The sequence below is a fragment of the Canis aureus genome, chromosome X, assembly GCF_053574225.1.
Source record: "Canis aureus isolate CA01 chromosome X, VMU_Caureus_v.1.0, whole genome shotgun sequence".
In the NCBI taxonomy this organism is placed as follows: domain Eukaryota; kingdom Metazoa; phylum Chordata; class Mammalia; order Carnivora; family Canidae; genus Canis; species Canis aureus.
Window position 1 is genome coordinate 62,770,337 of NC_135649.1, and position 144,179 is coordinate 62,914,515.

The 144,179-nt window shown below is 37.5% G+C and overlaps 1 protein-coding gene and 1 pseudogene across 2 annotated transcripts; one reads left to right on the top strand and one right to left on the bottom strand.

Annotated features, from left to right (window-relative positions):
- Nucleotides 1-36,054: 36,054 nt before the first annotated feature.
- Nucleotides 36,055-99,447, bottom strand: GPR174 (G protein-coupled receptor 174). 2 transcript variants are annotated; one of them, XM_077888207.1, is made up of 4 exons: nt 98,986-99,447; nt 74,375-74,466; nt 47,912-47,977; nt 36,055-41,203 (listed from the first exon to the last, which is right to left on the bottom strand). In XM_077888207.1, exon 4 carries the CDS (start codon nt 40,635-40,637, stop codon nt 39,660-39,662), a length of 978 nt encoding a protein of 325 aa, XP_077744333.1. In that variant the 5' UTR covers nt 40,638-41,203; nt 47,912-47,977; nt 74,375-74,466; nt 98,986-99,447; the 3' UTR covers nt 36,055-39,659. The 2 variants fall into 2 exon arrangements, with proteins under 2 accessions (XP_077744333.1, XP_077744332.1); XM_077888206.1 differs by lacking the exon at nt 47,912-47,977.
- Nucleotides 99,448-142,841: 43,394 nt separating this feature from the next.
- Nucleotides 142,842-143,411, top strand: LOC144308481 (gametocyte-specific factor 1 pseudogene; annotated as a pseudogene).
- The last annotated feature ends 768 nt before the right edge of the window (nt 143,412-144,179 follow it).

A 144,179-nucleotide genomic window follows, 5' to 3' on the forward strand; every position in this document is an offset into this window, starting at 1 on the left:
GTTGTGTAACCTGGGGAAAACTACTTAATATTTTTTACTTCAATCTTCTCATCTATGAAATAGCTACAGTAATAGGTCCTATATCTCAGAGAGTTATATGAGGATTTAATGAAATAATACCTAAAACTTGTCTAAGGAAAGATAATACAATTTCAATAAATATTATAGACCACCATCACCACCACAACCACCACTATCATCATCAAATCTATATTACTCTCCAGGCAAAATGAAATTATTTTTTCTTCCTCCTAGTTGACTACTTATAAAATGATGATCATGACTTAGGGGTATTGAGAACAACCCCCAAATTTACTAATTCTAATCAAATATGGTAGTTTCTGGAGTGTCATATAACTTGTAGGGTGATAATAATTATATAGTGATAAATATCAGATACAGAAGCTAGCAAGTACTACATGCCCATTTGAGGCCACTTTTCTATGGTGTAATTACTTTAAAAGTGAGAAGACAAGTACTTACTTTCCAGCTGTTTCTGAGTAAATTAATCCTACTTCTCTCTTTCATTGGCATTTCTTCAAAGATTTATATATTCTTCCTAGATACCTTCAGAGTATCAGCCTGGTTGTCCTAGAGCAAACAAGACTTGAATAGCAGGCCTTTTTTATTTTGGCATGATATGTTATCAGAGAGAAATCTGGGATGGATTGTTCTTTGTGTATTTTGATTAGCTAAGCCCTGAATTTTCTGTGGGATCTCAAAGGAATTAGAAAATTTGTGGTGCTCCTCTCGGTTGCCTTTTACTTAAAGATTTTATTTGTTTATTTGAGAGAAAGAAAGAGAGAGAGAGGGAGGGAGGGAGGGAGGGTGGGAAAGAGCATGAGCAGGGGGAGGGGCAGAGGGAGAAGCAGACTCCCCACTGAGCAGGGACCCTGATGTGGAACTTGATCCCAGGACCCTAAGATCATGACCTGAGCCAAAGACAGACGCTTAACAGACTGTGCCACACAGGCACCCCTTGGTTACCTTTTAAAAATAATTTTAGCTTTTCTCTGTAGCATTTTTATCCCAGCATGGTTAGGTGACAGTTTCAAAGACCATGAAATTAAATTCTAGCATCATGGTTTTCTATTGTCTGTGAGGTAAGTTTTGAAGACTATCAGCTTTCTTATTTTCCTTGTGTCACATTTTGCTTGTTTCAAGTTTTTATTTAGATTCTAGTTAGTTACCATATTGGATAATACTGGTTTTAGGAGTAGAATCTATTGGTTCATCACTTACATATAACACCCAGTGCTCATCACAAGTGCCCTCTTTAATACCCATCACCCATTTAGTCTATCCCCTGCCTACCTCCCTCCATCAACTGTTCTCCATACTTATGAATCTTTTATGGTTTATTTCCTTCTCTTTTTCCCCCTTCCCTTATATTCATCTGTTTTGTTTCTTAAATTCTACATTACCCTATGATCCAGCAATTGCACTATTGGTTATTTACCCAAAGGATACAAAAATACTAGTTCAAAGGGATACATGCATCCAGATGTTTATAGCAGCATTAGCAACAATAGCCAGATTATGAAAAGAGCCCAAATGCCTATCAACTGATGAATGGATAAAAAGGATATGGTCTATAAATACAATGGAATATTATTCAGCCATCAAAAAGAATGAAATCTTGCCATTTACAATGATGTAGATGGAGCTATAGTGTACTATGCTAAGCAAAATAAGTCAATCAGAAAAAGATCTACCATATTATTTCACTCATATGTGGAATTCTTGTGTGTTTCCAATATACCTTTCCTAAGTCGTAATTAGCTAGATGTGTGAGAAGTTATGGTTCATTGTTTAAGTGGATATTTAGTTGTTTAAGTGTCCTGAAAAATGCCAACTATCATCCTTATGGTTACTCACATAGCCAACTCTCTAGCAAGTCATTACTTGGCACTGTTTTTAAAAATTATTTATTTAAATTCAATTTAATTAACATATACTGTATTATTAGTTTCAGAGGTAGAATTCAGTGGTTCATCAGTTGCATACAACACCCAGTGCTCATTACTTCAAGTGCCCTCCTTAATTTTCATCACTCAGTTACCCCTTCTCCCCCCACCCACATCACCTCCAGCAACCCTCATTGCTTCCTATAGTTGAGTTTCCTCAACTCAAAATATAAAATTGTCTCATATAGTTGAGTCTGTTATGGTTTGCCTCCCTCTCTGTTTCATCTTATTTTATTTTTACTTTCCTTCCCCATGTTCATATCTTCTGTTTCTTAAAATTCCATATATATGGAACACTCATGATTCCACAACCATTCATCAATTTATGAACATCTATGCTCTTTCCATATATTGGCTATTGTGGATGTTGCTGCTATAAACATTGAGGTTCATGTGCCCCTTCAAATCACCATGTTTGCATCCTTTGGGTAAATAGCTAGTGGTGCAATTGCTGGGTCATAGGGCTGTTCTATTTTCAACTTTTTGAGGAACCTCCATATTGTTTTCCAGAGTGGCTGCACCAGTTTGCATTCCCACCAACAGCGTAAGAGGGTTCCCCTTTCTCCACATCCTTGTCAACATTCGTTGTTTCCTGAATTGTTTATTTTAGCCATTCTGACTGGTGTGAAGTGGAATCTCATTATGGTTATGATTTGTATTTCCCTGATGCCAAGTGATGCTGAGCATTTTTTCATGTATCTGTTGGCCATTTGTATGTCTTCTTTGGAGAAATGCCTGTTCATGTGTTCTCCCCATTTCTTGACTGGAGTGCAAAATCAGAACTTTTAGAAGTCTCCTACAGTAGAGAATTTCCCTGGCTTAAAGATGCTCAGGTGGTGAGGTGGAGTGAAATCCTAGTTGGGACAGCGTGGTCTCAGGATCCCCAGGGTCACAAGAAGAACAGGGGTGCCTGAGTGTGACATAGTTCCCAGGCATCAGGTGGGGAAGCCAGCTGAAAACAGTGAGTCTAGGTGCTGAGTTTGTATTTCACGTTGCCATAAACCGTGAACTGCTGTGAGGTCAATCCACTGTGTTTTTTTTTTAAGAATGTATTTATTTATTCATGAGAGACACACAGAGAGAGGCAGAGACATAGGCAGAGGATGAAGCAGGTTCTGCGCAGGGAGCCTGATGCAAGACTCAATCCCAGGACTCCGGGATCAAGACCAGAGCCAAAGGCAGATGCTCAACCACTTAGCCACCCAGGGGCCCCAAGCCACTGTTTTTTATACAAACTTTTGCACCTCACCAGTATAGGAGGCCAGTAGCTGTATTGTGTGGTTCATGAGAAAGCCCAGAGTCCATGTTTTTTTGTTTTTGTTTTTGTTTTTGTTTAAGAAATGTGTCATTTTGTCCTGTCTGTGAGGAGTGCTTCCCAGAGGTCATTGTAACTATTTCATTCAGAAGTTACTTTCCTGGAAACCTATCCACATGTTCCTGAATAGCTACAAAGCCATGTTAGCAATGCTCTGAAGATGGGATTGTTTTCTCATTCCCAACATAATATTTCTTTTTTTTTGTATGTATATTTCTTTTTTTTAAATTTATTTTTTATTGGTGTTCAATTTACCAACATACAGAATAACCCCCAGTGCCTGTCACCCATTCACTCCCACCCCCACTCTCCTCCCCTTCTACCACCCCTAGTTCGTTTCCCAGAGCTAGTAGTCTTTATGTTCTGTCTCCCTTTCTGATATTTCCCACCCATTTCTTCTCCCTTCCCTTATATTCCCTTTCACTGTTATTTATATTCCCCAAATGAATGAGAACATATAATGTTTGTCCTTCTCCGATTGACTTACTTCACTCAGCATAATACCCTCCAGTTCCATCCACGTTGAAGCAAATGGTGGGTATTTGTCATTTCTAATAGCTGAGTAATATTCCATTGTATACATAAACCACATCTTCTTTATCCACTCATCTTTCGATGGACACCGAGGCTCCTTCCACAGTTTGGCTATTGTGGCCATTGCTGCTATAAACATCGGGGTGCAGGTGTCCCAGCATTTCATTGCATCTGTATCTTTGGGGTAAATCCCCAACAGGGCAATTGCTGGGTCGTAGGGCAGGTCTATTTTTAACTCTTTGAGGAACCTCCACACAGTTTTCCAGAGTGGCTGCACCAGTTCACATTCCCACCAACAGTGTAAGAGGGTTCCCCTTTCTCTGCATCCTCTCCAACATTTGTTGTTTCCTGCCTTGTTAATTTGCCCCATTCTCACTGGTGTGAGGTGGTATCTCATTGTGGTTTTGATTTGTATTTCCCTGATGGCAAGTGATGCAGAGTGTTTTCTAACATAATATTTCATCTGCCTCTGGAGAGTACTTCTTGCCCCAAGGAAAATAAAATGAATTTAATTACCAATGGAGACATATTCAGGAATGGTAGGAATATAAATGACTGAGTTAAGTCTACTCCCTCACCCTACTACACACATACACCTACATGGGGAGAGCTTCCTATGAAAACAATTTGTTAAAACTGCCAAAATTTTACTCACATCTGAGAGAGAAACTAATAATGCCTTCCTTTGGATGCTAATTTGTATGTCTTTCCTGAATACCTAGATGTGTTACACACGTGCATACTGTTTCAACAAAAAGGAGGGTAAGTATTATTTAGATTATTTTACACAGAAAGGAATAAAATCCAAACAAGTTTGGAAAATTGCGTAAGATCATACAATTAATAGTTAGAGAAATAGAACTAGGTAAGTTAGGGTGGGGATAATCTCTATATCAAGTCTCAATGTTTTCTTTACCCCTGAAGTTTACAAGTGAAAACCTTTAGTGATTTAAGGCATAGACGAAGGGAGGGGGGGCAAACAAATAGGAAAAGAAAACACAGAAAGAAAGTGGCACATACTTTGGAAGGTTGAAAAGCCAATGACCATGGCCGCAGAGCTCTTTCTGTCATTTAGATGCATATTTCACCGTGATTGAAGGCTAACCTATTAATGAATCTTCATAGACCTAACATTCCTTATAGATGTAATATTTCCATAGCAGAAAACCTTCTTTAGCATGTTTTCTATTTCTATTTCTTCTAGCATTCCTTATAGATGTAATATTTCCATAGCAGAAAACCTTCTTTAGCATGTTTTCTAAAGTTATATTTCATTTCAATCCCCTTTAATTTGGGGAAACTTATTCTTTCATATGCAGGCTGCCCCATTATTAAAGAATTGCTTGTAAGTTCTCTATTATAACTGGATATCCATCTCCACCTAATTTCCAGTTGTTGGCCCTATTTCTTACTTTTCTTACACTAAAGAATTAGCTTCTTTCACTCTTACACGTGACAGCCATTTTTTCATTCTGAAGACAGCAAACATACTTTTTCCTTCCCGTCTCCAGCATCAGTTTTCACTTCCCAGGACATCCATCATTAGTTTCACTATGTATTCTTCATTAGCCATACTTTGCAGCCTCTCACTGATTTAGTCATCTTCCTCTGGATACTTTAAGTCTGTCCCAAAATGTGATTTCCAAAACTCATCTGACTAATATGGTTTAGAACAAGAATGACACCTTCTTAATTGTGGAAAATATATCTTTCTTAATGTATTGAAGTGTTTTTCTAGCTTATAGATAGATACACTACACTATGGAGTTAATGTTTGCAAAGCTATGTCTTAAACATAAATTGTTATCATGTCAGGTCTCTTTATATCTGACTTGTATAATTATGTTATTGAACCTAAACACAAATATATAAAAATAAATTTATATATAAATATAAATTTATATATAAACATATATTTATATGTATATGTATACACAAATATATATGTATATATAAGTATATATACATATATATTTGTTTTATATATGTGTATATATATATATATTTGTTTTGCCCTGTGTTTCATAATATTTAAATGATTCTAAACCATTTGACTCCTATTTTACAAATACTTCTACTGAGCACTGTTATTACAGAATATTAAAAGCATTATATTAGAATAGGAAAAGGAGAGTAAATACTAGTACAGGATACAGACATTACAACTGATGAAAATAATACAGAAATACTCTACAAAATGAACACAAGAACTAAAAAAGTAATGTTAGTCCAGAAGCACTCAGTATAGGGGTAAACAGACCTAAACAACTCATGAGAATTTTACTATATCTGCTATACTACATAGTAAAAGAACCAAGCCATTAGAACACTCTTCTGTTAACTATACTCACTGAGGCAGGCACATAACAATCTTTAGAAACACCCTTGTTTAGGGGCCCCTATGTAGCGCAGTTGGTTAAATGTCTGCATTCAGCTCAGGTCATGGTCCCAGGGTCCTGGGATCAAGCTCTCCATTGGCCTCCCCACTCTGTGAGATCTACTTCTCCCTCTCCCTGCCACTCCCCCTGCTTGCATGTTCTCTTTCTCTCTCTCTCTCTCTCTCTCTCCTCTGTTAAAATAAAGTCTTAAAAAAGAAACAGACCTGTTTAAAAGTCTTTTTGTATTTCTAGTGGGTTGAATGATGCCCCCTCAAGAAAAGATGTGTTCATGTTGTAATTCTTAGAAATTGTGAATGTTTTCTTATCTAGAAAACAAGTCATTGTGCATATAATTAAGAATGTAGAGATGAAGACGACATCCTGAATTATCTGGATGGGTCCTAAATCCAATGACAAATATCCTTATAAAATAGAAGAAAGTAAGATACAAATACATAGAGAAGGCATTACAAAGATGGAGTAACATCGAGGAATGCAAAGAATGCCAAGAATTGGATATGGGAGTAATACTGAGGAAGGCAAAGAATGCCAAGAATTGTTAGCAGCCCACTAAAGCTAAGAGAGAGACATAGAATGGACTCTCCTTCAGAGCCTTGGGAGAAAATATGGTAGCCTTGCCAACACTAATTTTGGGATGGTGAGCTTCAGAACTATGATAGAATAAATTTTTGCTGTTTTAAACTACAAAGATTATGGTAGTTTGTTACTCCAAGCATATAAAATTAATACAGGGCTTAAAGAGCCAAATATCACTATTTGGCAAATTTATTTACATGGAAATTATTAAAAATTGAGTAAGTGAGGTATCTGTGGATAAAAGTCAAACAAAATAAAATAACATGCATTATAGAACCTGAACAAAATTTTATAATTAATGTTTTCAACATTAAATTGAATTTACTCAACATGTATTGAAAAAACATGTATTTATCCATCCAGTTATCTACCTATCCTTCCATTCATCAGTCAAATCATTATCCATCCATCCATTTAGCCCACCAGTCAGCTGACAGTTATCTAACAACTGAACTCTACTGAATTCAACATTAAATGAACAACACAGCATTAGTTCATCCATCAATGTTGTTAACTCCAGGAACCCTTTATTTATTGTAATAGTTTTAATCACCCAGATATTTGCAGTCATCCAGATGTTGAGTATCATGACATCAAGTAATCTGAATGATGAACTAAGGAGTTTTCATTTCTTACATACATATTGATATATTGTAAATGAAGCCAAAATCTAAAATGGCCCAAAATGCAGTTGATAGGGAAGTAATCATGTTTTAGGTATAGCATACAAAATATACATGTGTCTTGGACATTCTCAATAATTTTGAGTCCCTTAGGCAGTGGGAGGAAGAGTACTTTATGCTTGATCTAGTAGCAATTTCTTTTTTAGTTGTCTGGCTTGTTTTGTGTATTAAGTTTGCTTCACCTAAAATATGCTTTTCACCTAAAAATAAGAGTGATCATTTTTGATCGAATCAAGGTGAATGAATTGGGATATATATGAACATTATTTCTACCTAAGTTCAGGATGACATTAGAAATTAAAGAGCCTTATTCATCATTCTACCAATGAAATACATGGTAAGTCTTCAAACATGAAACAAGCTATCCCTGATAGCTGCCCCCTGCCTGGTGCAGGGCTCAGTGGGGGTTGTGTACTCTTCCTCCCAAAGTAGTTGGCCAGTGACTGCTCATGAAAAAGATTTTATCAATCCAAAGCAAAGTGAGAAAACCAGGAAAATGTGACAAATGTTATATAAGGTTAAAATAATTTAACTTAAAGACATGTCTTATAGTCTCCATGTTCTTCCTAATTTGGGGTATTAGTTGATAATAGTTTATTGTCTTTTAACCACATAACTTGACAAATAAAATATGGCCAAGAATAAAAAACCGAAGGAGGAGGGGCAAGATGGCAGAAGAGTAGGGTCCCAAATCACCTGTCCCCACCAAATTACCTAGATAACCTTCAAATCATCCTGAAAATCTACGAATTCGGCCTGATATTTAAAGACAGAACAGCTGGAATGCTACAGTGAGAAGAGTTCATGCTTCTATCAAGGTAGGAAGACAGAAGAAAAATAATTAAAGAAACAAAAGGCATCCAGGGGGGAGGAGTCCCGCGAGGAGCCGGGCTAAGGCCGGGGCGAGTGTCCCCAGGACAGGAGAGCACGGTCCTGAGAAGCAAGAGCTTCACCAATCTTCCCGGACAGAAAGGGGGTCACAGGGAGTTAGAGCAGGACCCCAGGAGGGCGGGGATGCCCTGAGGCTCCCTGGGACACTAACAGACACCTGCTCGCCCAAGAGAGTGCGCCGAGCTCCCTAAGGGCTACAGAGCGCACAGCTGGACCCAGAGCAGCACAGAGGGGCTCGGGGGGAGGCTCTGCACAGAGGGGGCTGCGCGGCTCCAGGAGCAGTTCGGTGGGGCTCCGGTGGCGACTCCGCAGAGGGGGCTGCCCGGCGGGAGCGCCAATCCAACAGTAAAGGCCCGGGAGCACAGGGTGCCGGGGACACAGCCCAGGATCTGGCCTCCCCTCAGGACAGGCAGAGGCCAGGAGGGCCCAGGACAGCAAGGACGCTCCTGCCCCGAGCTGAGCAGATCAGCGGCCCCACCCTGGAGTCTCCAGGCCCTGCAGACGGAGAGCTCTGTAGATACTGCGGGAGCTGAATCCAGGGCTCCAGAGCTGGCCGCCGCCACTGTGGTTGTTCCTCCTGGGGCCTCACGGGGTAAACAACCCCCACTGAGCCCTGCACCAGGCAGGGGGCAGAGCAGCTCCACCAAGTCCTAACACCTGAAAAATCAGCACAACAGGCCCCTCCCCCAGAAGACCAACAGACAAAGAAGTTCCAGGGGAAGTCAAGGGACTTAAAGTATACAGAAACAGAAGATACGATACGCCCCCATGGGGTTTTGTTTGTTTGTTTGTTTGTTGTTTTGTTTTTTTGCGTTTTGATATCTGTTTGCTCCCCCCACCCCCCTTTGTTCCCCTTTCTTTCTTTTTCTTTGTCTTTTCTTCGCATTTTTTCTTCTGTTCTTCCTTTCTTCTTGTTTCTTTTTCTCTTTACTCTCCTTTCTCTCCTCTCTTTTTCGACTTTTCCCAATACAACTTATTTTTGGCCACTCTGCACTGAGCAAAATGACTAGAAGGAAAACCTCACCTCAAAAGAAAGAATCAGAAACAGTCCTCTCTCCCACAAAGCTACAAAATCTGGATTACAATTCAATGTCAGAAAGCCAATTCAGAAGCACTATTATACAGCTACTGGTGGCTCTAGAAAAAAGCATAAAGGACTCGAGAGACTTCATGACTGCAGAATTTAGATCTAATCAGGCAGAAAATAAAAATCAATTGAATGAGATGCAATCCAAACTAGAAGTGCTAACGACGAGGGTTAACGAGGTGGAAGAACGAGTGAGTGACATAGAACACAAGTTGATGGCAAAGAGGGAAACTGATGAAAAAAGACAGACAGGCAAAAACTGAAAGAATATATGACCTCCAAACCAGCTCTGCAAGAAATTTTAAGGGGGACTCTTAAAATTCCCCTTTAAGAAGAAGTTCAGTGGAACAATCCACAAAAACAAGGACTTAATCGATATCATGATGACACTAAACCCATATCTTTCAATACTAACTCTGAAAGTGAACGGGCTTAATGACCCCATCAAAAGGCACAGGGTGTCAGACTGCATAAAAAAGCAGGACCCATCTATTTGCTGTCTACAAGAGACTCATTTCAGACATAAGGATACCTACAGCCTGAAAATAAAAAGTTGGAGAACCATTTACCATTCAAATGGTCCTCAAAAGAAAGCAGGGGTAGCCATCCTTATATCAGATAAACTAAAATTTACCCCGAAGACTGTAGTGAGAGATGAAGAGGGACACTATATCATACTTAAAGGATCTATCAAACAAGAGGACTTAACAATCCTCAATATATATGCCCCGCATGTGGGAGCTGCCAAATATATCAATCAATTAATAACCAAAGTTAAGACATACTTAGATAATAATACACTTATACTTGGTGACTTCAATCTAGTGCTTTCTATACTCGATAGATCTTCTAAACACAACATCCCCAAAGAAACGAGAGCTTTAAATGATACACTGGACCAGATGGATTTCACAGATATCTACAGAACTTTGTATCCAAACTCAACCGAATACACATTCTTCTCAAGTGCACATGGAACTTTCTCCGGAATAGACCACATACTGGGACACAAATAGGGTCCGAAACAAAACCAAAAGATTGGGATCGTCCCCTGCATATTCTCAGACAATAATGCCTTGAAATTAGAACAAAATACAACAAGAAGTTTGGAAGGACTTCAAGCACGTGGAGGTTAAGGACCATCCTGCTAAAAGATGAAAGGGTCAACCAGGAAATTAAGGAAGAATTAAAAAGATTCATGGAAACTAATGAGAAAGAAGATACACCCATTCAAAATCTTTGGGATGCCGCAAAAGCAGTCCTGAGGGGGAAATACATCGCAATACAAGCATACATTCAAAAACTGGGAAGATCAAATACAAAAGCAAACCTTACACCTAAAGGAGCTAGAGAAAAAACAGCAGACAGATCCTACACCCAGCAGAAGAAGAGAGTTAATTGAAATTCGAGCAGAACTCAACGAAATCGAGACCAGAAGAATGGTGGAACAGACCAACAAAGCCAGGAGTTGGTTCTTTGAAAGAATTAATAAGATAGATAAACCATTAGCCAGCCTTATTAAAAAGAAGAGAGAGAAGACTCAAATTAATAAAATCATAAAAGAGAAAGGAGAGATCACTACCAACACCAAGGAAATACAAATGATTTTACAAACATATTATGAACAGCTATACGCCAATAATTTAGGCAATCTAGAAGAAATGGACGCATTCCTGGAAAGCCACAAACTACCACAACTGGAACAGGAAGATATAGAAAACCTGAACAGGCCATAATCAGGGAGGAAATTGAAGCAGTCATCAAAAAACTCCCAAGACACAAAAGTCCAGGGCCAGATGGCTTCCCAGGGGAATTGTATCAAACGTTTAAAGAAGAAACCATACCTATTCCACTAAAGCTGTTTGGAAAGATAGAAAGAGATGGAGTACTTCCAAATACGTTCTATGAGGCCAGTATAACCTTAATTCCAAAACCAGACAAAGACCCCAACAAAAAGGAGAATTATAAACCAATATCCCTGATGAACATGGACGCAAAAATTCTCAACAAGATATAGCCAATAGGATCCAACAGTACGTTAAGAAAATTATTCACCGTGACCAAGTAGGATTAATCCCCGGGACACAAGGCTGGTTCAACACTAGTAAAACAATCAATGTGATTCATCATATCAGCAAGAGAAAAACCAAGAACCATATGATTCTTTCATTAGATGCAGAGAAAGCATTTGACAAAATACAGCATCCATTCCTGATCAAAACTCTTCAGAGTGTAGGAATAGAGGGAACATTCCTCAATATCTTAAAAGCCATCTACAAAAAGCCCACAGCAAATATCATTCTCAGTGGGGAAGCCCTGGGAGCCTTTACCCTAAGATCAGGAACAAGACAGGGATGTCCACTCTCACCACTGCTATTCAACATAGTACTGGAAGTCCTATCCTCAGCAATCAGAAAACAAAAAGGCATTAAAGGTATTCAAATTGGCAAAGAAGAAGTCAAACTCTCCCTCTTTGTGGATGACAAGATACTCTACATAGAAAACCCAAAAGCCTCCACCCCAAGATTGCTAGAACTCATACACCAATTTGGTAGCGTGGCAGGATACAAAATCAATGCCCAGAAATCAATGGCATTTCTATACACTCACAATGAGACTGAAGAAAGAGAAATTAAGGGTGCAATACAATTACAATTGCACCCAAAAGCATAAGATACCTAGGAATAAACCTAACCAAACGGGTAAAGGATCTATACCCTAACAACTATAGAACACTTCTGAAAGAAATTGAGGAAGACACAAAGAGTTGGAAAAGTATTCTATGCTCATGGATTGGCAGAATTAATATTGTGAAAATGTCAATGTTACCCAGGGCAATTTACACGTTTAATGCAATCCCTATCAAAATACCATGGATTTTCCTCAGAGAGTTAGAACAAATTATTTTAAGATTTGTGTGGAATCAGAAAAGACCCCGAATAGCCAGGGGAATTTTAAAAAAGAAAACCATATCTGGGGGCATCACCATGCTAGATTTCAGGTTGTACTACGAAGCTGTGGTCATCAAGACAGCGTGGTACTGTCCGAAAAACAGACACATAGATCAATGAAACAGAATAGAGAACCCAGAAGTAGACCCTTAACTTTATGGTCAACTAATATTTGATAAAGGAGGAAAGACTATCCATGGGATGAAAGACAGTCTCTTCAATAAATGGTGCTGGGAAAATTGGACATCCACATGCAGAAGAATGAAACTAGACCACTCCCTTTCACCATACACAAAGATAAACTCAAAATGGATGAAAGATCTAAATGTGAGACAAGATTCTATGAAAATCCTAGAGGAGAACACAGGCAACACCCTTTTTGAACTCGGCCACAGTAACTTCTTGCAAGATACATCCACAAAGGGAAAAGAAACAAAAGCAAAAATGAACTATTGGGACTTCATCAAGATAAGAAGCTTTTGCACAGCAAAGGATACAGTCAACAAAACTGAAAGACAACCTACAGAATGGGAGAAGATATTTGCCAATGACGTATCAGATAAAGGGCTAGTTTCCAAGATCTATAAAGAACTTCTTAAACTCAATACCAAAGAAACAAACAATCCAATCATGAAATGGGCGAAAGATATGAAGAGAAATCTCACAGAGGAAGATATAGACATGGCCAACATGCACATGAGAAAATGCTCTGCATTATTTGCCATCAGGGAAATACAAATCAAAACCACAATGAGATACCACCTCACAGCAGTGAGAATGGGGAAAATTAACAAGGCAGGAAACAACAAATTTTGGAGAGGATGCGGAGAAAAGGGAACCCTCTTACACTTTTAGTGGGAATGTCAACTGGTGCAGCCACTCTGGAAAATTATGTGGAGGTTCCTCAAAGAGTTAAAAGTAGATCTGCCCTAAGACCCAGCAATTGCACTGTTAGGGATTTACCCCAAAGATACAGATGCAATGAAATGCCGGGACACCTGCACCCCGATGTTTATAGCAGCAATGTCCACAATAGCCAAACTGTGGAAGGAGCCTCGGTGTCCATCGAAAGATGAATGGATAAAGAAGATGTGGTTTATGTATACAATGGAATATTACTCAGCCTTTAGAAATGACAAATACCCACCATTTGCTTCGACGTGGATGGAACTGGAGGGTATTATGATGAGTGAAATGAGTCAATCGGAGAAGGACAAACATTATATGGTCTCATTGATATGGGGAATATAAATAATAGTGAGAGGGAATAGAAGGGAAGGGAGAAGAAATGTGTGGGAAATATCAGAAAGGGAGACAGAACATAAGGATTCCTAACTCTGGGAAACGAACTAGGGGTGGTGGAAGGGGAGGAGGGCAGGGATTGGGGGTGATTGGGTGACGTGCACTGAGGGGGGCACTTGACAGGATGAGCACTGGGTGTTATTCTGTATGTTGGCAAATTGAACACCAATAAAAAGTAAATTTATTATAAAAAAAGAAAAAAAATAAATTAATCAACTTCATCAATTCAAAAAAAAGACTAAAAAACCCATATTTTTGAATGTACAAGTTATGATACTAAAATAAAAAGTTACTGGTATAGAGAAAAGAATGATTATTTCAGAATTTAAAGAAAAAAAAGCAGATTCTAGTGCAATCACTGTTACTTGCTATTAAGGATGACAACATTTGGTGAATTCCTTACCTTCTTAGAGCCTTCGTTTCATCATATGTGAATAGGATATTCTACATAGCTATTTTTTTTTTGAGGCTACTGTTTGAAATCATCTGAAAAAGTATTTTATCGAGTGCTAAACAGAAGGGGATTCATTTTATATGACAAAATTCATGAAGGAAATTTTTTGATGTAGTCAAGTGATTTTTTAAAGTTACAGGAAGAGGTTTCTGATTTCTGAATGCTCAATGAGCCTTATTCTGAAAAGACCACCAAAATATCCATTCTTTTTGTGGATGTCTTAGGGAATCTGTTGCTGGTCATATCAACCAAAAATCAGCTTACCAGATAAGGACTGGTATCAATAATCAGTATCCACTGCGAAGCGTTATAAGGATTTGTGCGGATACTCAAATCCAACTAGAGTCAATGTTCTCAATGTCTAGTATATTTTCAGACATTTAAAAGATGTTCATAAAATAGTTATGCAGGGAATGAATGAGAGAGGGAAAAACAGAATCAGTGATTCTGATAAGAAATCAATAGCTTTATAAATAACACTACAGTTAACTTTTTAGTGGTTTTTAGTATATTGCAAAAAATTGTGCAACAATCACCATTGTCTAATTTCAGAAAATTTTCATCACCCCGAAAAGAAACTTCATACCCATTAGCAGTCATTCCCCATTCCCTCACACACAGAGTCTTTAGAAACCACTAATCTACTTTTTGTCTCAGCATTTGCCTATTCTGGATATTTCATATAACTGGACTCATAAAATACATGACATTTTCACACTGGTTTATCTCACTAGGCATTTTGTTTTCAAAGTTCATCCATGTTTCAGTATGTAGCTGTATTTCATTCATTTTTATAGTCAAATTGCATCCCATTGTATGGATATGCCACATTTTGTTTTTTCGTTCATCGGTTAATGGATATTCGTTTTTTTTCTGCTTTTTGACTCGACAGTATTGTTGGAATCAACATTTACCCGCAAATTTTTGTGTTAGCATGTTTTCCAGTTGTCATTGGTAGATAATCTTGGAGTAATTCTACATATAAATTTTTGAAGAATTGTAAAAATTTTTTCCAAAGTAGCTGCATTATTTTACATTCCCATCAGTATTGTTTGAAGGTTATGATATTTTGACATCCTGCAAACACTTGCTAATATGTTTTATTATGGGTGACGGGCACTGAGGGGGGCACTTGACAGGATGAGCACTGGGTGTTATTCTGTATGTTGGCAAATTGAACACCAATAAAAAATAAATTTATTATTAAAAAAAACCATATATGGGCATTAAATTGTGTCTTGTGATTTCAGTTTATATTTCCAAATGACTAATGATATTCAGCATTTTTCCATATGCTTTTGGGTCATTTGTATATTTTTGTTGTAGAAATGCCTATTCAAATAATAGGCCCATTTTAATTGAGTTAGTAAATATTTTATTATTGAATTATAAAAATTATTGAAATATTTGAGATGCTAATTCCTTCCCAAGTGTATGATTTGCAAATATTTATCCCATTCATTGGATTGTCTTTTCACATTACTGATACTGATCTTCCAAGCACAAATGTTTGAATTTTGATGAAGTACAATCTATATATTTTTTCTTGATTTTGGTGTCATATTGAAGAAATGATTGTCTATATAAGATCAAAAAGAAGTACTCCTATGCTTTCTTCTTATAGTTTTACAATTGCAGCTCTTAGCATTTAAGTATCTCATCTATTTTTAGTTAATTTTTGTATTTGGTATAAGGTATAGATAGAGCTTCACTCTTGCATGTAGATATTCAGTTGTCTCTGCATTATATTTGAAAAGACTTTTTTTTCTTCTATTGAATTATCTTGGCAAACTTTTTGAAAATCAATAGACCATAAATATGTAAGGTTACTTCTACCCTCGATTAAATTCCATTGATCTATATATCTATCTTTATGCCAGTGCCACACAGTCTTTATTACTATAGTTATGTATTAAGTTTGAAATTGAAAAGTGCAAGACTGTCACTCTAGTTCTACATACTCAAGATTGTTTTAGATATTATTGATCCCTAATTTTTCCTTATTTATTTTAAGATAAGCTTATAAATTTCTGAAAATAAAACCCTGGGATTTTAGTAAGTATTGTGTTAAATCTATAGATTGATTTTGGGAGAATTGCTATCTTGACAGTATGAAATTTTCTAATTCAAGATCATTTATTTAGATCTTCCTTAATTTCTTCCAATAAGTTTTTTTTAGTTTCTATTGTACAAATCTTGCAATTCTTTTTTAAATTTATCACTAAGTGTTTTTCTTGAAGCTTTTAAAAATATTTTCTAAATTTTATTGTTATGTTTTTCATTGTTAGTGTATAGAAAGAAAATATAGTTTTGCACATAAGTTTTGTATTACACAACTGGGCTAAGTATTTTATTAGAACTAATACTTGGGCAGTCTGGGTGGCTCAGCAGTTTAGCACAGCCTTCAGCCCAGGGCCTGATCCTGAAGACCCGCCATCGAGTCCCACATCAGGCTCCCTGCATGGAGCCTGCTTCTCCCTCTGCCTGTGTCTGTCGTCTGTCTGTCTGTATCATAAATAAATGATTGTTTTAAAAAAAGAACTAGTAATTTCTAAATTGGGATTTGCTACATATACAATCATATGCTGCACACACAGGGATAGTTTTATTAACTATTTTCAAATCTGGAGAACTTTCATTTATTTTGCTAGCTTTATTACCCTGCCTAGAATTTCTAGCAAATGTTTTGTCAATGATGGTTTTTTTCAGCTTTGCTGAGGTATCACTGATAAAATTATTAGATATTTACATGTACAATGTGATGATTTGACATATGTATATATTGTGAAAGAATTCTCTCCATTGTGTTAATTAAGATATCTATCACAACACATATTTACTTCTTTTAGTGATAATATTTAAGTTCTACTCTCTTACCAAATTTCACTTATGCAATAATATTATCAACCATAGTCATTGTGTTATATACATTAGATTCTCAGACTTTATTTGTCTTATAAGTGGAAGTTTGTGAACCTTCACAGACTCTTTATTTCCGTCTGCCCCCTAACCCCTGCAATCACTTTTCTACTCTGTGTTTCTATGAATTTGATTTTTTTATTTAGATTCCACATAAAAGTGATACCATGCAGTGTTTACTTTTCTCTGTCTGGCTCATTTCACTTAGCACTATGCCTTCCAAGTTCTTCTATGTTAAGGTAAATGGTAGGATATTCTTCTTTTAAAAAACTAAATAATATTCCATTGTGTGTGTATACCACATTTTCTTTATTCATTCATCTGTTGACAAACATGTAGGTATTTCTTTTTTTGCCACTTGCATGGTCTAAATTGATCTTATTTTTTAAGTTTTTATTCCAGTTAGTGAACACACAGCATTATAATAGTTTCAAATGTACAGTGTAATAATTCAACAATTCCATACATCATGCAGTTCTCATCACAAGTACACTGCTTAATTCCCATCAACTGTTTCATCCATGATCCTATCCACCTCCCCTCTAGTAATCATCAATTTATTCTGTAAAATGAGGAGTCTCTATCTTAATTTATCACTCTGTCTCTCTCTTTTTCACTTTGCTCACTTGTTTTGTTTCTTAACTTCCACATATGAGTGGAGTCAAATGGTATTTTTCTTTCTCTGACTTATTTCACTTAGCATTATTCTCTCCAGCTCCATCCATATCATTGCAAATGGCAAAATTTCATTCTTTTTTATGGTTGAATAATATAGTAATATAAAATAATATCATACCTTCTCTATCCACTCATTAATTAATGGACACTTGAGCTACTTCCAAATCTTGACTATTGTAGATAATACTGCTATAAATATAGGGGTGCAAGTATCTATTTGAATTAGTGTTTTTGTATTTTAGGGGTAGATACCCAGAATGTTCATTGCTGGATAATAGATCCAATAGATCTATTGGATAATAGATTCCAAATAGATCTATTTGGAATTTTTGGAGGAACGTCCATACTGTTTTACACAGTGGCTGTGCCAGTTTGCATTCTCACAAAAACACACAAGAGTTCATTTTTCTCCACATATTCTTTAACATCAGTTGTTGCTTGCATTTTTTATTTCAGTCATTCTGACATATGTGAAGCAATGTCTTACTGTAGTTTTGCTTTGCATTTTCCTGATGATGAGTAATATTCCCTGATGATGATTAACATGAGCATGTTTTCATGTGTCTCTTTACCATCTGTATGTTTTTTTGAAGAAATGTCTGTTCATGTATTCTGCCTTATTTATTTATTTATTTATTTATTTATTTATTTATTTACATCTTTTTTATTGGGGTTCGATTTGCCAACATATAGTATAACACCCAGTGCTCATCCCATCAAGTGCCCCAAGTATTCCATGCTCATTGCTTGGAATAATTAATATTGTGAAAATTACTATGCTATCCAGAGCAATTTACACATTCAATGCAATCCCTATCAAAATACCATGGGCTTTCTTCACAGAGTTGGAACAAGTCATCTTGAGATTTCTGTAGAATCAAAAAGACCCTGAGGACAGCCCAGTTGGCGAAGCGGTTTAGTGCCGCCTTCAGCCCAGGGCCTGATCCTGGAGACCCAGGATCGAGTCCCACATCAGGCTCCCTGCATGGAGCCTGCTTCTCCCCCTGCTTGTGTCTGTCTGTCTGTCTGTCTGCCTGTCTCTCTCTCTCTCTCATGAATAAATAAATAAAATCTTTAAAAAAAGACCCTGAATAGCCAAGGGACTATTGAAAAAGAAAACCAGAGCTAGGGCATCACAATGCCAGATTTCAAGTTGTACTACAAAGCTATGATCATCAAGACAGTGTGGTACTGGCACAAAAACAGACACATAGATCAATGGAACAGAATAGAGAACCCAGAAATGGGCCCTCAACTCTACAGTCAACTAATATTCGACAAAGCAGGAAAAACTATCCACTGGAAAAAGGACAGTCTCTTCAATAAATGGTGCTGGGACAATTGGATGGCCATGTACAGAAGAATGAAACTAGACCATTCTCTTAGACCATACACAAAGATAAATTCAAAATGGATGAAAGATCTAAATGAGAGACAAGAATCCATCAAAATCCTAGAGAAGAACACAGGCAACACCCTTTCTGAACTTGGCCACAGCAACTTCTTGCAAGGTACATCTATGAAGGCAAGGGAAATAAAAGCAAAAATGAACTATCAGGACTTAATCAAGATGCCTATTTTTAATAGGATAATTTGTACTTTGGATGTTGAGTTGTATAAGTTCTTTATATATTTCAGATACTATCCCTCTATCAGATATGTCATTTTCAAATATTTTCTCCCATTTAGTAGATTGCCTTTGTTGATTGTTTCCTTCACTGTGCAGCAGATTTTTATTTTCAGGAAGTCCCAATAGTTTATTTTCACTAGTGTTTTCCTTTCCTCAGGAGACATATGTAGGAAAAAAAAACATGCAATGACTAATGTCAAAGAAGCTACTGCCTGTGTTCTCTTTTAGAATTTTATGGTTTCAGTTGTCACATTTAGGTTTTTAATCCATTTTGAATTTATTTTTACATATGGTATTAGAAAGTGGTCCAGGATCATTCTTTTGCATGTTGCTGTCCAGTTTACCTAACACTATTTATTGAAGACTGGCCTTTTTCTCATTGGATATTTTTTCCTGCTTTGTTGAAAATTAATTTACAATAAGGTTGTGGTTTGATTTATGAGTTTTTGATTCTGTTCCACTGATCTAAGTGTTTATTTTTGCACCAGTAGCATTCTGTTTTGATTACTATAGCTTAGTAATGTAAATTGAAGTCCAGAATTATGATACCTCCAGATTTACTTTTCTTTTCTTTTTTTCTTTTTTATTTTTATTTTTATTTGTTTAATAAATTAATTATTTTATTGGTGTTCAATTTACCAACATACAGAATAACACCCAGTGATCATCCTGCTAAGTGCCCCCCTCAGTGCCCGTCACCCATTCACCCCCATCCCCCGCCCTACTCCCCTTCCACCACCCCTAGTTCGTTTCCCCGAGTTAGGAGTCTTTTTCTTCTCCCTTCCCTTATATTCCCTTTCACTGTTATTTACATTCCCCAAATGAATGAAAACATACACTGTTTGTCCTTTCTACATAGAAAACCCAAAAGCCTTCACCCCAAGATTGCTAGAACTCATACAGCAATTTAGTAGCGTGGCAGGATACAAAATCAATGCCCAGAAATCAGTGGCATTTCTATACACTAACAATGAGACTGAAGAAAGAGAAATTAAGGAGTCAATCCCATTTACAATTGCACCCAAAAGCATAAGATACCTAGGAATAAACCTAATCAAAGAGGTAAAGGATCTATACCCTCAAAACTATAGAACACTTCTGAAAGAAATTGAGGAAGACACAAAGAGATGGAAAAATATTCCATGCTCATGGATTGGCAGAATTAATATTGTGAAAATGTCAATGTTACCCAGGGCAATATACACGTTTAATGCAATCCCTATCAAAATACCATGGACTTTCTTCAGAGAGTTAGAACAAATTATTTTAAGATTTGTGTGGAATCAGAAAAGACCCCGAATAGCCAGGGGAATTTTAAAAAAGAAAACCATAGCTGGGGGCATCCCAATGCCAGATTTCAGGTTGTACTACAAAGCTGTGGTCATCAAGACAGTATGCTATTGGCACAAAAACAGACACATAGATCAATGGAACAGAATAGAGAACCCAGAAGTGGACCCTGAACCTTATTTTCAACTAATATTCGATAAAAGAGGAAAGACTATCCATTGGAAGAAAGACAGTCTTTTCAATAAATGGTGCTGGGAAAATTGGACATCCACATGCAGAAGAATGAAACTAGACCATTCTCTTACACCATACACAAAGATAAACTCAAAATGGATGAAAGATCTAAATGTGAGACAAGATTCCATCAAAATCCTAGAGGAGAACACAGGCAACACCCTTTTTGAACTCAGCCACAGTAACTTCTTGCAAGATACATCCACGAAGGTAAAAGAAACAAAAGCAAAAATGAACTATTGTGACTTCATCAAGATAAGAAGCTTTTGCACAGCAAAGGATACAGTCAACAAAACTCAAAGACAACCTACAGAATGGGAGAAGATATTTGCCAATGACCTATCAGATAAAGGGCTAGTTTCCAAGATCTATAAAGAACTTCTTAAACTCAACACCAAAGAAACAAAGAATCCAATCATGAAATGGGCAAAAGACATGAAGAGAAATCTTACTTTTCTTTTTAAAAAGTGGTCTGGCTATTCAGAGTCTTTTGTGGTTCCATACAAATTTTAGGATTGTTCTAGCTCTGTGAACATTGCTGTTGGTATTTTGATAAGGATTGCATTAAATGGGTACATTGCTTTGAGTAGTATAGACATTTTACCAGTATTTGTTCTTCCAACGTGTGACCATGGAATATCTTTTCATTTCTTTATGAAATCTTCAATTTCCCTCATCAGTGTTTTCTAGTTTTCAGAGTTCATGGATTTCATCTCCTTGGTTAGGTTTATTGAGGGGAATCTTAATGCTTTTGGTGTAATTGTAAATGGGATTTTTTTTCTTAATTTCTCCTTATTCTGCTTCATTATTTGGTGTATAGAAATGCAATACATTACTGTATGTGGATTTTGTATCCTGTGATATTTCTGAATTCGTTTATCAGTTCTAGTATGTTTTATTTTTTTCTTGGTGGAGTCTTTTAGGTTTTCTGTATATAGTATAATGTCATTTGAAAATAGTGAAAGTTTTACTGTGTCCTTACCAATTTGGATGTCTTTTTATTTCTTTTTATTTTCTGATTGCTGTGGTTAGGACTTCCAGTACTTTGTTGAATAAAAGAGGTAGGAGTGGACTGCCTTGTCTTGTTCCTGACTTTAGGGGAAAAACAGAGCTTTTCCAGATGAAGGATGATGTTAAGTGTGGATTATTCATAAATGTCCTTTATTATGTTGAGGTATGTTCCTTCAACCTACTTTGTTGGGTGCTTGGGTGACTCAGTCATTGGGTGTCTACCTTCATCTTGTCATGATCTCAGGGTGCTAGGATTGGCACGCTGGCTTCCTGCTTAGTGAGGAGTCTACTTTTCCCTCTTCTGCTTACCGCACTCATGCTCTCACTCTCTCTCAAATAAACAAACAAGAAATAGAAAAAAAATAAACCCACATTTTTAAGGCTTCTATCATGATTGGATTTTTGACTTTATCAAATGATTCTTCTGCATCTATTCAAATGATCATATGTTCTTGTTCTTCCTGTCATTGATGTGAGGTATGTTGATTTATTTGTGAATATTGAATCACTCGTGCAACCTAGGAATAAATCCCACTTGATTGTGGTGAATGACTTTTTAACGTATTGTTGGATTCAGTAAGCTAGTATTTTGTTGCGAATTTTTGCATCTATGTTCATCAGGTATATTGGCCTGCAATTCCATTTTTTAGTGGACTCTTATCTGCTTTTGGTATCAGGGTAATGCTGGCCTTTCATATATAGAGAAAGAAGACAAAAACAACTTTACAAATGATTTATATTAAGTATATTTTATTATTAGAAATGCCTTTTCTCAGGGATCCCTGGGTGGCTCAGTGGTTTAGCGTCTGCCTTCGGCCAGGGCATGATCCTGGAGTCCCGGGATCAAGTCCCGCATCAGGCTCCCTGCATGGAGCCAGCTTCTCCCTCTGCCTGTATCTCTGCCTCTCTCTCTCTCTCTCTCTCTCTCTCTCTCTCTCATGAATGAATAAATAAATAAAATCTTAAAAAAAAGAAATGCCTTTTCTCAATATTTAAGCTTCTCTAGTGGTTCTAATAATCCTTACTTTTCCTCTAGTTTCCCAAACCACTTTTCTTCCCTTACCTCTTTATTGCATACAACCAAAGTTGTCAGTTGTTATAGAATACTAGAATGCTGTGTAACTGAGTTCAACTTATTTATCTTCATTTTCTATTTATCCATTCAAAAATATATATATATAACTGAGATATATTTGGCATACAAAATGTAAATTTAAGGTATACAACATATTGATTTGATACATTTATTTTGCAAAATGATCACCATTATAGCATTAGATAATACTTTTGAAGCATCATACAATTATCTTTTCTTCTTGTGGTTAAGAAAAATTAAGACCTAGTCTCATAGCAAGTTTAATGTTTATAATACATTTTTGTTGTCTATAACCCCTCTATTGTGTATTAGGTCTCCAGGACTAACTTATCTACTAGTTGCAAGTATGTATCCTTAAACATCATCTTTCCCATTCCCTAACCCCTAATTTCTCTGGTTCTACCATTTTACTATCTGACTTTCTGCATTCAGTTCTTGTCTTTTTTAGATTCTACATATAATAGATTCTATACAGTATTTGTATTTCTCTGTCTTATCATACTTAGTATTATATCCTCAATGTCCATCCATGTTGTTGCAAATGGCAGAATTTCTATTTTTCACAGCTCAATAGTATTATATTGGATATATATATATATATAATACTATATTGGATGCTATATGTAATATATATTATAACACATAACATGTATAATATATATTATTATATTGGATACATATATAACCCAATATAATGCTATTGTGTGCTATATACAATATATAATAACACATATAATATATAATATATATAACACATATTATATATTATATAACATAATATACATAACACATATTATATATTATATAATAAAAATAAAATATATAATATAGATAATTTTATATATTATAATATAAATGGAATATATGATGTAAATAAAATATAAAATAACATATATAAAATATACTAATATCTATATCTATATCATCTAAATCTATATCTGTATCTATATCTCACCACTTCTTTATCCGTTCAACCATTGAGGAGACAGGTTATTTCCAGATTTCCAGATCTCAGCTATTGTAAATAATGGTGTAATAAACATGAGAGTGCATATGTCTCTTCAATAATCTGTTTTTATTTTCTTTGGGTATAAATCTGGTAGTGTAATTGGTGGGTCATATGATAGTTCTGTATCTAATTTTTTGAGGAAGATCCATACTGTTCTCTAGAGTGGCTGAACCAGTTAACAATCCCACCAACTTTGCACAAATGTTCCCTTTTTTTAAAAAAGATTTTATTTATTTATTCATGGGAGACAGAGAGAGAGAGAGAGAGAGAGACAGAGAGAGGCAGAGATACAGGCAGAGGGAGAAACAGGCTCCATTCAGGGAGCCTGACATGGGACTTGATCCCAGGTCTCCAGGATCAGGCCCTGCGCTGAAGGCGACGCTAACCCGCTGAGCCACCCAGGCTGCCCAAATGTTCTCTTTTCACTATTTCCTCACCAACATCACTTTTCTTCTTGATGATTGTCATGGACAGGTATGAGGTTATTATCTCATCTTGATTATAATTTCATTTCTTTGATGAATAGCAGTGTTGAGCACCTATTCATGTACCTGTTAGCTATTTGGATGTCTTCTTTTGAAGAATGTCTATTTAGTTCCTCTGCCCAGTTTTTAATTTGTTTGGGGTTTTGTTGTTGTTATTGAATTTTATGGGCTCTTCATAAATTTTGAATAGTAGCCCCTTTCTGATATATAACATAGTTTGCCAAAATTTGATCCGATTCTCTCTGGGTTGCTTTTTTTTTTCCTTTTGTTTATTGTTTTGCCTTGCAGGCATTTTAACTTTAATTTAGTCCTACATGTTGATATTTTATTTTCTTGTTTGTGTTTTTTCGGTGTCAAGAAAGCACCGTTAAGACCAATGTCAAGGACTTTCCCCTATGTTTTCATTTAGGTGTTTTACAGTTTAAGGCCTTATGTTTACAACTTTGATCCTTTTAGAGTTCATTTTTGTGAGTGATATAAGATACACACCCATTTTTCTGCATGTGGTAATCTAGTTAAACAACACCATTTATTTTATTTTATATTATTTTTTAATAATAAACTTATTTTTTATTGGTGTTCAATTTGCCAACATACAGAATGCTCATCCCGTCAAGTGCTCATCCCGTCAAGTGCCTCCCTCAGTGCCCGTCGCACACTCACCCCCATCCCCTGCCCTCCTCCCCTTCCACCACCCCTAGTTCGCTTCCCAGAGTTAGGAATCTTTATGTTTTGTCTCCCTTTCTGATATTTCCTACCCATTTCTTCTCCCTTCCCTTCTATTCCCTTTCACTATTATTTATATTCCCAAATGAATGAGAACATATAATGTTTGTCCTTCTCTGATTGACTTACTTCACTCAGCATAATACCCTCCAGTTCCATCCACGTTGAAGCAAATGGTGGGTATTTGTCATTCATAATGGTTGAGTAATATTCCATTGTATACATAAACCACATCTTCTTTATCCATTCATATTTCGATGGACACTGAGGCTCCTTTCACAGTTTGACTATTGTGGAAATTGCTGCTAGAAACGTCGGGGTGCAGGTGTCCCGGCATTTCACTGCATCTGTATCTTTGCGGTAAATCCCCAGCAGTGCAATTGCTGGGTCGTAGGGCAGGTCTATTTTTAACTCTTTGAGGAAACTCCACACACATTTCCAGAGTGGCTGCCCCAGTTCACATTCCCACCAACAGTGTAAGAGGGTTAGAGGGTAACCTTTTCTCCGCATCCTCTCCAACATTCCTGTTTTCCTGCCTTGTTAATTTCCCCATTCTCACTGGTGTGAGTTTGTATCTCATTGTGGTTTTGATTTGTATTTCCCTGATGGCAAGTGATGCAGAGCATTTTCTCATATGCATGCTGGGCATGTCTATGTCTTCCTCTGTGAGATTTCCGTTCATGTCTTTTGCCCATTTCATGATTCGATTGTTTGTTTCTTTGCTGTTGAGTTTAATAAGTTCTTCAGAGATCTTGGAAACAAGCCCTTTATCTGATACGTCATTTGCAAATATCTTCTCCCATTCTGTAGGTTGTCTTTCAGTTTTGTTGACTGTATCCTTTGCTGTGCAAAAGCTTCTTATCTTGATGAAGTCCCATTAGTTCATTTTTGCTTTTGTTTCTCTTGCCTTCGTGGAAGTATCCTGCAAGAAGTTACTGAGGCCGAGTTCAAAAAGGGTGTTGCGTGTGTTCTCTAGGATTTTGATGGAATCTTGTCTCACGTTTAGATCTTTCATCAATTTTGAGTTAATCTTTGTGTATGGTGAAACAGAGTGGCCTAGTTTCACCCTTCTGCATGTGGATGTCCAATTTTCCCAGCACCATTTACTGAAGAGGCTGTCTTTCGTCCAGTGGATAGTCTTTCCTCCTTTATCGAATATTAGTTAAACATAAGGTTCAGTGTCCACTTCTGGGTTCTCTATTCTGTTCCATTGATCTATGTGTCTGTTTCTGTGCCAGCACCACACTGTCTTGATGACCACTGCTTTGTGGAACAACCTAAAAGCTGGCATTGTGATGCCCCCAGATATGGTTTTCTTTTTTAAAATTCCCCTGGCTATTCGGAGTCTTTTCTGATTCCACACAAATCTTAAAATAATTTGTTCTAACTCTCTAAAGAAAGTCCATGGTATTTTGATAAGGATTGCTTTAAACGTATCAATTGCCCTGGGTAACTTTGACATTTTCACAATATTAATTCTGCCAATCCATGAGCATGGAATATTTTTCCAACTCTTTGTGTCTTCCTCAATTTCTTTCAGAAGTGTTCTATAGTTTTTAGGGTATATATCCTTTACCACTTTGGTGAGGTTTATTCCTAGGTATCTTATGCTTTTGGGTGCAATTGTAAATGGGATTGACTCCTTAATTTCTCTTTCTTCAGTCTCATTGTTAGTGTATAGAAATGCCACTGATTTCTGGGCATTGATTTTGTATCCTGCAATGCTACCAAATTGCTGTATGAGTTCTAGCAATCTTCAAGTGGAGTCTTTTGGGTTTTCTATGTAGAGTATCATGTCATCGGCAAAGAGGGAGAGTTTGACTTCTTCTTTGCCAATTCGAATACCTTTAATGCCTTTTTGTTGTCTGATTGCTGAGGATAGGACTTCCAGTACTATGCTGAATAGCAGTGGTGAGAGTGGACATCCCTGTCTTGATCCTGATCTTAGGGGAAAGGATCCCAGTGCTTCCCCACCGAGAATTATATTTGCTGTGGGCTCTTCGTAGATGGTTTGAAAGATGTTGAGAAATGTTCCCTCTATCCCTACACTCTGAAGAGTTTTGATAAGGAATGGATGCTGTATTTTGTTCAATGCGTTCTCTGCATCTAATATGAGGATCTTATGGTTCTTGGTTTTTCTCTTGCTGATATGATGAATCACATTGATTGTTTTACGAGTGTTGAACCAGCCTTGTGGCCCAGGGATAAATCCTACTTGGTAGTGGTGAATAATTTTCTTAATGTACTGATGGATCCTATTGGCTAGTATCTTGTTGAGAATTTTTGCATCCATGTTCATCAGGGATATTGGTCTGTAATTCTCCTTTTTGGTGGGATCTTTGTCTCTTTTCGGAATTAAGGTGATGCTCGCCTAATAGAACAAATTTGGAAGTACTCCATCTCTTTCTATCTTTCCAAACAACTTTAGTAGAATAGGTATGGTTTCTTCTTTAAACGTTTGATAGAATTCCCCTGGGAAGCCATCTGGCCCTGGACTTTTGTGTCTTGGAGGTTTTTGATGACTGCTTCAGTTTCCTCCCTGATTATTGGCCTGTTCAGATTTTCTATTTCTTCCTGTTCCAGTTTTGGTAGTTTGTGGCTTTCCAGGAATGCGTCCATTTCTTCTAGATTGCCTATTTTATTGGCGTATAGCTGTCCATAATATGCTTTTAAATTCGTTTGTATTTCCTTGGTGTTGGTAGTGATCTCTCCTTTCTCATTCATGATTTTATTAATTTGAGTCTTCTCTCTCTTCTTTTTAATAAGGCTGGCTAATGGTTTATCTCTCTTATTAATTCTTTCAAAGAACCAACTCCTGGTTTTGTTGATCTGTTCCACAGTTCTTCTGGTCTCGATTTCATTGAGTTCTGCTCAAATTTTAATTAACTCTCTTCTTCTGCTGGGTGTAGGATCTGTCTGCTGTTTTTTCTCTAGCTCCTTTAGGTGTGAGGTTAGCTTTTGTATTTGAGTTCTTTCCAGTTTTTTTTAAATTTTTATTTATTTATGATAGTCACAGAGAGAGAGAGAGAGAAAGAGAGGCAGAGACACAGGCAGAGGGAGAAGCAGGCTCCATGCACCGGGAGCCTGATGTGGGATTCGATCCCGGGTCTCCAGGATCGCGCCCTGGACCAAAGGCAGGCGCCAAACCACTGCGCCATGCAGGGATCCCTCTTTCCAGTTTTTGAATGGATGCTCGTACTGCGGTGTATTTCCCCCTCAGGACTGCTTTTGCTGCATCCCAAAGATTTTGAATGGTTGCATCTTCATTCTCATTAGTTTCCATGAATCTTCTTAATTCTTCCTTAATTTCCTGGTTCACCCTTTCACTTTTAGCAGGATGGTCCTTAACCTCCACGTGTTTGAAGTCCTTCCAAACTTCTTGTTGTGATTTAGTTCTAATTTCAAGGCATTATGGTTTGAGAATATGCAGGGGATGATCCCAATCTTTTAGTATGGGTTCAGACCTGATTTGTGACCCAGTAAGTGGTCTATTCTGGAGAAAGTTCCATGTGCACTTGAGAAGAATGTGTATTCAGTTGAGTTTGGATGTAAAGTTCTGTAGATATCTGTGAAATCCATCTGGTCCAGTGTGTCATATAAAAGTATCATTTCTTTGGAGACTTTGTGTTTAGAAGACCTATCGCGGGGAGAAAGTGCTAGATTGAAGTCACCAAGTATAAGTGTATTATTATCTAAGTATGTCTTACCTTTGGTTATTAATTGATGGATATATTTGTCAGATCCCACATTCAGGGCATATATATTGAGGATTGTTAAGTCCTCTTGTTGGATAGATCCTTTTAGTATGATATAGTGTCCCTCTTCATCTCTCTCTACAGTCTTCGGGGTAAATATTAATTTATCTGATATAAGGATGGCTACCCCTGCTTTCTTTTGAGGACCATTTGAATGGTAAATGGTTCTCCAACTTTTTATTTTCAGGCTGTAGGTGTCCTTCTGTCTAAAATGAGTCTCTTGTAGACAGCAAATAGAAGGGTCCTGCTTTTTTATGCAGTCTGACACCCTGTGCCTTTTGATGGGGTCATTAAGCCCGTTCACATTCAGAGTTACTATTGAAAGATATGAGTTTAGTGTCATCATGATATCTATTCAGTCCTTGTTTTTGTGGATTGTTCCACTGGAGTTCTTCTTAAAGGAAAATTTTAAGAGTTCCCCTTAAAGTTTCTCGCAGAGCTGGTTTGGAGGTCACATATTCTTTCAGTTCTTGCCTGTCTTGGAAGCTCTTTATCTCTCCTTTCTTTCTGAATGAGAGCCTTGCTGGATAAAGTATTCTTGGTTGCATGTTCTTCTCATTTAGGACCCTGAATATATCCTGCCAGCCCTTTCTGGCCTGCCAGGTCTCTGTGGAGAGGTCTTCTGTTACCCTAATACTCTTCCCCATAAAAGTCAGGGATTTCTTGTCTCTTGCTGCTTTTAGGATCTTCTCTTTACCTTTGGAATTTGCGAGCTTAACTATTAAATGTTGAGATGTTGAACCGTTTTTATTGATTTTAGGGGGGGATCTCTCTATTTCCTGGATCTGAATGCCTGTTTCCCTTCCCAGATTAGGAAAGTTTTCAGCTATGATTTGTTCAAATACATATTCTGGCCCTCTGTCCCTTTTGGTGCCCTCGGGAACCCCAATTAAACGTAGGTTTTTCTTCCTCAGGCTGTCATTTATTTCCCTTAATCTATCGTCATGGTCTTTTAATTGTTTGTCTCTTTTTTCCTCAGTTTCCCTCTTTGCCATCAACTTGTCTTCTATGTCACTCACTCATTCTTCCACCTCGTTAACCCTGGTCGTTAGGACTTCTAGTTTGGATTGCATCTCATTCAATTGATTTTTAATTTCTGCCTGATTGGATCTAAATTCTGCAGTCATGAAGTCTCTTTAGTCCTTTATGCTTTTTTCCAGAGCCACCAGTAGCTGTATAATAGTGCTTCTGAATTGGCTTTCTGACATTGAATTGTAATCCAGATTTTCTAACTCTGTGGGAGAGAGGACTGTTTCTGATTCTTTCTTTTGAGGTGAGGTTTTCCTTCTAGTCATTTTGCTCAGTGCAGAGTCACCAAAAACAAGTTTTATTGGGAAAAGGAGAAAAAGAGATGAGAGAAAGAAGGAAAGAAAAGGAAAAAGTAAAAGAAAAAAGGAAGAAAAAAAGAAAGAAAAGAAGAAAAAGAGAAAGAAAAAAAAGAAAGAAAAAATAGGGTGGGGGAAGCAAACCGAAACCAGAAAGCAAAAACACACACACACACACACACACACACACACACACAAAGACACGTGGGAGTATCTTCTGATTCTGTATACTTTAAGTCCCTTGACTTCCCCTGGTACTTGTCCGTCTAGCTGGTCTTCTGGGGGAGGGGCCTGTTGTGCTGATTTTTCAGGTGTTAGCACTTGGGGGAGCTGCTCTGCCCCCTGCCTGGTGCAGGGCTCAGTGGGGGTTGTTTACCCTGTGAGGCCCCAGGAGGAACGAACACAGTGGCAGCAGCCAGCTCTGGAGCCCTGGATTCATGTCCCGCAGTAACTACAGAGCTCTCAGTGTGCAGGGGCCTGGATGCTCTGGGGGCAGGGCCGCTGATCTGCCCAGCTCTGGGCAGGAGAGTTCTTGCTGTCCTGGGCCCTCCTGGCCTCTGCCTGTCCCAGGGGGAGGTCGGATCCTGGGCTGTGTCCCCGGCACCCTGTGCTCCCGGGCCTGTGCTGTTGGATTCGTGCTCCCGGCCGGGCAGCCCCCTCTCTGCAGAGCTGCCGCCCGAGCCCCTCAGAGCTGCTCCCGGGGCCACGCAGCCCCTCTGTGTGGAGCCTCTTCTTCTGCCGGAGCCGCCTCCGAGCTGCTCCCGGGGCACACAGCCCCCTCTCCGGGAGCCGCCGCCCGATCCCTTCCGAGCTGCTCCCGGGTCCAGCGGTGCACATGCTGCATCCCTTCAGGGAGCTCAGCGCACTCTCCCAGGGGCGCAGGTGTCCATTAGTGTCCCAGGGAGCCTGAGGGCATCCCCGCCCTCCTGGGGTCCTGCTCTAACTCCCTGCGAGCCCCTTTCCGCCCAGGAAGATTGGTGAAGCTCCTGCTTCTCTGAGAAGGTGCTTTCCTGTCTTGGGGGCACTCACCCCGGCCTTAGCCAGGCTCCTCGTGGGACCCCTCCCCTTTGGATGCCTTCTGTTTCTTTATTTCTTTTTTCCTTCGTCTTCCTACCTTGATAGAACTGCGAACTCTTCTCACTGTAGCATTCCAGCTTTTCTCTCTTTAAATCTCAGGCCGAATTCGTAGATTTTCAGGATGATTTGAAGGTTATCTAGGTAATTTGGTAGGGACAGGTGACTTGGGGACCCTACTCTTCCGCCATCTTGCCCTCCTCCTCCTGCATTGGTCTTTTTTATTATTATATGATGATTTTCCTTATCTGTTGCTACTTTTTTTGGCTTAACGTCTATTTTGTCTGATATTGCTCCCTCTACTTTCTTTTGGCTTCCTCTTTTATGGCATGTCTATCTCCATCCCTTCACTCTGAGTTTATATGTGCCCTTAAATCTGAAATTGGCTCTCTTTAGGCAGCATATAGTTGGGTTGTTTTAAAAATCTTCCCAGCCAGGGACGCCTGGGTGGCTCTGTGGTTGAACATCTACCTTTGGCTCAGGGTGGAACCCTGGGATCAAGTCCAGCATCTGGCTCCCTATAAGGAGCCTCCTTCTCCCTCTGTCTATTTCTCTGCCCCTCTCTCTTTGTATCCCATGAATGAATAAATAAAATCTTCAAAAAATAAAATAAAATCTACCAAGCCATTGTGTGCCTTTTAATTGGTAAATTCAGTCCCTTTATATTTAGAATAATTATTGAGGGCAGCCCCGGTGGCTCAGCGGTTTAGAGCCGCCCTCAGCCTAGGATGGATCCTGATCCCGGAGACCCGGGATCGAGTCCCAAGTCAGGATCCATGCATGGAGCCTGCTTCTCCCTCAGCCTGTGTCTCTGCGTCTCTGTGTGTGTGTGTGTGTGTGTGTCTCATGAATAAATAAATAATTTAAAAAATAGAATAATTATTGATATATAAGGACTTACTAATGCCATCTCACTGACTTTTGGTTGTTTTGTATTTTCATTGTTTATTTTTCCTTCCGCCTCTGTGTATTTTTGTAAATTGGCTAATTTCCATAGTGATAATTTGTTTCCTCTTTCTCTTTGTGGATCTACTCTAGATTTCTGGTTTGTGGTTACCTTTTACATTATTCAAAATATCTACTAGACAAAAGAGTCCATTTTAGGCTGATAGGAACTTATCTTTGAATGTCTATACAGTATCTACTCTTTTATTCTCTTTTACATTATTGATGTTACAATTTACTTCTTTTATGTTATGTATTTAACAATTTATTGTAGTTATAGTTAATTTAATTATTTTTCCCTCTAACTTGTATAGTGTAGTTGGGGTGTTAACTCATCTTCCTAATATATAGGTACAGTTTTCTAAGTCTGGCTGTCTATTCTTCACCTTTCCCAGTGTGTCATGTACTTTCATATGTTTCCTTATCACTGATGAGCATTTTCATTTCAGCTTGAAGAACTTTTAACATTTCCTTCAAGGCAGGTCTAGTGGTGGTGGGTTCTCTTAACATTTGTTTGTCTGAGAAAACTTTTATTTCTCCTTCATATAAGAAGGCTACATTGCAGGATAAAGTCTCCATCACACTTCTGCAGTCGAAGGCTTATTTAAGGAAAACAGAATCATGTTAATAGACATTTTTATTTTAGTTGGAACCTGTTCATATTGATCAAAAGGGAGTTCTTTTGTTTATTTCTTTCTTACTATTTGATTAGCATTTTATTTATTTTTTTTATAAAGATTTTATTTGTTCGAGAGAGAGAGAGAGAGAGGCAGAGACACAGGCAGAGGGAGAAGCAGGCTCCATGCAGGGAGCCCAACGTGGGACTTGATCCCGGGTCTCCAGGATCACGCCCTGGGCAGAAGACAGCTGAACATGATTAGCATTTTAAAATGTATGAATGAAACTTGTCTTTGTACAGATTGTAGATATCCAATATGGCTTAGAAAGGGCTGAGAAAAATCTTTCCATTATGCCCAGAATCAAACTTTGAAGAGCAAAGAATCCTAAGTCTGCCTTGGAACTTTGCTTCTGAAGCTTTTGCAAAAAGATAACATTCAGGTCAGAGTGATAGTTGCTCTATTATTCTTTGAAGATATCCAAGTAAGTCAATCGGAGGACAAACATTATATGGTCTCATTCATTTGGGGAATATAAAAAATAGTGAAAGGGAACAAAGGAGGAAGGAGAGAAAATGAGTGGGAAATATCAGTGAGGGTGACAGAACATGAGAGACTCCTAACTCTGGGAAATGAACAAGGGGTAGTGGAAGGGGAGGTGGGTGGGGGGATGGGGTGACTGTGTGACGAGCACTGAGGTGGGCACTTGACGGGATGAGCACTGGGTGTTATGCTATATGTTGGCAAATTGAACTCCAATAAAAAATATACAAAAAAAAAGATATCCAAGAAGGCAAAGGTAAGGTGTCAAATAAGAGCTATGCCTATAGAGGGATTAGCAGATGCAGAATAGGGAGTTAAATAAAACTTAGTCAACAAACTATAGAAGAAAAAGTGTGGTCTTGACAAAATCAAATAAGGGTTCAAGTCTGAAGAAGTTCTGCTGAGGAAGTAGTTGATAAAGTTCAAGAAAGTTATAGTACATTGTCTTGTTTCCCAAACATACATCACATTCTCTGTAGCTGAGGAATAAGTAAAAGAGCCACATTTACTTGAAAGTTTTTCTCACTCCTTCTCCCCAAAGTATGGTAGTGAAGGCAGTGAAATTACTTCTAGTCTGGCTTTAGAAAGATGCAGAAAAGTTATATATGTGATTTGAGGATATTGGAAGCATGGGCCAGATCTCATATTTATATCCCTTTGTTTTCTTCATGTCTATCTAAACATCAGAGATTTCTCTTTAGAAAATCCTTTACCCCTTCCTAGGAAATTATTTCTGCAATAACCAAAATGTTCAATTCTTTTTTTCTTTTCCTTTATCCTTTATTTTTTAAAGTTTTTATTTAAATTCTAGTTAGTTTAATATTGATTTCAGGAGTGGAATTTAGTGATTCATCACTTAGCCATAACACCCGGTGTTCATCACAAATTCTTTCCTTAATATTTATCACTCATTTAGGCCATTGATCTCCCACTCCCCTCCCGCACCCTCAGTTTGTTCAAAATGTGTAATAACTAACAACTTGCTTATTACAGAATATATCTGGGCTTAACCAAAGCACTAAGGATATAGGTACGATAAAGAGGAAGTTGCTAAAGTGTAAGAAAGAGAAATAAGATGAGAAGGAGGCCAGAGACAATTGCACTGTCTTTGCATTTTTTATTAATTTTTATTTTACTTATTTTTAAAAGATTTTATCTATCTATCTATTTACTTATTTATGTATTGATGAGAGACACACAGAGAGAGGCAGAGACATAGGCAGAGAGAGAAGCAGACTTTCCACAGGGAGCCTGAAGTGAGACTCTATCCCAGGACCCAGGATCATGACCCGAACCAAAAGCAGACACTCAACCACTGAGCCACCCAGGCATCCCTTGTTTGTTTTCAGGTCTGTTTTTGGAAGAGTAGAGGGGGACAATGGAAACTTGTGGTTTGGTTTTGTTTTCTTTTGTTTTCCTGGCAAACCACAAAACAAATCAGATTATCAGGTATTAACATCCCTTAAGAATAAAGAGAAAATATCCTTTCAACCACTTCATCTGCTTTTCTGCCAGTAAACTATATTCTAGAAAATACAGGGTGTTGTGTCATTCAAATAAATTTGGTCCACTAGTGAGTGAGAGGAATAATCTTAGTAGGATGTGGATAGTAAATAGTCTATCTGTGGGAGAAGTTGATGGAAGGGTGGAGTGGGATGAAGGAATTTCCTCATCTTTCTATTTGAGAATAGAATTCACCTCCCAGGGAGAGAAAGTGAGATTTAAACCTCATAGGGTTTATCTATATGTGTGAGGATACTGTAAAAAATCCTCAAGTGTATCATGTTCTGAAAAAGTCATTGAATATACCTTGGCTTTGGGAGGCAGAAAACGTAATTACAGAGACTATCTTTACTATTAAAATGTAAATTATAAGTTACAGATGTAAATAAATTCCAAATGCAATATGTTCACAGTGTCTTGGAAGTAAAAATAGAAAAATGATACAAAAATGAAGTTGCACAAATGTTCCACTTATGTAGTCTTTCAGATCAAGGTAGGTTGCTCTGTTGTTCCTAGGGCAGATGGTTCCTTTTTTTAAAATTTTTTTAATTTATTTACGATAGTCACACACACACACACACACACACAGATAGAGAGAGGCAGAGACACAGGCAGAGGGAGAAGCAGGCTCCATGCACCAGGAGCCCGATGTGGGATTCGATCTCCGGTCTCCAGGATCATGCCCTGAGCCAAAGGCAGGCGCTAAACCGCTGCGCCACCCAGGGATCCCAGATGGTTCCTTTTTTTATGGAATTACAGATTAATAGAATTAGCTGCTTACCTGAGTGACAATGAAAACATATAAAACATTTGAATATAATAATAACCACAACAATAATAAATAATAATAATTAATAATAATGAAAATAAAAACATGGAAATCACTCCATATTCAAAATCTTTTTTTTATAAATTTATTTTTTATTGGTGTTTAATTTGCCAACTTATAGAATGCTCATCCCATCAAGTGCAAGTGCCCCCCTCAGTGCCTGTCACCCAGTCACCCCCATCCCCCACCCACCTCCTTTTCTACCACCCCTACTTTGTTTCCCAGAGTTAGGAGTCTCTCATGTTTTGTCTCCTTTTCTGATATTTCCCACTCATTTTTTCTCCTTTCCCTTTTATTCAAAAATCTCTGTTTTTTGGAATAATTATGTGTATATTTTGGAATCAGAACTGAAAATAACTTTATATAGGAAATGTGAATTTATTTATCTTGAATTGTATATTACCATAGTTGATGATATTCACATTTTGCACCCTGATTTCATTGAACCCAGAGAGTGACAAATGGGAGATGCAAAAAGGAGATTTTCCAAGGAAAAGAGAAGCTCAGAGAGGAAACTGATGTCCAAATGGCAGCTGCAGTAGCACATCCCTCCTACTCCTAAAATTGATGTTTTTCTCCTGGGAATAAGGTCCAGAGTTGGAAGGGGAAAAGTCAAAAAGAAACAAGAGAGATCTGAGAAGCTGATATATTGTTAGATAGATAGATGATGTTAGATAGATAGATGATATATCTCCTAGAATTATGGTAAGCAAAGTAGGTGATCAATTACTATATGTAATTTAAAAGACATATCAGAAAGGGAGACAGAACATGGAAGACTCCTAACTCTGGGAAACAACTAGGGGTGGTGGAAGGGGAGGAAGGCAGGGGGTAGGGGTGACTGGGTGGCGGGCACTGAGGTGGGAACTTGATGGGATGAGCACTGGATGTTATTCTGTATGTTGGCAAATTGAACACCAATAAAAAATAAATTTATTATTAAAAAAAAAAGAGTCAGCGCCCAACCGACAGAGCCACCCAGGTGCCCACTTCCATAATCTTTCAATGTTCGATGGCATCACAGGTAAAATATCAGGGACTATAATATTTTTCATATGAAGATTTTAAATTCCATTTTTTGATTATACAGGAATATTAAAATGTAACACTTTTTATTTAAAAAAAAAAGACACTACTGTAAAATCCACTTTCTTAAAAAAATCTTCCCCTCCAGTTTTCTTCAGTGTCTTTCTCCCTTCCATTAAAAGTAAGGAAGGGGCACCTGGTTGGCTCAGTGGTTGAGTGTCTGCTTTTGGCTCAGGTCATGACCCTGGGGTCCTGGGATCAAGCCCTGTGTTAGGCTCCCTGGCGGGAGCCTGCTTCACCCTCTGACTCTCTCTCTACCTTTCTCTGTGTGTCTCTCATGAATAAATAAATAAAATACTTTTTAAAATAAAATAAAAGTAAGGGATTAACACTTTGATTTTTCGTTTATCCCTAAAACTTGAATTCAGATAGCCCTGAGCAAGTTAATATTAAGCTAACATTCGTCATAGCACCTTAGTGTGAATAGATTGATCAGATTACTCCCTAAAAGAACAAAGAAATAGGACAAAAGGAAAAGCATATTGATGGGGAAGAGGGGTAAATAAGTTACAACACAATACAAACCTAGATGGGTAGACCTGGGGAGAAGTGGTGGTCCTAGCTAAGCAGCATAAGAATATAGGACACTTGTCATCTCCTCTAATGTCATAAGTGATCTGCAAGGGCTTCTGGGCCACCTAATAAGTGATCACTAACTCCTTTAACCATTCCTCTAAGAAATTCATTAATGTTCTAGAAATATTTCCTCTCCCTTTTAAAAATGAAAATAGACATTCTTAAAATAATAATACATTAATAAAATTAAATCTCTGGTATCCCAAAATGATCCTAAAAAGTATAATCCAGGCTAATCTGAAAAAATAGTAAACAAATATAATATGGACAAGACTCTTCCATTATAAGAACCCACAAAATTATTACTTGTGATCCCATTACAATGCTAAATTATATTCAAACACAAAGCACTGTTAAATCAAACAGACCAGAAATGGTTACAGTTACTCTTTTTAAAACACAATATAACACTCATTTAGAATTCATATAACACATCAAAATATGTATCTTACAATGAATTATAAGGAGATAAATACACTTGTTAGCAGCACAAAGTCTGTTTTCTAGTAAGATATTTTAATAACAAAGGACAAGCAAAATCAATACTTTTCTAGAGAAAACATTAGAAAAATTTCCATTTCTCTAAGATATTAGAATTGATTTTGGTTTTATCATTCCCCCCATTCATATTAGTATCATAACTGTGTGGCTAAAACAACTCCTTGTCTATAAAAATATGTTGGAACCTTTGTTGATTTCCACATTCCTCCAGATGAGAAGTAGCATGTATCTTTATTATATAGCACACAGATTTTATGTAGATCATTGTTTTAAATTAGAGCATTTTGCAAAAACATGTTTCAAAGTACAGTAATATTTTAGATCTCATATTTAATTATGAATCATATCTTGGGTCTGCTACTTGCATACTAGTACCAAACTAGTACTAGTATACTGCTACAGGTAGCAGATAAATAACTGTAAGGGGAGTCCAATGCTGCCAAAATTAATCTTTTGCAGTTTTTTTTCTCCCAAAATGTGAAAGAATTTCCTTCCATAGCTGCTAGGAGGTAGGCTGTGCATGACTCACAATGGTATGACTCGGGTAAAGCTGGACCAGAAAAATTTCTGAAGGTCCACAAATTTCAATGGTCCACATGCCTAGCTGCCTTCAGTCCATGAAGGTGACTTGACAGTTGCCACTTAAATTAAAGAAATAAATACAGAATGGTGAGGCTTTTAAAAGGTGTACCCATCTCTTCATCTTTTTTCTCTGGCCTAAGCTTAGTAATTAATTAGTGCACTGCTTCTTTCATAGGCTCAAAAAGTGCAGTAACCTGTCAGAGATAGTCAATGTTACTCTAGGAGCATGGTAAAAACTCTTTGTATTATTCAGGTCCATATATTTCATTACATATTCTTTGGAAATAGTTTAAGAGTACTGGAACTGTGATTATCACTTATCTGCTGTCTCCTGGACCTATAGAGACAATTTGGGTCACATTGTATGTTCTTTGGTGAACTATTTGGCTTGGGTGGATTCAGTATGACATCTTATACAGGCCATAGAGGTTACTGTATGTGAATGTATTTCTTGTTATTACTTTAAATATAACAGAGGCCTGAGTTCAGATTTTCATTTTATGAACAGGTGTGATAGATGATGTTTCATATTGACAGTTAAATGAAGGAAATAGTTATTTGAGTCTTCAAATCCTGGATTATAATCACACATGGGAGATAAAAATGGTCCCATGTTTATACCACTTTCTTTTCACAGAATAATATATTGTCCATCCTACTTAAAATACAATCAAAATATGATGTTTGAATATAAACTGTGGCTACTAGTATAAAAAGACAAACTACATTGCCTCTAAATACAGAGACTCAGTGTCCATTGCAGCAAAACTAAGTGCTTATGATGAGCCCAAGCTGATAGTCTCCTGTGTCTTAGGTTCACATAAAACTGATGACTCTGAGTACATATATATAGAATGCCACTGAAGTTTTACAGTTTAATTCCTGACTTGATAACAAATTATTACATGGACATGTCAACATGTGATGGTGGAATACAGTGCTTTAAACAGCTTCCTCATATAGGTAAAATAGAGCATAACTGAAAAGTCGTCAGTGCTCCCTGTGATTACTTTCCAGTGGCTTGTGATATTACAAATACCTTCTGATATACTTGCATTTCAGATAACATTCAGGTTTTGTTTTAATTTAGCATAATTCAGTGGTATGGTTGCTTACAAAGGATTTTGCATGGAGTTGGATGCTATCTTGTCTTGAAAGTCGTCTTCTGAACTCATTAGTGGTGAAGTAGTATATGACTGGGTCAAGACAGGAATTCATACTAGCAAGACAGAGAGCAACTGAATGAAATATTAGAATCACCCTTCTGGTTAGGCAGCTTTGAATTTTGTTGGACTTGACCAGGAAATCCAAAGGAAAACTGAAGTGATAAGGTGCAAAGCAAATTAGGAATACTCCTGCACAGGTTAGAATCATCTTCAAGGCTTTCTTTTTCTCCCCAAGGTCTTGGGCCACAGGATATTTATCATGCAGTGATAAAACTGTCTTCCAGGTACAATATAGGACAATCAGAAGAGGAGTGACAAACCCAATCAATTCGCCAATGGTCATCATGGCAATATACTGGGCCAAATTGACATTCCTGGTAGGAAGATCCACAAAACATTTGGTTCTATTACCTGCGGTGTCATCACTGGTTCTGAGGAGAGGAAAGAGAAGACAGGCAAGGCAGATGATCAACCAGCCAGCAATGCTGATATATAGGTCATATTTCTGTTTGCAATCATGGAAGCGAAAGGGGTATATAAGAAACAAAAACCGTCTCACGCTTATGCAGACCAAGAAGTAGATGCTTGCATACATGTTGACATACTTCAGGTAGAAACAGAACATGCAAAGGCCAGGCCCAAATGGCCAGTCATGATTTAAGTAGTAAAAGATCCTCAGTGGCAGGGAGAGAACTTGTAGTAAGTCAGCAATGGCTAAGTTTATCATGAATATCACAGCCCGTTTGGTTTCTTTCATATAGCCATAAAATACCCATAATGCTAATATATTGCCTATGAGACCTGGCACAAGAATTACAGTATATGTCACTGCATAGATAAAATATCGAAAATCTGTCTTGTCCCCATCTGGCCCAGTACACGTGACATTAATAGGCATGTTTCTTTCCAGAACAACTATCTTTGCTAAATGGTGGATCAAAACAGTAATTCACGATCAACTGCTCCTCTTTCTAAAGACTTTTTATCAATGGGTTGTAGAGAGTGAGAATAAAATAACCTCTTTCTTACTTCATTGGTCTGAGCCTTTACATAATTTGGAAGACTTTCAAAGAAGTATTTGCATATTTGCCTTGGATTTTTTTTATAGTAATCACACTCAAGTCTAATGTGCAAGCACCGATTAACAAGCTATTATAACTTTTCCCTCTTGTTTACTGTTATAAGGCCTTCTGGGACATCATGACAGTTGATTCTCTCCCATTTGGATTATGAATGTGCCACACAGAAGCTCTTCGAATTTCCATATGATGATAGGCATCTCTTTACAGGTGTTTGACAACAGTTTTTTTTTTTTTTCTGACTTTTGGCTCACATAGAAGGAAGGTTTTGTTTAGTACTCAGTGAGTCCGCAGTTCTTCAGAGGTGATTAACTTGGATACATCAGCTTTCTGAGACTTTTTCAGTTAGGTGTTGAAAGCTAAAAAATGGGAAGCAAAGGCAGAGCTGCAAGTGAAAAAACAAATAAACAAATTATTGTCTGGCACTTTTGCAAAAAAATAAAAAGCCTATGTGTACAAAAATCTATTCATTTGAATGGAAAATTCTGATGTAAGTGAGGGTGACAAACCAGTTTATGTAAATCACTTTAGAATCACAGGAAAGTATAGCTAGAAGTAACCTGAAAGGTAATGTAGTCTGTGTCTTGAACCAACTTTAAGAGCTTTTTAGAAATGCTGAGGACTCTCAGGCCCCACCCAGGACCTGTTGAAACAGTCTGCAGTTTAACAAAAGCGACATGTGATTTTTATGCATATTTACATTTGAGAGGCTCTGATTTAGATCCTGATTCACAAACCACATTGATTGTCAGACTCATCTGATGGAGTTTAAAAAAAAACAACTTTCTATAGCTTTCCTGGTATCTCCTCCAGAGATTCTGATTCAGTATATAAGCCCCAAATTTGTATTTTTTAAAACCTTTCCACATGATTCAGATATAGTCAACTGAGCATTCCTCCTTGAACCATCATTATAGAGGCTACTAACTTGGTCAGAATCCTTCTCAGATGTCTGAAAATAAGTGAGCAACCAGCCTCTCTTTAAATACTGCATTAACATGGGTCATTTAGTCATCTCTTAAATATCCTGGTTAACAGACCATAGTACCAGTAGAGAGAATCAAAATCCCAAGGTAATTGATTCAGCTGGACCCATGAGTTTTGTTCTGTGGTGAACAAATTTTAGCTTAAGGACTTGAATAGTTGCCTTAAGGCTGCTGCAATTCAGGAAGATTTAACTGACTTTAAAGACATGTGGGAAGAACAAAAATGGAATAAGAATTATGTAACATCCTGCTTTATATTATCAAATCCATTGTGCTTTAAAGTGTGCTTTAAAGTGCTTCCTGCCATTGAAAGAATTGTTTTGTTAAATTTTTTTGACTCAATTGCTTAATAAGAAAAATAGCACATTTTTTTCAAAGATATGGTGCTCGGGATCCCTGGGTAGCTCAGTGGTTGAGCGCCTGCCTTCAGCCCAGGGTGTGATCCTGGAGTCCCAGGATCGAGTCCCACATCGGGCTCCCTGCATAGAGCCTGCTTCTTCTTCTGCCTGTGTCTCTGCCTCTCTCTCTCATGAATAAATAAATAAAAATTTAAAAAAAAGATATGGTGCTCATTTTAACTAAAAGACCTGATGAATTATATCTTGGGTAAGGACAAAGTAGATAGATGACATTATAATATACAAGGAAGCACAGCTGTAAAGAATAACATAACATAGATATTGAAAGTGATTAAAATTAGAGGTTGTTTAGTTCTAAAACTGAAATACATCTTTATAATATTTACACAGGTAGTGATTTTGCATAGGTGGCAGGCAAAATAAGGTGGCAGATCAAACAATCAAAAGCCCTTGGTTTTCAACCTTCTTTTAACTATACAGCAGTCATGGTCTTCTAATGTCACTGAATAGACATTAGTTTAGAAGTTTATACAACTATACATCCAGTCAACCTCCATTGAACATCCATTTTTCCTTGTGGGCAATGACTCTTAAATTTATATTTCTTTTACGCTGTAGCTCTCTTTCCAACTTTATATAAGAACTCTTGAGTTATCACCTCAAAATTCAATCTATGAAAATTAATATTTGTTCAAAAATATGTCTTATCTTGTCAGATTATGTCATCTCTTTGATAAAAAAAATCTAATGGTTTTTGCTCCTCTTACTTAGAAGAAAGATCAAAGTTATTTACAATAGCCTACATCTCTGGGGTGCTTGAGTGGCACAGTCGGTTAAGCTTCGGACTCTTGGTTTCACCTCAGGTCTGATCTCAAGGTTGTCAGATCAAGCCCCATGTGAGGATCCATGCTCAGTGCAGAGTCTGCTTGGGTTTCTCTCTCCCTCTCCCTCTGCCCCTCCTCTCTCTACCTCTCTGTTTCAAATAAATAAATAAATAAATAAATAAATAAATAAATAAATAAATATTTTTAAATGGCCTAATCTGTTTTTTAGTTATTAATTTCTGTCTGTGTCCTTTTTATGCCTCTGTTTTCCTGCTTATTCCACCCTACCATAGCAAGGCCAGAAATTCTTTGAAGTCAGAGGCTGGGGTTTAGACACCTTTATATCCCCTGGAGCACCCAGAGATATGTTTGGAATGTGATGGATTCATCCAATATTTATTCAACAAATATTTATTCAACATCTACCATTTGCCAGGCACTGCTCTTGATATGAGGATAGAGTGGAAAAGGGCACATGATTTCAGTCTTCATGGACCTTATTTTCTAGTGAGGCAGAATGATAATTGCCATACAGTATTTAAAAAGTGTGTTTGTAGGCAATCTACAGCATACTCTATAGGACAAATGAAGGTAAACTAAAATATTAAGAACATTTTTCCTTAAGTGAAGTGAAATCAAATCTATGACTACCCTCCCAAAGTCTATAATCTTCCTATTTGTCATTCTGTCAGTGGGCACATTTTAGTGCATTTTCATATGTATATCCTAGCCTGTAACCTCAAAATGCTTCTGAATAGAATATATACTTTACAATTCCTCTGGCTTCCTCTGGGAATGTTGATGATGATTTCCCTTTGTTTAAATAGCATTATTTTCTAGTAGGAAAAGTTGCTTGGAGTGACTGAAAAAGCTTTCCTTCATGGGAAAAAAGAAACTAGTTAAAACCCATGCTTTAGAATGAATATAAACTCCTCAGTTTTTAAAGAGTGATGGAGACAAAAAAATAAAGGAGGCATTTTTCTTCAGAACATGACACTATTTTCTGAGATTTTCCTTTCTTAGGAAAGAAATCCATATCATCTCAGACACAGAAAGAGACTCCAGTTTGAATGAGGTATTTATTTAAAGAATCATGTCAGCATCTTTGATCAAATTATTTTTTGCTATCAGGAGACTAATCTTCCTTAATTTTACATACTTCCTTTTGCGAAGAAAAAAAGAAGAGAAAAACATGAAACTAATGGCCTAAATCTGGCCTGATCCCCAGCAATCTACACGTCAGAAACTATTTCATATGGAGTCCTCATGGGAAGTTATTATCTTCATTTACAGATATTTATGTTCATCCAAACCTGAAGCTTTACTAAATTTCACTCATGATATGGTTCAAGAGTATTTTCCAGCAATATTTTGCCTTTGGTTGCTTTTCCAGGAAAGACGTGATTCAAATGAATATCAGGGATAACTTTTTGTGTTATTTTACTGGGACTTCTTCTGAACAAGTTACTATTATCTATGAAGGTGCTAGACTTTTACCCATCAAAATTTGTTTTTGTATTTTAATAAAGAAAGTGAACGACTGGGGTGCCTAGGTGGCTCAGTCCATTAAGTGTCTGCCTTCAGCTCAGGTCATGATCCCAGAGTCCTGGGATCAAGCTCTTCACCTTGGGCTCCCTGCTCAGTGGGGAGCCTGTTTCTCCCTTTCCCTCTGCCCTTCACTTGTGCTTGATTTCTCTCTACTTCTCTCTCTCAAATAAATAAAATCTTTTTTAAAAAAAGAAAGTGAACCATTAAAAATATTAGATCATCAAATGACCTAATTTTTAATGGTGGTCTTCAAGCCATATTAGGGGCAAGTAAAGACTATATTTTGGGATGTGAAACTCTGCCCAGCAACCATCCAGTCATAGGTCATAGGCAACTACTTACCCAAAAGCCAATTTTATTTTAGAGTTCTAGTTAGGTTTATACTTTAGTAAGCCAAAAAAAGGCAGATCTAGTGCTTCAAGTGACTGCAAATGATGTGGGACTGAATAAGGTGTGTACATGTGTGTGGGAGGCAAATGTTTGTTCCACTATAATTCATAAGTAATCACAAATATTGAATGCAAGAGAGCAAAATAATTTCTTCCTGATTTTTATCAAGACACAGCATATATCAGGTGTCCTTTTTCACTTTTAAAAATCTTCAAAGTCAAATACTTTATAATCTTTCCAGAAAACCTGTCTGGCAACTGCAACTAGGTAAAGAGCTGACTACAACACAGTACACAAATACTTTAGAAAGTCTTTCCTGGCTAATCCTCTTAGGGAATTTACCAGTTCTGTCCTACTGAAAATTTAATCATAATTTTTATTTTAAAGAGGTGTGTTCTGCTTGGATACTACATTCAATTAGGCTTCCAATTTCTCTTATATTTGATAACTCTTATGATTCCTTCATAAGCCAACTTCATAAAGAGGAGGAAGTAACTATGTTTGGACACACAATGCAGTTACTGTGGGCATTGGCAGTTTGCCAGTAAGTTCTTCCATTTGCCTCAGTCTAAATGTCTTTGCGGAGTTCTGAAGCCCATTTCCTCTTCAACAGATAGTGCATCTTGTTACTCTGAGTAGTACTCTTTTAATTACCAAGAGACAGCAAGGAGTATATTACTCCCTCTCACATTACCAATAAGTAATGCCCAGTCACGTTGCCTTTTCTCTGATATCCTACGTTTTGATCTTTCATATCCTGGAGACAAAGGAACATCAATTGGTATTGGTGACCTCAGAGGCTATTAAAATCTGCACTGATAATTAACAAGTACTTTAGCCACTATCCACTTCCTTGCTCTTACCATCTGTTAAAAACTGTTAGTTTGTTCTTATACAGCTCGTATCTCTCAGTATCTTGTTCTTTACACACAATAGAAAGCTATTTGTTTTTATTTTCCCTTTTTCTTAAGCAGTGTTTCTCAAAATGTGGTCTCTGCACTAACTGGAATGCATATTAAAAATGAAAATTTCCAGATGGAACAAATCTTAACTTTCAAAGGATAGAGCCAAGGTAGCTACATTTTAACAAGCTACTAAGATAAACAAATCTGAGACCCTTCAAATCAGAGTCTTCTTTGAGTTACAAAGGGCAACATCAATATTAATTTAGTAATTTTCTTAAGCTAAAATCTTCAATTAGATGACTTTGAAGGGTTGAATGGATAAAAGAACAAAACCCATATATATGCTGCCCATGAGAGACACACTTCAGAAATAAGGACAACACAGATTGAAAGTGAAGGAATGGATAAATATATTCCATGTAAATGAAATAAAACAATAAAAACAAAGCTGGCATATCTATAGTCAGCAGACAAAATAGATTTTAAACAAAGACTGTAATAATAGACAAAGAAAAACACATAATGATAAAGAAGTCAATCCAATAAAAGGACCCAACATTTACATATACATATACATATACATATACATATACATATACATATACATAAAACGTAGGAACACGAAAGTACATAAAACAAATACTAATAGACCTAAAAGGAAAAAAATTACAGCAATGCAATAATAATAGAAAATTTTAACTTCTCACTTATATTAATGGAGAGATCATCCAAAGAAAGAATTAATAAGGAAACATCATTCTTAAATGACACATTGAACCAGATGGACTTTTTTTAAGATTTTATTTATTCATGAGAGACACACAGAGAGAGAGGCAGAGACACAGGCAGAAGGAGAAGCAGGCTCCTCACAGGGAGCCCGATGTGGGACTTAATCCCGGATCCCAGGATCAGGCCCTAGGCCGAAGGCAGATGCTCAACCGCTAAGCCACCCAGGTGTCCCGAACCAGATGGACTTAATATATAGAGAATGTTGCATCCAACAGCAATAAATACACATTCTTTGCAAGTGTACATAGAATATTCTCCATTATAAATGACATATTAAGCCACTAAACAAGTCTTAATAAATTCGGGGAGACTGAAATTGTATCAAACACATTCTCTGACCAATATGGTATGAAACTAGAAAGAAATGGCAAGAAACATTTGGAAAAACCACAAAAATGTGGAGATTAAACAACATGCTTCTGAACAACTAATGGGTCACTGAAGCAATCAATGAAGAAATTTGAAAAATACCGAGAAAGAAATAAAAACAGAAATATGTCGTACCAAAATATATGTGATACAGCAAAAGTGTTGCCTGAGGGAACTTCCTAGCAATACAGCCCTACCTCAAGAAACTAGAAATATCTCAAATAAACCATCTAACTCTATACCTAAATAAGCTAGAAAGGAGTAATAAAAAACCTCAAATTCAGTAGAAGAAAGGAAATAATAAGATCAAAGTGGAAAAAAAATGAAATAAAGACTAAAAAGAAAACAGAAGAGATTAATGAAATTAAAAGCTGCTTCTTTTCAAAGATAAAAAGAATAATAGACCCTTAGCTATACTCACCAAGAAAAAGAAGATAGATGGCTCAAATAAAAAGAAATCTGAAATGAAAGAAGTTACAACAGGTATCACAGAAGTACAAAGGATCATAAGAGACTATTACTAATGTACACCAACAATTTGGACAACCTGAAAGAAACAGAGAAATTCCTAGAAATGTACAATTTTTCAAGACTCAACCATGAGGAATTAGAAATTCTGAATAGACAGATTACTAGTTAGGAGATTGAATCAATAACCAAAAAACCTCCCAACACATAGAAGTCCAGGACCCGATGGCTTTACTGCTTAACTCAACAAACATTGAAAGAATATTTAATAACTATCCTCAAAATCTTCCAAAAAATTAAAAACACTTTCAAAGTCATTTTACAAGCCCAGCATTACCTTAAAACAAAAATTAGACAAAGACACACCAAAGAAAGAAAATTACATGTCAGTGTCCCAGGTAAATATACCTGCTAAAATACTTAACAAAATATTAGCAAATCAAATTCAACAATACCTTAAAAAGGGTGATACACCAATATCAAGTGGGATTAATTCCAAGGATGCAAGAATGGTTCAATGTCTGCGAATCAATCAATGCGATACATTACATTAATAAAATGAAGAATATAAATTATATGATTAAATGATTATATATGATTGCAGATGGAGAAAAATAATTTGACAGAATTCGTATTCATTTATAATAAAACAAAGAGGGTATGGAGGGAATGTACTTAAATATAATTCAGGCCATATATGACAAACCTACAGCTAATATCATACTCAATGATGAAAAGCTGAAAAATTTTCTTCAAAGCTCATGAAAAAGACAAGAATGTCCACACCTCCTATTTTTATTCAACATAGTTTTAGAAGTCCTAGCTAGAACAATTAGGTGGGAAAAATAAATAAAAATGTATCCAAAATGGAAAGGAAGTAAAACTGTCAAAATTTACAGATGACAAATACTGACAGTTATATACTTTATATAGAAAACCCAAAATATTCCATCTAAAAAAATGGCTAACACATGAACTCAGCAAAGTGTCAGGAGAGAAAACCAAGATGCAGAAATCTGTGGTGTTTCTGCATGTTTATCAAATAATCAGAAAGAAATTTAAAAAATAATTTTAAAATTGCATCAAAAATAAAATATTTAGATATATATTTAATCAAGGAAGTAAAAGACTTGTACACTAAAGACTATAAAACAGTGCTGAAAGAACTCGAAGATGGATTTAATATATGGAAAGATATTCTGAGAGAGAGAAGATGACAGCAGAGTAGGGAGACCCTAGGCCTGCCTCATTCCACAAATACAATAAGATAACTATCAAATGATCCTGAATGCCATAGAAATTGACCTGAAGACTTACAGAACAAATTCCACAACTAAAGGGAGAGAAGAGGCTATATTGAAGAAAGTAGGATGTGTAGAGACACAGTATGAGAGAAAGAGACCATGGACTCCATAGTGAGAAGGGAACCATGGTCCTGGAGAAGAGTGAGACACAAAATTCTGGGTGTGCATGAAGAAAATGAATTCTCATAGGAACTGGCTTGTAAAGCCAGAGGGGCTGAATCTCACGACTTCTGGCAACCGGGGTGGGGGGGGCTTAAAACCTGGAGATCCAAAGGTCAGCCGTCTTCACTCAGGGAGATCCCAGAGGCATAGGGGTTGCAATTTAGTATAAGCATAAAATCACCTACAGAAACCAACACATCACCAACACTGCTATCTAACTTGCTTATATCAAGCCTTGCCCTGACATACTTTATTGGAAACACCCTTCCCAGTCACCCTTGCCTCAAACCCAGTGTAATTCCTGCAGGTGGTGTTGTGCTTATACTGAGATGCAGGGGAGGGAAATGGCACCTGACATTCCTTTGTTCCAGTAGGAGTCTCTCTGTGAATGCTGCTTCTCTGGAACATGCTCTGAAATAAACAAATATTCTGTCTCCCTTTCTGATATTTCCCACACATTTCTTCTCCCTTCCCTTATATTCCCTTTCACTATTATTTATATTCCCCAAATGACTCCTAACTCTGGGAAACGAACTAGGGGTGGTGGAAGGGGAGGAGGGCAGGGGGTGGGGGTGAATGGGTGATGGCACTGAGGGGGGCACTTGACGGGATAAACACTGGGTGTTATTCTGTATGTTGGTAAATTGAACACCAATAAAAATAAATTTATTATTAAAAACAAAACAAAAACATAGGAATCACAATATTTACAAGTATCTGCAGGACCCAGAACAGGACTATGGAAGGGACAATGCACTTGAAAGCTTTCCCTTTAAGCACTGCCCACCTGGAGTTCCTGGGGCTGATGATGATGACCTGGAAGACACTCAAGAGGCGGACAGTGCCAATGGACACTCCCCTGCCAACCCCACGAATATAGAGAAAAAAATTGCATCCAAAATCACTGAGGATATGATATAACCCCCAAAATGGCATTGCATTGTGTATTCCAAATGAGAACAGGACCAAAATGTTGGCTACAATCAGATTCTTAACAATGAAATCTGTGGACCTTAGCCTACACCCAGTGAAATAAAGGAAGAGATAATGGTTAAGAAGAGATCAAAAAGGGTGTTGCCTCTTGATGGGATGAGCACTGGGTGTTATTCTGTATGTTGGCAAATTGAACACCAATAAAAAAATAAATTTATTATTAAAAAAATAAAATAAAATAAGTAGGACATACTGTAAAAAAAAAAAGAAATAAACAAATAACTTCCTCACTGTGTGTTCAAGTGCTCTTCAGAAGGTTGTCATTTCAATCCTTCTCTTCAAGTGCAACAGGAGAATGGACTGAGGGAACTCAGCAACTCCATCAAACATAGTAACATTCATACTATAGTAGTCCCAGCAGAAGAGAGAGAAAAAGGGGTAGAAAATTTATTTGAAGAGATAATAGATTAAAACATTGCTACTCTGGGTAAGGAAACAGATATCTAGATCTATGAGAAACAGAGAATCCCTGCCAAAAAGTAACAAAAGCAGATCCACAGCAAGATATATTATAATTAATGTAATGCAAAATATAGAGATATAGAAAAATATGAAAAGCAGTCATACAAAAGAAGACAGTTATATAAAAGGGAACCCACAAAAGAATATCTTATTTTCACCAGAAACTTTGCAATCTAGAAGTTACATGAAATTATCTGTCATCTGTCTATCTATTATCTATCTATCTATCTATCTATCTATCTATCTATCTATCTATCATCTATTTATCTATCTATCTAGTGCTGAATATGGAAAACCTGTAGCGAAGAATACTCGATCCAGCAAGGCTATCATTCAGAATAGAAGGAGAGACAAAGAGATTCTGAGACAAACAAAAGGGAAAGGAGTTCATAACCACTAAACCATCTCTGCAAAAAAATACTAAAGATTATTTTTTAGTGGAAAGGGGAAACCAAAAGTTAGAGTGTAAAAGTAGGAAACATAAAAGCAGGGGAAATGAATATTTCCATAAAATAATCAGTGAAAAAAATACAAGGATTAAAAATATGAAAACACAATCCTAAAGTATGGGTAACAGAGGAGAAAAGAATGGGCTCAAACTTAAAAAAAATCAACTTAATATAGACTATTATATGCAGAAGAGATTATATAAATATTTAATGGCAATCATATATTAAAAACCATTAATAAATAAGAAAATAATAAAGAGAATAAAATCCAAACATATCACTAAAGAAATTTAACAAAACAGGAAAGGTTAAGACAGGAAAAGTGTCAGAGAAAATCATCAAAAACATCTGTAAAACATGTAATAAAAGAGAGCAAATACATATTTATCAATAATTACACTAAATGCAAATTGACTAAATTCTCCAAGCAAAAGGCATATGCTGGAAGAATAGAATAAACACACATACACACACACAAAAAGACCCAAGTATAGTATATGCTGCTTATAAGATCTTTGTTAGACTTAAAGACACCTACAGAGTGAAAATGAGGGAATGAAGAAACATTTATCATGAAAATAGACATCAATCAGGGAAATACAAATCAAAACCACAATGAGATACTACTTTACACTGGTGAGAATGGCTAAAATTAACAAGACAGGAAACAACAAATGTTGGCAAGGATGTGGAGAAAGGGGAACCCTTTTGCACTGTTGGGAATATACACTTGTGCAGCCACTCTGGAAAACAATGTGGAGGTTCCTCAAGAAGATAACAATAGAGCTACTCTATGACCCTACAACTGCACTACTGGCTATTCACCCCAACTATACTGATGTAGTGAAATGACAGGACACCTGCACATCAATGTTCATAGCAGCAATGCTCACAATAGCCAAACTGCAGAAGGAGCCACAATGTCCTTCGACAGAGGAATGAATAAAGAAGATATGGTAAAATCAGAGAGGGTGACAAAGCATGAGAGACTCCTAACTCTGGGAAATGAACAGGGAGTAATAGAAGGGGAATTGGGCAAGGGGATCGGGTGACTGGCTGACGTGCACTGAGAGGGTCACTTGATGGGATGAGCACTGGGGGTTATACTATATGTTAGCACATCGAACTCCAGTAAAAAAAAATATACAAAAAAGGGGATCTTGGGTGGCTCAGCATTTAGCACCTGCCTTCAGCTCAGGGAGTGATCCTGGAGTCCCAGGATCGCATCCCACATCGGGCTCCCTGCGTGGAGCCTGCTTCTCCCTCTGTCTGTGTCTCTCATGAATAAATAAATAAAATCTTTAAAAAATATATACAAAAAATTAAAAAGAGAAAAAAGATGTGATATATATATGTATATATATATATATATATATATATATATATAATGAAATATTACTCAGCCATCAGGAAGGATGAATACCTACCATTTGCTTCAAAGTGGATGGAACTGGAGGGTATTGTGCTGAGTGAAGTAAGTCAATTGGAGAAAAACAATTATCATATGGTTTCACTCATATGTGGAATATAAGAAATAGTGAAAGGAAGTATAAGGGAAAGGAGGTAAACTGAGTGGGAAAAAATTAGAAAGGGAGACAAATCATGAGAGACTCCTAACTCTGGGAAACAAACAAAGGGTTGCAGAAGGGGAGGGAGGTTGGGGGTAGGGTAACTGGGTGACGGGTATGAAGGAGGGCACTTGATGGGATGAGCACTGGGTGTTATATATTGGCAAATGGAATTTAACTAAAATGTGTTAAAAAAAAGAAAATGGATGTCCAAATAAAGCCAAAGTACCAGTACTTACATCATACAAGATAGACTTTAAAACAAAGACTGTAACAAAATACAAGGAAAGACACTATATAATAATAAAGGGGACAATCCATCAAGAAGAAATAACAATTGTAAATATTTATTCATGCCATATGGGGACACCCAAATATACAAACAGTAAATAACACCATAAAGGTAGCAATTGCTAATAATACAATAATAGTATGGGACACCAACATCTCACTTACATAAATGAACAGATCATCTATAAAGAAAATATACAAGGAGCCAATAACTTTGAATGACACACTGTAACAGATAGCTTTAATAGATATATTAACAGAGTACTCCATCATAAAACAGAAGGATTCACATTATTTTCAAATGCACATGGAACATTCTGCAGAATAGGTGAGTTATTAGGCCATAAAACACACACCAGCAAATTAAAAAGATTGAAGTAATACCATGCATCCTTTCTGACCACAATGGTATGAAAGTTGAAATCAACCACACAAAAAAATCTGGAAAGAACACAAATATATGGAAATTAAATAACATGCTACAAAACAATGAATGGGTCCACCAAGAAATAAAATAAGTAAAATAGTCCATGGAAGTAAATAAAATTGAAAAAACAATGGTTCAAAACCTTTGGGATGGAGCACAAGTGGTACTAAGAGGAAAGCTTATAACAAGACTTACCTCAAGAACTAAGAAATATCTTAAGTAAACAACCTAACATTGCATTTAAAAGAGATAGAAAATGAACAGCAAATAATACATAAAATCAGCAAAAGGAAGAAAATAAAGATTAGAACAGAAAAAAAATGAAATGGAAATTTAAAAAGCCAATACAACAGATCAATGAATGAGAAGATGATTATTTGAAAAAGTCAACAAAATTGATAAACCTCTAGCCAGACTTCTAAAGAAAAAAATTTAAAGGACTGAAATAAAGAAAAATACAATGAGAGAGGAGAAATAACAACTAACACCATAGAAATAAAACCCCATAGGAAAATATTATGAGAAACTAGATAACAACAAAATGGACAACCTAGAAGAAAAGGATAAATTCCTAAAATCATATAACCTACCAAAACTGAAACAGAAAAAAATCGTAGACTGATTACCAGCAAAGAAATTGATTTGGTAATCAAAAACAAAAACAAATAATAATCCCCAAAAAACAAAGTCTCAGACCACACATCTTCACAGGTGATTTCTACCAAACATTTAAATAAGAGTTAACACCTATACTTCACAAAGTATTCTAAAAAATAGAAATGGAAGGAAAACCTCCAAACTGTTTCTATGAGGCTGGCATTATCTTGATACAAAAATCAGATAAAGGCAACACTACAAAAGAGAACTATAGGCCACTGTCCCTGATGAAAAAGATGCAACAATCCTGAACAAAATACTAACTAAATCCAATGATACATAAACTAATCATTCACCACATTCAGGTGTGATTTATTCCTGGATTTCAAGTGTGCAGTCAAATGGGGTTTATATCTGGATTGCACGTGTGCAGAAATCAATCAACATGATACATCCCATCGGTAACAGAAAAAATAAGAACCATATGACCATTTCAATAGAGGCAGAAAAAGCATTTGACAAAGTATAACAACCATTAACAATAAAAACCCTCAACTAAATAGGTTTAGAGGGAACATACCTCAACATAATAAAGGCCTTATATGAAAATTCCACAGCTAATAACATTCTTTTTTTTTAAGATTCTATTCATTTATTCATGAGAGACGAGAGAGAGAGAGAGAGTCAGAGACACAGGCAGAAGGAGAAGCAAGCTCCATGCAGGGAGCCGGATGTGGGACTTGATCCTGGGTCTCCAGGATCAGGCCCTGAGCTGAAGGTGGCACTAAACCGCTGAGCCATCAGGGCTGCTCAGTTAATATTATTCTTAATAGAGATTATCTGCAGGCTCTTCCTCTAAAGTCAGGAATAAGACAAGGATGACCATTTTTGCTACTTTATTCAACATAGTACTGAAAGTCCTAGCCGCAGCATCAGACAACAAAAAGAAATAAAAGATATCTATATTAGTAGGAGTAAAACATCCACTACTTGCAGATGACATGATAGTATATATAGAAAACCCAAAGACTCCATGAAAAAAAATGAATTTATAAATGAATTCACTAAACTCAGTATACAAAATCAATATACAGAAATCTATTGGTTTCTATATATCAATAATGAAGCAGCAGAAAGAGAAATTAAGAAAACAATCTCATTTATAATTGCACCAAGAATAAGATACCTAGGGATAAAAATAACCAAAGAAGTAAAAGATCTATACTCTGAAAATTATAAAGCATTGATGAAAGAAATTCAAGAATGACTCAAAAAATGGAAAGACACTTCTTTCTCATGGATTAGAAGAACAAGTATTGTTAAAATGCCTATACTCTCCAAAGAAATCTACAGGTTTAATGCAACACCTATCAAAATATGAACAGCTTTATTCACAGAACTGGAACAAACAATCCTACAATTTATAGGAGACCACAAAAGACCCAGAATAGCCAAAGCAATCTTCAAAAGAACAGTAAAGCTTGAGGCATCCCAATTCTGGACTTCAAGTTTATTACAAAGCTGTAGTAAATAAAATAGCATGGAACTGGCACAAAATAGACCATAGATCATTAGAACAGAATAGAAAATGCAGAAATAAGTCCAAAATTATATGTTCAATTAGTCTTTGAAAAAGGAGGAAATAATATCCAATGGGAAAAAGTCACTTCAATGAATGGTGTTGAGAAAACTGGAGAACAACATGCAAAACAATGAAACTGGACCACTTTCTTATATCACACGTAAAAATAAATTGAAGTGGATTAAAGACTTAAATGTGAGACCTGAACCCATAAAAATCCTAGAAAAAAGCACAGTCCATATCTTTTCTGACATTGTCCATACCAACTACTTTCTCAATAGGCCCCCTGAGGCAAAGTTATTAAAAACAAAAATAAACTATTGGGACTACATCAAAATAAAAAACTTCTGCATAGTGAAGGAAACAATAAAAAAACCTAAAAGACAACCTATGGAATGGGAGAAGATATTTGCAAGTAACATATGCAATAAATGGTTAGTATCCAAAAATATAAAGAACTGATAAAACTCAACATTGCAAAAATAATCCAATTAAAAAGTGAGCAGAAGACATGAACAGACATTTTTCTAAAGAAGACATACAGATGTCCAATAGCTTACAAAAAGATTCCCATCATCACTTATGATCAGGGCAATGCAAAACAAAACTACAATGAGATATCACCCCACATCTGTCAGAATAGCTAAAATCAATAACACAAGAAAGAACAAGTGTGGTGAGGATGTGGAGAAAAAAGAACCCTCCTGCACTGTTGGTGGGAATGCAAACTGATGCAGTCACAATGGAAAAGAGTATGGACTGTCCTCAAAAAGTTAAAACTAGAACTACTTGGGGTGCCTCAGTGTCTTAGTCGGTTAAGTGTCCAACTCTTGATTTCAACTCAGGTCATGATCTCAAGGTTGTGAGATTGAACCACATGTCTGGCTCCATGCTGGGTATAGAGCCTTCTTAAGAGTTTCTCTCTCTCTCTCTTCCTTTGCCCTTCCCCACAATCTCTAAAATAAAATAATAATAAAATAAAATAAATAAAATAAAATAAAATAAAATAAAATAATAAAATAAAATAAAATAAAATAAAAATAGAACAACCTTATGATACAGCAGTTGCATGACTATTTGCCAAAAGAATACAAATACACGAATTCAATAGGATACATGCACATCTATGCTTAAAATAGCATTATATACAATAGCCAAGATATGGAAGCAGCCCAAGTGTCCTTTGATTAACGAATGGATAAATAAGTGGCATGCGCATGTGCACACACACACACACACACACACCCAATGTAATATTACTCAGCCATGAAAAAAACTGCAATCTTGTCATTTACAATCACATGAATAGATCTAGAGAATATAATGGTAAGTGAAGTGATTCAAAGAAAGATAAATACCTTACAATTTCACTGTTTTTCTTTTTAGAGAGAGAAAGAGAAAGAGAGAGAGAAAGAGACAGACAGTGGGTAGAGGAGAGGAAGTGGGAAAGGGAAAGGGCATCTTAAGTAGGTTCAAAGACTAGCAAGAAGCCTGATGTGTGGCTCAATCTCACAACCCGGAGATCATGACCTGAGCTGAAGTCAAGAGTTGGTCAACTGACTGAGCCACCCAGGCACCTCATGATTTAACTCTTGTATGGAATTTATGGAAGAAAACAAATGAGCAAAGGGCAAAAAGAGAGAAAACCAAGAAACAGACTCTTAACTATGGAGAACAAACTGAAGGTTACCAGAGGACAAGTGTGTGTGAGGGGGTTAAATAGATTATGGGGATAAAAGTGGATTGGTCATGATGAGTACAGGGTGAAGTATGGAAGTGTTGAATCACAATATTATACACTGGAACTAATATAATACTGTATGTTAACTGTAATTAAAACAAAAACTTATAAAAATTGGAAATACACCTATATTAATAGATTGCAAAATTAATATTGTCAAGATATTCATAGTACCCAAAGGAATCTGATTTAATGCAATCCCTATAAAAATTCCAAAGTCATTTTTCACAGAACTAGAACAAATAATCCTAAAATTTGTGTGAGCCCACAAAGGACCCTTAATAGCCAAAACAATCTTGAGAAAGATAAACAAAGCTGGAGGTATCACACTTGTTAATTTCAAGCCAAGCTACAAAGTTATAAAAATTGAAACAGTATGGTATTGGTATAAAGACAGAGACACAGATCAAGAGAACATAACTGAGAGCTCAGTATTAAACCCAGTACATAGACAATTAATTTGTGACTAAGGAGCCAAGAACATACAATAGAGAAAGGACATTTTCTTCAATAAATGACACAGGGAAAGCTGGACAACTAGATGCAAAAGAATGACATTAGACCACTAACTTACTCTGTACACAAAAGTTTACTCAAAGTGGATTAGATAATTGAATGTGATCCCTGACACTATGAAATACCTAAAGGAAAACAGGTGGTAAGCTCATTTACATTGGTTTTAGTGTTATTTTTTTTTTGGATTGGACTCCATATACAAGTGAAACAAAGGCAAAAATATGCAAATGGGAATACATCAAACTAAAAAGCTTCTGTGCAGTAAGAGAAATCATCATTAAAACAAAAAGCCAACATACTGAATGGGAGAAGATTTTTGCAAATTATTTATCTGACAAAGGGCTACTAACTACAATATATAAAGAATTCATTAAACTCAGCCACAATGATGAAAATAATTTAAAAACTGGCAGAGTATCTGACTAAATATTCTCCCAAAGAGTACATACAGATAACCAACAGGTACTTGAAAAGATGTTCAGCATTACTAATTATTAGGAAAATGGAAATAAAAATTGCAATAAATTAGCATTTCACACCAGTTAGAATGATTCTTATCAAAAAAATATGAAATAACAATTATTGGAGAAGATATGGAGCAAAAGTGAATGCTCCTGCACTGTTGATGAGAATGTAAATGGTGCAGTAACTATAGAAGGATGGAATATGCATTATTCCTCAAAAATATAAAAAATAAAACTACCTTACAATTCAGCAATGGCAGTTATGGGTATTTAATTGAAGAATACAAAAATGCTCATTTAACAGTACTCATCATCCAGGAAATACGAATCAAAACTACAATGAAATATCACCTCACATTTGTCAGAATGGCTAAAATAAACAACACAAGAAACAACAGATGTTGGTGAGGATATGAAGAAAGGGGAGCCCTCTTACACTGTTGTGGGAATGCAAGGTGGTTTAGCCACTCTGGAAAACAATTTGGAGGTTCCTCAAAAAGTGGAAAGTAGAACTATTCTTTGATCCAGCAATTGTACTACTAAGTATTTACCCCAAAACTACCAAAGTATTAATCCAAAAAGAGACATGCACGTGGATGTTTTTTTACATTTATTTTTTTTTTTTTAATTTATGATAGTCACACAGAGAGAGAGAGAGAGAGAGAGAGGCAGAGACATAGGCAGAGGGAGAAGCAGGCTCCATGCACCGGGAGCCCGACGTGGGATTCGATCCCGGATCTCCAGGATCGCGCCCTGGGCCAAAGGCAGGCGCCAAACCGCTGCGCCACCCAGGGATCCCTTACATTTCTTTTTTAAAAATACTTTATCCATTTATTTGAGAGAGAGAGAGAGGAATAAAGAGAGAGAGAGAGAGAGTGTGGAGGGAGGAGCAGAGGGAGAGGGACAAGCAGACTCTGTGCTGAGAACAGAGCCCAACACAGGGCTCAATCCAATGACCCTGAGATTATGACCTGAGTGGAAACCAAGAGTCAGATGCTAAAGTGACTGAGACACTCAGGCACCCCCATGCAGATGTTTATAGCAGCATTATCTACAATAGCCAAATTATGGAAACAGCCCAAGTGTCCATAGACTGATGAATGGATAATGAAGTGATATATGGGATGCCTGGGTGGCTCAGCAGTTGAGCATCTGCCTTTGGTTCAGGGCATGATCCCAAAGTCCCAGGATTGTGTCTCACATCAGACTTACTGCATGGCACCTGCTTCTTCTATGTCTCTGCCTCTCTCTCTCTCTTTGTGTGTGTGTGTGTGTGTGTGTCTCATTAATAAATAAATAAAATCTATAAAAAATAACGAAGTGATATATATACCATTTCCTTATCCATTCACATATGTATATGAACACACACACACACGTATGTATATATATATACACACTTTTAAAGAATGAAGAATATTTAGAGTGCCCCCTCCCCCAGTAAAGAAATGAGAGCCTAAATAAACTGACTTTCGCATGGTCGCACTGACATCCAATGGCAGAGATGGAACAAGAACTCAAGAATTCTCACTCTTAATCTAATATGATTTTCATTACACTGAAGTTCGTCTGCTATGACTAATTTAAAGAAATTCATCACAATTTATATTTTCCAATCTATGTTACCTTCAAATGGTCACTTTGCAATGCTGTATGCTTACCCTAGTGATGCTATGTTTTGAGAAATATTCTCATAATGTATTCTTTGTATTTATCTTTGAGGCAATTTTGAACTAGTCAAGAAAAAGAGAGAGAGAGGCAAACCATAAAGTGGACTTTCAACTATGAGAACAAACTGAGTGTTCCTGGAGAGGAGGTGGGCCAGGGGGATGGGATGCTTGAAATATGTGATGCGTATTAAGGAGGGCACTTATTGTGATGAGCACTGGGTGTTTTATGTAAGTGAGAATCACTGAATTCACTAATCACTGCCACTAATATTACATTGTATGTTAACATTGTATGTTAACTCACCAGAATTATAAAATAAAATAAAATAAAATATAAAACAAAACTTTGGAAAGGTAACAAAATGCTGATTCAAAAAGATATATGTATCCCTATGTTCATTGCAGCATTAGATACACTGGCCTATAATTGAAACAACATAAATGTTTATTGATGAACAGATAGAGAATATGTGTATGTATACACACACACACTGGATTACTACTCAGCCATAAAAAAAGCATGAAATCTTGCTATTTGCAACAACATAAAATCAAATAAAGAATCTTTATCAGCAAATGCAAATCTTTGTAACTTTCCATAATAAAACCATTAATATTTAGCAATATTTCAAAAGGTGGAACATATATTTATATTTTATATCTTTCTATAACATTTTGACATGAGTAATAGCTTTGTTTTCTCTTTATTATGTTAAATAGCATAACTTTCTTAGTTTAGATTGATATAAATCTGCAGGTGTCTTTATCAGTTATAGGTTGAAGCATATGTACAAAATCTTTTAAGTATCCACACCGTGATGACCTAAAACTCTGACATTCAAAAAAACTTATTTATTTTTCTGGCCTTATCACTTATACTCTTCTAAATGCTCTAGGCTTCCATTATGTCAGGGTATCCTTGAATACATCATGTACTTTGCTCTGACATCTCTGACTTTTAATTTAACCTACACTTCTTTATTTTCCAAGTTTTTGAATAATCCAGTTTCACATAATTTTTGCACAAGTGTTATATTCAAATATATTTGAATATGAATATAGCACAAGTGTTATAGTATGTGTTTTAAAGTCTTTTCAAGTTATAAAATTCAAAAACATTTAATAATTTCTACCTAATGTTTTAATCATTGATATGAGCTACATCAAAGCATTTGGGGATTACAAAAGACACTTTTTAAAAGAACATTTCCTTTTATTAGAATTACATCTGATTTTTTTTATAGAATTGTCTCTCTTCCCTCAACAGTAAAATTTGTTCTTATGTATTATCATTTGCTAATGGATAAAACAAGTGCTCTGAATGGCATCCCAGTGAACTGATTAGGATTTCCTTCATGGTTTCTCCTGAAATATTTACAATGTATTCATTTAAGTATTTGGGAATCAAATTGAAGAAACTTTCAGGAACAATCAAAAAGAAAATACATCTTCAGAGAAACCGGGGTCTCACAAGTTCATTGTCCATTTCGCATTTTTTTAAAAAGTCCAATTGTAAATTTATGATTTTCATTTGCAGCCTTGAACTAAGGCAGAATACACAACTCAAAATAGTCACTGCTTTTTAAAAAAAATAACTCTCCAAAATATACATTTAAGCAGCCACATTGTATTACCATCAAAGGAAGTACAAATAAAATCAAGTCAGATTAAAAAATTATCCCCTTCCATTCAAATACACAACAAGATGGAGTAGAGCACACTTTGTGGCAATGTGGTACTCTTTTTACTTTCTCTACCACAGCCTGCTGCCTTCCTATAGGAGGAAATGACGAGTCCCTCCCCCACCATAGCAAGGGGAATCACCAAGTACCTTAATGTGTGTTGAATGGTCCCTGGTCTTTAAAACTTGAAGTTGAAAAAAAGATCATACTTTTTCTAATTAAATTTACCTGTTGATTTTATCACTTTTATTTCTGACATAGGCCAATTTCTTACCTCTCTATGTTATGAACTACTCAAAAAGATGGACTTCTGGATACCTGTAAGCCTAGGAAATAAGTTTAGCCTACGGGAAGTTTAGGAGTAATTTAGTCACGAGCTTGGTATTTTCTTATTTTAAATTCCTTCCCCTTAAGTGAATCTTGCAAAAGGTTAAAAGAGAAGCCATTTCTTTTTTTTAAATATTTTTATTTAGTTATTCATGAGAGAGAGAGAGAGAGAGAGGCAGAGACACAGGCAGAGGAAAAAGCAGGCTACATGCAGGGACCCTGATGAGGGATTCAACCCCGGGACTCCAGGATCAGGCCCTGGGCCAAAGGCAGGCATTAAACCGCTGAGCCACCCAGGGATCCCCAAGAGAGGCCATTTCTAAACCAAAAAAATTGTGTGTGTGTGTGTTTCGTGGTATCATTTTTTTAAATAATAAATTTATTTTTTATTCGTGTTCAATTTGCCAACATACAGAATAACACCCAGTGCTCATCCTGTCAAGTGCCCCCCTCAGTGCCCGTCACCCATTCACCCCCACCCCCCCACCCTCCTTCCCTTCCACCACCCCTAGTTCGTTTCCCAGAGTTAGGAGTCTTCATGTTCTGTCTCCCTTTCTGATATTTCCTACCCATTTTTTCTCCCTTCCCTTCTATTCTTTTCACTATTATTTATATTCCCCAAATAAATGAGACCATATAATGTTTGTCCTTCGATTGACTTATTTCACTCAGCATAATACCCTCCAGTTCCATCCACGTTGAAGCAAATGGTGGGTATTTGTCATTTCTAATGGCTGAGTAACAAAGTAAAAAGTATTTTTTTTTTCTCAACGAAGAGCATTATTTCCAATATTTAGTTGTTTTTAATGGTTATATTTCTGAAATGAAATGTAAGTACCCACCCCTTGAAATGCATTTAGAGTTCATTGTATTTACCCCTTTTCTTTGTACATTTTAACAAGTGTTAGCAAATTACAATTTAGCTTTAAGAGATGGCCATGGCTTGAGTTCAGATGGACCGTCTGTACTTACCAACATAAATATATGTCATGTACAAAGTGATTGGAATAATAACTCTAACAGTTTGATATTTCATTGCTTTTTATCAGCAGTTCACATCAGTGACAGAGTAATTGCAAATATGTGAAGTCTGATTATTTTTATCAGGATGATCTTCAAATGGTTATATGCTTCCATCATTTGTTATGTTAATGGTACTATCTCTCTCTCTCTCTCTCTCTCTCTCTCTCTACCTATGTACCTATCATCCAACTATCCATACACGAATCACTTAGACAAGGCTTCATACATGAGATAAGAGGAATATTAAAACAAACTGCTAACAATTCTAAATTTATCTAAAACCAAGACCCTTCTCTTTCACTGTCCTTTCCAATATTGGGAACATCACTGATATCATTAATAATTCAAGGGTTCAAATTTAAAGTCTTCTTTAATCCTTCCCCCCCCCCCAAGACTTTTCTTCTCAGCCTTCTTTTTTTAATGATTTTATTTATTTATTCATGAGAGACACACACAGAGAGAGGCAGAGACACAGGCAGGAGAAGGAGGCTCCATGCAGGGAGCCCGACGTGGGACTCAATCAGTGTCTCCAGGATCATGCCCTGGGTGGAAGGCAGCGCTAAACCGCCACCATGCTGCCCTCTTCTCAGTCTCCTTATATAGACTGCTACTGGGTTCATTTGATCTTCCTCATAACATTGTTCTGATCAGCCTTATTTTTGCCTTAGCCCTGGCTCTATCTGACTTATTACTCTCATAACCTTTCTAACTATTCCATAAACATAGTCTACATACCACACCAAGGTATTCATCTGTAGGAAAATCCTTTGCCTGGGAGGATGAATAGTACTCTCTATTTGGAACCTCTGCATTTGTGGAAAATTACCCAAGAAACTCAAACACAACACACACAACACACACAACACACACACACACACACACACACACATATTACCATTCTGGACTCCATCAATGCATTGAAAATTTAGAATACGGAACATCTCACAGTGCTACTAAATAAAAAAAAAACTTATCAAAAAGTAAGCATCCAACTGAGTTTGCTTTTCCTACCATTTGAAGGTAATATAGATTTGAAAATATATATTGTGATGCATTTCTTTAAATTAGTCATAGCAGAGGAACTTCGGTGTAATGAAAATCATATTAGGTTAAGAGTGATAATTCTTGAGTTCCTGTTCCATCTCTGCCATTGGATGTCAGTGCGACTATGGGAAAGTCAATTTATCTAGGCTCTCATTTCCTTGCTGGGGGGGGCACTCTAAATACTCTTGATTTTTAGTTTTTACTTGACGTCCAGATAGTTATCCAGTGCAATGCTAGTTTCAACTGTACAAAATATAGTGATTCAACACTTCCATATAGCACCCAGTGCTCATCACAAGTGCACTCCTCAATTCCCATCATCTATTGAACCAATGCCCCAACTCCCACTCCCCTCCAGTAATCATTCGTTTTTTTCTGCATAGTTAACAGTCTGTTTCTTGATTTGCTTCTCTCTCTTTTTTTTACTCTTTGCTCCTTTGTTTGGTTTTCTACTTCCATATATGAGTGAAACAACATGGCATTTGTCTTTCTCTGACTGACTGAATTCACTTAGCATAACACTCTCTAACTCTATCCATGTCATTGCAAATAACAAAATTTCATCCTTTTTTATGGCTGAGTAATATTTCAGTGTGTGTGTGTGTGTGTGTGTGTGTGTGTGTGTGTGTGTAAGACTTCTTTATCCATTCATCAGTTTATGGACACTTTATCCATTCATCAGCTGTTTCCATAATTTGGCTATTGTAGTTAATGCTGCTATAAACATCTGCATGGGGGTGCCTGAGTGTTTCAGTCACTTTAGCATCTGACTCTTGGTTTCCACTCAGGTCATAATCTCAGGGTCATGGAATTGAGCCCTGTGTTGGGCTCTGTGCTCATCACAGTCTGCTTGTCCCTCTCCCTCTGCTCCTCCCTCCACTCTTTCTCTCCCTCTCTCCCTCTCTTTATCCCTCTCTTTCTCTCTCTCTCTCTCTCAAATAAATGGATAAGTAAAGTAGTTTTAAAAAATAAATATAAAAAAATCCAGGTGCATGTCTCTCTTTGGATTAATATTTTAGTAGTTTTGGGGTAAATACTTAGTAGAGCAATTGCTGGATCAAAGAATAGTTCTACTTTCCACTGTTTGAGGAACCTCCAAATTGATTGCCAGAGTGGCTAAACCACTTTGCATTCCCACCAATAGTGTGAGAGGGTTCCTTTTCTCCTCATCCTTGTCAAATCTATGTCTTGTGTTGTTGATTTTAGCCATTCTGACAGATATAAGGTGATATCTCATTGTAATTTAGATCTCCATTTTCCTGATTATCAGTAATATTGAGCATATTTTCATGTGTATGTTGATCATCTGTATGTCTTTATTGGAAAAATGACTATTCATGTCATCTGCCCATTTTTAACTAGGTTTATTGGGGTTTGGGGTGTTTTTTGGTTAGTTCCTTATAGATTTTGGATACTACATCTTTAACAGATATGTCCTTTACAAAGATCTCCCATTCCAAAGGTTACCTTTTAGATTTCTTGATTGTTTACTTAGCTGTGCAGATTTTTATCTTGAAGCCCCTGTAGTTTATTTTTCCTTTTGTTTCCCTTGCCTCAGGAGACCTAGTTAGTAACAAGGTGCCAAAAACGAAGCGGTTGCTGCCTGTGTTCCCCTCTAGGATTTTGATCATTTCCTGTCTCACACTTAAGTCTTTCATCCATTTTGAATTTATTTTTGTGTATGTGTAAGAATACAATCTAGTTTCATTTTTTTTGCATGCTGCTGTCCATTTTTCCCAACACCATTTGCAGAAGAGACTCTCTTTTTTTCCATTGGATATTATTTTCTCCTTTTCAAAGATAAACTGACCGTATACTTTTGGATTTATTTCTGGATTTTCTATTTGTTCCATTGATCTATGCATTTGTTTTTGTGCCAGTACCATACTGTCTTGATCACTACAACTTTGTAATATAACTTGAAGTCTGGAATTGTAATGCCTCCAGCTTTGCTTTTCTTTTTCAAGTTTGCTCTGGGCATTGGGGGTCTTTTGTGCTTCCATACAAACTTTAGGATTGTTTACTCTAGGTCTGTGAGAAATGCTGGTGGTATTTTGATAGGGATTGCATTGTATTTTTTAAGATTTTAATTTATTTATTTGAGAGAGAGAGAGAATGAATGGTGGGGAAGGGAAGAGGGAATGAGAGTAGCAGACTCCCCACTGAGCAAGGAGCCCATTGTGAAGCTGAATCCCAGGACTTTGAAATCATGACCTGAGCTGAAGGCAGACACTTAATTGACTGAGCCACCCAGATGTCCGACAGGAATTGCTTTAAATGTGTAGATTTCTTTGGGTAGTATTGACATTTTAACAATATTTGCTTTACAATTCATAAACATGAAATATCTATCTATTTCTTTGGTCATCTTCATTTTCTTTCATTAGTATTTTATAGTTTTCAACGTACAGGTCTTTCATGTCTTTGCTTAGGTTTATTCCTAGGTGTCTTATTAATTTTGTTGCACTTATAAATGAGATTGATTCTGGAATTTCTCTTTCTGCTGTTTTATTATTGGTGTATAGAAATGCAAGGGTTCTGTATATTGATTTTATATCCTGTGATTTTACTGAATTTGTTTATCATATCTAGTAGTTTTTAGTGGAGACTTTCAGGTTTTCTATATACAGTATCATGGCATCTGCAAAAAGTTAAAGTTTTACTTCTTCCTTTCTGATTTGGATGCCTTTTCTTTCTTTTTGTTGTCTGACTCCTGTGCCTAGAACTTCCAGTCTATGTTGAATAAAATCATGTGAGTGTCCATTCTTGCCTTGTTCCTGACCACAGAGGAAAAGCTCTCCATTCTTTCTCATTTTGCTTGACATTAGTTGTAGGTTTTTCATATAAGGCCTTTATTATTTTAAGGTATTTTCTATCTACATCTACTTTGTTGAGGATTTTTATCATGAATAGATGTTATAGTTTGTCAGATGTTTTTTCTGCATCTATTGAAATTATTGCATGGTTGTTATATTTCTTTAATTAATGTGATGCATCATGTTACTTTATTTGTGAATATTGAACAATCTTTGCATACCAGAAATAAGTCCCACTTGATCATGATGAAGGGTCTCTTTAATGTACTGCTAGATTTGGTTTGCTCTTATTTTATTTTATTTTATTTTATTTTATTTTATTTTATTTTATTTTTTTATTTATTTTGTATTTATTTATGATAGTCACACACAGAGAGAGAGAGAGAGGCAGAGACATAAGCAGAAGGAGAAGCAGGCTTCATGCACCGGGATGCCCGACGTGGGATTCGATCCCGGGTCTCCAGGATCACACCCTGGGCCAAAGGCAGGCGCTAAACCGCTGCGCCACCCAGGGATCCCTGCTCTTATTTTATTGAGGACTTTTGTGTTTTTATTCATCAGAGATATTGGACCTTTTTTTAGTGGAGTCTTTATCTAGTTTTGGTATCAGGGTAATGCTGGAGACCTAGAATGAATTTGAAAGTGTCTCTTCCATTTCTGTTTCTTTGGAGTATTTTGAGGAGAAAAGTATTAACTCTTCTCTAAATGTTTGGTAGAATTCACCTGTGAACACATATGGTCATGGACTTTTGTTTTTTGGGAGATTTTTTTTTATTAATGATTCAATTTCTTTGGTGGTTATTGGTCTGTACAAGTTTTCTCTTTCTTCCTGTTACATTTTTTGGTAGTTTATATCTTTTTAGGAATTATTTCTTCCAGGTTGTCTAATTGTTGGTATATAGTTTTTCATTATATTCTCCTTTAAGTATGTTTCTCTGGGATTGGTTGTTATTTTTCACTTGTAATTATTGTTATTTGGGTCCTTTCTCTTATTTGATAAACCTGGCTAGAGTTTCATCAATTTTATTTTTTTTAAATAAATAGCTTCTGTTTTCATTGATCTGTTCTATTGGTCTTTTTTTTTTTTTAGCTTCTCTATCATTTATTTCTGCCCTAATCTTTATTATTTCCCTCCTTCTGCTATCTGTAGGCTTCATTGTTGTTCTTTTTCTAGCTCCTTAAGGTGAAGGTTAGGTTTTTTATTTGAGATTTTTATTGCTTCTTGAGATAGACCTGTATTTCTATATACTTCCCTTTTAGGATCACTTTTGTTTGGATCCTAAATGGTTTTGGATTCCAATGGTTTTGGGCATTCTGTTTTCATTTTCACTTATTTCTGTGTATTTTTTACTTCTTCTTTTATCTCCTGGCTGTCCCATTCATTGTTTAGTGGCATGTTATTTAAGCTCCATGCATTTGTGGTCTTTACAGATTTTTCTTGTAGTTAAGTTCTAGTTTCATAGCATTGTGTTCTGAAAAGGCGTATGGTATGATTTCAATCTTCTTGTATTTGTCAAGGCCTGTTTTGTGGCCTAATGTGTGATTTATTCTGGAGAATGTTCCACGTGGACTTACAAAGAATGTGTATTCTGCTGTTTCAGGATGAAATGCTCTGAATATATTTGTTAAGTCCATCTGTTCCAGTTTGTCATCCAAAGTTATTGTTTTCTAGTTGATTTTCTGTTTAGAATATTTGTCCATTGATGTAAGTGAGGTTTTAAAATCCTCTGCTGTCATTATATTATTACCAATTAGTTCTTATATGTTTTTGTTATTTTAAATTTTTATTTATTTATTCATGAGAGACACACACACAGAGAGAGGAAGAGACACAGGCAGAGGGAGAAGCAGGCTCCATGCAGGGAGCCTGACGTGGGACTAGATCCCAGGACTCCAGGATCACGCCCTGGGCCAAAGGTGGCGCTAAACCACTGAGCCACCTGGACTGCCCTTAATTGGTATTTTTTGAATAGAGAGTGGACGTGAGTATGGGGGGAGGGAAGAGGGAGACTGATAGTCCTAAACAGGCTTAACACTCAGTATGGAGCCCAATGTGGACTTCATCTCACAACCCTGAGATCATGACCTGAACTGAACATCAAGTATCTGATGCTTAACCAACTGAGACACCCAGGCACCGTTTGTTATTAATTGTTTTTCATATGTGAGTGCTCTCATGTTAATGTATAAATATTTACAATTGTTAGATCCTCTATTTGGATTTTGCCCTTTGTTATTATATAGTGCCTTTATTTGTCTCATGTAACACTCCTTGTTTTAAAGTCTAGTTTGTTTACAATAAGTATTACTGCTCAGGCTTTCTTTTGACATCCATATGCATGATAAATGTAGGTGTTTTTAGGTCTAAAAATAGTCTCTTTTAAGCAACATATAGATTGTTGTTTCTTTTTAATACATAATAACATCCCATGCCTTTTGATTGGAGAATTTAGTCCATTTATATTTAAAATAATTATTGATAGATATGTATTTATTGCAACTTTCTTACTTGCTTGTCATTGTTTCTGGAGATTTTCTCTGATCTTTTCTTGTCTTTGTCCCTTTTAGTCTCTTCTTGGCACTAAAAACATCTCTGTTAATATTTCTCACAGGGCTTGTCCAATGGTCATGAATTGCTTTAGTTTTTGTTTTTCTGGGAAACTCTTCAGTCTATTTCTATTCTGAATGATAGCCTTGCTGGATAGAATATTTTTGCTTCAGATATATCCCATTCAGCAATTTGTCACATAATGTCACTCCTTTCTGGCTTGTCAAGTTTGTGTTGAGAAACCTTCAGCTAGACTTAATGGTTTTTCTCTGTACATTAGGGACTTGTTTTGTTTTGCTACTTTTAAGATTTTTTTCTTTATCATTATATTTTGGAAATTAAATCACACTATACCTTGGTGTTGACCTGCCTTTGTTAATTTTGATAGTTCTCTGTGCCTTCTTGATCTCGATGTATGTTTCCTTCTGCAGATTAAGGAACTTTTCAACTATCATTTTTTGAAATACATGTTCTGATGCTTTTTCCCACTCTTCTTTTAGCACTTCTATAAAATGAAATTTTGATGTACTATGTTTGATGGACTCATTGAGTCCCCTAAATCTACTCTTGTGTTGCATTATTCTTGTTTCTCTCTTTGTTCAAATTGATTACTTTCCATTACTTTGTCTTCCAGGTTATGAATCCATTCCTCTCTTTGCTATTCATTGCATCAAGCCTGTTCCTGATCTTGTTTATCACACTCTTCATCTCTGAAACCTTTTAAATTCCTTTATCTCTGTGGTAAGGGTCTCACTGATGTTTTCTATTCTATCCTCAAGCCCACTGAGTAGCCCCATTATTGTTGCTTTAAATTCTCTATCAGGGATCTTACATATATCTCTTTTGCTTATATCTCTGGCAATGGTTTTATTCTGTTCTTTCATTTGGGATAAATTCTTCCATCTTTACATTTTGTCTAAGTCTCTGCCTTCTTATCTGTGTTAGAAAGGCAAATTATGTTTCCTACTCCTGAAAGTAATGGCCTTATGAACCCAAGGTCATGTAGTGCCCATATCCTGGTGCTTCAGAGTGTGTCACTAGTGTGTGCTGCATGGACTCTATTTTTTTTTATTTATTTTTTATTGGTGTTCAATTTACTAACATACAGAATAACACCCAGTGCCCGTCACCCATTCACTCCCACCCCCCGCCCTCCTCCCCTTCTACCACCCCTAGTTCGTTTCCCAGAGTTAGCAGTCTTTACGTTCTGTATTTTTTTTTGTCTGCTCCATCTTTCAGGCCAGTCATCTGCAGAAGCTCTCCTTTCCTCCTGTGGGCAGTGTTTCATACTTGGCCTGAATGTAGTGTGTTTTAACTAGGTGAGCTCCGGTTTGCTTGTGAAATGAGACCTGTCACTTTCTCCTCCAGAACTGAGTCTCTGTAGAACTCTCTGGTTGGAAGACATGGTGTGTGCAGGGGGTTGTGCTGGTCTTCTGGGTGAGGGGCCTGCTATGGTGGGAATGTCAAGAGTTATTGAGAAGAGCACTCTTGCCAGATCATAGAGTTTTGGGTTTATTGGATTTAAGTTAGGCAGACAGCATGGGTGCTGTGGTGCTTCCTGAAGGTGGCTCTGTGTTTATGCTGAGTGCTGGGTGAGGGAAATGTTGTTGTCCTTTGTTCCCAGTGAAGTGTGTCTATGAATGAAGCCTCTCAGGGACAAACTCTGGGAAGAGTGAATCATCTTCCCATTTTGTGCCCTAGGCAGTCTTAAGATTGCTGCTTCCACACTGTCTGCCTCTGCATTGTTTCCCTGCCTTCTCTTCAGGGTCTGATCTGACTAGCATCAGCCAACCCTACTGACCATTACTCCAGTCTATAAGCTGGGTTGGTTACAAGAATTGATGGAAGTCAGCCTCTCATTTTACAAGCCAATGCCTTTTGGCAGAAGTTTATCTGCATTCTCCTGTATGCTTCTCTCTCTTATCCTCTGTGCCTGTGGTTCCCTTTTCTGTAGCACTTGCAATCCATTTCTCCTCTAAATCATGTCCGCATGCTTCCTAACTTCTTCAGTGTGGTCTCCTCTCCCTTTAGTTGTGGAGTTTGTTCTGTCAGTCTTCAGATGTATTTCTGAGGTATTAAAATGATTTGATAGTTATATAATTGGGTTCATAGAATGAGGCAAGACGAGGGTCCTCCTACTCTGCTGGCATCTTCTTCTCTACCTCCTCATTATTCTTTGAAATGGGTAGATTAAACTAACTTTTATGGGCAATTTTAGCTCTAATACTGCATCATTTTACTTCTGGGTTTTAAATAGCCCTGGTATTTAATGACATATTTCGTGTGGATGCATATATAATTATTGCATAATATACAAATATTTCATAAATAATGAGGCATCATTTATGGTTGATAAGAGCATGGGACTCTGGAACCAGTCTGCCAAAAGGGAGGTGTCTGGAAAAATGGTTAAAATAGATAAAGACAATTAAGAGGTAGAAAATTCCAGTTATAAAAACGTACACCATAAGTAATATAGTCCATAATACTGTAATAACATTATATTGGGACAGATGGTGACTACAATTATCATGGTGAGCATTGGGTAATATATAGAATTACTGAATCAGTATGCTACACATCTGAAACTAACATAGCACTGTATGTTCATTACACATCAATAAAAAAATCAGACTCTGCCTCTGACTAGCTGTGTGATTTGGGGCAAGTTACCTGAACATTTCTGTGTCTCAATTGCCTCATCTGTAAAAAGTGATAATAGTGCCTACCTCTATGAGTATTGAATGAGTTAATATTTCTGTAAGTGATATATAAATATGTTCTTAAAAATGAACAAATTCTGGGGTGCTCTAATGAATGCAAACTCATGTCTTTTAATCATTAAAAGAAATTACATATTTTTTCATGCATATATTTTTATTACTAAAAACTTCTATTGTTTGTTTTGCTTTTTGTTTTTGTTTTTGGCTAATAGTAATAGTTATGTATTTCCTTTTCTCTCTCAAGCCTGAGGTTGTATTATGATTAGAGACATCTGTGGCTATTAATAAATAAAAATGCACTTGAATTTCCCCAGTTAACTTGACTTTTATATCATAACATGAACTCAGGATCAACCAGCACTTTCATTTCTTAATACCTCCAATGGAGGTATAGTTCTTTACTTGAGGCAAAAGATAATTATTTTTTGACAAAGGAAGTATGCTATTTAGGCTACCCCACTTATTAATTACTAATTTATGAGTGTTGAAAATATAATGTGCTTCAACAGGCACCTAATTATTTTTATTCTTGTTTCACTGAGCTCTCCATCTATACTCATCCTGATTATGTCAGGGAAAAAGTTTCAAGTAGTCTTGTACAGAGGTTCTTTCCACTTTTACAAGAAAGTGCAACTAGAAAGAAAAGATAGAATGATTTCAATTTTGCTTCCAGATAGCCATAAATCCATACACTAAAAAGTTAAACGTGCACGTATTCACAAACAGGGATTATGAACACTCTAAGGAGTTGTGTTAGTTATTAAAACTCTGAACTCCTGGGTAATTGAATGTGACCATGTTTAGGGTCTTTTTCTCTCCATGTTTAAGTTATCTGTGCAGTCATTTTGCTCCTGATTCTTTTGAAGTATAATTAGCATTCAGTGTTATATTAGTTTTAGGTATGAAATATAATGATTCAATAACTGTACACATTACTTAGTGCTCATCAAAGTAAGTGTTTTCTCAATCCCCTTTATCTATTTCACCCATTCCCCAATCCACCTTCCTTCTTGCAACACCAGTTTGTTCTCTGTATTTAATAATTTGTTTTTTTTTGTTTGTAGTTTTTGTTTGTTTTGTTTCTTTTTAATTTTTTAGAAGGAGAGAGAGAAAGAGAGAGAGTTCAGAAGGAGAGAGAGAGAGAATCTTAAGCCGGCTCCACCCCCAGCACAGAGCTGGATTTAGGGCTCAGTCTCACAACTCTGAGATCATGACCTGACCCAAAATCAAGAGTTGGATGCTTAACTGGCTGAGCCACCCAGATGTTCCTGTTTCTTTTGTGTCTTAAATTTCACATGTGAGTGAAATCACATGGTATTTGTCTTTCTCTGACTGACTGATTTCACTTAGTATAATACTCCCTAGGTCCATCCATATTGTTGCAAATGGCAAGATTTCATTCTTCTTATGGCTGAGTAATATTCCATTAGATAGATAGATAGATAGATAGATAGATAGATAGATAGATGATAGATATCACTTCTTTATCCATCCATCTATCGCTGGACACTTGGGTTGCTTCCATAATTTACCTGTTGTACATTTAAGTATTTGGATAACACCAAAATAAACAGCTTTTGCACAGCAAAGGAAGCTGTCAAAAAAAGGCCATCTACTGAATGAAAGAAAATAATGCAAATGATGTATCCAATATTTCATTAATATCTAAAATATATAAAAAATACATACAACTCAACAGCAAAAACCTATAAATCACCTTATCAAAAAATGGACAGAGGATCTAAATAGACATTTTTTTTCCCAAGGAAGACATACAAGTGGCCAACAGATACATGAAAAGATAACATCACTAATAATCAGGAAAATGTAAATTAAAATCACAATGAGATATTTCTGACTGATATTTTTTAATGAGCTTAAGTATTAGACATGTCCTCTTACAATGGTTAGATATCTAGGCTGGCGCTTCAATAATACCTTTCTTATAAGAATAAACATCTAGAAAAATGAGCCAAAAATAAAAAATCAACACTCCCCTCTCTCCAAAATCTGCATCTTCCAAATCTGTTCTTAACCTAAGATTCAATGACTTTTAAGTTTACCAATCAATAAATAGCTCTTTCCTATTATTCATGTGATTCACTTACAACTATCCTATTATTCCTTCTCAGTAAATAGCATCTCCTTCCTCAGTGCACACATATTACTCTTTATAACTAGAACGGACAATATGTGCTGAGTGATACTTATGTATTTTTGTTTGCTTAATAGATAAAGTCAGGGACAGTATGGCTCATTTCCCTTTTGCCTCAGTTTCCAATATGACTCAACAAGACAATATTTGAAAGAATATCTCATTCTACAAAATACTCCAGAAACAGTAGCTTTTCATGTTCCATAAGATACATTCTTTGACTGCAAGAATCTGATTATTTTCTGGTAATCTAAAAATGAACCAGCAAATGTAGGACAGGTGACTAGTGAAGGCTCTCAGGCCAGTGCTCACAATGAAAAAGCACTCTTTTAGGGATGATGTCAAAATGGAATCAAGACTATTTGAGTACCTACCCTTTTCTCCAATGCTGGTGGAGTTCCTTAATCAGAGCAATAGGGTCTTCTGAAGAAGCCATGAGGAATCTTGCTGGTTTAATTCATTTATGCTTGAAAAAAATAGAAAAACAGTGATCAAGTGAAGAAGATTCTCATAGAGGGCTGGGATATTTCAGTAGATGGATGCTGATACCCCAAAAATGGATTACCATGGGCAAAAATAGTATGGAGCGAGTTATACTTAGCTGCTGGTGGTAGTAAAGTTGAGTGGGCATCCCTTTACCATCTGACATATTTTTTTGACTTAGTCTTTGGAAAGGGTGAGCAATGATAGGAATTTCAGTGGCAGGATTCACATGTCACTCCTTGGTCACAAGGAACTCTTAACTATGATTAACTAGCCTAGAAAAATCCCATAGCTTGTAGTCAAACACAAAACAGTTGGAGGGTAGAAACTGATTTTTCTCACATGGGAATCTTTTCTGAATTCTTATAACCACAACTGCTTCATTGATTAATGTATACACACGGAGAGAGATCTAAATGGACACTGGCTCAGCTGATGCTGAGAGAGATTAACTTCTACAAAAAAACTGCCTCGCAGGTACCATTGCAATGCTTGCAGATGGCTTCTTATGTGGGGTAGTTTAGATGCACCAAAAAACATACTCCACTCCTTTCTGTTCCATGTTGTGCAATGATATCTTGCCTGGGGTTGCCACTTTCCCTGAAATATCCCATTATAGATTCAATTCTTTAACTCACTTGGTCTCCAAGAATTCCTTTTTTTTAATGGCTTGTATTCTGAGAGAGAGAGAGAGAGAGAGAGAGAGAGAGAGAGAGAGAGAATGTGTGAATGGGGGAGGGACGGGGAGAGAGAGAGTCTTAAGCACGCTCCACACCCAACACGGAGCCCCATGTGGGGCTCAATCTCACTACCCTGATATCATGACCTGAGCTAAAATCTAAAGTCAGATGCTTAACTGACTGAGCCACCCAGGTGACTCTACAAGTATTTCTTAATAAACGAAAATACTACAAGGAGGATTTTAACATTAACCTATAAACTGTAGTCAATCAGATATGTTAATTTTCACCTTAGAGACTGAACAGGATGAAATATACAAATAGAGATGCATTTTACTTTGTAGAAAAGGGAAGTAATGGAACAAAGATGGGGACAGTCTTAGGTGGTGCAATGTATTAGGATTACTAGAGAAGCCAGATTATATCATAAGTGTTGTCAGAGAATTCTACAAAAGGGAGGAGTAGACAGGAAAGATAGAAGGCAGACAGCCAACATAATAGCTTCTACTAAACAAATTTGTGTCAAACTAGTTCTTTTAAGAGTCTTTTCTCATCAAGAGTGCAATCTCCTTGGGGAGAGGCTTCCTTTCGAGGAAACTAGAATTTGAATACCAGCTTCATTTTGGAGCTGTTGAACCACTTGTTTTCTGCTCTCCTCCATGCCCTGCTTCATTTTCATCCTTTTTTACAATAAGTACAATAATGTATACCCCTGGGGTGTGTTGTTAAGATTACGTAAGATATCCCAAGTAAAAGGCAGTAGGACAGTGCTTTGCACATAATAGATCTCAATACCTGTCATTTTCTTTTTTATTCTGGCCTCTAACATATATTAAATAAGATGTTTACATCTTATTTACAAAGGGTACAAAGGGACTTTTCATAAATGCTTAAAAAGACTTGGTGAAGGAAAAAAATAGTGGTGACAATAAAATATACTAGAGTAACCAAAAGGCAATCCATATTAGTATTTCATAAGGGCTAGGAAAGAAAGCCCAGACAGAAAATTACAAATTAACAGAGTTATGATCCTTATTGGTACTTTTTAATGTGTGAAGGCATAGTCAGAACTATCCAAATACTACCCAAGTGGGCTAGATATATGAAGACAAACTAGAGCAATTGTTCATAAGGACATAATTCAGTGACTGAGAAGAGTTACAGATTAATCATAAACATCACCAGGTAAATCCAGCTAGAGAGAAGCAGATCTTATTGAAATGGTGAATATTTTCAGGGACTTTTTTTCAAGTCTATGTTAATTATATTTCATGGACAAGAGTCATGTAAAATATAAAAACTGGTTTTAGTTTGGGGTTTACTTCATCAAGTACTTGTAGAGAAGTCATATACTCCCAAAGTATTTCACATTATTTGCTGGCTTTTTCAACTCCCAAGACTGGCCACATAAGCTGAGAGAAAGCAGAGTATGGGGGGAAAGCACAGGTGAGAGAACTAGGACACCTGCCTTCTAGTTTTCACCTTATCACTAACTGGTGGTATGACTTTGAGAAAATTACTTCTATTTCTAGGCTTCAATATTTCATCTGTAAAATGTAATAGTTGGACTATATTATCCCTAAGGTTTCGTTGAGTTCTAACAGTCTAAGTCTAGTACAAAGTTTGATTTAGTTAGCATAGGAAGATATTATAGTATGTGGATCCTAAGCTCACCTCGTCCCATGGGTATACCTCGTCACACCAGTGCAACTAATCCAGGAAACAACACAAAGACTGACAGAACAGACTCTGCAGTTAATCCCAGGGAAAAGCCTGCATCAAAAATGGCAGTAGGAGCAGGGATGTGATTGCAAACCAAACTCATGGCCAGACTAACCACAAATGGAAGGGAGAGAACAAGCATGGAAAAGAAAATGAATAAACCCCACACCAGGCACCCCAGACAAAAGCGACCACATTGGGAAGATGAGTCCTAAATTTGGCTTTTAAAACCAGTGGCATTTAACTTTGAACTTTTTTAATAAGTAGGACTTGACTCTGGGTGCTTTAAAAATCAGCATTTTTAGCTGTGGGAAAGCCAAAAGGGAAGCTGAGTCCCATCCATTACGGAGACAGAATATCAATTTCTGCAAAACACAGCAAAGAACCAACAGTTTGAGCAGTGCCTGGAGTATAAGGGAAGGAGATTTATTTACTAATCTCAGAATGTGAGCTGGAAAAACATTGTTCTTTAAAAGACTTCAAGAACAAAATGGCTGGTGGGCACCATTTATCTACCCAATCCCAACCTAGATAGCCAAACACCTCCTGGAACCATCTTGAACTCTCTTCACCTAGCTTGATAACACTGTAGGCCCCATCTCTGTGTTCTTCTGCATAGCTGCCCATCCAATCCAATCCACGCAGCAGTAGTCCCTCCAAAGTGACTCCTGCTCTGGGGAGATAAAATATAACCACACATACCATCTCAACTGCAGTCCCAGCAGTGGGCTGAGGGCAGATATCTGGTCTGGCCTCTACTGTCAATAAAAACCTCACCAAGGGCAGCACAAGGAGAAAGCCTTGTAGTTTGAGGTCACTGAAACCCCAAGAGACAGACTTAAGGCAGACATTTGAGTCTGACCACAGGTCCCACTCACCAAGGAAATCATCTCACAATGTAAGAAGAGAACCCTGCAGTTCAGTTCAACAGCAGCCCCAGCAAAAGGGCTAAGAGAAGGCATCAGCTATGACCCAACTATAATTCCAAGGCAGTCCTAGACTGGCCCCTTACTGGTACAAGGACCAACAGGCAAAGTGGGCCATTGCAGCTGACTAGACTGAAGGCAAACATGATTCAGCCACAACAGTAGGGTGCATGCAACACAAAGAAGACATCCTTGAAGTGCCTGGCCTGGGTAACTAGGAAACATTGACCTACAGGGCATTGCAGGATCTCTTCTTCATAACACCACTACTTTTAAGATAAGAACCATAACTGATCTTCCTAATAACAAACATAGGAAGTTAAACAAAATGATGACGCAGAGGAATATGTCCCAAATGAAAAAAAGGGGGAAAAATCACAGCAAAAGGGCTAAATGGAATGGAGATGAGCAATATGCATAATAAAGAATTCAAAGTTATGGCCATAAAGATACTTACTAGACTTGAGAAAAGAGTAGAGGATATCTTCAACAAAGAAAAAATATTATATTTTTAAAAGAACCAGACAAGAAAAACTCAATAACTGAAATGACAAATATGCTATAGAGAATATATAGCATATTAGAGGACATAGAAAAACAGATCAGTGAGTTAGAAGACAAAAAAATAGAAGCCAACTAAGCTAAATGGCAAAAAGGAAAAAAAATAGTTAAAAAGGAGAGTAGGTTAAGGGAATTCAATGACATCATCAATTGTAATAATATTGTCATTATGGAGATTCCAGAAGGAAAAGAGAGAGAAAAGGAACATAAAATTTATTTGAAGAAATAATGGCTGAAAAACTCCCTAATCTGGGGAAAGAAACAGACATCCAGATTCATAAATCACATAGCTACTGACAAAAGAAAGCCAAGAAAGTTTGCACCCAGACACATAATAATTAAAATGGCCAAAAGTAATAATAGAGAGTTTTAAAAGGAGTAAGAACAAAACAAACAAACAAAACAGTTACATAAAGGGAAACCCCATAAGGCTATCAGCTGATGTTTCAGCAGAAATTTTGTAGGACAGAAGACACTGGCATGACATATTAAAAGCGCTAAAAGAAGTAAAACACCTGTAATCAGAAATACTCTATACAATAAGGTTTTATTCAAAATATAAGGACAGGGGATCCCTGGGTGGCGCAGCGGTTTTGCGCCTGCCTTTGGCCCAGGGCACGATCCTGGAGACCCGGGATCGAATCCCACGACGGGCTCCCGGTGCATGGAGCCTGTTTCTCCCTCTGCCTGTGTCTCTGCCTCTCTCTCTCTCTCTGTGACTATCATAAATAAAAAATAAAAAATAAAAAAAAATTCAAAATATAAGTACAGATATTTTCCATGACAAACAGAAATTAATGGAGGTCACATCACTAAAATAGCCTTACAAGAAGTGTTAAAGGGCATTCTTCAAGTGGAAAGAAAAGGCCATAATCAGGAGTAAGAAAATTAGGAAAGGAAAAAAAATTTACAAGTACATGAAAACATAACAAAGGTAGTAGATTGATCACTTATAAACCAATATAGAGTAAAGCACAAAAGCAGTGAAATCAATTACACCTACAAAAATCAATGTATTTATGAAATAAAAGTAATTTACGGCATGATATCATATAGTAAAATGTGGAAAGTGGAGTAAAAATTAGTACTTTTAGCATGAGTTGAACTTAAGTGATCATCAACTTAATATAGACTTATATGCACAGGATGTTATATATATAAACCTAGTGGTAACCACAAATAAAAAACCTGTAATGGATTTGCAAAAAATAGAGAGAAAAGAATCTAAGCATATCATTAAATAAAGCCATCAGGCTACAAGAGAAGAGATCAAGAAAAAAGAGAGAAAAATACAAAAACAACTATAAAACAAGTAACAAAATGACTATGAGCACACACTTGTCAATAATTATTTTGTAAATGCAGTAAATGGTCCAATCAAAAACACAGGCAGAAAGACTACACAAAACAGCAACACCTACCTATGTGCTGCATAGAAGAGATACATGTCAGTCCTAAAGACATATATAGATTGAAAGTGAAAAGATGTAAAAACAATTATCATGAAAATTGAAGCAAAAAGAAAGTATGGTAGCAGTACTTATATCAAACAAAACATACTTTAAAGAATATAATATTCATTTGTTTTAGGGAGGAAGAGAGAGAGAGAGAGCATTCATGAGCAGAGGAAGGGGCAGAGAGAGAGAGAGAATCTCAAGCAGATTCCACCCTGAGCACAGAGCCTGATGCAGGACGTGAACCCATAACCCTGAGATCATGACCTGAGCCAAAATCAAGATACCAAAGTTTAACCAACTGAGCCACTGAGGCTCCTCAAACAAAATAGAATTTAAAACAAAGATTATGACAAGAGATAAAGAAGGATATTACATGATCATAAAGGAAAAATCAAACTAGAAGATATGTCAATTATAAATATTGATGGACTCAACATGAGAGCACCCAAAGACATTAAACAAGTATTAACAGACATGAAGGAAAACCTCCATAGTAACACAACAAGGGAAAAGGACAAACATTATATGGTTTCATTCATTCAGTGAATATGAAAAATAGTGAAATGGATTAAAGGGGAAAGGAGAGAAAATGTGTGGGAAATATCAGAGAAGGTGACAGAACATGACAGACTCCTAACTGGGAAATGAACAAGAGTTAGTGGAAGGGGAGATGGGTGGGGGGATGGGGTGACTGGGTAATGGGCGCTGAGGGGGGCACTTGATGGGATGAGCACTGGGTGTTATACTATATGTTGGCACATCAAACTCCAATTAAAAAATACAAAAAAAAAACAATGGTAGAGGAATTTAACACTCCACTTCCATCAATTGATAGATATTCCAGACAGAAAATCAATAAAGAAACAATGGCTTTGAATAACACATTGGAACAGATGACTTTAACATATATTCAGAACATTCCATTCAAAAACAGCTGAACACACATTCAAGTACATATGGAACACTTTTTTTCCAGAACAGATCACATGTTAGGCAACAAAACAAGTCTCAATAAACTTTAAAAATGTCAACATCAGGGGATCCTTGGGTGGTTCAGTGGTTTGGTGCCTGCCTTCAGCTCAGGGTGTGACCCTGAAGTCCCAGGATCAAGTCCCACATCAGGATCCCTGTATGGAGCCTGCTTCTTGCTCTGCCTGTGTCTCTGACTCTCTCTCTCTCTCTCTCTGTGTGTGTCTCTCATGAATGAATACATAAAATCTTTAACAAATATATCAAAATCATTTCATACTTCTTTTTCAAACACAATGATATGAAACTAGAAATCAATTACAACAAAAATCTGGAAATAACAAATACATGGAAGATAAGTAGTATGTTAGTAAACAATTAATGTGCCAAAGAAGAAATTAAGGAGGAACTAAAAAACATATGTGAAGAGAAATGAAAATAAAAGCACAATGGTCCAAAATATTTGGGATACAGCAAAACCTGTTATAAGAAAGAAGACTATAGAGGAGGGGCAAGATGGCAGAAGAGTAGGGTCCCCAAATCACCTGTCCCCACCAAATTACCTAGATAACCTTCAAATTATCCTGAAAATCTACGAATTTGGCCTGAGATTTAAAGAGAGAAGAGCTGGAACGCTACAGTGAGAAGAGTTCGCTCTTCTATCAAGGTAGGAAGATGGAGAAAAAGAAATAAAGAAACAAAAGGCATCCAAGGGGGAGGGGCCCCGCGAGGAGCCCGGCTAAGGCCGGGGCGAGTGTCCCCAGGACAGGTGAGCCCCATCCCGGAGAAGCAGGAGCTGCACCGACCTTCCCGGGCGGAAAGGGGCTCGCAGGGAGTTGGAGCAGGACCCCAGGAGGGCGGGGACGCCCTCAGGCTCCCTGGGACACTAACAGACACCTGCGCGCCCAGGAGAGTGCGCCGAGGTCCCTAAGGGCTGCAGCGCGCACTGCGGGACCCGGAGCAGCTCGGAAGGGCTTGGGCGGCGGCTCTTCAGAGGGAGCTGCGCGGCCCGGGAGCAGCTCAGAGGGGCTCCGGCAGAGGCTCCGCGGAGGCGGCTGCGCAGCCGGGAGCGCGAATCTAATAGCGGAGACATGGAGCACAGGACGTCGGGACACAACCCAGGATCCGGCCCCCCCCGGACAGGGAGAGGCCGGGAGGGCCCAGGACAGCAAGGACGCTGCTGCGCCGAGCTGAGCAGATCAGCGGCACCGCCCCGGAGCCTCCAGGCCCTGCAGACGGAGAGCTCCAGAGTTCCTGCAGGAGCTGAATCCAGGTTTCCAGAGCTGCAGCAACCACTGTGGTTGTTCCTCCTGGGGCCTCACGGGGTAAACAACCCCCACTGAGCCCTGCACCAGGCAGGGGGCAGAGCAGCTCCCCCAAGTGCAAACACCTGAAAATCAGCACAACAGGCCCCTCCCCCAGAAGCCCAGCTACACGGACGACTTCCAGGGGAAGTTAAGAGACTTAAAGTATACAAAATCAGAAGATACTCCCCCGTGTTTTTTTTTTCTTTTTGATTTCTGATTGCTTTCCCCACCATTTTTTTTCACCTTTCTTTCTTTTTCTTTCTCTTTTTCTTCTCTTTTCCTTCCCTTTTTCTTTTTTCTTTTTCTCTTTTCTTTCCTTCTCTCCCTCTCTTTTGCTCCTTAACCCAAGACAACTTGTTTTTGGCCATTCTGCACTGAGCAACGTGACTAGAAGGAAAACCTCACCTCAAAAAAGACTCAGAAACAGTCCTGTCTCCCACAGAGTTACAAAATCTGGATTACAATTCAATGTCAGCCAATTCAGAAGCACTATTATAAAGCCACTGGTGGCTCTAGAAAAAAGCATAAAGGACTCAAGAGACTTCATGACTGCAGAATTTAGATCCAATCAGGCAGAAATTAAAAATCAATTGAATGAGATGCAATCCAAACTAGAAGTCCTAAAGACGAGGGTTAACGAGTAGGAAGAACGAGTGAGTGACATAGAAGACAAGTTGATGGCAAAGAGGGAACTGAGGAAAAAAGAGACAGACAATTAAAAGACCATGAAGACAGATTAAGGGAAATAAACGACAGCCTGAGGAAGAAAAACCTATGTTTAATTGGGGTTCCCAAGGGTGCCGAAAGGGCCAGAGGGCCAGAATATGTATTTGAACAAATCATAGCTGAAAACTTTCCTAATCTGAGAAGGGAAACAGGCATTCAGATCCAGGAAAAAGAGAGATACACCCCTAAAGTCAGTAAAAAACCGTTTACCACCTCGACATTTAATAGGGAAGCTTGCAAATTCCAAAGATAAACAGAAGTTCCTTAAAGCAGCAAGAGACAAGAGAGCCCTGTCTTTAATGGGGAGGAATATTAGGGTAACAGCAGACCTCTCCACAGAGACCTGGCAGGCCAGAAAGGGCTGGCAGGATATATTCAGGGTCCTAAATGAGAAAAACATGCAACCAAGAATACTTTATCCAGCAAAGCTCTCATTCAAAATGGAAGGAGAGATAAAGAGCTTCCAAGACAGGCAGGAACTGAAAGAATTTCTTGCAGTTCTCCAAGAAATTTTAAGGGGGACTCTTAAAATTCCCCTTTAAGAAGAAGTTCAGTGGAACAATCCAAAAAACAAGGACTGAATAGATATCATGATGACACTAAACTCATATATTTCAATAGTAACTCTGAACGTGAATGGGCTTAATGACCCCATCAAAAGGCGCAGGGTTTCAGACTGGATAAAAAAGCAGGACCCATCTATTTGCTGTCTACAAGAGACTCATTTTAGAGAGAAGGACACCTACAGCCTGAAAATAAAAGGTTGGAGAACCATTTACCATTCAAATGGTCCTCAAAAGAAAGCAGGGGTAGCCATCCTTATATCAGATAAACTAAAATTTACCCCGAAGACTGTAGTGAGAGATGAAGAGGGACACTATATCATACTTCAAGGATCTATCCAACAAGAGGACTTAAGAATCCTCAATATATATGCCCCAAATGTGGGAGCTGCCAAAAATTTAAAACAATTAATAACCAAAGTGAAAAAATACTTAGATAATAATACACTTATACTTGGTGACTTCAATCTAGCTCTTTCTACCCTCGATAGGTCTTCTAAGCACAACATCCCCAAAGAAACAAGAGCTTTAAATGATACACTGGACCAGATGGATTTCACAGATATCTACAGAACTTTGTATCCAAACTCAACTGAATACACAATCTTCTCAAGTGCACATGGAACTTTCTCCAGAATAGACCACATACTGGGTCACAAATTGGGTCTGAACTGATACCAAAATATTGGGATCATCCCCTGCATATTCTCAAACCATAATGCCTTGAAATTACAACTAAATCACAACCAGAAGTTTGGAAGGACCTCAAACATGTGGAGGTTAAGGACCATCCTGCTAAAAGATGAAAGGGTCAACCAGGAAATTAAGGAAGAATTAAGAAGATTCATGGAAACTAATGAGAATGAAGATACAACCGTTCAAAATCTTTGGGATGCAGCAAAAGCAGTCTTAAGGGGGAAATACATTGCAATACAAGCATCGATTCAAAAACTGGAAAGAACTCAAATATAAAAGCTAAACTTACACATAAAGGAGCTAGAGAAAAAAACAACAGATTGACCCCACGCACAGCAGAAGAAGAGAGTTAATTAAAATTCGAGCAGAACTCAATGAAATTGAGACCAGAAGAACTGTGGAACAGATGAACAGAACAAGGAGTTGATTCTTTGAAAGAATTAATAAGATAGATAAACCATTAGCCAACCTTATTAATAAGAAGAGAGAGGAGACTCAAATTAATAAAATCATGAATGAGAAAGGAGAGATCACTACCAACACCAAGGAAATACAAACGATTTTAAAAACATATTATGAACAGCTATACACCAATAAATTAGGCAATCTAGAAGAAATGGACGCATTCCTGGAGTGTCACAAACTACCAAAACTGCAACAGGAAGAAATAGAAAACCTGAACAGGCCAATAACCAGGGAGGAAATTGAAGCAGTCATCAAAAATCTCCCAAGACACAAGAGTCCAGGGCCAGATGGCTTCCCAGGGGAATTCTATCAAACGTTTAAAGAAGAAATCATACCTATTCTACTAAAGCTGTTTGGAAAGATAGAAAGAGATGGAGCACTTCCAAATTCGTTCTATGAGGCCAGCATCACCTTAATTCCAAAACCACAAAGGCCCCACCAAAAAGGAGAATTACAGACCAATATCCCTGATGAACATGGATGCAAAAATTCTCAACAAGATACTAGCCAATAGGATCCAACAGCACATTAAGAAAATTATTCACCATGACCAAGTAGGATTTATCCCCTGGACACAAGGCTGGTTCAACACTCGTATAACAATCAATGTGATTCATCATTTCAGCAAGAGAAAAACCAAGAACCATATGATCCTCTCATTAGATGCAGAGAAAGCATTTGACAAAATACAGCATCTATTCCTGATCAAAACTCTTCAGAGTATAGGGATAGAGGGAACTTTCCTCAACATCTTAAAAGCCATCTATGAAAAGCTCACAGCAAATACCATTCTCAATGGGGAAGCACTGAGAGCCTTTCCCCTAAGATCAGGAAGAAGACAAGGATGTCCACTCTCACCACTGCTATTCAACATAGTACTGGAAGTCCTAGCCTCAGCAATCAGGCAACAAAAAGACATTAAAGGCATTCAAATTGGCAAAGAAGAAGTCAAACTCTCCCTCTTCGCCGATGACATGATAGTCTACATAGAAAACCCAAAAGTCTCCACCCCAAGATTTCTAGAACTCATACAGCAATTCGGTAGCGTGGCAGGATACAAAATCAATGCCCAGAAATCAGTGGCATTTCTGTACACTACCAATGAGACTGAAGAAAGAGAAATTAAGGAGTCAATCCCATTTACAATTGCTCCCAAAAGCATAAGATACCTAGGAATAAACCTATACAGAGAGGTAAAGGATCTATACCCTAAAAACTAGAGAACACTTCTGAAAGAAATTGAGGAAGACACAAGGAGATGGAAAAATATTCCATGCTCATGGATTGGCAGAATTAATATTGTGAAAATGTCAATGTTACCCAGGGCAATTTACACGTTTAATGCAATGCCTATCAAAATAACATGAACCTTCTTCAGAGACTTAGAATAAATTATTTTAATATTTGTGTGGAACCAGAAAAGACCCCGAATAGGCAGGGAAATTTTAAAAAAGAAAACCATATCTGGGGGCATCACAATGCCAGATTTCAGGTTGTACTACAAAGCTGTGGTCATCAAGACAGTGTGGTACTGGCACAAAAACAGACACATAGATCAATGGAACAGAATAGAGAACCCAGAAGTGGACCCTGAACTTTATGGTCAACTAATATTCGATGAAGGAAGAAAGACTATCCATTGGAAGAAAGACAGTCTCTTCAATAAATGGTGCTGGGAAAATTGGACATCCATATGCAGAAGAATGAAACTAGACCACTCTCTTTCACCATACACAAAGATAAACTCAAAATGGATGAAAGATCTAAATGTGAGAGAAGATTCCATGAAAATCCTAGAGGAGAACACAGGCAGCACTCTTTTTGAACTCGGCCACAGTAACTTCTTGCAAGATACATCCACAAAGGCAAAAGAAACAAAAGCAAAAATGAACTACTGGGACTTCATCAAGATAAGAAGCTTTTGCACAGCAAACGATAAAGTCAACAAAACTAAAAGACAACCTACAGAATGGGAGAAGATATTTGCAAATGACGTGTCAGATAAAAGGCTAGTTTCCAAGATCTATAAAGAACTTCTTAAACTCAACACCAAAGAAACAAACAATCCAATCATGAAATGGGCAAAAGACACGAAGAGAAATCTCACAGAGGAAGACATAGACATGTCCAACATGCACATGAGAAAATCCTCTGCATCACTTGCCATCAGGGAAATACAAATCAAAACCACAATGAGATACCACCTCACACCAGTGAGAATGGGGAACATTAACAAGGCAGGAAACCACAAATGTTGGAGAGGATGCGGAGAAAAGGGAACCCTCTTACACTGTTGGTGGGAATGTGAACTGGTGCAGCCACTCTGGAAAACTGTGTGGAGGTTTCTCCAAGAGTTAAAAATAGACCTGCCCTACGACCCAGCAATTGCACTGTTGGGGATTTACCCCAAAGATTCAGATGCAATGAAACGCCAGGACACCTGCACCCCGAAGTTTTTAGCATCAATGTCCACAATAGCCAAACTGTGTAAGGAGCCTCAGTGTCCATTGAAAGATGAAAGGATAAAGAAGATGTGGTTTATGTATACAATGGAATGTTGCTCAGCCATTAGAAATGACAACTACCCACCATTTGCTTCAACGTGGATTGAACTGGAGGATATTAGGCTGAGTGATGTAAGTCAATCGGAGAGGGACAAACATTGTATGTTCTCATTCATTTGGGGAATATAAATAATAGTGAAAGGGAATATAAGGGAAGGGAGAAGAATTGTGTGGGAAATATCAGAAAGGGAGTTAAGACATAAGGACTCCTAACTCTGAGAAACGACCTAGGGGTGATGGAAGTGGAGGAGGGCGGGGTTTGGGGGTGAATGGGTGACGGGCACTGAGGGGGGCACTTGAAGGGATGAGCACTGGTCGTTATTCTGTATGTTGGCAAATTGAACACCAATAATAAATAAATTTATTATTAAAAAATAATAAAAAATAAAATAGTACTGAAAGTCCTCTGATTCTATATACTGTAAATCCCTCGACTTCCCCTGGAACTTCCAGTGTGGCTTCGTCAATAATTTCTTTTTCCCCTGTCCGTCTACCTAGTATCCAAGATCTATAAAGAACTTAAACTCTACAGCAAAGAAACAAACAATCCAATCATGAAATGGGCAAAAGACATGAACAGAAATCTCACAGAGGAAGACATAGACATGGCCAACATGCACATGAGAATATGCTGTGTATCACTTGCCATCACGGAAATACATATCAAAACCACAATGAGATACCACCTCACACCAGTGAGAATGGGGAAAATTAACAAGGCAGGAAGCAACAAATGTTGGAGAGGATGTGGAGAAAGGGGAACCCTCTTGCACTGTTGGTGGGAATGTGAAATGGGGCAGCCACTCTGGAAAACTGTGTGGAGGTTCCTCAAAGAGTTAAAAATAGATCTGCCCTATGACCCAGCAATTGCACTGCTCGGAATTTACCCCAAAGATACAGATGCAATGAAACGCCAGGACACCTGCACCCCAATGTTTCTAGCAGCAATATCCACAATAGCCAGACTGTGGAAGGAGTCTCGGTGTCCACTGAAAGATGAATGGATAAAGAAGATGTGGTCTATGTATACAATGGAATATTACTCAGCCATTAGAAACGACAAATACCCACTATTTGCTTCGACGTGGATGGAACTGGAGGGTATTATGCTGAGTGAAATAAGTCAATCGGAGAAGGACAAACATTTTATGGTCTCACTCATTTGGGGAATAAGAAATTAGTGAAAGGGAATAAAGGGGACAGGAGAAAAAATGAGTGGGAAATATCAGAAAGGGAGACAGTACATGAGAGACTCCTAACTCTGGGAAACGAACTAGGGGTGGTAGAAAGAGAGGTGGGCGGGGTGGGGGTGACTGGGTGATGGGCACTGAGGGGGGCACTTGATGGGATGAGCGCTGGGTGTTATTCTATATGTTCGCAAATTGAACACCAATAAAAAATAAAAATAAATAAATAAAATAGTACTGGAAGTCCTATCTGCCACAAACAGACAACAAAAAGAAATAAAAATCATCCAAATCAGCAAAGTATTCAATCTTTCACTATTCACAGATGGCATGATACTCCATGTAGAAAGTCTGAAAGACTCCAGCAAACAATTACTGGAACTGATACATGATTTCAGAAAAGTCACAGAATACAGGGGACCTGGGTGCCCCAGTTGGTTAACCATGTGCCTTCAGCTCAGGTCATGATCTAGGGATGGAGTCCCACATAGGGCTCCCTGTTCAGAAGGATGTCTGCTTCTCTGGCTCTCTCTCCATCTTCTCCCCACCCCTTGTGCTCCATATCTTTCTCAAATAAATCAATAAATAAATATCTTTTAAAAATAAAATCTGCATATAGAAATCTGCTGGATTTTTACACACCAATAATGAAGCATCAGAATGAGAAATCAAAGAATTTGTCCCATTTACAAAATAGCACCAAAAACCATAAGATACCTGGGAATAAACCTATCCAATGAAGTAAAAGATCAATACTCTGAAAACTGTAGGACATTTATGAAAGAAATTGAGGGAAACCTGGTGGCTCAGTTGTTGAGCGTCTGCCTTGGGCTCAGGGCATGATCCTGCGGTTCCAGGATCAAGTCCCACATCAAGCTCCTCGCAGGGAGCCTGCTTCTCCCTCTGCCTATGTCTCTGCCTCTCTCTCTCTGTGTCTCTCAAGAATAAATAAATAAAATATTTTCTAAAAAAGAAAGAAATTGAAAAGAACACAAAGAAATGGAAAAACAGGGGCATCTGGGTGGCTCAGTGGCTGAGTGTCTGCCTTTGGCTCCAGTCATGATCTCAGGGTCCTGGGACCAAATCTCACATCAGGCTCCCCACAGGGAGCCTGTTTCTCCCTCTGCCTATATCTCTGTTTCTGTCTCTCTATGTGTCTCTCATGAATAAATAAATAAAATCTTTAAAACGAGAAAAAATAGAAAGATATTGCATGCTCATGGGTTGGAAGAACAAATTTTGTTAAAATGTCTATACTACCCAAAACAGTCTACCTTCTCTTCTGATGGTTGATGTGTAGCTTCAAATTTGTATATGAAAGATCTAATGTTTTTCTTTCTAGCTTAGATGCCCTATAACTAATATTGAGTGAAGGTGGAGGACAGCAGATATGTATACACATAAATAAATCTATTCTTCTGGACTTATTTCAGAGATTCTCTATGTATAATTTTCTTCTGAGCCCTTTCCTTGTGTAGATTTTAACTTTCATCTAAAATCACACATTCTGTCCTTCTCTCTGATATAGCCTTACATCTGGAATTCAGGATGTAAGGAATACATCTGGAATTCCTTTGCTTTAAACTTAGCATAACATAGATTAGCAGAACATAAGAAATCAAATATTTTGCAGAAGCTCTAGTATGATTTCCTTTTTGCAATACAGCAGTTTAAATGTGAATGGTGATGATGACTTCCTGTTTAAGGCAAACTATGTTATGAAATCTTATACCTTATTCAAAATTCCTTTTGTATAGTGAGATTTAATATGTACTACTATATCCTCCACAAGTAAATAAGCTCCATAATGGTAGGGGCTATATCTTATATGATTCTTATTATTACTCATACTCCACCTGAAAAATAGTAAACACACCATAAAGATTGCTCAAAGAAAAAGTATGTCATCCATGTTTTCTTTTTTTAAGATTTTATTTATTCATGAGAGAGAGAGAGACAGAGAGACAGAGAGGCAGAGACACAGGCAGAGGTAGAAGCAGGCTCCATGCAAGGAGCCTGATGTGGGACTTGATCCTCGGTCCCCAGGATCACACCCTGGGCTGCAGGTGGCGCTAAACCGCTGCGCCACCGGGGCGGCCCTCCTCTATGTTTTCTAGGATCCCCATTTTAATCTCTTTTATTCCCTATTTTATGTTTAAATTTCCCCCCATCTCTTAGTTCATCTAACAGAAATCTAATAAAAGAACAACCTATTTTTAAATTGGTACATCTTATCTCTGTTATTAATTATCTTGATCCTCAAAATCATGAAATATAGCCGTATCATATACACAGTATAGTCTAATGTAAAGACTTTTGGCAGCAAATAGAACTGCGTTTGAAACACAACCAAGACAGTTGTACAATTTGGGATAGGTTGTTTAATTTTTGGTTTCCTCATTTATAAAATGGTGGAAATTAATAGAGTTATTGTAAAAATATAAGAAACCTTGCCCAATAAGAGTACATCATAAATGCAAAATAAATAAGAATCATTATTATTTTTTTATGATAGAGCACCTAAAATCAAAGTTAGAGCCAGTAATAGATAGGCATCAAAAGCTTAGTCTATCTGGTAGACTCTAGGTAGCTGCTCAGATGCTTATTAGCTTTTTCTGGAATCATTAATAGGAAGATAATCGTTTTTGAATAGTGTATGTTATTTCAGGAGAAAATTAAAAGCTTTGGAATAGCGTGGATCTCATGTAGACCTTTACTCCATGTGAGGACTTTAGCCATGCTATGACATTCATACTGAGTTTTAAGGAGGATTTGGCATACACTAAATATACTTATGAACCCCCAATTCACCTTGGAGAATTCTGATTTATTTTCCCTTTGCTTTAAAAACCATATTGACTTCCCAGAGCTGTGAGAATAGACCATGACCAAACACTCAGAATTCTCCATGAAGAAAATGAAGTTGGCATGATTAGGAATAAAACCAAGGAAATCAAAACCAATTTATATTCCAAAGTGAATTTTTCAAACCTAAAAATAACTCCATGCCACAAAAAGGTTATGTAAAATTAAAACTTTATTTTGAAAACAAAGTTTTAGTTATGCAAATAAATCAATTTTTTAAATCAATGTGCTGAAAATTTACAGAAAGAGATACTGAACTGATAACCACTCCTTGAAGTACTTCATATTTCTTGGCCCCATATGACTAGTGGGTTAATGAATGAAAACATTACTAAATTAGTCTTAAAATTTCCTATGCAACATGATACAGTCTTTGGAGGACAATACATTATAGTGGTTCACCAGCAATTTTAATTGTATATGTATCCAAAATATTTCCAACCAGTTCCCCAATGTTGGTAAATGAAAAGTCAGGGGAAAAATATCTCTATTTAGTGTATTAAAGCATTCCACACATTGGATATTCCATAGCATTTGGGGAGAGCCAGCATGATTGACCATCATGCCCATATTCTCCAGTGTTAGTTTAGCCTCGGTTTTTACTCTGGCTATGCTTGGCTCAAGTCTCAGTTAGGGAGTAGCTTGTAATCCAGGGTAATAAACTTTAGTTCTTGACCATGAACCATGGTCACAGAGAAAATCTCTGTGATTTCTAATAAATTAGAAAATTTATTGATTCCCAGAATTTTGACAGCTTTAAATTTCCTCAGTGATTTTCTCCCCCTAGGAAATGCTCAGACAGATATGGCATTGATCCATGTGCAAATCATACAACTTTAACTTAGAACCAAGATGGTTATTAATAAGTAATTTTATGTTAAATATGACCTAGGGCACACTCTGTGAATTCTGAAAGAAATCGCTGTTCTCTCTGCAGATTGCAAAATATCTTCACAGAGCTTTGCTTAATCATATTTCATGGTTCAAAATTGGGGGAAGCTTACTCTATCCTCCGGGACTAGAAGGACCTTTCAGCAAATGGCCAGAATAAAGCTGAGTAGCCCAAAATCCAACGGATTATCACCCGCTCTGGATAACACAGGCCCTGAATCAATGTTCCTTAATTCATATAGATTGATTTTCTAGACTGGCCACTTCACTGACTGTCATATTCATACTTTACTTCAGCTAGGTAAATCATCACTAGGTTAGTTTAATTATATCCACTGATGTGAAATTAATCAAAATTATTCTCCTTTTTAGTACTGATGTGTAAAACCAGACTTATTTATTGTTCATCAGTTATGTTTTTTTAAATACCCATTTAACTCTAAACCTGCAGAAGGAAATGTTTTCTTGGCATTTCTGATTGATGTCACATCAATATGGACTAAACTATGCTGATTATGAAGATGAATAAAGTAGTAATATAATAGCAAGAAACTACAGAAACATTTTGTGTTCTAAATTAAGTTTTGCAACTCAAGACTTCAAGTTTTATTACAAAATTTTAGTGACCAAAATTGTATGGTACCAGCACAAAAATAGCACATAGATCAAAAGAACAGAATAAAAACCCAGAAATGAACTCATAACTATGTGGTCAATTAATATTCAACAAAGGAGGAGAGAATGCCCAATGGGAAAAAGTCCTCTCAACAAATGGTGTTGGAAAAACTGAACAGCAAATGCAAAAGAATGAAACTGGACAATTTTCTTCACCATACACAAAAATAAATTCAGAAGGGATTAAAGACCTGAATATGAGACATGAAACCATAGAAATCCTAGAGAAGGACACAGACAGTAAGCTCTTTGACATACATCATAGCATGTTTTTCCTAGATATGTCTCCTGAGGCAAGGGAAACAAAAGCAAAAAGAAACTATTGGGACTTCATCAAAATAAAAAGCTCTGCACAGAGAAGGAAACAATCATCAAAACTAAAAGATAACCTATAAAATGGAGGAAGATATTTTTAAATGGCATATCTGATAAAGGGTGAGTATCCAAGATATATAAAGAACTCATAAAACTATACCCTAAAAACTATAGAACACTTCAGAAAGAAATTGAGGAAGACACAAAGAGATGGAAAAATATTCCATGCTTATGGATTGGCAGAATTAATATTGTGAAAATGTCAATGTTACCCAGGGCAATTTACACGTTTAATGCAATCCCTATCAAAATAACATGGACTTTCTTCAGAGAATTAGAACAAATTATTTTAAGATTTGTGTGGAATCAGAAAAAAACCCCGAATAGCCAGGGAAATTTTAAAAAAGAAAACCATATCTGGGGGCATCACAATGGCAGATTTCAGGTTGTACTGCAAAGCTGTGGTCATCAAGACAGTGTGGTACTGGCACAAAAACAGACACATAGATCAATGGAGCAGAATAGAGAACCCAGAAGTGGACCCTCAACTTTATGGTCAACTAATATTCGATAAAGGAGGAAAGACTATCCATTGGAAGAAAGACAGTCTCTTCAATAAATGGTGCTGGGAAAATTGGACATCCACATGCGGAAGAATGAAACTAGACCACTCTCTTTCACCATACACAAAGATAAACTCAAAATGGATGAAAGATCTAAATGTGAGACAAGATTCCATGAAAATCCTAGAGGAGAACACAGGCAACACCCATTTTGAACTCGGCCACAGTAACTTCTTGCAAGATACATCCACAAAGGCAAAAGAAACAAAAGCAAAAATGAATTATTGGGACTTCATCAAGATAAGAAGCTTTTGCACAGCAAAGGATACAGTCAACAAAACTAAAAGACAACCTACAGAATGGGAGAAGATATTTGCAAATGACGTGTCAGATAAAGGGCTAGTTTCCAAGATCTATAAAGAATTTCTTAAACTTAACACCAAAGAAACAAACAATCCAATCATGAAATGGGCAAAAGACATGAAGAGAAATCTCACAGAGGAAGACATAGACATGGCCAACATGCACATGAGAAAATCCTCTGCATCACTTGCCATCAGGGAAATACAAATCAAAACCACAATGAGAAAAAAGAAAAAAGAAAAAAAAACCACAATGAGATACCACCTCACACCAGTGAGAATGGGGAATATTAACAAGGCAGGAAACCACAAATGTTGGAGAGGATGCGGAGAAAAGGGAACCCTCTTACACTGTTGGTGGGAATGTGAACTGGTGCAGCCACTCTGGAAAACTGTGTGGAGGTTCCTCAAAGAGTTAAAAATAGACCTGCCCTACGACCCAGCAATTGCACTGTTGGGGATTTACCCCAAAGATTCAGATGCAATGAAACGCAGGGACATCTGCACCCCGATGTTTATAGCAGCAGTGTCCACAATAGCCAAACTGTGGAAGGAGCCTCAGTGTCCATTGAAAGATGAATGGATAAAGAAGATGTGGTTTATGTATACAATGGAATGTTACTCAGCCATTAGAAATGACAAATACCCACCATTTGCTTCAACGTGGATGGAACTGGAGGGTATCATGCTGAGTGAAGTACGTCAATCGGAGAAGGACAAACAGTGTATGTTCTCATTCATTTGGGGAATATAAATAATAGTGAAAGGAATATAAGGGAAGGGAGAAGAAGTGTGTGGGAAATATCAGAAAGGGAGACAGAACATAAAGACTCCTAACTCTGGGAAGTGAACTAGGGGTGGTGGAAGGGGAGGAGGGCGAGGGGTGGGGGTGAATGGGTGACAGGCATTGGGAGGGGGCACTTGACAGGATGAGCACTGGGTGTTATTCTGTATGTTGGTAAATTGAACACCAATAAAAAATAAATTTATTAAAGAATAAATAAATAAATAAATAAATAAATAAATAAATAAATAAAAAGGTAAAAATAGAACTACCCTACAATCCAGCAATTGCACTACTAGGTACTTACTCAAAAGATACAAAATACTAAAAAAAAAAAATAAATAAATAAATAAATAAAATAAAAAAAAAATAAAAAAAAAAGATACAAAATACTGATTCGAAGGGGCATATGAACCCTGATGTTTATAGCAGCATTATCTACAATAACGAAATTATGGAACTAGCCCAAGTATTTGTCTACTGATGAATTGATGTAGAAGATGAGGTATATATATATATATATATATATATATATATATATATATATATATTTATACACAATGGAATATCAGTCATAAAAAGAATGAAATCTTTTCCTTTACAATGATGTAGATGGGTCTAAGGAATATTATGCTAAGTGAAATAGTCAGAGACAGACAAATACCACTTGATTTCCCTTATATGTGGAATTTAAGAAACAGAACAAAATAGTATAGGGGAAAAATATAGAGGGAAGGAAACCAAGAAATAGACTCTTGACTATAGAGAATAAAGTGATGGTTACCAGAGGTGAAGTGAGTGGTGAGGATGGATAAAATAGGGCATGGGGATTAAGGAGTACAAGCATGGGGTATTGTAGGAAAGTATAGATCACCAAATTGTATGCCTGAAACTAATACTATATTTTAACTAACTGGAATTTAAATAAAAACTTAAAAAAATAAATATGTGGTAATATGTTGTTAGCTTTATAGAAATACCTGAATGTGATCTGCTAAGTAAAGCTGAAAAGAAGTTTAGCTAAGTATTTATAATTATAACAAAATTAAATTCTTTCTTCTGTTGCTGAGAATGTGGAGTAAACCTTGCTATTCCCTTCCCTACATAGCATAACATTGAGCAAAACCTTTTAGAAGAAAAAATATATCATCAGGAAGTAAGAAAGGAATTGAAAGGCTTTTTTAGATAATGGATGGCATTTGCATATATTTTAGGCATCTAATGAGATAGTAATCATGCTATTCAAGATACAATTGAACCTGAGTGGGCAGGCTTGCCTCATGCTCTGGGCAGGAGAAATTTTTTTCATGATTTATGAACTGATCATGGCCAATGATTTAAACTTTTGTTTCCCCACTAGCTAATTAGATTTAGTGAATTTCTTTACCCATATGCATCTGCAGAATCTATACAGACTTGATTTTGATTACTAACCTGTACTTCTGATTATTTCTCAGGTACTGTGATTCTTGATTCACAGCTTATGCTAATGCAGTCATTCCTGCAAGTAAAAGTTATTCCTCTGATGCACACCCTGGATTATCTTTCAGTGACTATACCAAGAGAACCTGCTTTAATTTTCAAATCCTAGATATCATGTTGTTATATGATAAGCAGTAATAGTCAAGCCATCAATGACTGCATCTGCTTCTGGACTCACATACCACCAATTATTATAATATTAACTTCCTCACACTTTATTCTAAATCTGTCTAACTTTTGTGCTTACCCTGTAACCTTGACTCCTTTCTCGGACTTGGAATCTCCTAGACCTCAAATACTTTCTTTTGTCTTATAGATTGGCCAAACTATTGCTCTGGCACATGATATGGTACATAAACATCCAGTACATGACCAGGTCTGTGTTAATGTTGTATTATATAGCACTTTGTGCATATCCATTGTCATTTTAGGTTTTTTCTTTGAGGATAGTAGAATAATTATCTCCTATTCTTGCAGGGAAACTGTGGCAAAGTCCAGTAAACCCAAATTTGTTACATTCTCCCGTGGAAGAAGTCTGAAGGGTGCCCCTCATTCTTGAGTGATTTCAAAATGATATCTTTTAACATTTCCCAATGAATAATACATTTGTCTCTTAATCCTCAAGCCTTGCTAAACAGTAAGAAAAAATGAAATGAGCACTGGATGAAGTGTCACAGATGTACATTGCAGCCTTTTCTCTGTGATAGACTCACAGAAGTACTTGGCCCCGTCATTTCAATTCTCTGAGCATCAGTTTTTCCGATTATAAAATGCAAACTGTCAATCTCTGTCATTTTTCAAATCATAAGAGTCTTAGATGTTTTCCATTGCTCCATCACTGACAGGATTGGACTCTTTTTCTGACTTTCTTAGACTTGGGGTCTGCAGACTTATTCTCTAGACATATGGCACAAGAAAAAGACTTTTTCTGAGAGGTCACTTTAGTGGGCAAGGGAAACAGCACTATCTGTGGTGCCTTCTTTCAGGATTAGGTAGGATTCAGAAGAAAGAGTTGAATTCCCTTTCTGGTTCTGAGCATATAATTAATGCCAAACGTTTCTATTAGAGGAATACAAAAAGAATGCTTCTTTCTCCTATTCATTTCATTTTCCTAATGCAAAGGGGGAAAACTGAGTTCATTCATTCCTAAGAGTCTCTAGGTGAAAAATCAGTGAACTATTTGGAAGAATCAGTGTCCCCTTTTATATTTATTCACCTTTATAATATTAAATACAATATAGTACCAGCCAAAATAGAATAGATACATTAGATGATTCTTGTCTCACAGAAATATTGCTGAAAACATATAGCAAGATAGAGCGGTACACGTGTTTACAAGTGCAAGGAATGTTTTCTATAATTAAAAAAAAAATCCTCCCCCTTAGACACAAACTTCTTGAAGGATGGCTTTTATGTGATCCAGATATTTGCTAGTGTGGCTGGTGGAATCTTTCCTTCAGCTAAAAAAACTTGAATCCCATCTATAAGATTAATGCCTTTTCCACAAAACCTGGTATTTATAGCAGCTGCAGGAAAGAAATACACCTCGCTGAATGATCCAAACCTCTCTAACAAATGTAGCTCTAGTTGAATGAAATTATATTCTTTTTCTTCCCTTCAAAGATTAGAGCAGTATAAAATGAAGTCCATGAAAAAAAATAATAAAAAATAAAACAAAATGAAGTCCATGCACACTATTATTGACAGCAGAGAAAGAAGAATGAAAGTCATTTGAGATTTCATCCTGGGTTACGCTGCAACATGGAAATCCACCCTTCCCTTTAAAAAAAAAAAAAAAAAAAAACTCTGAATGCAGCTCCTAACAGTTACATGCTACTGATAACTCCACAATTTGGTTTAAAGTTAGAAGGCATCTTCTTCAGTATTTCTACCTGAGCATAAAAGAAACAACATGCAAACCAGGGAACAATTTTACTTACATTGTCTCAAAATAAGTTGATTACTAGTATCTAAAAATGTAAATTTAACCTAAAATCATTTAGCCAACTGTTGATTTTTTAATGTACTGATTATTCTGATAGATACAGATTATCTATGAGAAACAGCAACTATATCTCTTGTCTTATTTCTTCTCTTTTATTATAAATGTGTCTTTTTGTTGTTCAGGAGTGCTTTCATTGAAAGCAGAATCTCTTTATCTAACATTAATTACAATTCGCTTTTGCAGTAAAAATATGTAACTTATACAAGCTGATAAGAACATGCAGTCATGTTAGTAAAGGTCCTGAGACATTATAGTTCTTATTTTTTAATCATAGCTCATTTTGAAAATAACAGAAACCTAACCATTTTAATAATTTAGTAGATAAAAAAATCACCTCCAAAAAATATAACAAAGAGTAGATAAAAAAAAACATTCTGCACATTCTGCAAGTAACTCTACTTAATACAGAGTTGGTTAAATTACAAATGTTCATGGGGTTATTTTATTCAATATCAATTGAGTGAAACAAATCAGGAAAAAATCTCTCCATGTCAAACTTACATTTCTCCCCATTCAAAGTTACCTCCCCCTCCTACATCAAGAAGCCAACTGCATAATTATTTTTGTTTGTGCAAATACTAAGGAAACGACATACAAGGATGGTCCAGGTTCATGATATCCATATCACCCTTAGATATGACAGGTTACCCAGAACCGGGTGTGAAGAGACCAATTCTAGATTATTAATAGTAAAAAGCACAGATAAGATCTTATTTATAATTTAAAAAAGAGCCTACCGTTTCAGTTTCTCTCCATTTTCTCCAGTAATCCCCAAAGAATCCAAGCGAAAGCCATTCCAACAAAGATGCTACTGATATGTGCATCAATTCCAGCTCCCTGTTCTGAGAAAAACTATTCGAATCCTATTTACTACCAAAAAAAAAATTAAAAAGGAAATAAAGACAAAAATAAATGAAAGAAAGAAAGAGAAAAGAAAAGAAAAAAGGAAGGAAGGAGGGAGGTAGGGACAGAGGGAGGAAAGAATAAAAAGAAAACAAAAATTTTTAAAAGCCAAAAAAATGAAGATAAAAGGAAAAAAATAAAATTTTTAGCATTCCACCATCATGTTGGAAAACACTGTAGTGAAATCAGCGTGAAATACACAAGCCTCTGTGAACACTGAACATTTCCGTTTTCCAGGGGGTAGCTTGAGCTAGCAAGCTCACTGGTGCTTGATCTCTCTCTCTCTCTCTCTCTCTCTCTCTGGTTAATGATGCAGAACTATGATATGGGTTGTACATAAAGCCTGCTAAGCTTCACACTTAGCAAAGAAACTCTTGTTTCTATTTATAGGGCCACCGTGCATTTTCTTCCAATCTTGTGGTTGCACTCAGCTTTGAGTTTGTGACAATACATGGCCTATTTGTTTATGGAGCTTTTTGCAGCAGCTATGTGCCCTCTGGTTCCTTTCATAGATAGTGAACCACTGCAATCATTACTGTGATCCTTTATCTCAGGCCCTCAGTTGTTGTGTTCAGATACCAAAGTGGGCACTCCTAACTTAAGGTTGACCCATAGGTAGCTCCCAATAGAAGAGTTCAAAGTGGGCATGATCTCTGCCTAGCACATTCTTAGATGTGCAGACCTAGGATTAAAATAAATGTTAAATTCGTTAAGAAAAACTTTAAGATACCTAACTCACCTCTTACTTCCTGTTCACCCATTCCCCCCAGAGTCCTGGGCCAGGAAGTGCAAGTAAACCTCCATTTCCTCTCAGTGGTTACGGATAATTCGGTGAAAAGGGCCTCATTTCCTGGAGCCCAGACCCTTAACCGCAGCCTGTTGAAGACGGTGTTTCAAGGAGTCTCAGAGCCTCAGGGCCCAGCACCACACTGTATTAGACACCTAACATATCACCAGCAGCAGCACCCCTGGGAGATGAAGAGAGGGCAACTGAAGGCAATGTCTTGAGTAGTATTTTACATTATACCAAGGGAAGTTTGCACACTGACCATGGGACAAAGAAACATATCAGTGCAGGTCCAGCCTCATGCCAGGACATACCTTCACAGTAAATTATAGAAAGCATCTACAGGATGCTTTGCCTCAAAATACTTCCTTCACAAATGCCTGAAACACAAGTCCTTTGGAGGCAAGCATTTCCTTCTTCCTGAGTCTTGAGTTTCAAATCCTGACACTCTTAGGAATATACTTAGTTGAAAACCTCTTTGTGAATGAATTTATTAGAATTGAAAAGATGAGAGTAGATGGTGGGAGCAGGATATAAAAGAAAAATGAAAAGATTCCAGGACACAAAAACTGATTTGCAAAGAGGAATCTTTAATGATTTTGCACTAAGCTAGCTATGGTGAGAATAGTTTTGAGCAAGTGGAGAAAATATGAGGGAAAGGGGTAAATTAATCTAAATTTGTATTAAGTCAGATATATTTACAACGGACGACAATTCATTGCTCCTGCTGTATCTTTTTATTCTGTATTTCACAGTCTGGAAGAATATGGCATTAATGCTTTGTTTATTTGAAGAAAACTTTCCTACTTGTTTTTTGCCGTATCTAGAGGTTATTGTGATGTTCTCTCCCTTCATGCAAACTTAGCTTCATTCAGCAAACACCTACTGAATACCTGCCAAATACAGACCAGTAGACCAAACACAGATGAAGAAGAGAGAATAAGGGAAAAAGAGTAGGAGAGAGCTGAGGGTAAACAAAAGGATGCCATGTCCCAGCAACATTTTAAAATGTAGTTAAGCAGATAAGACATCATGTAATTGCCTCAAACATAAGGAAACATACATGTCATAAGGGTCTGAAAATGTCATATATACTGCCATAAGATTTTACAGAGGAAGTCAGAGATCCCAGGGGAGCTGGGATAACGAATGGAATTTCAGGATGCAAGTCAGGCAAATCTTCCAGAAGAATGAGAGTTTGGGCTAAGCCTATTAAGAATGAAAGGATTTCAGGACACCTCAGTGGCTCAGTGGTTGAGCATCTGCCTTTGGCTTGGGGCATGGGCCCAGAGTCTTAGGATTGAGTCTCACATCGGGCTCCCCTTGAGAAGCTTGTTTCTCCCTCTGCCTATTTCTCTGCCTCTCTCTGTGTGTCTCTCATGAGTAAATAAATACAATCTTTTTTAAATGATAGGATTTAAATAAGTACAAAACAGAAAAAATTTTTTTTTCAGATTTCTAAAATCTATGAATTTTGCTACATTTTATAGTCTCACCTTTTATTATCCTCCAGTTCTTCCTGTCTGCTTCCACCAAATAAGCTTTGGGCATGGACATATCAGTCTCCAAGTTTCAGCTGGCTGTCCCTAGTAGAACTCTTAGGCACCAATCCTCATGTATTTTGAAATAAAATACCGACCATAAAGCTCAGGTTCCACTTCTGGGTTCTCTATTCTGTTCCATTGATCTATGCATCTGTTTTTGTGCCAGTACCACACTGTCTTGATGACCACAGCTTTGTAGTACAACCTGAAATCTGGCATTGTGATGCCCCCAGATATGGTTTTCTTTTTTAAAATTCCCCTGGCTATTTGGGGTCTTTTCTGATTCCACACAAATCTTAAAATAATTTGCTCTAACTCTCTGAAGAAAGTCCATGGTATTTTGATAGGGATTCCATTAAACGTGTAAATTGCCCTGGGTAACATTGACATTTTCACAATATTAATTCTGCCAATCCATGAGCATGGAATATTTTTCCATCTCTTTGTGTCTTCCTCAATTTCTTTCAGAAGTGTTCTATGATCAACTAATATTCGATAAAGGAGGAAAGACTATCCATTGGAAGAAAGACAGTCACTTCAATAAATGGTGCTGGGAAAATTGGACACCCACATGCAGAAGAATGAAACGAGACCACTCTCTTTCACCATACACAAAGATAAACTCAAAATGGATGAAAGATCTAAATGTGAGACAAGATTCCATCAAAATCTTAGAGGAGAACACAGGCAACACCCTTTTCGAACTCGGCCACAGTAACTTCTTGCAAGATACATCCACAAAGGCAAAAGAAACAAAGGCAAAAATGAACTATTGGGACTTCATCAAGATAAGAAGCTTTTGCACAGCAAAGGATACAGTCAACAAAACTAAAAGACAACCTACAGAATGGGAGAAGATATTTGCAAATGACGTATCAGATAAAGGGCTAGTTTCCAAGATCTATAAAGAACTTCTTAAACTCAACACCAAAGAAACAAACAACCCAATTATGAAATGGGCAAAAGACATGAACAGAAATGTCACAGAGGAAGACATAGACATGGCCAACAAGCACACAAGAAAATGCTCCGCATCACTTGCCATCAGGGAAATACAAATCCAAACCACAATGAGATACCACTTCACACCAGTGAGAATGGGGAAAATTAACAAGGCAGGAAACCACAAATGTTGGAGAGGATGCGGAGAAAAGGGAACCCTCTTACACTGTTGGTGGGAATGTGAACTGGTGCAGCCACTCTGGAAAACTGTGTGGAGGTTCCTCAAAGAGTTAAAAATAGACCTGCCCTACAACCCAGCAATTGCACTGTTGGGGTTTACCCCAAAGATTCAGATGCAATGAAACGCTGGGACACCTGCACCCCGATGTTTCTAGCAGCAATGTCCACAATAGCCAAACTGTGGAAGGAACCTCGGTGTCCATTGAAAGATGAATGGATAAAGAAGATGTGGTTTATGTATACAATGAAATATTACTCAGCCATTAGAAACGACAAATACCCACCATTTGCTTCAACGTGGATGGAACTGGAGGGTATTATGCTGAGTGAAGTAAGTCGATCGGAGAAGGACAAACATTATATGTTCTCATTCATTTGGGGAATACAAATAATAGTGAAAGGGAATATAAGGGTAGGGAGAAGAAGTGTGTGGGAAATATCAGAAAGGAAGACAGAACATAAAGACTCCTAACTCTGGGAAACGAACTAGAGGTGGTGGAAGGGGAGGAGGGTGGGGGATAGGGGTGAATGGGTGATGGGCACTGAGTGGGGCACTGGACGGGATGAGCACTGGGTGTTATTCTGTATGTTGGCAAATTGAACACCAATAAAAAATAAATTTATTATAAAAAATAAAAATAAAAAATAAATTAAAATACCGAGTAATAAAATTTCCTGACCTAGACTGTACTTATCATTCCTAATTAATCAAGGAACTTTAGCCTGATTAGAATCAAAGTAATACCCCTATTGGAACATTGTTAATTTCCACTCCAAATTGGTCAAATAAGAATACTATATCAAAGCTGATTGCAATATGAGTGATTATGAGTGATGATTTAGTCTAAGCTTTCATTTTAAAAGTGAAGAAGGTCATAGAAATAACCTGATTCATGTCTCACAGTGAGTTAATAATAGTAAAGCTGGTACTTAAGCGTAGGTTTCCTGCCTTTTAAGACAATGTCCTTACCAAAGTCATTTCCATCTGACCAGTGTCTTATGACATTAATGATATGAGTAATTTGTTCGCAATTATATCATCTGTGGCCAGGCTTTATCTTACTTAGTTACAGAGGAAAGGTCAAATATCAAACTCAAAAGCTGAATTCTATGCCTCTGTTTTTATACATCAAAGAGGTAGATATTTTGACTCACTTAGATCCACTTAAAAAAGAAAAGAAAGTTTAAGCCCACTCAAGCTAGAGATATAGGCCAAGACTATAAATTTTATCTCAATAGTGTAATTTTGAAATATAAAACATGTTAAAGTGGAAAAAAGGGGGGGTAATGGTGGCAGAATAGGAGGACCCTAGGTTCATCTCCTCCCACAAATACAACTAGATAAGTATGAAATCATCCTAAATGCCCCAGAAATTGACCTGAAGACTCCCAAAACAAACTCCACAACTAAAAGTAAAGAACAATCCACACTGAAGAAGATAAAAAGTACAGAGATGTGGTTTGTTAGAGAAATGGATTGTGGCCCCTGCAGTGGGGATGGAACCATGGTGGTAGAGAAGGATGAGAGACAGACTAGCTCAAGGGAAAGTGCATGGGGAAAAGATATCCCCATAGTCATTGGCTTGAAAATCAAGAGGGAATGAATTTCCTGACTTCAGGAAACCAGCTGGGCTTAATGCCTGGAATTTTAAAGATCAGTAGGCTTGACTCCAAGGTAACATGAACAACATTGGGTCTGCTCTTGTAGAGAAAGAAGGGCAAACAGTCTGGGAATATAGGCATGAAAACAGCAATCTGAAGAGAACCTGGGGTACACAGTGGAGATGTTATTTGCTTATTTCAGAACATGTACCAAAGAAGCTGTATTCACAAATATAAGGAAACATACATGTCATAAGAGTCTAAAAATGTCATATGTACTGCCATAAGATTTTACAAAGGAAGTCAGGGATCCCTCCAGTAATACTTTATTATTATTATTATTATTATTATTATTATTATTATTATTATTAGGAGGCATCATTTCACTTCCCTCCCTTCAGCATAAGCATAGAGCCACCTGCAGAAACCAGCAAGGATCCAAATCTCACTATTTAACTGCTTACAGCAAGACCTGAACCACTCCGCAGTGGAAGATCATCACTCCAGTGGAACCACCCTTCCCTTCCCCAGTCATGCTTGTGTCAGTAAAAGGTGGTGGGGCTCCTCCCCCAGAAGTTCCAGGAATTTCTCAGGGACACAGTTCCAGAGGCAGTGACAACAGGTATCATTTTGCTAGCAGACCAGAGTACACCTTCTTAAAACTTGCTATATTCAGGCCAGGGACCAAACACCACACACAAGGGCAAAAAAAAAAGTTTCTGTAGACTACTGGCCTGAAAGAAATTAACCAGGATAAAACAGCAGAGCCCACACAGCACACATTGGGACACTCTTAAATGTCAGGCCCTGGGGAACAAAAGACACTACACTGAAGGGCAATATGGGACCTCTTATTCATAAGGCCATTACTCTCAAGAACAGATGTAGCTGACTTTCCTAACACAGAGAAACAGACACAGAGACTTTTAGACAAAGTAAGAAAACAGAAGATTTTGTCCCAAATGAAATAATAGGACAAGGCCAGAGTCAGAGATCTACCAAAACAGATATAAATGCAGGCCCAATAGAGAATTGAAAGTAATGATTATAAAGATTCTCACAGACTATGGAAAGGAGTGGAAGTCATCAGGAAAACCCTCACCACAAAAATAAAAAAATAATGTAGTAGAGATAAAGGGTTCAATAAACAAAATAAGGAACATTCTTGATAGAAAGAACAGCAGGCTGCAAGAAGCAGAGGAATAAATAAAGGACCAAGAAAACAGTAATGGAAAGTAATCAAGCCAAACAAAAGAGACAAAAAAGATTATACAAAATGAGGATAGACTTGCAAAATTGTGGAACTCAGAACATTCATATTATAGGGGTCCAATAAGAAGAATATAGAGAAAAGAGGGCAGAAAACATATTTGAAGAAAAAATAGCTTAAAACACCCATAAATTAGGAAGGAAAACAAATATCCAGACCCACAAGGCACAGATAAACTCCAACAAAATTAACAAAAGCAGATCTGCAAGAACTATTGAAGGGGATTGTTTGAGCAGAAAGGAGAGGGCAAAAGTGACATTAAGAAAGTAGGAAATAAAAAAGCAGTAAAAATAAATACTCTATTTAAAAAAATCACTCAGTAAAGTCACAAAGTAAAAGTTATAAAATATGTTAATGTATACCTAACACTTGAGGAGGAGAGAAGAAAAGAATGGGTTCTAATTTAAATGAACATCAACTTAATTTAAAATGCTATAAACAGAAGAGGTTATATACAAAGCTACTAGTAAAAATATATTAAATACCAGTAATACATAGATAAAAAAAGAAAGAAATCTAAATATATCACTAAACAAAACAAAATTAAAAAAATGAAAGATAAAAGATAAGAAAGGATCAGAAAAAAATCTTCGGGAACAACCTCAAAACAAAAAAATAAAATGGCAACACATAAATATCTATCAATAATTACTTCAAGTGTAAATCGATTAAATGATCCAATCATAGGATGACAGAATAGAATTTTAAAAAACAGGACCGGGAGCAGGTCAAGATGGTGGAAGACTGGGGTCCCCAAGTCACCTGTCCACACCAACTTACATAGATAAAGTTCAAGTCATCCTGAAAACCTACCAATTTGGCCTGAAATTTAAAGAGAGAACAGCCAGAAGGCTAAAGACAGAATAGATAGTGCTTCTAACAAGTACAACTTTTTTTTAGCCCCTCTGCACTGAGCAAAATGACTAGAAAAAAGAACTCACGACAAAAGAAAGATTCAGAAACAGTACTCTCTGCCACAGACTTAAAGAATTTGGATTACAATTCGATGTCACAAAGCCAATTCAGAAGCACAAGTATAAAGATACTGGTGAGTATGGAAAAAAGCATAAAGGATTCAAGAGACTTCATGACTGCAGAATTTAGATCTAATCAGGCCAAAATTAAAAATCAATTAAATGAGATGCAATCCAAAACAGAGGTCCTAATGACAAGGGTTAATGAGGTAGAAAAAAGAGTGACTAACATAGAACACAAGTTGATGTCAAGGAAGGAAGCTGAGGAAAAAAGAGAAAAACAATTAAAAGATCATGAGGAAAGGTTAAGGGAAATAAATGACAGCCTCTGAAGGAAAGAATCTACATTTAATTGGGGTTCCAGAGAACACCAGAAAGGGACAGAGGATCAGAAAGTGTATTTGAACAAATCATAGTTTAGAACTTCCATACTTTGGGGTGGGAAACAGGCATTCATATCCAGAGATAGAGAGATCCCCGCTAAAATCAATAATAACCTTTCAACACCTTGACATTTAATAGTGAAACTTGCAAATTCCAAAGACAAAGAGAAAATCCTTAAATCAGCAAGAGACAAGAAATCCCTAAATTATATGGGGATAAGTATAAGATAAACAGCAGACCTCTCCACTGAGACTTGGCAGGCCAGAAAGGGCTGGCAGGATATATTCAGGGTCCTAAATGAGAAGAACATGCAGCCAATAATACTCTATCCAACAAGGCTGTCATTCAGAATAGAAGGAGAGATAAAGAGCTTCCAAGATAGGCATAAAGTGAAAGAATATGTGACCACCAAACCAGCTCTGCAAGAAATATTAAAGGGGACTCTGTAAAAGAAAGAGGAAGCCCAAAGAAATAATCCACAAAAACAGGGACTGAATAGGTATCATGATGACACTAAATTCATATCTTTCAATAGTAACTCTGAATGTGAATGGGCTTAATGAACCCATCAAAAGGTGCAGGGTTTCAGACTGGATAAAAAGCAAGACCCATCTATTTGCTTTCTACAAGAGACACATTTTAGACCTAAGGACACCTACAGCATGAAAATGAAAGGGTGGAAAACTACTTACCATCCAAATAGTCCTCAAAAGAAAGCAGGGGTAGCAATGCTCATATCAGATAAAGTTTACCCCAAAGACTGTAGTAAGAGATGAAGCGGGACACTATCATATTCAAAGGATCTATCCAACAAGAGGACCTAACAATCATGAATCTTTATGCCCCGAATGTGGGAGCTGCCAAGTATATCAATCAATTAATAACCAAAGTTAAGACATACTTAGATAATAATACACTTATACTGGGAGATTTCAATACCATGCTTTCTGTAAATGAAAAATCTTTAAGCACAATATCTCCAAAGAAACAAAAGAGCTTTAAATGATACCCTGGACCAGATGGATTTCACAGATATTAACAGAAATTTACATCCAAACACAACTGAATACACACTCTTCTTGAGTGCACATGGAACTTTCTCCAGAAGAGACCACATACTGGGTCACAAATCAGGTCTCATACAATCTCAAAAGATTAGTATTGTCCCCTGCATATTTTCAGACCATAATGCTTTGAAACTAGAATTCAATCACAAGAAGAAATTTGGAAGAAATTCAACCACGTGGAGGTTAAAGACCATCCTGCTAGAAGATGAAAATGTCAACCAGGAAATTAGAGAAGAATTAAAAATATGCATGGAAACTAAAGAGAATGAAGATACAACTGTTCAAAATCTTTGAGATACAGCAAAAGCAGTCCTAGGATGGAAATACATCGCGATAAAAGCATCACTCAAAAAACTGGGGAAAACTCAAATACAAGATTGGTGCCAACCTTGCACCAACAGGAACTGGAGAAAGAACAGCAAAAAAGACCTACACCAAGCAGAGGAAGAGAGTTAATAAAGATTCAAGCAGAACTCAATGAAATAGAGACCAGAAAAACTGTGGAACAGATAAAAAAAAAACAGGGGGTTGGTACTTTGAAAGAATTAATAAGATAGATAACCATAAGCCAGCCTTACTAAAAACAAAAGAGAAAAGACTCAATTTAATAAAATCAAGAATGAAAAATGAGGTATCACAACCAATACCAAGGAAATACAAAAGATTTTTAAAACATATTATGAGCAGCTATACGGCAATAAATTAGGCAATCCAGAAGAAAAGGACACTTTCTGGAAAACTACAAACAACCAAAACTGAAACAGGAAGAAATAGAAAAACTGAACAGGCCAATAATGGAGGAGGAAATTGAAGCAGTCATCAAAGAACTCCCAAAACACAAAACTCCAGGGCCAGAAGGCTTCCCAGGGGAATGATATCAAACGCTGAAAGAAGAAACAATACCTATTCCACTAAAGCTGTTCCGAAATATAGAATGAGATAGAATAGCTCCAAACTCGTTCTATGAGGCCAGCATCACCTTAATTCCAAAACCAATGACCCCACCGAAAAGGAGAATTATAGACCAATATCCCTGATGAACACAGATGCAAAAATTCTCAACAAGATACAAGCCAATAGGATCCAGCAATACATTAAGAAGATTATTCACCATGACCAAGTGAGATTTATTACCAGATGCAAGGCTGGTTCAACACTCATAATGCAATGTGATAGATCATATCAAAAAGAGAAAAAACAAGAACCATATGATCCACACACTAAGATGCAGAAAAAGCATTTGACAAAATACAGCATCCATTTCTGATCAAAACACTTCAGACTGTAGGGAAAGAGGGAACATCCCTCAGTATCTAAAAAGACATCTACAAAAAGCCCACAGCAAATATCATTCTGGAAGCCTTTCCCCTAAGATCAGGAACAAGACAGGGATGACCACTCTCACCACTGCTATTCAACATAGTACTAGAAGTCCTAGCCACAGCAATCAGACAACAAAAAAAAGTTGGCAAAGAAGAAGTCAAACTTTCCCTCTTTGCAGATGACATGATACTCTCCATAGAAAACCCAAAAGATTGCTGGAACTCATACAGCAATTTTGCAGTTTGGAAGGGTACAAGATCAATGCCTATAAATAAATGGCATTTCTATACCCTAACAATAAGACTGAAGAAAGACAAATTAAGGAGTCAATCCCCATTTACAATTCCACCGAAAAGCATAAGATACCTAGGAATAAACCAAACCAAAGAGGGAAAGCATCTATACCATAAAAAGTACAGAACACTTTTGAAAGAAATTGAGGAAGACACAAAGAGATGGAAAAATATTCCATGCTCATGGAGTGAAAGAATTAATATTGTGAAAATGTCAATGTTACTCAGGGCAATTTACACATTTACTGCAATCCCTATCAAAATACCATGGACATTCTTCAAAGAGTTGGAACAAATCATCTTAAGATTTATGTGGAATCAGAAAAGACCCTGAATAGCCCGGGAAATATCAAAAAAGAAAAGTAGAGCTGGGGCATCACAATGCCATATTTTAGGTTGTACTACAAAGCTGTGATCATCAAGAGAGTGTGGTATTGGTACAAAAACAGACACATAGATCAATGGAACACAATAGAGTATCCAGAAATGGGCCCTCAACTCTATGGTCAACTAATATTAGACAAAGCAGGAAAGAATATCCACTGGAAAAAGGAGAGTCTCTTCAATAAATGGTCCTGTGAAAACTGGACAACCACATGCAAAAGAATTAAAGTAGACAATTCTCTTACACCAAACACAAAGATAAACTCAAAATGGATGAAAGATCTAAATGTGAGACAATAATCCATCAAAATCCTAGAGGAGAACACAGGCAACACCCTTTTTGAACTTGGCCACAGCAACTTCTTGTAAGATACATCCATGAAGGCAAGGGAAATAAAAGGAAAAATGAGTTATTAGGACTTCATCAAGATAAGAAGCTTCTGAACAGCAAAAGAAACAGTCCATGAAACTCAAAGACAACCTACAGAATGGGGGAAGATGCTTGCAAATGACCTATCAGATAAAGGGCTAGCATCCAAGATCTATAAAGAACTTATTAAACTCAACAGAAACAACTCAATCTTGAAATGGGCAAAAGACATGTACAGAAATTACACCAAAGAAGACATAGATATGGCCAACAAGCACGTGAGAAAGTGCTCTGCATCACTTGCCATCAGCTGAGATACAAATCAAAACCACAATGAGATACCACCTCACACCAGTGAGAATGGTGAATATCAATAAGACAGGAAACAACAAATGTTGGAGAGGATCTGGAGAAAGGGTAACTCTCTTGCACTGTTGGTGGGAATATGAACTGGTACAGCCAGTCTGGAAAGCTATGTGGACTTTCCTCAAAGAGTTAAAAATAGAACTGATCTGCAACCCAGCAATTGCACTGCTGGGGATTTACCTTGAAGATATAGATGCAGTGAAATGCCGGGGCACCTACATCCCGATGTTTATAGCAGCAATGTCCACAATAGCCAAACCGTGAAAGGAGCCTCAATGTCCATAGAAAGATGAATGGACATAAAGAGGATGTGGTATATTTATACAATGGAATGTTACTCAGCCATTAGAAACCACAAATACCCACCATTTGCTTTTTAATTTTTTTTAATTTTTTTTATTTATTTATGATAGTCATACAGAGAGAGAGAGAGAGAGGCAGAGACACAGGCAGAGGGAGAAGCAGGCTCCATGCACCGGGAGCCCGATGTGGGATTCGATCCCGGGTCTCCAGGATTGCGCCCTGGGCCAAAGGCAGGCGCCAAACCGCTGCGCCACCCAGGGATCCCCCACCATTTGCTTTGATGTGGATGGATCTGGAGGGTATTATGCTTAGTGAAGTAAGTCAATCAGAGAAGGACAAACATTATATGGTCTCATTCATTTGGGGAATATAAAAAATAGAGAAAGAGAATAAAGGGGAAAAGAGAGAAAATGAGTGGGAAATATCAGAGAGGGTGACAGAACATGAGAGACTCCTACTCTGGGAAATGAACAAGGGTAGTGGAAAGGGAGCATTGGTGGGGGGTTACAGTGACTGGGTGATGGGCACTGAGGGGGACACTTGATGGAATGAGCACTGGGTGTTATGCTATATGGTGGTAAATTGAACTCTAATAAAGAAAATAATTAAAATAAAAAAGTGAAATGAAAATAAAAGAGGGACGCCTGTGTGGCTCAACATTTGAGCATCTGCCTTTGGCTCAGGGCTTGATCCTGGTGTCCCGGATAGAGTCCCACACCGGGCTTCCTATATGGAGCCTGCTTCTCCCTCTGCCTATGTCTCTGCCTTTCTCTCTCTGTGTGTGTATGTGTCTATCATGAATGAATAAATAAAATCTTTTAAAAAATTAAAAGATATGAATTGAGAATCTTCCAAATATATATGGGCATATCCAATATCATGAGAAATAGAAAGGTTGTGTTTATTTATTTTTTTATAAATTAATTTTTTATTGGTGTTCAATTTACCAACATACAGAATAACACCCAGTGCTCATCCCGTCAAGTGTCCCCCTCAGTGCCCGTCACCCACTCACCCCCACCCCCCGCCCTCCTCCCCTTCCACCACCCCTAGTTCGTTTCCCAGAGTTAGGAGTCTTTATGTTCTGTCACCCTTTCTGATATTTCCCACACATTTCTTCTCCCTTCCCTTATATTCCCTTTCACTATTATTTATATTCCCCAAATGAATGAGAACATACAATGTTTGAACTTCTCCGATTGACTTACTTCACTCAGCATAATACCCTCCAGTTCCATCCACGTCGAAGCAAATGGTGGGTATTTGTCGTTTCTAATGGCTGAGTAATATTCCATTGTATACATAAACCACATCTTCTTTATCCATTCATCTTTCGATGGACACTGAGTCTCCTTCCACAGTTTGGCTATTGTGGACATTGGCCTCACGGGGTAAACAACCCCCACTGAGCCCTGCACCAGGCAGGGGGCAGAGCAGCTCCCCCAAGTGCTAACACCTGAAAATCAGCACAACAGGCCCCTTCTCCAGAAGACCAGCTAGACGGACAAGTTCCAGGGGAAGTCAAGGGACTTAAAGTATACAGAATCAGAAGATACTCCCCCGTTTGTTTTTTTTTCTTTTTGATTTCTGAAAGATTTTAAATAGAACTATATAATGATGCTTCAACTAACCTGTTATCTGTAGAAAATGTCCTTTCAGAGTCAATAAGCTGAATTTAAAAAAAATATTCATAACTCTGATGAAGCATACTGGTTTGCAGCTGCATGAAAAAATATTTTAATCAGGAGCATCTATTTATTATAGGACAATTTGATGAAAACATAGTCAACCCAAGGGAAATTTATGAAGTCTATCAAGTTTATTGTCCCTGTACAATCTCTTCTTTCTTTCCTGCTATGTGATTGCTAACCTCAATTTCTTTCTTTTTTTTAAGATTTTATTTATTTATGAGACAGAGAGAGAGAGAGAGAGAGAGAGAGAGGCAGAGACATAGGCAGAGGGAGAAGCAGGCTCCATGCAGGGAGCCTGATATGGGACTCGATCCCGGGTCTCCAAGACCAGGCCCTGGGCTGAAGGCGGCACTAAACCGCTGAGCCACCAGGGCTGCCCTAACCTCAATTTCAAATAATGTCCATGCTTTTCTCATTTTATATTTATCTAAAAAAATTTATCTATGAAAATATCTACTGATAAGTAGTTATTTATAGATTATGACTGTTGTACACTGATTTAAACATCTTCAATTAAACATATCTTTAAATGTTAAATAATGGATTAAAGGATTTTGCTTTGCTTACTCCTCCTCCACCTCCTCCTCACAGTCCTCCTACCCCTTCTCTTTCCCTCTCTCTTCCTTCTTGAAGGTATAATACTACTAAGAGATGAGATGTTAGGATGGCAGGTAGAAGGAAACCCCAAAGTTGTAGTTGATCTTCTTAATTATAAAGTACACACATGTACACACACTCAAACAAAATGAAGTGAGCTTGCATGGTCATTCAAGTCAACTGATTATGTTAAGTACATATTATGCATATATACTTGTGAAAGTATGTGCAAACAATTTACTTTTAGTGTGTTAATGTTTATGCTTGCTTATAAATATTCAGATATATTTTGTATTAGTTTTATATTGCTTAGGTAGCAAATTACAACACACCTTGGATTAAATCAACACAAATTTATTTTATAGTTCTTCAAGCTAGAAGTCTAAAATGGGTCAGCAAGCAACCTTTCTTTTGGAGGCTCTAAGAAAGAATCCAGTCTGTTTTCTTGACTTTTTTTCTAGCTTTTAGAGACTGCCTACATGTTTTGACTTCTGTTCTCATCATATGTTTTCTTTCCCTCTACTTTTGTTATCACATTGCCTTCTCTATCTGCAACTTTCTTTTTTTTTTATCTGCAACTTTCTTGACTGTCTCTTATAGGGACTCTTTTAATTACATTAGTTTATGCAGATAATTCAGCATAATTGCCCCATCTCAAGTTCCTTAACTTAATCACTCCTGCAATGTTCCTTTTGCCATGTAAGGGAATATATTCACAGGTTCTAGGGTTTAGGATATGGACACATTTGTGAGGACAATTTTTTATCCTACTACAATTTTGAAAAAAAAATAAAATTTTAAATAAAAATTGCATTAATAAAATCTATGTATCAACCAAAAATGAAGATATAATATTATTTTATCATAATATAGTCAAGATATGAATATATATATATATATATATATATATATAATGGAATATTATGTATAAAGATCCTTGGAATACCTCCTCACTTCCATTCTTCTATTCTCTTCAGAGTCATTCCCCAAACTGAATTTCAGAAGTAAATTTTTAGCTTATAGTTAATGGACATTTTCAGAATAGTGTTGATATTTAATTTTTTAAGATTTTATTTACCTATCCATGAGAGACACACAGAGAGAGGCAGAGACAAAGGCAGAGGGAGAAGCAGGCTCCATACAGGGTGCCCGATGCGGGACTCAATCCCGGGACTCCAGGATCATGCCCTGGGCCAAAGGCAGGTGCTAAACTGCTGAGCCACCCAGGGATTCCTTAATTTTTTATTTTGATGTAATAAAGATGTGTAAATCTAAATACTGGAAGATTGGGATCCCTGGGTGGCGCAGCGGTTTGGCGCCTGCCTTTGGCCCAGGGCGTGATCCTGGAGACCCGGGATCGAATCCTATGTCGGGCTCCCGGTGCATGGAGCCTGCTTCTCCCTCTGCCTGTGTCTCTGCCTCTCTCTCTCTCTCCTCTGTGACTATCATGAATAAATAAATAAAATCTTTAAAATAAATAAATAAATAAATAAATAAACAAATACTGGAAGATGTCTACCAAAGACAATTATTTTTTTTAGTATAATTGAAATTGAGCTTTTTTTCTCCTTGAAACTAATTAGATGATAACATTAGGTTAATACAAAAAAAAACATTAGGTTAATATCATTTTATTATATTGTTAACATCAGTGTGATTATAGAAAAGAAATATTAAAATTTTAAATATTAAAAACATAAAAATTAAATTTAATTAAATTAATAAAACAGGACCAATCTATATGCTGCCTACAAGAGATTAATTTTAGACCTAAAGAAACCTACAAATTTAAACTGATGGGATGGAAAAAACTTTATCATGCAAATTTCTGTCAAAAGAAAGGTTGAGTAGCAATACTTACATAAAAAAATAGTTTAAAACAAAGATTGTAACAAGAGACAATGTAAGGCCCTATATAATAATAAAGGGGACAATCCAACAAGAATATATAACAATTTTACATAGTTATGCACCCAACATGGGAGCACCCAAATACACAAGACAGTTAATAACAAAGATAATGGGGACTGATAGTAAAAAAGCAATAACACGGGACTTTTAAAAATTTTTATTTAAATTTGTTAGTTAACATGCAGTTATAGATGAACAATATAGTGATTCAAGACTTCCATACAACACTTCAGAACAAGTAAACTCCTTAACTCCTTAAACCCCATCATCTATTTTTTAATATTGTATTTATTTAATCATAAGAGACACACAGAGAGAGGGAGAGACATAGGCAAAGGGAGAAGCACGCTCTCTGCAGGGAGCCTGATGCAGGACTCAATCGCAGGACCCCAGGATCATGCCCTGAGCCAAAGGTGAACACTCAACCACTGAGCCACCCAGGCATCCCCACATCACCTATTTAAACCCATTTCCCACCCACCTCCAAAATATTTTTGGATCACAGTGTTTTCATTTTGATTGGTTCCTTATGCTTTTTTGATTTCTTCTTTGGTTTCCTGGTTGACACGTTCATTGTTTTGTAACATATTACTTAACCTCCATGTATTTGTAATCTTTCCAGATATTTTTGTTGTTGCTGACTTCCAGGTTCATAACCTTGTGGTTAAAAAAGATGCATGTTTTGACATCAATATGCTTGTATTTGTTGAGACCTGTTTTGTGACCTAATATGTGACCTATTCTGGAGAATTTTCCAAGTGCCAATAATAGGGGACTTTAACACTACACTTATATCAATAGACAGATTTTTCAAACAGAAATCGACAAGGAAACAAATGCTTTATAGGATGGATAGGACCAGGCAGATTTAGCAGGCATATTTAAAACACATCTTCTAAAACAAGAGAATACACATTTTTTTTCTGGTGCACACAGAGGATTCTCCAGAATAGATCACATTTTAGGCCATAAAACAGTTCTCAACAATTTAAAAAGGGTTGAATTCACACCACGCATGTTTTCTGACCATGACACTATGAAACTGGAATCAAACACAAGAAAAAATCTGGAAAGATCACAAAAACATGAGGTTAAATAGCATGCTATTAAATGATGAATGTGTTAACCAATAAATCAAAGAAGACATCCAAAATCACATGGAAACAAGTGAAAATGAAAATGGAAACACAACAGGCCAAAACCTTTGGAATGCAGCAAAAGTGGTTCTAAGAGGGAAATTTAGAGCAATAGAGGCCTACCTCAATAAGCAAGAAAAATGTAAAATAAACAACTTAACTTAGGACTAAACCTAATCAAAGAGGTGGAAGATCTGTACTCTGAACAGTATAGAACATTAATGAAAGAAATTCAGGATGACACAAAGAAATGAAAATATATTTCATGAACACGGATTGGAAGAAAAAATATTAGTAGAGGAAGGGGCAAGATGGCGGAAGAGTAGGGTCTCCAAATCACCTGTCTCCACCAAATTACCTAGAAAACCTTCAAATTATCCTGAAAATCTATGAATTCGGCCTGAGAATTAAAGAGAGAACACCTGGAATGCAACAGTGAGAAGAGTTCACGCTTCTATCAAGGTAAGAAGACAGGAAAAAAGAAATAAAGAAACAAAGGCCTCCAAGGGGGAGGGGCCCCGCGAGGAGCCGGGCTGAGGCCGGGGCGAGTGTCCCCAGGACAGGAGAGCCCCGTCCCGGAGACGCAGGAGCTGCACCAACCTTCCCGGGCGGAAAGGGGCTCGCGGGGAGTTGGAGCAGGACCCAGAAGGGCGGGGATGCCCTCGGGCTCCCCTGGACGGTAACAGAGCAACTGCGCGCCCAGGAGAGTGCGCCGAGCTCCCTAAGGGCTGCAGCGCGCACGGCGGGACCCGGAGCAGCTCCGGGGGCTCGGGCGGCGGCTCTGCGGAGGGGGCTGCGCGGCCCCGGGAGCAGCTCAGAGGGGCTCGGGTAGAGGAAGAGGCTCCGTGCGGAGGGGGCTGCGCGGTTCCAGGAGCACCTCGGGGTGCTCGGGTGGCAGCTCCGCGGAGGGGATTGCGCGGCCCTGGAGCGCGAATCCAACAGCGCAGGCCCCAGAGCACAGGGCGCCGGGACACAGCCCAGGATCCGGCCTCTCCGGGGACAGGCAGAGGCCAGGAGGGCCCAGGACCCCAAGGACGCTCCTGCCCCAGCTGAGCAGATCAGCGGCCCCGCCCCGGAGCCTCCAGGCCCTGCAGACGGAGAGCTCCGGAGTTCCTGCGGGGGCTGAATCCAGGTTTCCAGAGCTGGCCCCGCCACTAGGGCTGTTGCTCCTGGGGCCTCATGGGGGAAACAACCCCCACTGAGCCCTGCACCAAGCAGGGGCACAGCAGCTCCCCCAACTGCTAACACCTGAAAATCAGCACAGCAGGCCCCTGCCCTAGAAGACCAACTAGACTGACTGACAACTTCCAGGGGAAGCCAAGAGACTTAGAGTACACAGAATCAGAAGACACTCCCCCGTGGTTCTTTTTTCTTTTTTTTTTTTTTTTGTTTTGCTTTTTGATTTGTTTCCTTCCCCCACCTCCCTTTTTTCTCCTTTCTTTCTTTTTCTTTCTCTTTTTCTTCTTTTTTTTCGTTTTTTTCTTTCCTTTTTTTTCTCTTTCTCTTTTCTTTCCTTCTTTCTCTCCTCTCTTTTTCTCCTTTTCCCAATACAACTTGCTTTTGGCCACTCTGCACTGAGCAAAATGACTAGAAGGAAAACCTCACCTCAAAAGAAAGAATCAGAAACAGTCCTCTTTCCCACAGAGTAACAAAATCTGGATTACAATTCAATGTCAGAAAGCCAATTCAGAAGCACTATTATACAGCTACTGGTGGCTCTAGAAAAAAGCATAAAGGACTCAAGAGACTTCATGACTGCAGAATTTAGAGCTAATCAGGCAGAAATTAAAAATATATTGAATGAGATGCAATCCGAACTAGAAGTCCTAACGACGAGGGTTAACGAGGTGGAAGAACAAGTGAGTGACATAGAAGACAAGTTGATAGCAAAGAGGGAAACTGAGGAAAAAAGAGACAAACAATTAAAAGACCATGAAGATAGATTAAGGGAAATAAACGACAGCCTGAGGAAGAAAAACCTACGTTTAATTGGTGTTCCCGAGGGTGCCGAAAGGGACAGAGGGCCAGAATATGTATTTGAACAAATTCCAGCTGAAAACTTTTCTAATCTGGGAAGGGAAACAGGCATTCAGATCCAGGAAATAGAGAGATCCCCCCCTAAAATCAATAAAAGCCGTTCAACACCTCGACATTTAATAGTGAAGCTTGCAAATTCCAAAGATACAGAGAAGATCCTTAAAGCAGCAAGAGACAAGAAATCCCTGACTTTTATGGGGAGGAGTATTAGGGTAACAGCAGACCTCTCCACAGAGACCTGGCAGGCCACAAAGGGCTGGCAGGATATATTCAGGGTCGTAAATGAGAAGAACATGCAGCCAAGAATACTATATCCAGCAAGGCTCTCATTCAAAATGGAAGGAGGGATAAAGAGCTTCCAAGACAGGCAGCAACTAAAAGAATATGAGACCTCCAAACCAGCTCTGCAAGAAATTTTAAGGGGGACTCTTAAAATTCCCCTTTAAGAAGAAGTTCAGTGGAACATTCCACAAAAACAAGGACTGAATAGTTATCATGATGACACTAAATTCATATCTCTCAATAGTAACTCTGAATGTGAACGGGCTTAATGACCCCATCAAAAGGCGCAGGGTTTCAGACTGGATAAAAAAGCCGGACCCATCTATTTGCTGTCTACAAGAGAATCATTTTAGACAGAAGGACACCAACAGCCTGAAAATAAAAGGTTGAAGAAACATTTACCATTCGAATGGTCCTCAAAAGAAAGCAGGGGTAGCCATCCTTATATCAGATAAACTAAAATTTACCCCAAAGACTGTAGTGAGAGATGAAGAGGGACACTATATCATACTTAAAGGATCTATTCAACAAGATGACTTAACAATCCTCAATATATATGCCCCGAATGTGGGAGCTGCCAAATATATAAATCAATTATTAACCAAAGTGAAGAAATACTTAGATAATAATACACTTATACTTGGTGACTTCAATCTAGCTCTTTCTATACTCGATAGGTCTTCTAAGCAAAACATCTCCAAAGAAACGAGAGCTTTAAATGATACACTGGACCAGATGGATTTCACAGATATCTACAGAACTTTACATCCAAACTCAACTGAATACACATTCTTCTCAAGTGCACATGGAACTTTCTCTAGAATAGACCACATATTGGGTCACAAATCGGGTCTGAACCGATACCAAAAGATTGGGATCGTCCCCAGCATGTTCTCAGACCACAATGCCTTGAAATTAGAACTAAATCACAACCAGAAGTTTGGAAGGACCTCAAACACGTGGAGGTTAAGGACCATCCTGCTAAAAGATGAAAGGGTCAACCAGGAAATTAAGGAAGAATTAAAAACATTCATGGAAACTAATGAGAATGAAGATAAAACCATCCAAAATCTTTGGGATGCAGCAAAAGCAGTCCTAAGGGGGATATACATCGCAATACAAGCATCCATTCAAAAACTGGAAAGAACTCAAATACAAAAGCTAACCTTACACATAAAGGAGCTAGACAAAAAACAGCAAATAGATCCTATACCCAAGAGAAGAAGGGAGTTAATAAAGATTCGTGCAGAACTCAACGAAATCGAGACCAGAAGAACTGTGGAACAGATCAACAGAACCAGGAGTTGGTTCTTGGAAAGAATTAATAAGATAGATAAACCATTAGCCAGTCTTATTAAAAAGAAGAGAGAGGAGACTCAAATTAATAAAATCATGAATGAGAAAGGAGAGATCACTACCAACACCAAGGAAATACAAATGATTTTAAAAACATATTATGAACAGCTATACGCCAATAAATTAGGCAATCTAAGAGAAATGGACGCATTCCTGGAAAGCCACAAACTACCAAAACTGGAACAGGAAGAATTAGAAAACCTGAACAGGCCAATAACCAGGAAGGAAATTGAAGCAGTCATCAAAAACCTCCCAAGACACAAGAGTCCAGGGCCAGAGGGCTTCCCAGGGGAATTCTATCAAACGTTTAAAGAAGAAACCATACCTACTCTTCCTAAAGCTGTTTGGAAAGATAGAAAGAGATGGAGTACTTCCAAATTTGTTCTATGAGGCCAGCATCACGTTAATTCCAAAACCAGACAAAGACCCCACCAAAAAGGAGAATTACAAACCAATATCCCTGATGAACATGGATGCAAAAATTCTCAACAAGATACTGGCCAATAGGATCCAACAGTACATTAAGAAAATTATTCACCATGACGAAGTAGGATTTATCCCTGGGACACAAGGCTGGTTCAACACCCGTAAAACAATCAATATGATTCATCATATCAGCAAGAGAAAATCCAAGAACCATATGATCCTCTCATTAGATGCAGAGAAAGCATTTGACAAAATACAGCATCCATTTCTGATCAAAACTCTTCAGAGTGTAGGGATAGAGGGAACATTCCTCGACATCTTAAAAGCCATCTATGAAAAGCCCACAGCAAATATCATTTTCAATGGAGAAGCACTGGGAGCCTTTCCCCTAAGATCAGGAACAAGACAGGGATGTCCACTCTCACCACTGCTATTCAGCATAGTATTGGAAGTCCGAGCCTCAGCAATCAGGCAACAAAAAGACATTAAAGGCATTCAAATTGGCAAAGAAGAAGTCAAACTCTCCCTCTTCGCCGATGACATGATACTCTACATAGAAAACCCAAAAGTCTCCACCCCAAGATTGCTAGAACTCATACAGCAATTCGGTAGCGTGGCAGGATACAAAATCAATGCCCAGAAATCAGTGGCATTTCTATATAATAACAATGAGACTGAAGAAAGAGAAATTAAGGAGTCAATCCCATTTACAATTGCACCCAAAAGCATAAGATACCTAGGAATAAACCTAACCAAAGATGTAAAGGATCTATACCCTCAAAACTATAGAACACTTCTGAAACAAATTGAGGAAGACACAAAGAGATGGAAAAATATTCCATGCTCATGGATTGGGAGAATTAATATTGTGAAAATGTCAATGTTACCCAGGGCAATTTACACGTTTAATGCAATCCCTATCAAAATATCATGGACTTTCTTCAGAGAGTTAGAACAAATTATTTTAAGATTTGTGTGGAATCAGAAATTCAGGGGAATTTTAAAAAAGAAAACCATATCTGGGGGCATCACAATGCCAGATTTCAGGTTGTACTGCAAAGCTGTGGTCATCAAGACAGTGTGGTACTGGCACAAAAACAGACACATAGATCAGTGGAACAGAATAGAGAATCCAGAAGTGGACCCTCAACTTTATGGTCAACTAATATTCGATAAAGGAGGAAAGACTATCCATTGGAAGAAAGACAGTCTCTTCAATAAATGGTGCTGGGAAAATTGGACATCCACATGCAGAAGAATGAAACTAGACCACTCTCTTTCACCATACACAAAGATAAACTCAAAATGGATGAAAGATCTAAATGTGAGACAAGATGCCATCAAAATCCTAGAGAAGAACACAGGCAATACCCTTTTTGAACTCGGCCACAGTAACTTCTTGCAAGATACATCCACGAGGCAAAAGAAACAAAAGCAAAAATGAACTATGGGACTTCATCAAGATAAGAAGCTTTTGCACAGCAAAGGATACAGTCAACAAAACTCAAAGACAACCTACAGAATGGGAGAAGATATTTGCAAATGATGTATCAGATAAAGGGCTAATTTCCAAGATCTATAAAGAACTTCTTAAACTCAACACCAAAGAAACAAATAATCCAATCATGAAATGGGCAAAAGACATGAACAGAAATCTCACAGAGGAAGACATAGACATGGCCAACATGCATATGAGAAAATGCTCCGCATCACTTGCCATCAGGGAAATTCAAATCAAAACCACAATGAGATACCACCTCACACCAGTGAGAATGGGGAACATTAACAAGGCAGGAAACCACAAATGTTGGAGAGGATGCAAAGAAAAGGGAACCCTCTTACACTGTTGATGGGATTGTGAACTGGTGCAGCCACTCTGGAAAACTGTGTGGAAGTTCCTCAAACAGTTAAAAATAGACCTGCCCTACGACCCAGCAATTGCCCTGTTGGGGATTTACCCCGAAGATACAGATGCAGTGAAACGCCGGGACACCTGCACCCCGATGTTTATAGCAGCAATGGCCACGATAGCCAAACTGTGGAAGGAGCCTCGGTGTCCAACGAAAGATGAATGGATAAAGAAGATGTGGTTTATGTATACAATGGAATATTACTCAGCTATTAGAAATGACAAATACCCACCATTTACTTCAACGTGGATGGAACTGGAGGGTATTATGCTGAGTGAAGTAAGTCAGTCGGAGAAGGACAAACATTGTATGTTCTCATTCATTTGGGGAATATAAATAATAGTGAAAGGGAATATAAGGGAAGGGAGAAGAAATGTGTGGGAAATATCAGAAAGGGAGACAGAACGTAAAGACTGCTAACTCTGGGAAACGAACTAGGGGTGGTAGAAGGGGAGTAGGGCGGGGGGGTGGGAGTGAATGGGTGACGGGCACTGGGGGTTATTCTGTATGTTAGTAAATTGAACACCAATAAAAAATAAATTAAAAAAAAAGAAAAAATATTAGTAAAATATCCCTACTACTGAAAGCTATCTACACATTTACTGCTATCTCTATAAAATGCTCATGGCATTTTTCACAGAGGTAGAACAAAAATCTTACAATTTATATGGAACCACAAAAGAATATTAATTGCCAAAGTAATTTTGAGGAAGAAAATCAAAGCTGTAGGTATCACAATTTCATACTTCCAGTTATATTACAGAGCTGTCGTAATGAAAGCAATATCATACTGGCACAGAAAATAGACACATAGATTAATGGAACAGAATAGAATACTCAGAAAGAAACCCACAACTATATGGTCAGTTAATCAAACAATGCAGTAAAGAATATCTAATCGGAAAATTCCTTCAATAAATGGTATTGGAAAAACTGATCTGCTGCATGCAAAAGAATGAAACTGAACCACCTTCTTACATCATATGCAAAAATAAAAATTTAAATGTGAGACATGACACCATAAAAATCCTAGAAGTTAGCCAAGGCAGTAATATCTCTGGTATCAGGTTTAGGAATATTTTTCCTAGATATGTTTCCTGAGATAAAGTAAATAGAAGCAAGATTAAACTTTGGGTACTACTTCAAAATAAAAAGCTTCTGTACAGCAAAGGAAATTGTCAATAAAACAAAAGGCAACTCACTAAATAGGAGACAATATTTGCAAGTGACATATCCAGTAAAGGGAGGATGTTAAACAAATCAACACCAAAAGCCAAATAATCTAATTTAATGGGCAGAAGAAATGCATAGATATTTCCTCAAAGAAGACCTACAAATGGCCAAGAGACACATGAAAAGATGCTCAACATCACTTCTCATCAGGAAAATGCAAATCAAAACCACAAGGAGATATCCCTTCACATCAGAATGGCTACAATAAAAAACATAAGAAACAACCTGTGTTGGTGAGTATGTGAAGAAAAAATCCTCTTACACTGTTGGTGGGACTGCAAACTAGTGTTACCACTGTGGAAAATTGTATGGAGATTCCTCAAAAAGTAAAATAGAACTACCCTATGATCAAATGATTTTTCTATAGGGTACTTACCCAGAAAATTACAAAAACATGAATTGAAAGTGATACATGGACCACTGTATTTGCTGTATAGTTTATTGTAGCCAAATTATAGAAGCAGCCCAAATAAAATGTCCATCAGTAGATGAATGAATAAAGAAAATGTGACATATATATGTAATAGGATATTATTCATCCAGAAAAAGACTGAAATCTTGCCATCTGCAAGGACATGGATTGAGCTAGAAAGTATAATGCTAAGTGAATGTCAGTCAGAGAAAGACACATACAATATGATTTCACTCATATGTGGAATTTAAGAAACAAAACAATTGAACAAAGAGCAAAAAGAGAGATAAACAAGCCAGGACACAGACTCTTAACTATTGAGAACAAACAGATGGTTACCAGAGGGTAGGTTGGTGGGGGAATAGGTTTAATAGGTGATGAGGACTAAGGACTGCACTTGTGATGATCACAGGCTGATGCATGGAAGTGTTGAATTGCTATATTGTACACCTGAAACTAAGATAGCACTCTATGTGTAACAGTAACTATGTTGGAATTTTTTAAAAACATTGATAAAAAGAATTCTGTTTTGGGATGCCTGGGTGGCTCAGTGGTTAAGCACCTTCCTTTGGCTCAGTTCGTCATCCCATGGTCCTGGGATGGAGTCCTGCATCAGGCTCCCTGAAGGAAGCCTGCTTCTCCCTCTGCATATGTCTCTGTCTCTCTCTCTCTCTGTGTCTCATGAATAAATAAATAAAATCTTTAAAAAGAATTCTGTTTTGCCTTGTTCACGGCATCATGGCCTTGTAAATTATTGTAAATTATTCTCCATAATCTCCTATTTATACAAATAATGTTCATCTTGTGAGGCAAAGTGATATAATAATAATAATAATAGTAGTAATAATAGTAATAATAAAGTGTAATGCACCTGCATGACTCATTCAGTTGAGTTTTGCAAATTGATTTTGTATCCTGCAACTGTACAGAATTCATTTATCAGTTCTAGTAGATTTTTGGTGGAGTCTTTCAGGTTTGCTATCTATATGACATAGTATCTGCAAATAGTGAAAGCTTTACTTCTTCCTTGCCAATTTGAATTCCTTTTATTTCTTTTGTCTCAGATCATGATGTCAGGGTCATGGGATAGAGCCCTGAAACAGGCTCCATGCTCATAGAGGAGTTTGCTTGAGATTCTCTCTCTCCCTCTCCTGCTGCTCTGCTTCCCCACTTGTGCTCTCTCTGTAAAGTGAATAAATAAATCTCATACAAAAATAATAAAATATAAATAAAGGAAAAGATTGAGCTTTTGTTATTGATTTGAGAAGAGAATTTTCTTATTAATATGTTTCATTATCATCTAATGTTTACTTCATGATTCTAAAATTGCTTTCAAATTAGCTTATTGTGTTGCATAATACACTATACAGTCATTGAAATATTTTTTTCAACATCCACGTTGAAGCAAGTGGTGGGTATTTGTCATTTCTAATGGCTGAGTAATATTCCATTGTATACATAAATCACATCTTCTTTATCCATTCATCTTTTGATGGACACTGAGGCTCCTTCCACAGTTTGGCTATTGTGGACATTGCTGCTAGAAACATCGGGGTGCAGGTGCCCCGGCATTTCACTGCATCTGTATCTTTGGGGTAAATCCCCAACAGTGCAATCGCTGGGTCCTAGGGCAGGTCTATTTTGAACTCTTTAAGGAACCTCCACACAGTTTTCCAGAGTGGCTGCCCCATTTCACATTCCCACCAACAGTGTAAGAGGGTTCCCTTTTCTTTGCATCCTCTCCAACATTTGTGGTTTCCTGCCTTGTTAATTTTCCCCATTCTCACTGGTGTGAGGTGGTATCTCATTGTGGTTTTGATTTGTATTTCCCTGATGGCAAGTGATGCAGAGCATTTTCTCATATGCATGTTGGCCATGTCTATGTCTTCCTCTGTGAGATTTATGTTCATGTCTTTTGCCCATTTCATGATTGGATTGTTTGTTTCTTTGGTGTTGAGTTTAAGAAGTTCTTTATAGATCTTGGAAACTAGCCCTTTAACTGATACATCATTTGCAAATATCTTCTCCCATTCTGTAGGTTGTCTTTTAGTTTTGTTGACTGTATAATAACACTGGGTGTTATTCTGTATGTTGGCAAATTGAACACCAATAAAAAATAAATTTATTATTAAAAAAATAAAGGTGAAAGTTGAAAAAAATTTTTAAACATATTCATATCATAATACCTACAATTTTAAATACGTATGGTTCTACCTTTCTTTTTTTATTCTTGAATTTTTTTTTACTTATTTTTATTAAAATTTTTATTGGAGTTCAATTTGGTGTAAAATTTGTCATTTTACCTTTAGCAGATAAAGGGCTAGTATCCCTATGTACAGATGCTAGGGCTAGTATCCAAGATCTGTAAAGAACTTATTAAACTCAACAGCAAAGAAACAAACAATCCAGTCATGAAATGGGCAAAAGACACGAACAGAAATTTCACAGAAGAAGACAGAAACATGGCCAACAAGCACATGAGTATATGTTCCGCATCACTGGCCATCCGGGAAATACAAGTCGAAACCACAATGAGATACCACTTCACACCAGTGAGAATGGGGAAAATTAACAAGGCAGGAAACAATATTTACTTGATTATATACCATTTATGTGTCTTCATTTAATTCATTAAAAATAGTTTCATTCAGTTTTTATACATATTTATAATAACTGTTTTGGAATTTTTGTCTATTAAGTCAGACATCTGGACCCTCTCAAATGTCCTTTCTTTTCTATTGCTTGCTTCTTTTCCCCAGTGTAGGTCACATTTTACTGTTTCTCTACATATCTTACATTTTTATTGATAGCTGCATAAATGGCATATTGTAGGAACTTAATACTGAGTCTCCTTTCTTGTTGGAACTTGATTTTGATGCCTATTTGATGATTTATTTGTTTAATTACTTGAGTGGACTACTGTGAAGTTCACTTCCTTTGTCATTGTATAGCCTCTGATGTCCATTCTCAGATTTTCCTTTTCTTAAAAAATATTTTAGTCCGGCTTCTCTTGTTCACCTCTTGTTTATTATAAGTCACTTATTGGGCAAAACTTATACTTAATGTCACTAAACCAGTTAGGTCATTGGATGTGTGCATTTCTATAGTTCAGGAAACTTGGATTTTGCTTCAATCTCATCCTGGGATAAATGGCTCAGAAGATCCCTCTATTGCCCTTGAGAGAAATTCCTTCTTTTGTTACATGACCTTATGTGCAGTCTTCTAGACCACCAGAGTTTAATGTGATCTTATTTTTCTGACTAGAATCTTAGGAGTCATCCTGGGGTCAGAATAGTTTATGATTTTATTCTGCTGTTGCTTCCTCAGAGGTTGTACTTAAACCCCTTAAGCCAATAAGGCTTCTACTTATTGCTGAGTTATTTGAAAGTGGCTTGGAGAATGTTTTTAAGCCTGTCCCATAGCCTGCTATTACTGTTCATGAATAGTAGTGCACATAACCTTCCCAACTTCAACAGTTGTGTGTGATCCCAGGAGAGTTCTTACCTGTCTTTCTCTAGTTATCTCAACTAAACATCTGGCTGCTCTGCTGTTTTGCTTATATCAGAGCTATAGGCTGCCTCTTGACTGCCCTCCACCAAAATCTCCATTGTTTTGATATGGTCCTTAGACATGGAGTTCTCTAGTCTGTATGCCAAAAGGTCAGTCTGTCCTCTCAGGCAGAGGTGTTATTGTGGTTTGTTTCTCTTCTTGGGAAGATATGCCATTGCATAGATAGAAGCTAAAGGTGGAAAGAGTATACCGCCTCTCTTGGAGTGAAAACCTTGCTCTACCAGTGGGTTCTGGTGTGGAAAGAAGTGTAGTAGTCCTTGACTGTTATTCAGCTTGCTTCTCCCAGAGTGAAACTTCTGCCCTGTGAGCAAATTGGGGTGCGGTCAATCAGGCTGCAGTATTCTATGTCACTGTTGGGGAAAAGCCCTAGCCTATGAGTAGGATTTGGGTGGAAGGAAGGACTTTCAGTCCTCTCATTCATATCTTCTGGGAATAGAGCTTGCAAAACACACATATGGGGGAGGGCATGAGATTCACATATATCCTGCCCATGTGATGTTCAACTATACAATTCCCAGAGTAAAACTCCCTTAACATAGAGGTGGGGATGGCAGATAATGGGAGAGGTTCATAGCCCAAATTCCACATACTATAATTCATATTGCTGAGATTTACTATGTTTAGCAGATTTTCTTGGACAAATATTTCACCATGTACTGCTTAGATCACTTTTCATATAATTTAAATCATTGAGTTGGATAATTTTCACCACTTAAATGTTTACTGCTCTGCATAGAGAGCCTACTGTGCTCCTCCAACTAACAATCTGTCTTCATAAAAGAAGTCCTATCATAATAGAGCTATCTTCATTCATGTATGAGCTCATTCATGAATGTATGTATGTCTATGCCTGCTTTTAAACTCAAAGACAGAGTTGAGTAGTTGCAACAGGGACCATACAGCCTACAAAGCCTAAAGTATGCACTATCTGGCCCTTTACATAAAATGTTAGCCAAATTCTTACTTAGACATTCTTTTAGAAGACTTATCTTTTAAGAGGCAGATGATCTTAGTTAACTGTGGGAATACAGTTGACCTGATCAGTGATCCAACTCATGTTACAAATTTATATGATTGGCTGCTTCAAGAGAATGGGAATTCCAATTTGGAAGCTGATGGCTATGATCTGAGAAGTATCTAGAGATTCTGGAGATTTTAGAGAAGGGCAAGCATAGGGAGAGGGTTGAGGAAAGGAATTTTCACTAGTGAAAGGACAAAATGAAGCTACAGAGCGTGAGTAGAGAGATGGAAGAAAAGACTCACAGAAATGCTAAAAGAGTGTTGAGAGGTACCTGCAACCAGTTTTCCTTGATGCAATTTGAATCACTCTTGCTTTCTGACCTATATTTTCAACATTATACTTCCTGCCTTTACATGAAAAAAATGCATATTTTAAATTATCAGACTTATAAAATATCAAACACTGCAGAAGCAGATATTTATTACCTTTTTGGAAAGTACTATCCTCCCAAGCTTCTAGCCCTCTTTTCCTTGAAGCTTTAGGCATACAGGGGTACATGTTTCTCATGCTTTACTCATTGTTCCCAAGATGGGATATAGCTTTTCCAGATTTGACCTAAAGCTGTGAAATTCCAAGCATGACTTGTAATGTTTCTATTATTTCACAGCTATGCACAGCTGTTTTCCTTGCTATGAAAATCTTTCTTGGGCACCTGGGTGGCTCAAGTGGTTGAGCTTCTGCCTTCTGCTCAGGTCGTGATCCCGGGTCTGGGGATCAAGTCCCACATACGGCTTCCTGCGAGGAGCCTGCTTCTCCCTCTGTCTATGTCTCTGCCTCTCTATGTCTCTCATGAATAAATACTTAAAGTCTCCAAAAAAAGGAAAATCTCTCTTGTCTTCCTCCTAGGTACTTTTTACTCTGTCCATTACTGAATCCCTTCTGCACACAGAAAACCTGTATTATTCACTTTTCAGTCTCCCCAGGTAACTGGACAGTAGGGATGCATAATTTTAGATAATCTATAAAGCTGAAATTAGTAGCCTTTTCTAATGGAGTCCCCCTTCAACCACAAGATGCCTATGCTCATACTACTGTGTTCTTGTTACAAGACTAAAACTGTCTCTGAAGTACAGAGAAATAGAAAAACAACTACAGACAAGGAATGCTAAGCTGTCCTTTCACCCTATCCCTCTCACTAATTCAGTGTGTAACCTACTTATCCTTACCTCCATTCACCCCTACTTATTTCTTCCTCTATAAAAAGTAGGCGTTGGATAATTTCTTAGGCCACTTACAACCCCACAAATTTCTGAAATCTGCTAAGTCTTTGATATTTTTTCCCAGTTGTGTCCTTTGGGTTGGAAGAGTTTCCTACTGTGGGGCAGAGGGTGGGTTTTTCCAGCAGTACACAGAACCCAAAACATACATTCCCCATGTTCCACTCATATCACACAGTTTGGGCCAGTCTCTGGAATTTGAGCAGAGGCCTGTGAATTCCAAGCTTGTTGCATAACACTGCATTTCCCTAACAGCTGTGAGTTGCTGTCTTTCTCCATTTTTGCAAGCCCCTATAGGCCCTTCCTTTGCACTTGAGGATTTACACCCTTTGGAGAATGAAAGCCTCACATATACCTGTAGATAAGCACTTTTTTCCTTCAACTGTATAGCAAGCATTCCCATAACACAAAGTACATGTGGTTTTGAGGTCTTGCAAATTAAGCAATGCAACAACTATAGATGATACACACAATTATTTCTAATTATTTCTACACAGTATGTAAAGGGCCAAGCTATTGAGCTATGTGTAATAGCCTCAGAAACTTTACTTATTTAATTCCTAGAACTCAAAAAGTATATGAGATCCTCTGGACTTTTTCCTCATCTGTTAAGTGAAGATAATAATGCTTGTTTCATTCAATCCATAGTTATAGGTGCTCATCTTCATTAATGATGTGAGTGAAAATGCTTGCAACATATTTTTCAATAGTAAATAGTCACTATTGTATAAAAATATATTAAAGGGATTGTATTGACCCCTACTATATATATAGCATATCTCTGACAAACTAAAATTATTACTAATTAAGATGATGGAGAGAGGGGTTTCTTTCATCTGGATAAGCCAGTTAATTTATCAGTACAAAGAAAGGGCTTATTTTGGGATCTCAAAACAGCCTCACAGTAAATAATGAGAGGAAAACTTTGATTTTCAGAAACACAAATATTGGATTTTCAATCTTTGTAATGCAAATCTCTTTTAGAACCACCAAGGTATATGGTCAGATTCACCAAACAGGTCCCATAACAAACATTTCTTCTACTTTCCTTAAGTACTTAAAATATCCCCAATTAAGATGTGTGTGCATATGTGTGTATGCCCACATATGTGCCTATGTGCACGTGCACACATATACCTACATATGTGTCTTTGTTTAAAGCCTTCATCTAAGTTCAAATGAAACAAGAAAACTTACATGAATAGATGTTAAACAGAGATTTGTTGAGTGTATTGAAATGACAGTCCATTTGAAGGGCAAGCTTGCCATAGCATCTAGAGGAAAGAGTGGAAGATAAGTGAGAACAGGTGGGAAAGAATAGCTTAATGGGAAGAGGAAAGAAAGGATAAAAAGTTAAAAAGAAACCATGTATTATGGGAATGACTCCTTAATTTCTCTTTCTTCAGTCTCATTGTTAGTGTATAGAAATACCACTGAATTCTGGGCATTGATTTTATATCCTGCCACGCGGCCAAATTGCTGTATGAGTTCTAGCAATCTTGGGGTGGAGGCTTTTGGGTTTTCTATGTAGAGTATCATGTCAATTGCACCCAAAAGCATAAGATACCTAGCAATAAACCTAACAAAAGAGTAAAGGATCTATACCCTAAAAACTATAGAACACTTCTGAAAGAAATTGAGGAAGACACAAAGAGATGGAAAAATATTCCATGCTCATGGACTGGCAGAATTAATATTGTGAAAATGTCAATGTTACCCAGGACAATTTACACGTTTAATGCAATCCCTATCAAAATACCATGGACTTTCTGCAGAGTTAGAACAAATTATTTTAAGATTTGTGTGGAATCAGAAAATACCCCGAATAGCCAGGGGAATTTTAAAAAAGAAAACCATATCTGGGGGCATCACAATGCCAGATTTCAGGTTGTACTACAAAGCTGTGGTCATCAAGACAGTGTGGTACTGGCACAGAAACAGACACATAGATCAATGGAACAGAATAGAGAATCCAGAAGTGGACCCTGAACTTTATGGTCAACTAATATTCGATAAAGGAGGAAAGACTATCCATTGGAAGAAAAACAGTCTCTTCAATAAATGGTGCTGGGAAAATTGGACATCCACATGCAGAAGAATGAAACTAGACCACTCTCTTGCACCAAACACCAAGATAAACTCAAAATGGATGAAAGATCTAAATGTGGGACAAGATTCCATCAAAATCCTAGAGGAGAACACAGGCAACACTCTTTTTGAACTCGGCCATAGTAACTTCTTGCAAGATACATCCACGACGGCAAAAGAAACAAAATGAACTATTGGGACTTCATCAAGATAAGAAGCTTTTGCACAGCAAAGGGTACAGTCAATGAAACTAAAAGACAACCTACAGAATGGGAGAAGATATTTGCAAATGACATATCAGATAAAGGGCTAGTTTATAAGATCTATAAAAAGCTTATTAAACTCAACACCAAAGAAACAAAGAATCCAATCATGAAATGGGCAAAAGACATAAAGAGAAATCTCACAGAGGAAGACATAGACATGGCCAACATGCACATGAGAAAATGCTCTGCATCACTGGCCATCAGGGAAATACAAATCAAAACCACAATGAGATACCACCTCACACCAGTGAGAATGGGGAAAATTAACAAGGCAGGAAACCACAAATGTTGGCGAGGATGTGGAGAAAAGGGAACCCTCTTACACTGTTGGTGGGAATGTGAACTGGTGCAGCCACTCTGGAAAACTGTGTGGAGGTTCCTCAAAGAGTTAAAAATAGACCTGCCCTAGGACCCAGCAATTACACTGTTGGGGATTTACCCCAAAGATACAGATGCAGTGAAAAGCTCAGGCACCTGCACCCCGATGTTTCTAGCAGCAATGTCCACAATAGCCAAACTGTGGAAGGAGCCTTAGTGTCCATCGAAAGATGAATGGGTAAAGAAGATGTGGTTTATGTATACAATGGAATATTACTCAGCCATTAGAAATGACAAATACCAACCATTTGCTTCAACGTGGATGGAACTGGAGGGTATTATGCTGAGTGAAGTAAGTCAATCGGAGAAGGACAAACATTATATGTTCTCATTTATTTGGGGAATGTAAATAATAGTGAAAGGGAATAGAAGGGAAGGGAGAAGAAATGGGTAGGAAATATCAGAAAGGGAGACAAAACATAAAGACTCCTAACTCTGGCAAGTGAACTAGGGGTGGTGGAAGGGGGGGAGGGCAGGGGATGGGGGTGAATGGGTGACTTGCACTGAGTGGGGCACTTGACGGGATGAGCCCTGGGTGTTATTCTGTACGTTGGCAAATTGAACACCGATAAAAAATAAATTTATTATTAAAAAAAGAAACCATGTATTAATCCATATATTTGCATGGTTTTCTCTAGGATTGGCCAGAACAAATATATAAATGTAGCTTTCTAAAATAAGGCTTGTAGTGACCGAGAATATAACATGCTTCCATTGTCAGGCTTTTTGCATTTGGACAAAATAGAGTTAATATAAATGCTTATTCGTGAGGGTATTTTTTAATTTTTAAATTTTTTTTAGAAATGAGGTTGGGTTAAAAGAAATGGCCCTAACTTTTTTCCTAAAATTTCCTTCCAGTTTTATGATGGCTCATTGAGAGAAATGGAATTCTGGTCAGTGTAACAATAATTATTAGGATCTTTTTTCTTGGATTTCTTAAACTTAATTTTCAGAAATTTCCATAAAAGTCCATTATTGTGGAATTTACATGATTTATCATTATTACTCAGACATAAAATTTCCCTTTGTGATACCACAACTGAAACTGAAATTTTAAGATTTTAAATCGAAATTTAAGGCACTTCTTTGGTTTAATATTAGAGCCTGAACTGTCATATTCTCTCTTAGAATGCTCAGTTGGTTGATAGCTCAGAGTTCTCTAATTGTAGGCTTGCATTTCTGGGAAACAGAGTTTGAAACTTGAATCTTCTCAAATTGAAATCATGTCTTCAAGTGCTCAATCTATTGTTCTGTGTTTATTCTGTCTGCCAAGGTTGAAGATTATTTAGTGGAGTGCCAGGCTGTACTTGAGGAAGAGACTGATATAAATGCAGATGATGAAGATTGCTACAGAGAGCATATTCAAGGGGTATTATATCAAAAATTAAAACATAAGTCAAATTGATTGGAGTAAGAGATCCTGATTGGAGTAAGAGATCCAGATTTTTTTTTGTTTACTTTTGTATGTGTTTGGAGTTATATTTCAGCATAAGTGTAGTTCATGAAGTTTTGTGGCTTAGAAAATAACAGCTTTTCCTTTATTAGACTTTTTCTTTAGATTCATGCAGTGTGTAGAAGTTAAGTGAAGAGACAAGTAGAAAGAATAAGTTAGTTTATGCTCACCACTAATCCTAATAGAAAACCAAAATAGCCTGTGAAATGGAAAAAATATATGCCTTTCTAACCATGCGAATCAAAACTGTCCTTTATCCTTCAAAGGCCCTTGCAAATATTTACAATTATCAATGTCCTAGGCCTTAGGATTATATTATCCTCATTTACAATGATTTTAGTATTTACTACTTTTTTCTGGGTCTACTCCCCTAAATTAAGTGATAAGTAAACTCCTGGAGAACACAGTCCATAATAAACTCACTTAGAGCCTATAAATTAAATACACAACTGAACAAATTAATGTGGTCTCAGAAGTGAGTAAAAATCAAGGAGGAAATTAATTTTGTGAGGTTAAAGGACCCAAACAGCATGGTATATGTTTATCCCATTGGTTTGCATGTCAACCTACATGTTTTAAGATTTGATGTGTATAGCAGGGATTTTTTTTTTGCCATCCCTGTTCTGTGTCTGTTAGAAGTGGGTTTAAAGTCTCACTTTGAATAAGGCAGGTTGGCTCAATAGGATAGAATGGAGATATCTGGATAACCTCTTCATGATGACATGCCTATATGGTAAATTTACTCTCCAGTAAGTTCCAAAATCTGTACTTTTTTTCATTAACAGATAAAAACTAATGAGTTTTAAGTGTTTGGTCTCACATATTCACTTTGATCATAATAGTTACCCTTGTAGGGGATTTTTGTTTTAAACTCAAGGAAGTGATGTTATATCCTGTTTTTGCCAGTGGTTTATGAATAGCAACCAAAGTTCATTTCTCAGCAAAGCAATGAGTCTGTAAACTGAAACAAATAAAATAATTGATTCAGAACCTCTTCCGTATAGTACCACTGATTTAATATAAGAAATGCCGAATGAGGAACATCCTGAAGCCAAGAGTTTTGAAATAATGTGAAGTAAAATATTTCTATGCTTACCACTGTTCAAGGACAGACTGCTATCCTAACGATGAATATTAATGATCCACACTAATAATAACGTAAGAATACAGAGAAATAAGGAATCTTTGCCTCAAAACATTCATAAGACTACATTAATATCTTAGAGTACTTGGATTAATCAATCATGTATCAAGTGATAACTGAAATTTATACTAATACTACTAGTTAGCTCCATTTTTGAACACTTAGGTGTTAATCACTGTCTTTGATACTTTGTATGCATTCTGTCATTTGACCTGTGAGATATGTGTCATGGCATCCACTCCATATTAAAAAATAGGAAACAAACTCAGGAATGTTAAGTGATCTGCTTAAAATCATACAGTCAACAAAGATAGTAGCAGTACCTGTTATAAACCTTTAACTATTATGCCTTATTTTCAATCCTGCACCAAACTTCAGATAGAATTCAAAGAGGCAAAAGACAAGATTCCTGCTCTCTAGGAGTTTATAGGTAAGTTGGTAAGGCATGACTCATGGCACTATACATTTCAGAGGCAATATAAGTTTTCAGTTTCAGGGCTCTAGCTTTAAGTGCTATAAGGTGCTAAAAGGTGCTATATAAAACACCTATATATTCCAACTTGGTCCAAGGCACTTCTCAAAAGCATGTGAATGGAATTTGAGTTGGTTTGCTGCACTGAAAAGTCACCTAAGGGAGGGAGGGGCAAGATGGCTGAAGAGTAGGGTCCCAAATCACCTGTCTCCACCAAATTACCTAGATTAACCTTCAAATCATCCTGAAAATCTACGAATTCGGCCTGAGATTTAAAGAGAGACCAGCTGGAATGCTACAGTGAGAAGAGTTCGTGCTTCTATCAAGGTAGGAAGACGGGGGGGTGGGGGGAGAAATAAAGAAACAAAAGGCGGGATCCCTGGGTGGCACAGAGGTTTGGCGCATGCCTTTGGCCCAGGGCGCGATCCTGGAGACTTGGGATCCAGTCCCGCATCGGGCTCCCGATGCGTGGAGCCTGATTCTCCCTCTGCCTGTGTCTCTGCCTCTCTCTCTCTCACTGTGTGCCTATCATAAATAAATTAAAAAATTAAAAAAAAAGAAACAAAGGCCTCCAAGGGGGAGGAGCCCCTCGAGGAGCCTGGCAAAGGCCAGGGCGAGTGCGCCCAGGACAGGAAAGCTCCGTCCCAGAAAAGCAGGAGCTTCAACAATCTTCCTGGGCAGAAAGGCGACCGCAGGGAGTTAGAGCAGGACCCCAGGAGGGCGGGGATACTCTCGGGCCCCCTGGGACACTAACAGACACCTGCGCGACCAGGAGAGTGCGCCGAGCTCCCTATGGGCTGCAGTGCCCACAGCGGGACCCGGGAGCAGCTCGGAGGGGCTCAGGCAGCGGTTCCGCGGAGGCGGCTGCACGGCCGTGAACGGGAATCCAACAGCGCAGGCCCCGGAACACAGGGCACCAGGACACATCCCAGGATCCGGCCTCCCCCGGGGACAGGCAGAGGCCGGGAGGGCCCAGGACAGCAAGGACTCTCCTGCCCCGAGCTGAGCAGATCAGCGGCCGCGCCCCGGAGCCTCCAGGCCCTGCAGGCGGAGAGCTCCGGAGTTCCTATGGAGGCTGAATCCAGGATTCCAGAGCTGCTGCCGCCACTGGGGTTGTTCCTCCTGGGACCTCAAGGGGTAAACGACCCCCACTGAGCCCAGCACCAGGCAGGGGGCAGAGCAGCTCCACCAAGTGCTAACACCTGAAAATCATCACAACAGCCCCCTCCCCCAGAAGACCAGCTAGACGGACAAGTTCCAGGGGAGTCAAGGGCCTTACGTATACAGAATCAGAAGATACTCCCCGTGCTTTTTTTTTTCTTTTTTTTTCTTTTTGATTTATGTTTGCGTCCCCCACCCTTTTTCCCTTTCTTTTTCTTTCTCTTTTTCTTCTCTTTTTTTCTTCTTTTATTCTTTTTTCTTTTTCTCTTTTCCTTCCTTATTTCTCTCTCTTTTTCTCCTTTTCCCATACAACTTGTGTTTAGACACTCTGCACTGAGCAAAATGACTAGAAGGAAAACCTCACCTCAAAAGAAAGAATCAGAAACAGTCCTCTCTCCCACAAGTTACAAAATCTGGATTACAATTCAATGTCAGAGCCAATTCAGAAGCACTATTATACAGCTACTAGTGGCTCTAGAAAAAAGCATAAAGGACTCAAAAGACTTCATGACTGCAGAATTTAGAGCTAATCAGGCAGAAATTAAAAATATATTGAATGAGATGCAATCCAAACTAGAAGTCCTAACGACCAGGGTTAATGAGGTGGAAGAACGAGTGAGTGACATAGAACACAAGTTGATGGCAAAGAGGGAAACTGAGGAAAAAAAGAGACAATTAAAAGACCATGAGGTTAGATTAAGGGAATTAAATGACAGCCTGAGGAAGAAAAACCTACGTTTAATTGAGGTTCCCGAGGGCGCCGAAAGGGACAGAGGGCCAGAATATGTATTTGAACAAATCATAGCTGAAAACTTTCCTAATCTGGGAAGGGAAACAGGCATTAAGATCCAGGAAATAGAGAGATCCCCCCACTAAAATCAATAAAAACCATTCAACACCTCGACATTTAATAGTTAAGCTTGCAAATTCCAAAGATAAAGAAGAAGATCCTTAAAGCAGCAAGAGACAAGAAATCCCTGACTTTTATGGGGAGGAGTATTAGGGTAACAGCAGACCTCTCCACAGAGACCTGGCAGGCCACAAAGGGCTGGCAGGATATATTCAGGGCCCTAAATGAGAAGAATATGCAACCAAGAATACTTTATCCAGCAAGGCTCTCATTCAAAATGGAAGGAGAGATAAAGAGCTTCCAAGACAGGCAGGAACTGAAAGAATATGTGACCTCCAAACCAGCTCTGCAAGAAATTTTAAGGGGGACTCTTAAAATTCCCCTTTAAGAAGAAAGTCAGTGGAACAATCCACAAAAACAAGGACTGAATAGACATCATGATGACACTAAAGTCATATCTTTCAATAGTAACTCTGAACGTGAACAGGCTTAATGACCCCATCAAAAGGTGCAGGGTTTCAGACTGGATAAAAAAAGCAGGACCCATCTATTTGCTGTCTACAAGAGACTCTTTTTAGACAGAAGGAAACCGACAGCCTGAAAACAAAAGGTTGGAAAACCATTTACCATTCAAATGATCCTCAAAAGAAAGCAGGGGTAGCCACCCTCATATCAGATAAACTAAAATTTACCCCGAAGTCTGTAGTGAGAGATGAAGAGTGACACTATATCATACTAAAAGGATCTATCCAACAAGAGGACTTAACAATCCTCAATATATATGCCCCGAATGTGGGATCTCCCAAATATTTAAATCAAATAATAAGCAAAATGAAGAAATACTTAGATAATAATACACTTATACTTGGTGACTTCAATGTAGCTCTTTCTATACTCGATAGGGCTTCTAAGCACAACATCTGCAAAGAAACAAGAACATTAAATGATACACGGGAACAGATGGATTTCACAGATATCTACAGAACTTTACATCCAAACTCAACCGAATACACATTCTTCTCAAGTGCACATGGAACTTTCTCCAAAATAGACCACATACTGGGTAACAAATCGGGTCTATACTGATATCAAAAGATTGGGATTGTCCCCTGCTTATTCTCAGACAATAATGCCTTGAAATTAGAACTAAATCACAACAAGAAGTTTGGAAGGACCTCAAACACGTGGAGGTTAAGGACCATCCTGCTAAAAGATGAAAGGGTCAACCAGGAAATTAAGGAAGAATTAAAAAGATTCATGGAAATTAATGAGAATGAAGATACAACCATTCAAAATCTTTGGGACACAGCAAAACAGGCCTAAGGGGGAAATACATCGCAATAAAAGCACCCATTCAAAAACTGGAAAGAACTCAAATACAAAAGCTAACCTTACACATAAAGGAGCTAGAGAAAAAACAGCAGGCAGATCCTACACCCAGCAGAAGAAGAGAGTTAATTAAGATTCGAGCAGAACTCAACAAAATCGAGACCAGAAGAACTGTAGAACAGATCAACAAAACCAGGAGTTGGTTCTTTGAAAGAGTTAATAAGAGAGATAAACCATTAGCCAGCCTTATTAAAAAGAAGAGAGAGAAGACTCAAATTAATAAAATCATGAATGAGAAAGGAGAGATCACTACCAACACCAGGGAAATACAAACGATTTTAAAAACTTATTTTGAATAGCTATACGCCAATAAATTACGCAATCTAGAAGAAATGGACGCATTACTGGAAAGCCACAAACTACGAAAACTGGAAAAGGAAGAAATAGAAAAGCTGAACAGGGCAATAACCAGGGAGGAAATTGAAGCAGTCAACAAAAACCTCCGAAGACACAAAAGTCCAGGGCCAGATGGCTTCCCAGGGGAATGCTATCAAACGTTTAAAGAAGAAACCATACCTATTCTCCTAAAGCTGTTTGGAAAGATAAAAGAGATGGAGTACTTCCAAATTCGTTTTATGAGGCTAGCATCACCATAATTCCTAAACCAGACCAAGACCGCACCAAAAAGGAGAATTACAGACCGATATCCCTGATGTACATGGATGCAAATTCTCAACAAGATACTAGCCAATCGGATCCAATAATTAAGAAAATTATTCACCATGACCAAGTAGGATTTATCCCCGGGACACAAGGCTGGTTCAACACTCGTAAAACAATCAATGTGATTCATCATATCAGCAAGAGAAAAACCAAGAACCATATGATCCTCTCATTAGATGCAGAGAAAGCATTTGACAAAATACAGGATCCATTCCTGATCAAAACTCTTCAGAGCATAGGGAACATTCCTCAACATCTTAAAAGCCATCTACGAAATGCCCACAGCAAATATCATTCTCAATGGAGAAGCACTGGGAGCCTTTCCCCTAAGATCAGGAACAAGACAGGGATGTCCACTCTCACCACTGCTATTCAACATAGTACTAGAAGTCCTAACGTCAGCAGACAACAAAAACTAATAAAAGGCATTCAAATTGGCAAAGAAGAAGTCAAACTCTCCCTCTTTGCCAATGACATGATACTCTACATAGAAAACCCAAAAGCCTCCACCCCAAGATTGCTAGAAATCATACAGCAATTTGGCAGCATGGCAGGATACATAATCAATGCCCAGAAATCAATGGCATTTCTATACACTAACAATGAGACTGAAGAAAGAGAGATTAAGGAGTCAGTCCCATTTACAATTGCACCCAAAAGCATAAGATACCTAGGAATAAACCTAACCAAAGAGTAAAGGATCTATACCCTAAAAACTATAGAACACTACTGAAAGAAATTGAGGAAGACACAAAGAGATGGAAAAATATTCCATACTCATGGATTGGCAGAATTAATATTGTGAAAATGTCAATGTTACTCAGGGCAATTTACACGTTCAATGCAATCCCTATCAAAATACCATGGACTTTCTTCAAAGAGTTGGAACAAATTATTTTAAGATTTGTGTGGAATCAGAAAAGACCCCGAATAGCCAGTGGAATATTAAGAAAGAGAACCATAGCTAAGAGCATCAGAGTGCCAGATTTCAGGTTGTACTACAAAGCTGTGGTCATCAAGACAGTGTGGTACTGGCACAGAAACAGACACATAGATCAATAGAACAGAATAAGGAATCCAGAAGTGGACCCTCAACCTTATGGTCAACTAATATTCGACAAAGGAGGAAAGACTATCCGCTGGAAAAAAGGCAGTCTCTTCAATAAATGGTGCTGGGAAAATTGGACATCCACATGCAGAAGAATGAAACTAGACCACTCTCTTACACCATACACAAAGATAAACTCAAAATGGATGAAAGATCTAAATGTGAGACAAGAGTCCATCAAAATCCTAGAGGAGAACACAGGCAACACCCTTTCTGAACTTGGCCACAGCAACTTCTTGCAAGATACATCCATGAAGGCAAGAGAAAGAAAAGCAGAAATGAACTATTGGGACTTCGTCAAGATAAGAAGCTTTTGCCCAGCAAAAAATACAGTCAACAAAACTAAAAGACAACCTACAGAATGGGAGAAGATATTTGCAAATGACATATCAGATAAAGGGCTAGTTTCCAAGATCTATAAAGAACTTCTTAAACTCAACACCAAAGAAACAATCCAATCTTGAAATGAGCAAAAGACATGAACAGAAATCTAACAGAAGAAGACATAGACATGGCCAACATGCACATGAGAAAATGCTCTGGATCACTTGCCATCAGGGAAATACAAATCCAAAGCACATTGAGATACCACCTCACACCAGTGAGAATGGGGGAAATTAACAAGGCAGGAAACCACCGATGTTGGAGGGGATGTGGAGAAATGGGAACCCTCTTGCACTGTTGGTGGGAATGTGAACTGGTGCAGCCACTCTGGAAAACTGTGTGGAGGTTCCTCAAAGAGTTAAAAATACATCTGCCCTATGACCCAGCAATTGCACTGTTGGAGATTTACCCCAAAGATACAGATGCAGTGAAACTCTGGGACACCTGCACCCCGATGTTTCTAGCAGCAGTGTCCACAATAGCCAAACTGTGGAAGGAGCCTCAGTGTCCATCAAAAGATGAATGGATAAAGATGATGTGGTCTATGTATACAATGGAATATTACTCAGCCATTAGAAACAACAAATACCCACCATTTTCTTCTATTGGATGGAACTGGAGGCTTTTATGCTGAGTGAAATAAGTCAATCGAAGACGACAAACATTATATGGTCTCATTCATTTGGGGAATATAAAAAATTGTGAAAGGGAATAAAGGGGAAAGGAGAAAAATTAGTGGGAAATATCAGAATGGGAGACAGAACATGAGAAACTTCTAACTCTGGGAAACGCACTAGGGGTGGTAGAAGGGAAGGTGGGCGGGGGGTGGGGGTGACTGGGTGATGGGCACTGAGGGGGGTACTTGATGGATGAGCACTGGATGTTATTCTGTTTGTTGGCAAATTGAACACTGAAAAAAAATTTTAAAAAGAAAACATCAAACTTAAATGACACAGTCCAGATAAAATTAAAGGATGTATACAGAACAACTATCCCAAATCATCAGAATATATGTTTTTCTCAAGTGCACATGGGATATTCTTCAGGGCAGACCACACATTAGGCCTCTAAAAATTCTTGACAAATTTGAGACTTAAATCATATCAAGCACATTCTTTGATCACATGGTATGACTAAAAATCAATTACAAATAAATGGGAAAAAAACGCACAAAAATGTAGAGATTAACCAACATGCAACTGAACAATCAAATAGTCACTGATGAAAGGAAAGAAGAAATAGAAAAGTACATAAAGATGAATGAAAACAGAAATACAACATACCCAAATATACAGAACACAGCAAAATTGGTATGAATTGGTAAGTTTATAGCAATACAGCCTTGCTTCAAGAAACAAATAAAAAAAATTCAAATAGTCATCTTACTTTACACTTCAAGGTAATACAAAAAGAAGAACAAATTAAAAGAATAAAAATAAAAATAAAATAAAAAAGAACAAATTAACTAAAGAAGGAAATAATATAAGAGTATAAATAAATGAAATAGAACCAAAAAAATAATAGAAATGATTATTGAGATAAATAACTTGTTCTTTGGAAAGATAAACTAAATTTACAAAACTTTAAGTAGAATATTCATGAAAATAAGAGTGAGGGTTCAGATAAAATCAAATGACAGACAAGGGAGAAAGCAACTGTGAGGAGAATGTGTCTCGAGCTAGCACTTGGATTCAGCTCCTTCATTTCCAACATGGAAGAAACTCACATTGATTCCGCAGACCCTGAAAAACTATTAAAATGCCCTTATGATAAAAAAAACACCAGATCAGGGACTACAGGTTTCCTTATCATCTCAAGTGCAGAAAGAATCATCTTGATGTCACAAATAAATTGGCTACTTATTCCTTCAATGCTCACCACCAGGTTCCTTGGGCTGAAATCAGTCATCATATCTCAAGTTGTGATGATAAACATTGTATTTTTTTATAAACATTGTATTGAGCAAGATGTTGTCAACCAAACCAGGAACCTTGGACAAGAGACTCTGGCTGAGTACACATGGCAGTGCCCTCCTTGTGATAAAGACTGGGATAAGGATCTGTGGGAACAGACCAGCAACCCATATATCTGGGACACAGCCAACTACTGTGGCAACAACACCCCTGCAAGCAACATAGCTGTGGAACATAAGAGTAACCTGGCTTCAGGCATGCATGTTCCTATGTCTCTGCCATATGTTCTGCCCTGAAGAAACAATGGAAAGGCACAGTAACTGAATATCCATCTCATCAAATGCCAGACCCTAGAAGATTCTTGATTCTTTCTGCTACCGGTGGGTTCTTTGTTTTTTTTTTTTCTCCTAATATAATTATAAAAAGATAAACGGTCTGTGACTTTCCAACTGACAAGTATCTTTTTTCCCCTCCCTGCTTTGAGTTTTCACTCATTTGATGCAAGAAAGGACCCTCAAACTCAGAATTGTTTCAAATAAAGAATCAATGTATAAAAAAATGAAAGAGGAGTTAAAACTAATACCACATAAATGCAAAGGATTATAAGAGAACACCATGACCAAATACATGCCAACAAATTGTAAAACCTAGAATAAATGGACAAATTCTGAGAAACATAAGACTGAATCATGAGAAAATAGAAAATCTGAATAAACCAACTACTAATAAGAAGATTGAATCTATGTATACAAGTGAATATTACTCAGCCATTAGAAATGACAAATACCCACCATTTGCTTCAACGTGGATGGAACTGGAGGGTATTATGCTGAGTGAAATAAGTCGATCGGAGAAGGACAAACATTATATGGTCCCATTCATTTGGGGAATATAAATAATAGTGAAAGGGAATAGAGGGGAAGGGAGAAAAAATGGGTAGGAAATAGCAGAAAGGGAGACATAACATGGAAGACTCCTAACTCTGGGAAACGAACTAGGGGTGGTGGAAGGGGAGGAGGGCGGGAGGTGAGGGTTACTGGGTAGCAGGCACTGAGGGGGGCACTTGATGGTATGAGCACTGGGTGTTATTCTGTATGTTGGCAAATTGAAC

Coding starts and splice junctions, on each gene's coding strand:
- GPR174 (XM_077888206.1), bottom strand. CDS start 40,637: ATGCCTATTAATGTCACGTGTACTGGGCCAGATGGGGACAAGACAGAT.